The sequence below is a fragment of the Dipodomys merriami genome, unplaced genomic scaffold, assembly GCF_024711535.1.
Source record: "Dipodomys merriami isolate MVZ:Mamm:240054 unplaced genomic scaffold, mDipMer1.0.p SCAF_27, whole genome shotgun sequence".
In the NCBI taxonomy this organism is placed as follows: domain Eukaryota; kingdom Metazoa; phylum Chordata; class Mammalia; order Rodentia; family Heteromyidae; genus Dipodomys; species Dipodomys merriami.
Genome location: NW_027204159.1, coordinates 7,379,394 through 7,509,379, shown reverse-complemented (window position 1 = coordinate 7,509,379; position 129,986 = coordinate 7,379,394). Strand labels below are relative to the sequence as shown.

At 41.1% G+C, this 129,986-nt stretch overlaps 1 protein-coding gene across 1 annotated transcript; it reads left to right on the top strand.

Moving 5' to 3' along the window:
* Window positions 1-9,435: 9,435 nt before the first annotated feature.
* Pfdn1 (prefoldin subunit 1) lies at window positions 9,436-79,514 on the top strand. The gene is made up of 4 exons (XM_070035992.1): window positions 9,436-9,496; window positions 12,708-12,874; window positions 37,539-37,623; window positions 79,116-79,514. Exons 1-4 carry the CDS (start codon window positions 9,464-9,466, stop codon window positions 79,197-79,199), a joined length of 369 nt encoding a protein of 122 aa, XP_069892093.1. The 5' UTR covers window positions 9,436-9,463; the 3' UTR covers window positions 79,200-79,514.
* The last annotated feature ends 50,472 nt before the right edge of the window (window positions 79,515-129,986 follow it).

Here is a 129,986-nt window from a genome sequence, read left to right as displayed (position 1 = left end):
AAGTGGTACTGTGGCTCAAGTGGTAGAGTGCTAGCCTTGAGTAAAAGAAGCTCAAGGACAGTGTGCAGGCCCTGAGTTCAATCCCCAGGAATGGCAACAAACAAGCTCTTATTTAAACACTTAGAGCTAAGCTCAGTTGTAGAGCACTTGCTTTGTGTGTACAAAGCCCTGCTTCCATCAAACAACAATAAGAAAAAAATTAGAGCTATTAACGTGGGGGAAGCCTTAATCACTTGTCCTAGGTTTGGTTCCAAGAGTAGGAAAACATTGCTTTGAGGTGTTATTTTTGGTGCCTATTTATAAAATAGTTGTGAAGTTTTGTCTACATTGCAACCCAACCCCATTGTACTCCTCTTCCTGTTCTAAAGGACTTTGGTGAGCTGGGGTGATAGAGGCAAGGATTCCCCACGAGGCTATTGATTTCCCTGATTTTATTTTCCAACTCTTGGGCAGTTTCTATTCTTGGCTATCACTTTAGCAGATTTCCACACCCTCACTAAGCAATGGGATATCTAAGGCAGACTCTGCTAGGCTGTGTTTTCCATACCTTTTTCTTCTATACATTTAAATCACCAGGGTTGATTAAAAGTCCTAACTTGCAAAAAAGTATGCATTTTCTTTGATTTTTTTTTATAAACAAATGAATGTGGCAAGACGCCTAGGAAAAGCCGACATCAGTTCCTGCCAGTGACGACTCACTTCCTCTCCTTGCAGAATTTCCTATGACTATGTCATTCGCTAGGCACAGTGAAAGCGCCTTTTTCCTGCCCAGCAAGGTCCCAGCCCAAACTTACTTTGTCAGCTGGAAGGTTTAGCTCAGAGTTTCTTAGCAATGTGTCACTTGGAAAGGTTCCTTCCCTGTCTCCATTCCTTAGACTCTCATGGAGCAACTATATAAGCTAACAAATATGTCTACTACCTTCCATCATCCTACCCCTAGACAGATTGTTGTACAAAATTCACTTTCATAAGTAATGGGACAGATTGTTTTCTGCAGTGTGTGTGTGTGTGTGTGTGTGTGTAAGTGCGCGTGCGCGTGCGTACAGACCCAAGTATCATACATATGGAGCATGTGCTTTACCACTTGGCTAACTATGCCCCTTTTTTCTTGAGACAGGGTCTCACTATGTAGTCTAAGCTGGCCTTGAATTCATGATTTTCCTGTTTCAACCTGAGTGCTGTGATTATAGGTGTGCATCATCACACTCAGACCCTTGCTCCAATTTTTTTTTGTTTGTTTTTGTGCTGTTACTGGGGCTTGAACTTAGGGCCTAGGCACTGCCCTTAGCTTTTGTTCACTCAAGGCTGGTGCTCTACCACTTGAGCCACAGCTCTACTTTGGGATTTTTGTTGGTTAATTGGAAATAAGAATTTCACAAACTTTTTTTTTTGCCTAGGCTGGCTTTGAACCAGAATCCTCAGATCTCAACTTCCTGAGTAGTTAAGATTATAGGTGTGAGCTACAGGTGCCCAGCTTGGTTTGTTTTTTTAAGTAAGTTGTGGCTACGCATGGTGATACATACACACCTGTAAAACCCTTAGCTTAAGTGACTAAGACAGGAGGTTTCTGAGTTTGAAGCTAGGCTACAGACCAGCCTGGACTCCATAGGGAGTGATTGGTCATTCCTCTGCTCATAGCCCTCCAGTTCTCTCGATGACAGGATAGGATCCAAATTCTTGAGCTTCACTTGGAAGGTCCTCCAGCACTGGCTTTGCTTGCTTCTCTAGCCCCTCTTCTTGTGATTGACATGTCTCTGTGTTCCAGCCATACAAAACAACTTGCATTTTCCTGAAGGTACCAATCCTACTCTTGCCTTGGTGTCTGTCTCTTCTAAGAATTCTCTTTCTTCTTTCTTTGTCACACATAACCTTATTTTCATTTGAGTTGAAAGCCTGGTGTTGGTGCCTCAGGTCTGTAATCCTTGTTACCCTGGAGGCTAAGGTCTGAGGATTGTGGTTTGAAGCCAGCCTAGGGGGAAAAGTCTGTTAAGACTCTTATCTCGAATGAATCAGCAAGAAGGTGGAAGTGGAGATGAGGCACAAGAGGTAGAACACCAACTGTGATGGAGAAAGCTAAACAAGAATGCAAGGAGCTGACTTCAAGCTCTACTATTGACACTGAAAAAAAAAGACTCCTGAGTTGATCTGAGAAGGAAGTTTTACAGTAAAGCACCTGCCTAGCATTACTGAGACCTGAATTTCATCCTCTTACAAAGATATAAAAAGATTCCTGATTTAGGAATCCTTGCCCTCTGTTCTTCCATTTCTGTGATTGCTTCCTTTTTTGCAGAATTTTCATGTTATTTAATAATTCTCTGTTCATTTATCTATGACCTCTATTATACTGTAGATTGGTGTTTTATTGATTTGTAGATCTGCAATGCTTGACATATAATTAAAGCTAATGTTGAGTTAATATAACAATATGTCAGGAACTTTATTTTTTGGCCAATCCTGGGGCTTGAATTCAGGGCTTGGGCACTGTCCCTGAGCTTTTGCTCAAGGCTAGTGCTCTACCACTTGAGCCACAGTGCCACTTCTGGCTTTTTCTGGTACTGAGGAATTGAACCAAGGGCTTCATGCATGCTAAGCAAGCACTCTACTACTAAGCCACATTCCCAGCCCCTATGTTGGGAATTTTGCATAATGTATTATCTCTTCATCATCATATAACCCATGAGATGGGGTACTACAACCAATTCCACTTTTTTTTAGTGCCAGTCCTGGGGCTTGAACTCAGGGCCTGAGCATTGTCCCTGAGCTTTTTTGCTCAAGGATAAAGCTCTACCACTTGAGCCATAGCTCCCTTCCCAGCTTTTTGGTAGTTAACTGGAGATAGGAGTTGCATGAACTTTCCTGCCTGCACTGGCTTTGAACTACTATCCTCAGATTTCAGACTCCTAACTAGTTAGTTATGATTACTGGTGTGAGCCACTGATGCCCAGCCACAATCTCTATTTTATAGTCAAAGAGACGGAAGCTTTGACAAGTTAAGCAATTTTCCTTGAATAACACAGCTAGTAAGTGGTAGAAACAAGATGTGAAATTTGGAGGTTAGATTGAAAACCCAAACTCTTACCACCATTTTAAACTTCCTCTCAAACTGAATGAATCTTTGTGAGTTTATTTAGATTACAAAGGGTGAAGACCAAATTATAAGACAAATAGAAAATAGCTTCATAAGCTGAAAACATGTGTCAGAAACTGATCACTTCCAAACACCTGTCCTCTATTTTTCTATCATAATAATAGAATTCTTGCTGTTTAAACACATAGTGCCCATAATAAAAAACTAAAGTTCCCAGCCTTTTTTACAGCCAGGAATGACTATGTGACTGTGTTTGGGCAGAGATGACAGGAACAGAGCCAAGCCTATACTTTCTGAGATATGCCTTTAAATGGAAGAGGTGAGGTACAGGTCCTAGGCCCTTCAGAACTGAAAATTTACACTATGCTGACCTGAAGACCAAGGCAACTTGAAACTTGTGGCTCTGTAATAGGAGAAAACTGAGACACAGAAAAGTGACTGGCCCAATATTCCATAGCTTTCTTTTCTTTCTTTCTTTCTTTCTTTCTTTCTTTCTTTCTTTCTTTCTTTCTTTCTTTCTCTTTCTTTCTTTCTTTCTTTCTTTCTTTCTTTCTTTCTTTCTTTCTTTCTTTCTTTCTTTCTTTCTTTCTTTCTTTCTTTCTTTCTTTCTTTCTTTCTTTCTTTTTTTACATTGGTCCTGAGGCTTGAACTTAGGGCCTGGGGGCTGTCTCTTAAGCATTTTTGCTAACGTCTAGCACTCTACCACTAGAACCATAGGTCTACTTCTGCCTCTTTTGGTGGTTGAGATAAGAGTCTCAGGGACTTTCCTTTTCCAGGCTAACTTTGATTCCTGATCTTTGTATCTTAACCTCCTGAGTGCCAGGATTACATGGACCCTGTCTCAGCTTTTTTTTCCCTATAAGTCTAACATAGTGAATCAGCAAGATCTAGATCCAAGTAGTTCACAGATGTGACAGATGTGGAAGTTGAGATAGACATTGAAGAACTTATTAAAAGATATGAAGAAATGTGGAGAATTATGGAAGTGTGTCAGAATAAAGTATCATTTATTGGAACTGAGAGACTAATTAAAGTGCTCAGTTAGCATTATTAATTATGTAAGTGAAATATTTGACTGCTGAACTCAGCCAAAAAACAAGTAAGTGCCTTGACTGAAGATATTCTGAGCCAGGAGCGGGTGGCTCATGCCTATAATCCCAATTGCTTCCCGTTCTGGCTTTTTTCTGGCTCATTGGATATAAAAGTCTTGTGGAGGGCTGGAAAGGTGGTTCAGTTGTAGAGTGCTTGCCTTGCATGCGTGAGACCCTGGGTTCAATTCCTCAGCACCACATAAATAGCAAAAGCTGAAAGTGGTACTGTGGCTCAAGCCTTGAGCTGAAGAGCCCAGAGTTCAAGCCCCATGACCAACCAAAAAAAAAGGGGGGGGGTTGGAAAGGTGGCTTAAGTGGTATAGTGCTTGCCTAGCATGCATGAAGTCCTGGGTTCGATTCCTCAGTACCACAATCACAGAAAAAGCTGGAAGTGGTGCTGTGGCTCAAATGGTAGAATGCTAGCCTTGAGCACAGAGAGGCTCAGGGACAGTGCCCAGGCCCTGAGTTCAAGCCCCAGGACTAACCAAAAAAAAAAAAACCTCCAAAAAAAAAAAGTCTGTGGATTTGTCTTCTCATGCAGACTTTGAGCCTTGATCTTCAGATCTCAGCCTCCTGAGTAGTAGAATAAATTTTTTTTGTAGTACTAGTGTTTGAATTAGGGCCTTAATACTTGGTAGACAGATGCTACCACTTGAGCCAAGTCACCAGCCCTAAGGAATAATGACTTTAAAGAAAGTTAGAAAGTGTTATATCTCCTTTTCCCCCTCCTCCTTATTGCTTTGTTGTGCATGCTAGGCAAGCATTCTACCAAGGTACATTCCCAGCTCTGGAAATGTGCCTTGGGAGAGGCAGAAACCTCAGGGAGAGTTCAATGGGGATTGTCTTTGGCTTGTGTGATGGGAGACGTGATACTTGCTTTACTTTGAAAGATACACTCTAGGACAATGATAACTTAATTACATCAACTAATTTATGGAGTGCATAGTATGTGCATAGTGCTATGTCCAGAGAATATTATCCTGATCTCTGATCTTATCTATTCCTCACAATAGGTCAATATTTTCATTCTCAAATTGAATTTGAGGAGATTGAAGCTCATTAAAGATAAGTGGATTGTTCCAAGTCACACAGCTTGTAAATGAAAATGGAGTCAGGCTAGTAGGCCAAGTCTTGAATCTGGAGTTAGAGGTTTTCAAATTCTCTCTTCTTTTCCTCTCTATGTTTAGAATAGATATATTTCCATTTCCAAAATCCAATTGCTATCCATTCTTTTGGTTTAAATACTAGGTCTTTTTATAGCAAACGTTCCCAAAATTTGGCCCTCAAACAATTACATCATATTGATGAGAGTGTTGGCAAAAATGCAAATTTCTCAGCCTTACTCTCAGAAACTCTAAATTTGGGTAATAACATTTATTTATTGCTGTCCTGAGAACTTAATTCAGGGTCTCCCACATACTAGCATACCTTCTACTACTGAGTTACATCTCTAGTGTGAAATCTTTTTATCTTTTTTTTTTTTTTTTTTTTTGTCAGTCTTGGGGCCTGAACTCTGGGCCTGGTGTTGTCCCTCAGCTCTTCAGCTCAAGGCTAGTGCTCTACCACTTGAGCCATAGCACTACTTCTGGCTTTTTTCTGCTTATGTGGTACTGCGGAATTGAATCCAGGGCCTCATGCATGCAAGGCAAGTACTCTACTACTGAGCCACCTTTCCAGCCCTAGCCTGAAATGTTTTAACAAAGTTATTTGGCCTCTGAAAATCACTGTGTCTAGAAGGTCTTCATAGGAAACATCAATAGAAATAAATTCTTTCAGAGAATACTTCAACCATGTCTTTATTTTTTAAATTAACATACATTAGTTTTAAAAGGGGAGATTTCAGTGTGACATTTACACACACACACACACACACACACACACACACACACACACACACACACACACACACACACACACACACACACACAATGTTTTCCAGTCACTTACCTCCTCTATCAATGTCCTTTACCCTTCTCCCTCCTTCTAAAACAATTTTAACAGGTTTCATTGGTCTATTTTCAAACATGCAAAAAACTACCTTGACCATATTCATTCTCATTCACCCTCTCCATTAGTTCTCCCCCTGTTTGTACTTCCCTCTCCTCAGCACTGTTTTTTTTTTTTTTTTTTGTCGGTCGTGGGGCTTGAACTCTGGGCCTGGGCATTGTCCCTCAGCTCTTCAGCTCAAGGCGAGTGCTCTACCACTTGAGCCACTTCTGATTTTCTGGTGGTTTATTGGAGATAGGAGTCTCGCGGTCTCTCCTGCCCGGGCTGGCTTTGAACCACGATCCTCAGATCTCAGCCTCCTGAGTAGCTAGGATTACAGGCGTGAGCCACCAGTGCCCGGCTTGTTTTACTTTTCTGTCTTGTATATGTTGGTACTGAGGCTTGAACTCAGAACCTCACACACTCACTTGGCTTTTTCTGCTTAAGGCTAGTGCTCTACCACTTGAGCCATACCTCTACTTGTTCTTCTGTTCTTTCTCCTCCCTTCCTCCCTTTTTCCCTCCCCCCCTCTACCCTCCTCTCTCTGTCAGTGCTGGGTCTTGAACTTGGGGTCTTAGTTGTTTGTTTTTTGTCCCTGAGCTTTTCTATGTTGATAAAGGATATGTTCTACCATTTGAGCCACAGCTCCACTTCTGGCTTTTTTGGTAGTTATTGGAGATAAGAGTTTTAGGGACTTTCTTGCCCCTGATGGCTTTGAACTGAGATCCTCAGATCTCAGCCTCCTGAGTAGCTAGGATGACAGGCATGAGTCACCAGTGCTTGGCTTTTTGTTGGTTAATTAGCGATAATAGTCTCACAGATCAGTTTGACTTCAAACCTTTACTCTCAAATTCCAACCTCCTGAGTAGTTAGGATTGATTATAGGTGTGAGCTATTGCCAGCTCTTGGCTTTAAAAATAATATTATTTTTATTTTTTAGTGTGTTAATTGTATCAAGGGCCACCGCTAAGTGCTCCTTTTTATACTGGTTTGTCTGAAACTCAGGGCTTTACTCATTCCTGACAGCACAGGTACGAGTTGAAGTCTAACTGAAGTTTTAAACCCAGGCCCCAAACTCCAAGGATTCGTACCAGATTTGCCCACAGGCCCCCATGTGGGAGATGTTAACGATGAAAGGCTGAGAAAGGAATTATTATTCAGCCTGAAACATGACTTCAGAAGAGGCAAAATGAGTACTTCAGCTCATCTTCAGCCAGAATGTGGCTGTTTAAATAGACAAAGAACTGAAGGCAGAAGAAGAAAGCATTGCATGAATACTAAACAGTTCTGGTCAAAGTATGGCCTGGTGGCTCATTATGGAGGAGTCCTGAGCAGAGCAGCTGTTAGCAGTTGAGTGAAGTAGTTTTGGTCAGGATAAACAAGTTGTTGTTGCCTAGTGGTAGTCTATAGGAGAGAGGAATTTTTTGGAGCATGGGGAAGAGGAGAGGGAATACTGGGCTTGAACTCACGTTCACTCAGCTTATTTGCTTGACTGGTGCACTACCACTGGAGTTATACCTCCAGCCCTATTTTTTTTTTTAATATCATTTTATTTTATTTGAGAACATACTGTACAGAGGGGCTACAATTACATGGGCAGGATAATGCATACATTTCTTACCAAGCATTGCAGCCTCCTCCTTTGTTTACCCTTCACCTCCCTTCCCAGCCTCCCCCCACCCAATTATACCCCCCTCCCCCCCCACCGACATTGTAAAGCTGGTTTTGACATGACATTTTGTACTTCTCATTGTTGCAACAGGTCCACCTGAATCCTTAAACGACTTGTTTGCCCCCATCTCCTCCACATGTTATACTGACATCAAATATAGTGAAAGCGGGGGTTACACTGTGGGGGAGGGACATACAAAGCAACAAAGAAATAATCTTATAAATGCGTTAGAAACATATGCATGAAAGAAACGAAAACATTAAAATACATATTTAAAGGTTCATTTTCCTAACATCACATTATCTGACCTTTTCTGCTTGACTCATACCTATACTAGATATTGCAAATAAGGGAAACCATGGGACCTACCTATTTTTGTTTTTGAGACAGTCTCAGGTGACCTTTCTGTCTTGCTTGGCTTGAACAGCCATCCTCTTGATCTCAGCCTCTTGGATAGCTATGATTATGAACATGAGCCACCAGTGCCAGGTCTGAGGAAGAAAATTCTGCTGTTCTTTTTTTTTTTTTTTGTTAATTATTGTGAAAATACTGTACAGAGAGGTTACAATTACATGGGTAAGATAATGAGTACATTTCGTATCAAGCATTGTAGCCTCCTCCTTTGTTTCCCCTTCCTTTGTTTCCCCTTCCCATCCTCCCCCCAATCCTCCTCTCCCTTCCCCCCCACCAAAGTTGTAAAGTTCGTTTTCGACATAACCTTGTACATCTCATTGTTGCAATGAGTCCACCTGTATCCCTATTTAAACGATTTGTTTTTTCCCTTCCCCTCCACAAATAATAACATCAAATACAGTGAAAGCAGGGGTTATACCGTGGGGGAGGGACATACAAAGCAACAAAGAAATAATCTTTTAAATGTGTTAGAAACAATCGCATGAGAGAAAAAAACATTTGAATACGTATCTTGGGGTTCATTTCCCTAACATCAACTTGTCTGACCTTTTCAGCTTGTCTCAGACATATACTAGTTATTGCAAATAAGGGAAACCATGGGACCTATGTTTCTTTGGGCCTGGCTTACTTCACTTAATATATTTTTTTCCAAGTCTTTAATTCTCCTGTTCTTTATCTTGGGAACAGTTTTCTCCGTCCTTGTAATGATGTTACCCCTAAGCCTAGTATTTCTTAGGTGCTAAGGTGATTGTACAGAGAATGGCTTAGAGCAAAGGCAGGTAGAAAATGGATGCAGGGGTGAAACATTTCTCCTATTTTTAGTTTATGGGCCCAAGTAAGGTCATCAGTACGTTTCACCAGAAACATCTTAAGTACCTGTTACAGAAGTACTGAACTATAGATTATGGATAGCGCTGATCTACATATCAATTTCAATTCAATAGCAATAACTATTTGTCAAATTGCCCAAAGCCACACACGAAATCTGCAGCTTCTCTCTGGAAAAGCAAGGCATATCTGATTTGTTTCAAAGAGAAGTCAAACTGAGTTGATTACAAATGATTATTCATCCCTGCTTGGGGAAATAAGCCAGGTTAGTGCGACTCCTGCGCAGACGCAGAAGCAAGGCGGACAATAAACTCTCCAAGCGCACCCTTCCCCCCGCCCACTTTCCGTGTGCTCCCAACGCGCAGGCGCAGAGAGTGCGTCAAGATGGCGGCCCCCGTGGATCTGGAGCTGAAGAAGGTAAAGAGGGGTTTTGACCAGGTGGATCCTTCACTGGAGGATGAAGGGAGTGTGGGCAAAAATATTGAGGCAGGCCCGTGTCGCGAAAAAGGAACGGGGCTCCCGAGGAGTGCGGGGCATGGTTTCCAGAGTCCCCCGGCGGCCCGTCGTTGTCCTTAAGCTGGGGTGGGGGCGAGCGGCCCCGGCCGGGTGGGCGCCGGCTAGGCCCGGGAGCGTCTGTTCGCCTGTGGGGGGCCTGGTGCCCGTCTGTCCTCACGTTCCAGGCTCCAGAGCCCTCCATCTGGTTGCGTTTGGAGCCGTGTGCGACTCGGTGACACTAATAACTGCAGTGTTTCAACCTGAAGCCCCTTCAGATCGCTTGCCCGGAGCTGAGGTTCGGTCTCATGTTTAGAAAAACTCCGAAGTTCTTGTCTTGTTTTCAGGCCATTGATTCAATATCATAATCTTGAAAGGCCTCAGTGTCTACACTCCAGAAAGTTAGGCACTGACTTAATAGGGGATTAAGTGCTGCGCCCTTCCCCGGCTCCCTTTTTGAAGGACTTGTCAAGAAAAAAAAAATAAGTTTTGCAGATGTGGTCACTGTCAGGAGGAGATTGGATTGCTCTCCTACCTCCACCAGTTGCTTCTACAAGGGTTGCTTCTCACACATTTATTTTCCCCCACCAAAGACTGATGTGGATTCTAAACAGTACTGGAACTAGTTTTCTATAAAGTCTCAGAGATTAGAACTAAAATTCAATATTCTTATTTCACCTCGCATGATATTTTGATGATTAGACGCTTCAGGTGAGCAACATCGCTAAGTAATTGCTTCTGGCTGGTAGCATACATACCTGGATAATCTCAGTTCTGGGAAGTTTTTTTTTGGGTACAGTCGTGGGGCCTGAACTCTGGGCCTGGGCGCTGTCTCACCTCTTCAGCTCAAGGCTAGCGCTCTATCACTTGAGCCACAGCACCACTTCCGGCTTTTTTCTTTTTGCTTATGTGGTGCTGAGGAATCGAACCCAGGGCTTCAGGCATGCAAGACAAGCACTCTACCACTGAGCCACCTTCTCAGCCCCAGTTCTGGGAAGTTGAGGCAGGAGGATGGCAAGTTTGAGGACAACCTAGGGTGACTTACTTTTTTGGGGGAGGGAATTTAAAGTTAATTTTTTATTTTTTTATCTTTAGTTATACAAAATTTGCATTTAATAGCCGTTTATTCATACAATAAGTCCTCACCAAGATTGCCCCTTTCAGCGTTCTCACCCATCCCTCTTAACCCACTCCTTCCCTCACTTTTCTTTCTAGATGAGTCAATTTATACATTTCATATCATGGTCCAGAGCTCTTCCTCTGGCAAAACTCAGACTTGGTACTCTTCAAACATTAAGTCCTTACCGTACCATCTACTCAGCCCTAAGCCACCTCTGGGCATTTTAAACTGTTCCTCTTAATAAAGCTGTTATTACTCTGAGATTATTACCAATTTGTCTTGTTTTTGCCATTTTTGTCTTAAAACTTGTGAATTTACTTCCTTGCTTGTTGGCTGTACTGAAGTTTGAATTCAGGGCCTGTGTTTGCTAGGAAGGCGCCCTAACAGCCAAGCCCACTACTTGTAAAATTAGCTTATGAACAGTGTCCTTTTATGCTGTAGGTTTTTTTTGTTTGTTTGCTTTAGCTTTAACAGTATTCTTATACTGTCAGGTAATACCTGAATTTTACATTTCAAAACAAAATTGTGCATTCTAAAATTTTGCCTTTTTTGCTGTTGTGAAAAGTTGAAATTTAAATCATGGTTTAGTTAGAATTAACAGAAATCCCGCTGTAAATGGCCTCACTTACCAGTACTATTTGAATTTTTGTTAAGAAAGATAGACAAGTACAAGCAGAAAATAATTAAGTTGAGTAATTTGGACAATAATTAAAAATGTGTTTAAAGGTTTTATCCTCTAATGTCTTTACAAGGTCTTTTTTGTGTGAAAACGAACAGGAAATTTCTGACACCTCTCTTCCTTTTTCTCCACTCTCCTGTCTCCCAAATAAACTTTTGATGTCTTTTTAGGAGGCAGAAACAATGTTAGAGTAAAAGGTTAGTAGCCAGCAGATGCTAAATGTTATTAAGCTGTGAATTTGACAGCAAGTGAAAGTCATTCTAAGCACTTCAAGAGTATCCAAGTACTGTTTATCTTCCAGTTAAGTTAGTAAACACAAGGGTCAAATTTGGTATGGTATGTAGAGATGAAGATCATGATGTAATTTTGCCACTGCTTTCACATTTTTTCTCATTTTTATCTTTCTCTTTCAAATATTTGCATGTTGTAGTAGTTGGAAAAATTCCTGAACTAAGTGTCAAAAGAAATGGATTTAAGTGCCTGCTTTTCCAGCTAATAGTTGTTCAACCCTAGTTGTTCAAGCCACATTTCTCCCTCCCTCCCTCCCTCCCTCCCTCTCTCCCCTTCTCCCTCTCTCCTCTTCCCCTCTCTCCTCTCTTCTCTCTCTTCTCTCTCTCTCTCTTTCTTTCTCTTTTGGCACTCATCCTGAGGCTTGAATTCAGGACCTAGGTGCTGTCCTTGAGCTTTTTTGAGTTGTAAAACTCCACTTCTGACTTTTTGGAAGCTTACTGGAGATAAAAGTCTCATGGACTTTCTTGCCCAGGCTGACTTTTGAACCTCCATCCTCAGATCTCAGCCACCTGATTAACTAGGATTACAGGCATGAGCCACCAGTACCCAGCCACTTTTATCTTTTAACTAATTTAGTTACTTAATTTGTAGTGTGTGGGTGATAAAACTGCTACTCCTTACTCATACTATTGAAAGGAATAGATGGGTTATGTATATTATCACTCATAAATATGTACATGTATATATTTTGTCCCTCATTGTTTCTACATATTTCAATATGGACAAGTGCTTTGAAGTGTACTTACTTTTATGATTCTTGTTTTGGGCCTCTAGACTTCATTGAGTCATTTATTGTTTTATTTTGTCTACTTGATATGGTTATATAATGTGCACTTATTTTGCTTCAAATTGATTACATCTTCTGAGGATAGGATAAACTCAGACTTTAGCATAGCTTTCAATTATATAGTCATGTTAAATATTTTCTTCAGTAAATTTTACAACTTTGTCTCTGCTAGCATGTTCTGTTTTAATAAGTTTAGATTTGTCCTAAATGTTTTCTTTGAAATGTTTTACCTACTAAATCAAAGACTTGTTTTTGTTAGGCCTTCACAGAGCTCCAGGCCAAAGTTATTGACACGCAACAGAAGGTGAAGCTTGCAGACATACAGATTGAACAGCTAAACAGAACAAAAAAGCATGCACACCTTACAGATACAGAGATTATGACTTTGGTAGATGAAACTAACATGTATGAAGGCGTAGGAAGAATGTAAGTAAAATATATCCTTAATGGTGTTATCTTGGGAAAGCTTTAATCTGAATTAAGTAATAAAATTTCTTTGTTTTTTAAAAAAATTATCTTTAGTTGTACAAAGGAGTTGCCATTCAGAAATTTCTTCATTTTCAGACTTGTGTTAATGTGTCAGAAAAATGGCCTTCAAAATCATGTAGTGAAAAGCCTTTTCTAAAAAACCTAGAATTTCAGAAAGATAATAAATGTTTGAATTTATACTTTGCAGTACATTTCTTACTCTACTCTCTACAAATTATAAGATCACTAAGAAAAATAAGATTTATTATGGGAATATGTTTATTGTAATTTTGTATGTGAAAATTTAGTTGGTATGATTTTAATCTTTTTATCCTTGAAGAATTTATTTGGAGTTATACAAATCATAAATCTTTTAGACAGCTCACCCAATTTGTAAAATAAAAATAAAGATTAATTTGCCATTTAGGTACCATCATTCTAAAAGAATAATTTTCATGTGAGAAATCTGGTAAACTGGGCTAGGAAGATGGCTAAGTGGTAGAGTGCTTGCCTTGCATGCATGAGGCCCTGGGTTCGATTCCTCAGCACCACATAAGCAAAAAGAAAAAAGCCGGAAGTGGCATTGTGGCTCTAGTAGTAGAGCAGTAGCCATGAGCTGAAGAGCTGAGGGACAGCACCCAGGCCTCTGGGCATAGAGCGCTCAGTGGTAGAGCGCTAGTCTTGAGCTGAAGAGGTGAGGGACAGCGTCCAGGCCCAGAGTTCAAGCCCCACGACCGCACCAAAAGAAAAAAAAAAAAGAAATCTGGTAAACTAACTTATCTTTTTTTTTTTTTTCTAATTTTTTTTGCCAGTCCTGGGGCTTGAACTCAGGGCCTGGGCACTGTCCCTGAGCCTTTCTGTGCTCAAGGCTAGTGCTCTACCACTTGAGCTATAGCACCACTTTCGGCTTTTTCTGTTTGTGTGGTTCTGAGAAATAGAACCCAGGGCTTCATGTATGCCAGGCATGCAATCTACCACTAAGCACATTCCCAGACCTTACCTTTTGTTATTTTATTGGTCGGTCGTGGGGCTTGAACTCTGGGCATGGGCACTGCCCCTGCTCTCTTCAGCTCAAGGTGAGCACTCTACCGCTTGAACCACAGCGCTACTTCCGGTTTTCTAGTAGTTTATTGGAGATAAGAGTCTCACGGAGTTTCCTGCCTGGGCTGGCTTTGAACCATGATCCTCAGATCTCAGCCTCCTGAGTAGCTAGGATTATAGGGGTTAGCCACGTGCGCCAGGCTCTTATCTTTTGTTATAATCAACCATTTTCAACTTTTTTTTTCTTTTCTGGGGGGGAGGGTCTGGTGGTGAGGCCTGAACTCTGGGCCTGGGCACTGTTTTTTCTTTTTGTTTATGTGGTGCTGAGGAATCGAACCCAGGGCCTCATGCATGCAAGGCAAGCGCTCTACCAATGAGCCACCTCCCAGCCCCCATTTTCAACTTTTTTCTCTCAGCATATTATCTTTGTGAGAAAGAGTAGGTTTGCTTTATATATTTATTTATTTTTATTTTTATTTTTATTTTTTTGGGTCCGGTCGTGGGCCTGAACTCTGGGCCTGGACGCTGTCCCTCAGCTCTTCAGCACAGTGCCACTTCCGGCTTTTTTCCTTTTTGTTTATGTGGTGCTGGGGAATCGAACCCAGGGCCTCATGCATGCAATGCAAGCACTCTACCACTGAGCCACCTTCCCAGCTTCATATTTTTTAAGAAGAAAATGAAGAATGGAAAAGCTCTTAAGTACAGGTCACATTGGAAAAGCTCTTAAATACAGGTCACATTCCATTATAGTGAGCTAACAGGAGATTTTCTTTTTTTATGGGGGAGGTACAGGAGAAGGGTTTTTCTGGAATTTTGGAATATTAGGTAGTAAGTGAACCATTATTTTAAGTTCTGAGTTTTTCTAGTTACAATGCAATTTGACCTCAGTCTTTGGATGACTTGTTTTGTGATTGAGATGAAGGAAAAGCATAACTTGTAAAATTTAGTAATGACTTTAAAATTACATCATGAGCAGTAGACCCAGCTTGTGACTTTTCTCTTTTTGGATCAGAATATGGTAAATTGTTGATCTGATTTGCTTTTTGAGAATGGACATTATGTCATTTATAAATTGTATCTCTGAGTTCATATTTTTCATTTTGGCTTATTTTAAGAGGATTTAATTTTGTGAGTTTTTAAATAGTACAAAAGAAGTTAAGAAAAAGTAGAGTATTTGATTATGTGTTTATGTAATACCAAGTGCATTGTTTGCATTCAATACAGGGTAATTTTATCCTTAATGTAAATATCTGTAGGTCTTAAAGTAGCAAGGCTAGCTTTTCTAGCATGCTATTAACATTGTATGCTTGGATTTCATACCATTCTACAAGCCATTGTTTGTAATAGCTGAAGAATCCCTTTTCCAAAATAGACTGTTTCACTATCTTTGGCCTTTTGAGTTACACTGAAGTTTTTAGTTAGAGTAATTTCATTTATTAAACATTTAGCAGAAGTGATGGGAGAGTTTGCATTTTTCTTTTCTGCATATTGCCTGAAGCACTATGGATAGGTTGTATTATATGCAAAGAATGTTACCAATTAAAGGCTCAGGTATGAATTAATGATAGAATGGCATTATTTTCAGAATGTGTTCTTAAGAGAAATGTGTAGTTTCAAATGTTTGGGTAAGCCTTGCTTTTAAACTTTGTGCCTTATGTATTGCACTAGCGTCTGAGTTTGACCCTACATTGTAAGGGCACGTAAGGTGAATAGTGTTTGTTATTTGGCTAGAGTATTAGTGCCCGGAGAGGAAGAAAAGACTTGCTGAGTATTAGTCTGGTCATGAGGATGTTCTTTTTCTTGATGCTAAACCTGAAATATCTATTTCTGAATTTATGATCTTGAGTAATCTTGGGTATCGTTGTGATTCACTCCTTTAATACTAGTCTTTACCTTAAGTTGTCTTCCTTTTTGAATATTACTTGGGAATTCTGATTATAATATTAAATTTCCCCAAATTTTTGTTTTTAAAAGAGATTATACTCTAAAACTGTTCTTGTGTTAGCACCTGCAATAGATTTTCCTGTATCTGAAATTCAGACCTCATTTTTTTTTTTAATTTTAATTTTCTTATCAGGGTGATATACAGAGGGGTTACAGTTACGTAAGTTAGACAATATATTTCTTGTCAAACTCCTTACCCTTCCCTCATTTTCCCATTATTTCTTAACCATTGCAGTAGCTCTTAACTGTTTTTCCTGCCTTCTGTCTGTACTGATTCTTCACACTTGCCAGAATCAGTCATGTCAGTGTTCTTCATAAGCTCTTCTGTTCTTTTTCTGTTGACTATAGGGGGGAAAAAAAAATCTAAGCTTGTTAGCCTAATATTCATGGTTATTCAGAATCTGTCTAGCTAGCCTCAGGTCCATCCACTTTCTACTTGCAGACTCAGGATAGCATATATATTTCTTCTTTTTCTGGTTTTGTTATGTGTTGAGAAGGATTTTGAAGTTTCATGTGGACTTTAAACATGCTCTTATTGATGACTGATGGGTAAAAGAGTACTAGCACATGTACTAGAAATTTTTATCTGTAACCTTGTACAAACATGTTTTTGTACCTTGCCTTTGTTCATGCTGTTTTTGGCTTACAATATTTCTTTTTCCCCTGTGAAGTTCTCTTAAAGTTATAGTTCTCTTAAAGATATAGCTCATTCTTAAAATGCCTCTGAAGATTTGTGTAGCCACTGCAGTAGACTTACACAATCTTTTCTGGGTGATAATAGGGCTTTTGTTTCTATAGTCTTTAGAGAACTGGAGTAGCTTTGTCCAGCTAGATCATCACTCTGATATCACAGACATATATTACCTTAGTTTCCTCATTTCTTAGTATAATGTATGGCACAAAGGAGATGTTCAGTAAATATGTATTGGTTTGAGTTGAATCTGCCTAATCTTGACTAAAATAATTAATTTTCTTTTGGTTCTTCAGAAAAAAAGATTTATAAAGTGCTCAGGGGGCTGGGATGGTGGCTCAGTGGTAGAGCGCTTGCCTTGCATGCATGAGGCCCTGGGTTCGATTCCTCAGCATCACATAAGCAAAAAGAAAAAAGCCGAAGTGGTGCTGTGGCTCAAGTAGTAGAGCACTAGCCTTAAGCTGAAGAGCTGAAGGATAGCGCCCAGGCCCAGAGTACAGGCCCCACGACCGGATTCCTCCTCCCCCCCCCCCCAAAAAAAAAAAAAAAAAAAAAGAATTAGTGCCCAGTCATTCTGTTTAATATATGATTTAGTCAAAGTGAAATTATAAAAGTAACATTTTTCTACTAAGGTCAAAGAAATTATTTCTCACCAAAATTGTCTTTGACAGGATCAATGTACAAAATTAGTTGTTAAATCTGTTGAGACCGTTTACTTAATTCTAAATGCCAGCCAGTTGCAGAGATAGTCAGAACTGACAACAAAGAAACTGCAGACTTTCAGTTATGCTGAAGGTAGCCTAATTCTTTGACAATTAAGGCTAGTCTGTGCAAAATAATTTCAATATAATTGTTTCTTTTTTACATTTCCTATCTTCATGTGGGGTATGCATTTGGTTTAAGAACATTGCAAGCCCTTCAAGCTTGTAGGAGAAATTAGTAGAAGAAATTAGTGCTAAAGACTTCTTACAGTTGCCTATTTTTGGTTTAAAATAAGAAAAGTCAAGCAAAGAGGGTCAGAGAAGATGAATTGTTATATACTGTAAGCTCTGAGAATTCATTGCTCAAAGCTATAGTCCATCCAGTCTTTTGGCAGGTTGCCAGCACATTTTAGTTCTCTTACTTCATATTCTTTGGAGAGGCTGTTATGTAGCCTGATACTACTACCACCAATTTCTAGTTTTGCTACTTAAGCTGTTTGTGAGCTGACCTCACCCTACTGCTTTGAGAACTATGATGAAAGTTACAACTGTGGGATGATCTGTCTGAATATTTGGAAGTGTTTGTCTTTGCATCTTTCTAGCATGCAAAGAGGGAGTACAGATTCGAGTCAACGTGATATGAATATTTCTTGTATTTTTTCATAAATAAGAGGCCATTTATGTTTGCTTGTGGGCAGTTTCTCTTTTTTCTTTGTATAGTACAAGATAATTGAAAAAATGTTTTACTTTTTTTTGCAAGAATTACATTTGGAGTTCATATAAGTGACATTTAATCATGCTACTGTTTCAAAGGACCATCATTAGAATAAATAAATGTCAAACATGTTTATTAACAGCAGACAAGATCCTGGTCCTGATTTGATGTGAAGAATATTATTCTAACACCCTTTTTGTTTGGGTACTATGTAAATTTCCACAAGAGACAAATTGGTCTTTATTTATTTAAATGTAGGAGGAACTTGAGTAGATTAGCCTTTGAGAAGAATGAGTGCCTTTTTAAAACTTGGAACCTAACTAAAAATAACTTTGTGTCATATTTAAACTAATTTAGAGGTATGCTACCATTCTGTGGGTATTTTTTACATTTAAGGAACTAAGAATGAACAATGGTATAAATCTACCAACTAGATAAGTGTCTAGCAATGCAGAAATTGCTGTTTGGGAGCAGTGTTGCTATTTCTACATGTTGAAGTAATTTAATGGTTTATCCTTGATGGTTGAAAGATCTAGTGGCAAAACTTGAGATAAATGTAGCACAGGTAGAAAGTGAAGTACTAAGTATAATTCTAATAGGTAATAGATTTTTTTTTTTTTTTTTTTTTTTTTTTTTTTTTTTTTTTGTCGGCCGTGGGGCTTGAACTCTGGGCCTGGGCGCTGTCCCTCAGCTCTTCAGCTCAAGGCGAGCGCTCTACCACTTGAGCTACTGTGCCACTTCCGGTTTTCTGGTGGTTTATTGGAGATAGGAGTCTCACGGTCTCTCCTGCCCGGGCTGGCTTTGAACCGCGATCCTCAGATCTCAGCCTCCTGAGTAGCTAGGATTACAGGCGTGAGCCACCGGCGCCCGGCTAGGTAATAGATTTTTAAAAAATTAAGACAACTAAGCATTTTGAACATAGAAATTGAGACTTCATGACATTGAGATTGAGCTGTCTTTGTTTAAAATTTTCAATTTTTTTGTGGTAATCTTTTTTTTAGTGTTGACCTATAATTTGAGTTGTTATATTCAGTAAAGGCAGGATGATTACTTTGCAACTATTGCAACTCTTTTATAGTTTCATGTAGCTATAGAGTACATCTTAAACTGAAGAAACTGTTATATTTTATTCTGAGATGAGAAAATAAAAATTTTAAATCTTGGTATAGTAAATATTTTTATTTTTTGATAAATGCTGTTAATAATGTAGTAAAAATTATATTGTTGCTTTCACCAGAACGAAGTTTAGTTTTTTTTAATAATTTAGTGCTTACTACGGAAGGTAAAATAAAGGAGTAGATACTTTTGTTTTGAAAACCACATTGCAGATGCAAACTTGCCTATTTATATTTCCTTAAAAGTATTAATTTATGGACTGGGAAGGTGGCTCAGTGGTAGAGTGCTTGCCCTGCATGCATGAGGCCCTGGGTTCGATTCCTCAGCACCACATAAGCAGAAAAAGCCAGAAGTGGAGCTGTGGCTCAAGTGGTAGAACGCTAGCCTTGAGCTGAAGAGCTGAAGAGCTGAGGGACAGCACCCAGGCCCCGAGTTCAGGCCCCATGCCCGACAAAGAAAAAATAAATAAATGTAGTAAATTTATATTTTAGAGTCTAGAAAATAAAGATAAAATGTCAAAAGTAATAAAAGTTTTTTTAAGCTTTTTTTTTTTTTTTTTTTAAAGAAGAAAAGTTCTTGGCATTCAGAAGCTTTTACTAAGAGAACATGACCCGCCCTTCTTAGGTTTTTATACAGAGCCATTTAAAGTCATGGCTGTCAAAGCTCAGAGTTCTAAATGAAAAAAATAACTTTTCCTGTTGTGCAGGGAAAAATGACTTCAGTTTTATTGATATGTATGTATATAACCCCAGAAAGGTGCACTTTTCTCTTGCATAGATTGAGTACTCTGGGGAAGGAGATTTTTGAGTAATGTTCTTAATTCCCTTAAGATGTCAGTGCTTTAAAAAACGATGTTCATTACACCTCTGTTCTGCCTCTGTCTACAATGACATCACTGTTTTTACACCAGGAGAGGTTAGCAAATGATTTTGTAAGACTTACATACTCATGTTTCTGCAGAAGAGTACTTTAATAATTCTTTCCTTTCTTCTCCCATGGCTCCAGACTCTAAATATTCTCACCCAAACACAGGAAATTAATTTTGAAAAATGCTAATTGCAGTCTATTGTCAAATAAGTTTATTTTGGAGAGTACAAATGTGCTAAAATGAACTTTTTATTTAGTATGTCCTGTTATGTATGGCGTTAACTTCTTTTTTTTTTTTTTTTGGGTCCGGTTGTGGGGCCTGAAATCTGGGCCTGGGCGCTGTCCCTCAGCTCTTCAGCTCAAGGCTAGCACTCTACCACTTGAGCCACAGTGCCACTTCCGGCTTTTTTCTTTTTGCTTATGTGGTGCTGAAGAATGGAACCCAGGGCCTCAGGCATGCAAGGTGAGCGCTCTACCACTGAGCCACCTTCCCAGCCCCATTAACTTCTTTAGTCTATAAACTTGCTAAAAAAAAAAAAAAACAAACATAAAGATAATCGTTCAGTTATCTGGAAGACTGCTTTTTGTCATTAAGAAAAACAGACAAACCCTAGCCAGGCACTGTTGGCTTACACCTATAATCCTAGCTACTCAGGAGGCTGAGGATCTCAGTTTGAAGCCAGCCTGGGCAGGAAAGTCCCTAAGACTCTGAAGGGGCTGTGGCTCAAAGTGGTAGAGCACTGGCCTTGAGCAAAAGAATCTCAGGGACAGTGACCAGGCCCTTAGTTCAAGCCCCAGGACAGGCAAAAAACAAAAACAAAAACAAAACCCTCACAAAACCCCTAACAAACCAATGAAACCTTGTTTTGTTTCTTGCCAGTACAAGGGTTTGAACTTAGGGCTTTTGAAGTTTGGTCAGCAATGCTCTACCACATAAGTCACACTTCTAGTCTTTGCTAGTTCTTTTGGAGATGAAATCTTATTGACACCCTTTCTTGCTGTTCTTATGTAAATAAAAAATGAATAGCAGCAGTCTTGAACTGTGTTACCTTGTTACTGAGGAATTCTGTGCTATAACTGACTTAATTCTGCCTGAATTTCTCTAAAAAGGAAACAGTCAATTTTAAGCAGTACCAAGAATTTTCTGATTTTAGCTGCTGCTTATCTCATAGTGGCAAATTTAGGAACAACTTACTGTCTAATCTGAGTGAGATGACTGAGATGTTCATGTCAAGGAATGTAATCTGCCTAATGCAATGTTCAGAAAAGAGTTCAGAAAAATACTCACCTAGAAGGTAGTCCATATATGTGAAGACATACTTGGTAATGAATTGTTAGTGGTCTTCTCTTTTTCTTGAATCAAAAATTCTTGGGCGGAGTGCCAGTGGTCCATACTTAAAATCCTAGCTTACTTAGGAGGTTAAGATCTGAGGATCAAGGTTCAAAGACAGCCCTAACCGGAAAGTTCATAGGACTTATTTTCAGTTAACTACCTAAAATCTGGAAGTGGAGGTATGGCTCAAGTGGTAGAGCACTAGGCTTTAATAAAAAAGCTCAGCGACAGTGCCTAGACCCAGAATTAAAGCCCCAGTACTGGCACACATACACACAAAAATGCTGGGAATTATTATTGTGGTGGCTACCTCCTATAATTCCAGTATATTTGTCAGGAGGGAAGGTGAAGCTAGAGGATTGAGACTTTGAAGCCAGCTTGGGTTAAAATAGGAAGACCTATCTCTGGAATGAATGAATAAAATATTAGCACTTGGGAGCCTGAGACAGGAGGAACATGAGTTCTAGGCCAGCCTGGGACTACATTGTAAGACCTTTTCTCAAAAAATTAGTTAGCCAATCAAACAAAAAAGCCTAAAAAAATTCCTGGGATCTGCAAATAACCATTACCCTGGTGGAATAATTAGAGTTGCAATGGTTTGCGTGCACCAGTTGTGCTGTGCCTTGTGAAGAATGTATGATCATTTTATTTTTAGGATTTAGGTTTGAATGGGCATATCTGAGCGAATATCTCATGTCCAGGCTGAAACTCAAATTCTTGTTTTGAGGATAAAGTATCCTTGAAACAGACTAGATTACTTGGAAGATACTATCATTTAGGCTTTGAAAAGAGGATCTAAAATATTCTGATATAAAATTGGCACAGTACCAGGAGCTAGTATTAAAAATATATCTTTAGCTAGGTGCCGGTAGCTAATCCTGTAATCCTAGCTACTCAGGAGGCTGAGATCTGAGAATCACAGTTTAAAGCTAGCCTGGGCAGGAAAGTCGTCCTGTGAGACTCTTATCTCCAATTAACCACCAGAAATCTGGAAATGGAGTTGTGGCTCAAAGTGGTAGAGTGCTAGCCTTGAGCAAAAAGAAGTTCAGGGACAGAGCTCAGGACATGAGTTAAAGCCCCAGGACTGCACATGCACACACATACATATAGGAAATATTTTTAAATAGATAAGAGCATGTCTGTCCTAAGTTTAACCTTTTACATTGGCCAGTTGTGTGTGTATGTGTGTGTGTGTGTGTGTGTGTGTGTGTGTGTGTGTGTGTGTGAGTCTGAGACTTTCATATTTGTGCTAAAGTACACTTATATTTCTCTATGACTTTGTGCTTTTATACCAGTTTTCTATTTATTTATTTATTTATTTATTTTTGGTCCAGTCGTGGGGCCTGAACTCTGGGCCTGGGCGCTGTCCCTCAGCTCTTCAGCTCAAGGCTAGCGCTCTACCACTTGAGCCACAGCGCCACTTCCGGCTTTTTTCTTATGTGGTTCTGAGGAATTGAACCCAGGGCCTCAGGCATGCAAGGCAAGCGTTCTACCTCTGAGCCATCTTCCCAGCCCTTATACCAGTTTTCTGTTCTGTATTCAGTATTAGGATTTTTTTAAGCCTTAGTGCTTGTATTTTATCCATTGTCATAGTTTAACCTACTTACTTTCCTTCACAGCCTGAAGGAAGCTGTACAATAGTGCCATGCTTAGTAAGGGTAAAATGGTAAACGAGAGATTATTTATCAGAGGAGATTATTTACTTGGAGTAAGTACCAAATAGTAGTTGTGATTTTAAAAAGAGACTAATTTTAATTAGTAGAAATTGAGCCTAGCAGTGTGTGTTGCTTATCTGCAACAAGGAATGTTTATATATGGGATTGGGTTTCTCAAGAGATGATGATTTTCTAGTACTTTCAGTGATTTCTTTTTTCCTCATCTTCTTTGCCATATTCATAGTCTTTAGTAGATCTTCCTCCTCTTGACTTTGAGGAAACCACCTCTTGGGTTGTTTTCTTTTACTTTCACATTTGTGATATTAGATTGACATTGCGTTTGGTTCTCCGATTTCTTTTTTCTTTTGCATTTACTCAAGTCTCTTAGTGACTTTTTGTATTAAGTAGTTATAATTTCATATGTCAGATTATGAGTACAATGCATCTTGATCACTACCGCCCATTTTATTGTTCTCCCTCATCCTTTCAGTGCTTCTAAATCTTCCTCCATTTTCCCCCCTCATTGAAAGGATGAAATGAAGTTGTTGCCTATGTCCTTTTTTTTGTTCCCAGCCCCCCCCCCTTTTTTTGTCTTCTCTTTTTTGGTACTAGGATCGAACCCAGGATGTTGCACTTGCTAGACAAGTGCTTTGCCACTGAGCTACATTTATTTATGGTATCTTTTCTTCTCCTTTTCTCAGAGTTTTCTCTGTTATTGCCTTGCATTATTTAAAATCTTACATTTGTTAAAACTTTTAAATTTATTTAAAATTTTTAAATAAGATTCATACATAGTATATATTGAGAATCATTATATTTTCTAGTCCTAGGCTTTGATAAATATGTAGTCTTCTGTATCAAACATTACATTGTCACATTGATAGTTTTATTGTCCCCTAAATTCTTTGTGCTCTATCTTTTCATCCCCCTCCCATCCTTCCTTCCTGCCTCTCCTCTCTGGTGATTGCTGATCTTTCTCTACTGGTTCTGTAGCTCTGCCTTTTCTGGAATGTCATTCAGTTGGAATCATGGCTACAGTGTGTAGCCATTTCATACTGGCAATATAGGCATACTTGGCAATAATGTGTTTCAAGATTTTTTTCCATGTCATTGTGGCTTGATAACTCATTTCTTTTTCTTGTTGAATAATACTCCATTGTATGGATGTTCTACAGTTTATCCATTTAAGGATAAAATATCCATTGAGAGATATTTTGGTTGCTTCTAGGTTTTAGCAATTATGAATAGAGCTGTTGTAAACTTTTGTGTGCAGGTTTTTATATACATAACGTTTGCAACTCATTTGGAAATACTGAAGAGTATAATTGTTTGGTCATATATTTAATTTTATGAGAAGCTTCTAAACTATTTTTCAAAGTGGCCTGTACTACTTTTGCATTCCCTCCAGCAATGAATGAGCGTTCTTGTTCTGTATCTTCACTAGCATTTGGTAGTGGTGTCAATATTTTTGGATTTTGTCACTATATTATAGATGTGTAGTAATATCTCACTGTCAATAGAATTTGCCATTCTCTACTGGTATGTGATGTTGAATATATCTCACCTGCGTCTTCTCTCTCTCTCTCTCTCTCTCTCTCTCTCTCTCTCTCTCTCTCTCTCTCTCTCTCTCTCTGTGTGTGTGGATTTGAACTCAGCCTTGCACTTACGTTGTAGGTGCTCTATAACTGAGCCACTCCTCCTGACCCACATGATTATTTTTTCTCTTTCTCTTTGATAAGTTGTCTATTCATATATTTTTTTCTTTATTTTTTTTTTCTGTGGTAGTAGCGATTGAATTCAAGGCATATTTGCTAGGCAGGTGTTCTGTAGCTTTTAATATGGGCATTTTGTTGTTGTTGATGCTGTTGTTCAGTTCTTTGTATAAATTTTATGTTAGTCCTTTATTAGATAGGTGTTGTGCAAATATTTTCTGTCTATAGATTTTCATTATTTTTAGCCTTTTGTTTTTAGAATGTTTCCTGACGTAACCATACTATAGGATGTATCAGGTTCATCTTGTATTTACCTGGTGTGAACACTAAAATTAGTCTTCTCCCTAAAAATTCTGATTCCCTTTACGAAGAATGATGTTTACAAACCAAGATATGGTTACTGGGTATGTTTGTTGATACTGTGTACCACTATTTCTAGGTCCTCTCAGTGAATAGACAGATAGGGACAGGTATAAGTATAGGTGTATATTCAGATCTATAATTTTTAAAATGTATATCAATTATATATGTTAAGCTGAGTTCACAGTGATACCTACTTTTGTTGAAAACTATCATTCTGGTCTTTATTACTTATCTGTAACTTGCTCTCTGCCAGTGAGGATAAAGGCATGAGCCACCAGTACCCAGCATTTTTCTTTTTCTTTCTTTCTTTTTTTTTTTTGTCGGCCGTGGGGCTTGAACTCTGGGCCTGGGCGCTGTCCCTCAGCTCTTCAGCTCAAGGTGAGCACTCTACCACTTGAGCTACAGCGCCACTTCCGGTTTTCTGGTGGTTTATTGGAGATAGGAGTCTCACGGTCTCTCCTGCCCGGGCTGGCTTTGAACCTCGATCCTCAGATCTCAGCCTCCTGAGTAGCTAGGATTACAGGCGTGAGCCACCAGCGCCCGGCTTCTTTTTTTTTTAAATTCTTTTTTTTTTTTTGGTCAGTCGTGGGGCTTGAACTCTGGGCCTGGGCACTGTCCCTCAGCTCTTCAGCTCAAGGCGAGCGCTCTACCACTTGAGCTATGGCGCCACTTCTTCTTTCTTTTTTTAATGCCAGTCCTGGAGCTTAAATGCTTGGCCTTGGTGCTATTCCTCAGCTTTTGTGCTCAAGTCTAGTGCTCAACCCTTGAGTCACAGATTCACTTCCAGCTTTTTTGGTGGTTAACTGGTGATGAGAGTCTCATAGACTTTCCATCCCAGGCTGGCTTCAAACCTCAATCCTTAGATTTCAGTCTCCTGAGTACCTAGGATCACAGCTGTGAGCTACTGGTACCTGGCTCAACAGTTGTTGTTGTTCTTTAATAAAAATATCAACATTCTTTTTCTTAGTCACATTGAGACTCTTTGTTTTGGTTTTTGGGGGGAGTTGTTTATTTGGTTGGTTGTGGGACTTGGAACTAAGGGCCTGTATGTTGTCCCTGAGCTTTTTTTTTTTATATTGTTGTTGGTTGTGGGGCTTGAACAATAGGCTTGGGTGCTCTCCGTCAGCTCTTCAGCTCAAGGCTAGCGCTCTACCACTTGAGCCACAGCGCCACTTCCTGTTTTCTGGTGGTTTATTGGAGATAAGAGTTTCAGGGACTTTCCTGCCCAGGCTGGCTTTGAATGGAACCGAGATCCTCAGATCTCAGTCTCCTGAGTAGCTAGCATTACAGGCGTGAGCCACCAGCACCTGGCTCCCTGAGCTTTTATGTTTTGTTTTATTTTTTTTTGGCTGGTCGTGGGGCCTGAACTCTGGGCCTGGGCGCTGTCCCTCAGCTCTTCAACGCAAGGTGAGCGCTCTACCACTTGAGCCACAGTGCCACTTCCAGCTTTTTCTGCTTATGTGGTGCTGAGGAATTGAACTCAGGGCCTCATGCATACAAGGCAAGCACTCTACCACTGAGCCATCTTCCCAGCCCCTGAGCTTTTATGTTTAATGGTAACATTCTACCAGTTGAGCTACAGCTTGACTTCTGATTTTTCTGGTGGTTAATTGGAGATGAGTGTCTCATGGACTTTCCTGCCTGTGCTTTATACCACGATCTTCTGATCTCAGCCTCCTCAGTAGCTAGGATTACAGGAGGGAGCCACCAGCACCCGACTCACAATGAGACTCTTAAAATACAACGGTTAAAGTCATTTCCTTTTGGGAAGTAATCCTGGGGATTGAATCCAGGGCTTCACACAGGCAGTTGCTTTAGCACTAAGCTATAGTCCTAGCCCTGTTAAAATAATTTCATGATTAATCTGTTATTTGTTTTGTTGGGAGTAGATGTCAGTTCATTTCCTGGATTGTTTATATTTTATATAACCTTATATTTTCCATGCTGGCCCTGAACATACTGGCTCAGGTGATCCTCCTCTAGAAGTGGGGAGTTTCTGGGCCTACAGGTGTGTGCTGCCATGCCTGTATTTAGCTCTTTTTTTTTTTTTTTTGAGGTATTATTTATATAGAAAATATTTACCTGTAATAAAAATATATTTATATAAAATAATGTATCTGTAAAATTATATATTTGTTTAACAAAAAATCTAAAAATCTTAAAAGAAAACTTTGACAAATATACTATTATGAAATTATCACTACAAGTTATAGAAAATACACATCATCCCAAAGTATTTTTTCATATCCATTGGTGGGCAAAACTCTCCCTAACCCCAGGTTAGGATTGATTTGGTTTCTGTCCTTGTAATTTTGCATTTTTTAAGTGTGTTATGGAAATAGAATCACACCATATGTAGCTTTTTTGTGTCTGAATTCTTTGACTTAGCATAATGTTTAATGCTTTAGATATTTCTCCATAATTTTTCCATATGACAGTAGTTTGTTCCTTTTGTTCCTATTCCTCCCCTCCCCTTTTTTTTTGGTTCGTTGTGGGGCCCGGAACTCTGGGCTGGGGCGCTGTCCCTCAGCTCTTCAGCTCAAGGCTAGTGTTCTACCACTTGAGCACAGTGTCACTTTCGGCTTTTTCTGCTTATGTAGTGCTGAGGAATCAAACCCAGGGCCTCATGCATGCAAGGCAAGCATTCTACCACTGAGCCTCCTTCCCAGCCCCGTTTCCCCTTTTTTTCTGAATAACATTCACCTATATATCTCACCATAATTACCTCTGAGTTGAATTGCTGGGTTGAATGAAATGTGATTGGGTTTATAACAAATCCTCTGTACTTCTTTCCAAGGAAAAATGACTTCACTATTTTGCATGCCAATTAGAGTGCATGAGTCTTCTAATTTGCTTTGTATCTTCTTTGTGTTTATGCTGGTATCAGGGCTTAAATTTGGGGCCTGCAGGGCCTTAGCTCTTGCTCAAGTTTTTTGATCAGAACTGATGCTCCATCACTTGAGCCACATTCCTGTTAGGTTTTTTGCTGGTTATTTGGAGATAGAGTCTGGAGGACTTTTATACGTAGGTTGGCTTTGAGTCTCAGATCTAAGCTTTCTGAGTAGGTTAGAGTTATAGGCTTGAGCCACTGGTGCCCAGTTTGCTATGTATTTTCATCAACATTTGGTATTGCCTTTTTTTCTTTTTAAATTCTAGCTAATAGGTGTCAAATGGCATCTCATTGTGGTTTAATTTGCATTTCCCTAAGGACTAATGTTGACTGTATTTATCTTACATAAAATTCACCTCTTCTTTGGTGAAGTTTCTTTGGGAATCTTTTGATGATTTTTTTGAAAGATAAAATTCAGATAACATTAACAATTTTTTTTTGGTAGTGGTGGTTTTTATTTATTTGCTGGTATCATGTCTGAACTTTGGGCTTCATGCTCACAGCTGGTGCTCTACCTCTAAAGCCATGCTTCCAGCCCAAGTTTTTGTTAGTAAATTGGAGATAGTTGCTTGCAGACTTTTCTGCCTGGGCTAGCTTCAAATTGTAATACTAAGTCCTAGCATCCTGAGTAGCTAGGATTATGGGTGTGAGCCATTGATGACTGATTGATACTGAGGTTTAAAATCAGGGCCTTGTGCTTGTTAAGATGCCTTCTCACTTGAACCATGCCGCCAGCTCATATTTTTCCATTTAAAGTGTACAGTTCAGTGGTTTTTCTATACTTATGAAGTTCTGCAGTCATAATCCTTTTCTGATCCCAGAACATACTTGCCACTTCCAAAAGACTCCTCCAGTCCTCCTATACATTAGCAGTTATTTATTTATTTATTTATTTAATTTTTTGTCTGGTCGTGGGGCCTGAACTCTGGGCCTGGGCGCTGTCCCCCAGCTCTTCAGCTCAAGGCTAACACTTGAGCCACAGCGCCACTTCCGGCTTTTTTATTTTTTCTGCTTATGTGGTGCTGAGGAATTGAACCCAGGGCCTCATGCATGCAAGGCAAGTGCTCTACCACTGAGCCACCTTCCCAGCCCAACATTAGCAGTTATTTTATGTTCTCGATGTCTACAGATTGGCCTCTTGATATTTCATGTGTGAATGGAATCATGCAATGTGGTTGTACCTGTCTCTTAGCATTTTGTCTTTAAAGATTCATCTATGTTAGAGCTTGTATCAATTCTTTTTTTTTTTTTTTTTTTTTTTTTTTTTTTTGTCGGTCGTGGGGCTTGAACTCTGGGCTTGGGTGCTGTCCCTGTGCTCTTCAGCTCAAGGTGAGTGCTCTACCTCTTGAGCCACAGCACCATTTCCAGTTTTCTAGTGGTTTATTGGAGATAAGAGTCTCAGGAACTTTCCTGCCCAGGCTGGCTTTGAACCTCGATCCTCAGATCTCAGCCTCTGAATAGCTAGGCTTTGTATCAATTCTTAATTTCTTTTTATTGTTGAATGTTTTATTGTATGACTGTACTCGCTTTTATCTTAAATATATTTTTATTTTTAGTTGACACATGGTAATTGTACGTGTTTATGGGGTATAGTGTGGCATTTCAATACATGCTTTCAGTATATAATATCAAATTAGGGTTATTGACTTTATCTATCACTGAAATTAGTATTAAGAACACTGAAAATCTCCTACTAGCTATTATGAAATGATTGTTGTCTCCTGTTCTGTAGAGTATTAGATATCATTTCTCCTATCCAGCTACAGCCTTGTACCTATTAGCCATCTACCCCTCCCACTGTAAGTCTCAGACTCTGGTAACCACTCTTTACTTTGATGACTTCAACCTTTTAGTTTCCACATGTAAGTTGTACCACTTATTAATCTATTCATGCATAGATATGCAGTTGAATTGTTGCCACTTTTTTTTTTTTTTTTTGGGTCTGGTCATGGGGCCTGAATTCTGGGCCTGGGCATTGTCCCTCAGCTCTTCAGCTCAAGGCTAGCGCTCTACCACTTGAGCCACAGCGCCACTTCCGGCTTTTTTCTTTTTGCTTATGTGGTGCTGAGGAATAGAACCCAGGGCTTTGAGCATGCAAGGCGAGTGCTCTACCACTGAGCCACCTTCCCAGCCCTGTTGCCACTTTTTAACTATTATAATACTGCTTTTGAACATTTATGTGCAAGTTTTTATGCAGACATGTTTTCAGTGACTATTTCTTGGAGAGGAATTGCTAGGTCATATGATAATTTTATGTTTTAACATTCTTGAATAGCTGCCTATTTTCCACAGTAGTTGTAATCATTTACATTCCTGCCAGCAATTTGTAGGGTTCTTTCTCTCCCCCAACACTTATTATTTTGTGTGTGTTATGTTTTAGTGTGTGTATATTTGTCTGTGTGCGTGCCTGTGTGCACACGCACCAAGTAGTACTGGGGTTTGAACTTAGGACCTCTTACTCTTGCTTAGCTTTTTTGCTCAAGGCTCTACCACCTGAGCCATACCTCCACTTCTGGGGTTTTTTGCTGGTTAGTCTTGGATTTGTCTGCCTGTGCTAGCTCTGAACCGAAGTCCTCAGATCTCAGCCTTCTGAGTAGCTAGGATTACAGGCATGAGCCACCAATGCCTGTTTTTTTTTTTTTTTTTTTTAAGTTGAACTTGAGGGCTGAGAAGTTGGCTCAGTAGTAGAGTCCTTCCCTCGCACACATGAGGCCCTGGGTTTGATTCCTCAGCACCACATAAACAGAAAAAGCTGAAAGTGGTGCTGTGGCTCAAGTGGTAGAATGCTAGCCCTCAGCTGAAGAGCGGAGGGACAGTGCCCAGGCCCAGAGTTCCAAGCTTCACGAACAACAAAAAAGAAATATTTGAACTTGAAATCAAAGCCTCTTGCTTGCTAGACAGGTGTCTACCACTTGAGTCACATCCTTATTTATTTATTTATTGGCCAAAGCTGAGGACTGAACTCTGGGCCTTGCACTTGGCAAGCAAAAGGCTCTTCCACTTAGCTAAAGGCCCAACCTCACATTTTTATTTCATTGAGGTTCTTCCATCCCAAGCTGGCCAGAAACTTGCTCTGTAGCCCATGCTAGCCTGGAACGTCAGTCCTCCTGCCTTACTTTCCTGAGTGTTGGAACTATTCTTATTCTTTCTCTCTCTTTTTTTAATTTTTTTTTTTTTTTGGTCAGTTGCGGGGCTTGAACTTGGCTTGGGCACTGTCCCTGCGCTCTTCAGCTCAAGGCCAGAGCTCTACCATTTGAGCCATAGCACCACTTCTGGTTTTCTAGTGGTTTATTGGAGATAAGAGTCTCAGGGATTTTCCTGCCCAGGCTGGCTTTGAACCTCAAGCCTCAGATCTCAGCCTCCTGAGTAGCTAGGATTACAGGCGTGAGCCACCGGCGCCCGGCTAAAAAAAATTTTTTTTTTTTTTTGGGTCCAGTCGTGGGGCCTGAACTCTGGGCCTGGGCACTGTCCCTCAGCTCTTCAGCTCAAGGCTAGTGCTCTACCACTTGAGCCACAGTACCACTTCCGGCTTTTTTCTTTTTGCTTATGTGGTGCTGAGGAACCGAACCCAGGGCCTCATGCATGCAAGGCAAGCCCTCTATCACTGAGCCACCTTCCCAGCCCCTATTTACTTATTTATTTATTTATTTTAATAAGCCAGATAACACTTATTTTTGCCTTTGCTGGCCTTGTACTCTGCAGTTCTTTTGTAATTTTGCCATTGTAGTGAAAAAGTAGGCCATTGGCATTATATAAACAAACATGACTGCATTGGCCTGCAAGCCATAGTTTGCCAACCAACTTTTTTTTTTAATTAGCATATGTTAGTTGTACAAAGGGTGTTTCATTGTGACAATTTCACACCTGTAAAGGATTATCCCAGATCACCCTCCTTCATTATCACTTACTACTCTCCCTTACTATTCCCCTTTTAAAAACAATTTTAACGGGCTTCATTGTTTTATTTTTGTATACAGATTAAAATAACATTGTCTACATTTAACCATGTTCATCCACTATTACTCTTTCCTACTCCCACTGGGGCTCCCATCAGAGCTTGTTTTACTTTCCTGTCATTCATTTTTTCTTTCTTTTGTTTTGTTTTTTTTTTGGTCGGCCATGGGTCTTGAACTCTGGGCCTGGGCGCTGACCCTAAGTTCTTCAGCTTAAGGCAAGCGCTCTACCACTTAAGCCACAGCGCCACTTCCAATTTTCTGGTGGTTAAGCAGAGATAAGTCTCACAGACTGTCCTGCCGGGGCTGGCTTTGAACTCACATCTCAACCTTCTGGGTACCTAGGATTACAGGTGTGAGCCACCAGTACCTGGCCTCATTTTTTCTTTTAAGAGAGTATTAATTGCACCAAGAGGTTTCACCTTGGCATTTTAGATGTGTATGTATTGCCTTTTATTGTTTTCTCTTTCATTGCGCTCCCAGTCAGTGATGAACAACTTTCATTGAGGTTCTTTATACCATCTTCATACAAAGTTGCACTATATTTCAAAATTATTCACTCTTCATCTTTTTCCTTATATATTTTTTTCTTTTTAAGAAAGTTTATTAGAAAAGAATACACTGTCAGTAGGCTGAAAATGGGTTATGTTGAAGTGGCTAAGAATGACCCCTGTATTTTTTTTTTTAAAGGAAAATAGTTTTTGTTGCTTTCTTAGGAAAATAGTTTATTTGGAATCAAATTTGAGTTACACGGTTACTCAGAAGCACTCATACCATGAATAACGTGTTCCTACCAACTATTAAAAAAAGCTCCAAACTATTTCTTATTGTCACAATAGAACAAATTATTTCAATTGGTACTGTTTATATTCATCTTATTTATACTATTTCTAGTTCTTTTCATTTCTTTGTAAGTTGCCATCATTAGTTGTATATCTATTTAGTTTGTTTTAATATAAAAATTAACATGTATCAAGTACAGTATATTTGCATGCATGTATATAGTGTTTGAGTCCAATTAAGTTTTTTCACTTTTCAACCCTGTTTAACTTTTCACTGTGTCTGTAGTCACTGTCTATTTTTAGCTTTACAGTCCTGGGGCTTGAGTTCAGGGCCTAGGTGCTGTTGTCCCTAAGCTTTTGTGCTCAAGGATAGCACTCTTAATGCTTTGAGCCACAGCTTCATTTCTAGCTTTTGGTAATTGGAGAGAAGAGTCTCAAGGACTTTCCTGTCCAGGCTGGATTTGAACTTGGATCCTCACTCATATCTGTGCCTCTAGAGTAGCTAGGATTATAGGATTATAGGCAGGAGATGCTGGTGCCCTGCTTTTTTTTTTTCTTTTTTTTAAACTTCCATATGAGTATTTGTTTTACTATGTTCTATTGTAGTTGATATAATGACCTCTAGTCCCATCTATCTGGCACAGGATAGGATTTCATTCTCTTTTATGGCTAGAAATTTTTACACTATGTATACATATTCCATTTATACATTATATTACATACCTGGCATGCATTTGTTGATAGGTACTGAGTCTGAGTTCATGTCTCAGCTATTGTGAATAATTTGGCTATATACTTGGGAGTAGAATAGCTAGATGAGCCACCAGCACCTGGCCCTGAGCTCTTTTTGTGCGAGGCTAGCCCTCTACCACTTTGAGCCACAGCTCCACTTCCAGTTTTCTGGTAGTTCCTGGAAATAAGAGTCTCATGGACTTTCCTGCCCAGGCTGGCTTTGAACCATGATCCTCAGATCTCAACCTCCTGAGTAGCTAGGATTACAGTGCCTGGCTTCTGCAAGAAAGTTTTCTTGAGCCACTTCTGTTTTTGTTTTTGTTTTTCCTGTTTATGTGGTACTAAGGAATCAAATCCAGGGCTTCATGCATGCTAGGCAAGCACTCTACCACTAAGCAACTTTCCCAGCCTTGCAGGTGTTTTTTAGGATCAGAGGAGTGAGGCAAAGAAGCAAGACTAGTTCATTCTTACTCATTCTTTTTGTGTTATTTCATTTGTGGCTGTTCTGAAGTTTAAGTGCCACTAAGATATATTGTCAGACATCCTATATAAGTTTCACACTTAGTGCACACTATGGAAAGCATATTTATTTTCGTTTCTCTTTGTTTTGTTTTTATTTTTATTTATTTATTTATTTTGGCAGTACTGGGTTGGAAATAGAGTCTGGTGTTTGCTAGATTGGCAGTCTAAGCCACTTCAGCCCTAAGAAAAACTGTTTTTTCTTATTCTGAGTAACGTATGTTCAGATGACAATACTTTGGAAGTATACCCAAAAAACATTGGTTCTGGATTGTGTTTTGGGCAGGTGAACAGCACTTTTGATTTATGCTCATGTATAAGAAGGTGAAATTTGCTGGGGTCTGGAGGCTCTCATGCTTATTAGTCTTAGCTACTCAGGAAGCTAAGATCAGATGATCTTGACGTAAGCCAGCTTGGGCAGAAAAGTCCAAAAGATTCTGTCACCAATTAACTAGCAAACAGTTGGGCTGAATTCAGGGTTCAAGTGATAGATCACCAATGGTGAGCAAGAAAACCTTGTAAGAATGCCAAAGTACTGAGCTCAAGCCCTAGTACCTGCACATACACAAAAAGAAAGTAGAAGTCATGTACTAGCTTGTAGGATGATGCAGAACATAGCTTCTGATGTTTCTCACGTAATGAAATCTGAGCCATCAGAGAAGTGTATTGTTCAGCTAGCATAATTACGATTAAGTGAGGATGTAATAACAGCTAGTTACAAGGTTTTGAGAGTTGACAGTGAAGGGCCATAGAGCATGAATTTGCAGGTGCAAATGGAGGCCTTTTACAGAGTATTGACTCTAATCTTGGTTATATAATCCTGGGTATTAAGCACATATGCATTCCACGTGACACTGGAGAATACTTTTCTTGATTCATTTTTCCATTGTGGCACATTTTGAATCCCAGAATCTTTTATCTTCCTTTTTGTTACCTATAATCAGGTAGTATCTCTGAGATTCTCTACATTGAGAAACATTGTAGCTAATATTCCTTTATGAAAATAAGACTATATTTTCTCCAGATAGTATCTTATAATTTACTGTCTTTTAATTTTATTTTAATTTTATTTTTTTGTTGGTTGTGGGGCTTGAACTTTGAGCCTGGGCATGCCCCTCAGCTCTTCAGCTCAAGGCTAGTACTCTGCCACTTGAGCCACAGTGCCACTTCCAGTTTTCTAGTGGTTTATTGGAGATAAGAGTCTCACAGACTTTCCTGCCCTGGCTGGCTTTGTATTGTGATCCTCAGATCTTAGCCTCCCGAGTAGCTAGGATTACGGGTGTGAGCCACCAGCACCCCATTTTACTGCCTTTTTAAACAGCATAAGGTGTTTTAAAAAGATTTTTCAGAAGTCTAGGTATTTCTTGCAGCTCTTAAAAATCTCTGTATTTTTTTAAAATGGAGGACTTAACCAAATTTTATATAAATTGTTTGAATTTTGAATATGTAACTGCTTTTTGAGGTAAACATTTGTGGTTACACTGTGGTACTCATCCTTGTTTTTTAAAACTTTCATAGCTGAGATGTTTTAAGCTTATAGTAGTAGGTTGGCCAGCCTCTGACCTTTGAAGTTGGCACAATCCAATGTAGTTACCTCAGGGATGTGTGGCCATGGAAAAACATGTTTTTGTTGTTGAGTGTTCTTGCTTTCTAGTAATTTTATTTTCTGCTCAAGGGATTTAGTATCTGTTCAAATACTTTCTTTTTAAAGGACACATAAGTAATGACTTGACCTCTAATCTTAGCTTTGAAATTTTCTCAGACGCTAATAAACATGATGTCTGATAACCTATTATTTGAGAATACTACTTATTAGCCAGCAATCAATGCTATTTAAAAAGATATATTTCACTTTGGAAATTGCTTATATGACTAAAAGACTTTCTTAATAAAATTATACATGTGATGATATTATTTGGCAACTCTTGGACCTTGTTTTATAATGTTTCTTACATGGTGTCACCAAGACCTAATTCAGTTCAAAAACAACTCTTCTCAAATCTGGCATGACTTAGTTCTGAGAAAAATATTTTGTGCACCACAGTCTTATCCAAAATAGTACTTGTCTCTTGGAACTAGTAAGTAGGAACATTTTTGACATGAAGGGTTGTATATAGGAAAAGATATAGATTTAATTAATACTTTGCAATATGGGCAATCTTGCTAGCATATAATTTTTGTAAAATTCTTAGAAAAGTTAAAGTTTCTACCAAAGATTAAGATAATCAGTTAAATTACCTTGGCTGGCCATATAAGAAATGTGGCTCAGTAATTCATGGAGTGAAAAAGAGAGGTTTATCAGATTATATTAATAGATAATGACAAAGTATATTCATGAAGAAGGAAGTTTCCTCTTAGGTATCAGAACGTAGCTTGTTCTTTTTTTTTTTTTTTTGGGTCCGGTCGTGGGGCCTGAACTCTGGGCCTGGGCGCTGTCCCTCAGCTCTTCAGCTCAAGGCTAGCACTCTACCACTTGAGCCACAGCGCCACTTCCAGCTTTTTTCTTATGTGGTGCTGAGGAATCGAACCCAGGACCTTGAGCATGCAAGGCAAGTGCTCTACCACTGAGCCACCTTCCCAGCCCCAGCTTGTTCTTTTTGGTCTTGTGTTTTATGGTAACAGAGCCTTTTGGTGAGATGCCACTTGGGTACAGTGTTGTTTCTGTTGGGTAGAGAGAAGAAATTGCATATTGCTACTTTAAATGTGCTTTCTTGTTAAGGGATAATGTTTAGTTCTCTACTGTTGAATTCTACTGTAAAAAGAAGAAATAGTTTGTTTGATTAGTGATAATCTTTACCTGAAAAATTTTTTGGCCTGGTTAGATGGTCCTGAAAGAGGTCTAAATAATTGGGGTTTCCCCTTGGTTCTAATTAAAGGGAAATAATTATAGTTCATTTACTTAAAACAAAACAGCTTGTTCTTCCATTCCCTGCAATAGAGTAATGAACATAAAGCCTCAAAACAGATTCAGTGTTAACTTTGAAAGCTTCTTCAATATTTTTGCCCTCATCTGGTAAATAATGTCCGTGATTATAAAATGGAAAAAAGTGAAATTTTCCATTTGTGCATTTTGAGCTTTTCAGAGGTATTACACACTCTGGAAATAATAATAATAGGCTTATACAGTGATTTTTGTGTGAGGAGCTCATATAAACACTAATGCATTGATCCTAACACAGTACTTGATTGTAACTTTCAAAGGTCATGAGTTAACTGCTGTTACCAGAAAATTAAAAAAAAGAAAAGCTTCAATTTACAAATACTATTTAGAAAAATCTGAATAAAAGTGAAGTTAGATAAATGAAAAAAGTTACAGAATTTTTTTAATGCTGATTTTCTCCTAAAATATTTTTATGACTTTATTTTTTTAATGAATCTACTTGAAGCCTAGTTCCCTTCTTTAATTAGAAATAAAAAGCACTTTCAAGTCATTATTTGTTTTCCACAAAGAAGGCTTACAGACTGTAGTGGTTTCCTATGTTTTTCACATTAACAGTATATTTTCTTTTGTCTTGAGTTGAGATATCAATTTTCTCATAGTGAAGTTTGTAGCATGTACCTATTGATTTTGATGAATATGTAGCTTAATTTTCAACTTTGTTTTATAGGTTTATTCTTCAATCCAAGGAGGTAATTCACAACCAGCTGTTAGAGAAACAGAAAATAGCAGAAGAAAAAATTAAAGAACTAGAGGTAGGTTTGAATGAATATTGGCAATAGTGGTCAGAAAAATTAATAACCCCATTGTGTCATATTAAATGAAAATGTGTTTCTGAAAAGGTTCATGTTATATTTTTCTTTGGTCTAATAGTATTAGAGCATGAAATAATATTTCATGGCAGTGTAGAGACAAAACAAAAAAAAACCTTTTTGGAACAGTGGACAATTTTAAAGATAGGATGTTGTTAATCTGAATGTATTTTCATCATTGTCTTTTCATAGACAGGTCTATTTCTAAAAAAATATTAAAAAAGCAATGCATAAACAGCACAGTGGTCAAGTTTTTTCAACTTTTGTTTAGTAATTTTGTTTTTCAATCCAAAAAATGGGTTTGGTGAGTAGATTGTGCTGGGTGGCATTAGAGTGAGTTGGGTGATAGAAATAGTTGTTAGAGGTGTGGTGTTTCTGTTATATCTCATAATTTCTTTATTCTAGATTGTTTGTGGCCAAGACTAGCTGGTGACAAGAGCTAGTTCTTTCTGAGGACTTAATGAGCTCAGATTGTACTTAATGAGTTGTGACTGTCTAAAGTATGGTACTCCAATGAAAAAATACATTGATTTAAGCTAGGATAAAAGATGAAAGAAAAGAATGAATAAATTTTTAAGAAATTGAAGTTTATTACTGTTTCCTTACACGTTAAGATCTTTGGGATATAGTTTTTGTTCTTTGGCTCAAATCCTGTATTTATTAAAAGTGAGACTGGACAAAAAAAATTGGACCAAATCTTAAGGACCAAAATTTCTCAAGATGGAGGTGGATATACCATGATTTAATAGTTTATTTTATCTAATTACTCTGTGAACTATTTGAAGCAATGTTTAGAATCTGACTCAGCCCATTGTTGAATTGGGAGGGGGGACACCCCTATAGACACTGGGTATTTCTCAGGGGCACTGGCCTGGAAACATGTAGTATATAGTTTTGTTTGACTGCTGATAAATAAACTTGAGGATAGATTTTTGACTTAGAAAGATGCATTGTAAAAACAAAACCAAAAAAATAAAAAGAAACAACAAAATTTAAGATAAAATTGCTATCCTGTGGTAACCAGGTGGTTGTTAAATTTTGTTTCTGTTTTCGTATCAGTATTGGGGGTTTGTCCCAGTGCAGGCCATTGTCCCTTAGCTTTTACATTCAAGGCTAGTACTCTACCACTTGAAGTATAGCTCCAGATACGTTTTTTTGCTGGTTAACTTAGTGACTTTTCTGCCTGGACTGGCTTTGAACCATGAACCTCAGATCTCAGCCTTCTGAGTAGCTAGGACACCTGGCTATTGTATTTATATCACTATCTGCTCAACTGTTTTGGAGTAAATTTTATATTCTGTTACATTTTCTATCTAAAAAAAGCTCATAAATGAGACACTCAAAACTATTTCAAATAGATAAAACAGTAAATGGATCTGGGCATACTGGCTTATGCCTGTAATCCTAGTTAACTTGGGGAGGTGGAGATTTGGAGGATTGCAGTTTCAGCAAGATGTTGTGAGACATTCCTCTTAACCGATGAAAAAAAGCTTGAGTGTTGAAGCTTGGGCCTGTCATCCCAGCTACTTAGGAAATATAAATAGTTGAATCTCTTTCCAGGCTAGTCCAAGCAAAAAGCAAGACCTTATTTAAAAAATAATGAAAGTGAAAAGGACTGGGATAGTGGCTCAAGTAGTAGAGAACCTACCTACCAAACATAAGGCCCTGAGTTCAAACTTCAGTACCACCAAAAAAAAGGGGGTGGGGAGTTTACAACTAGGTAAACAAAACATAAATAATGTATTTATTATTTTTTGTCAGTTATAGGGCTTGAACTCAGGGTGTAGGCACTGTCCCTGAGCTCTGTTGTGCTCAAGGCTTGTGTTCTGCCACTTTGAGTCACAACTCCACTTCTGGTTTTTTGGTGGTTAATTAAAGTTAAGAGTCTTTTTTGCCCCATCTGGCTTTGAATTGCAATCCTTAGATCTCAGCCTCCTGAGTAGCTAGGATTACAGGTGTGAGCCACTACCACCCAGCTGTAATTTTACGTAGTTCTCTTTTTATGCTCACACACAAAACCCAAGATCTATGTAGGAACATTTGAAATGTTTTATATAAGGAAATTACATTGTTTTATATAAGGAAAATACATTGTTTTATATAAGGAAATTACAGAAGACACTGGGGATAAAATGACTTTTTTCTTTTTGATCTGTGCTGAATAAACTATAAGTATCCATTAATACTTATAATTTAAAAATTATCAAAATGCAGTTGCTGCAGAAGATTTATTTTGGTGCATATTAGGATTTTTTTCCCCCAAAGTTTGACTTTTTAGTTTCTTAAATTCAGCTTATAGAGTTTCTTAAATACAACTAGACTATTCTGATAGCTTTCATATAATAGAAGCAGATTAGTTACCTTTTGATTCCTGTTTCAAATGCTAATTAAAGCTACAAAAACAAGCAAAGTTAAGAACTCTAGTCTGTATCCTAGGAAGTTATTTTGTTTCTTTTTTTAGCCTTTTGTTATTTATATTATAAAAAGAATACAAGTACACACTTTAAAAAAAAGTCAAAAATTCTAAACAATGAAAATAAGACTTTTTCTCTTTTATTTCCAAATGTCACCTCCATAGTTTGCAGTGTACCATTTCTAACTTTCTTCTGTATGTAAGTATTTCAAATACATGTTTACAGGGTTTTTTTTTTTTTTTTAAGTAGGAATTAAAGCATGTTTTCCATCATTTGAAAGTTTTCTTTTGGGTTTAGTGATATAATTTTTGTGTGTGTGTACAATTTCTTGTTTTCCATCTCTCCTACCATTGTGGGCTGGTTACCTCAACATTCAATTATTATATGAACCATATTTTTGCACTTAGCACACAGGTATGCCTTGGAGACACTATAGATTTGGGTGATAATAAAATGATTCTAATAAGGCTATAATGCTTGTTTCCAAATGCCTATGAAAGTTGTGTTTAAACTGTTTTTGGTGATACTAGGACTTGAACTCAAGCTTTGAGAGTGTTCAACAGGCTATCAACTTGAGCCACTCCTCTAGCTAGTAGTGTTTATACTATTAAATTGTATAATGTTTTTTAAAAAGGTATATACCTTAAATTAAAAATACATTATTGTGGCCAGGTGCTGGTGGTTCATGCCTGTAATCCTAACTACTCAGAAGACTAGGATCTGAGGCTTATGGTTCAAAGCCAGCTTAGACAGGAAAGTCCATGAGACTCTGTACCTACCAAAAAGTGGTACTGTGATTCAAAGGATAGAGCGCTAGTCTTGAGAAAAGAAGCTCATAGACAGTGCCCAGAGTTCAAGCTCTAGAACTAGTGCACACACACCCACACCCACACTATGCCCATCCCTCCTTCCCAAGGTTCTTTTCTGATGGAGTTGGGTTCTTACCTCAGTGATATGGTGGTGGTGGTTTCTGAAGGTTGGGATAGCTGTGGCACTCTCTTAAGAAAATAAAGTTTGCTGCATCATGTGACTCTTTTTTTTGGTCAGTTGTGGGCCTGAACTCTGGGCCTGGGCGCTGTCCCTCAGCTCTTCAGTTCAAGGCTAGTGTTTTACTACTTGAGCCACTGCACTACTTGCGGCCTTTTCTGCTTATGTGGTGCTGAGGAATTGAACCCAGGTCCTTATGCATACAAGGCAAGCACTCTACCACTGAGCCACCTTCCCAGCCATCATGTGACTCTTTTATGAAAGATTTCTTTGTAGCACATGGTGCTCTTTGATAACATTTACCCATAGATGAACTTCTTTTCAAATCAGTCCTTTCAAACTTGGCCACTTTATCAGGTAAGTTTATATATTACTCCTTTGTTGTCTTCAGCAATTTTCACAGTCTTCCACCAGAAGCCATTTTCTTCACTCATGTATATGAATCAACTCCACTCTACCTCTGTTAGTTTTGTGTGGAGATTGTACCAATTAGGCTCCACTTCTAATTTTGGTTCCCTTGATACTTCTCTATATCTGCAGGTATTTCCACCACTGAATCATGAATCCCTCAGTCACCCATGAGAGTTGGAATCAACTTCCTTTAAACATTTAATAATATTGATGTTCTGACATCTTATAAATCACAAATTATGAGTGCCTATACTAGAGCTTGAACTCAGTGTCCCTTTTTTGGCGTAAGCCTGGTGCTCTAACACTTTAGGCTCAGCTCTACTTTTGATTTTTTTTTGTCAGTTGTGAGGCTTGAACTTAGGGTCTGGGTGCTGTCCCTGAGCTTTTCTGCTAAGGGTTAGTGGTCTACCACTTTGAGCCACAGCATCATTTCTGGTTTTCTGGTGGTTAATGGGATATATAAGAGTTTCATAGAATGAGGGAATAGATGATACTATGCAGTAGGAAATGTACTTATTACCTGATGTATGTAAAGGTAACCCCAGTGTATATCACCTTTAAAACAACAATAAAGTAATTTAGAAAAAATGTCTCTAGCTGGCTTTGAACCTCACTCCTCAGAGTAGCTAGGTTATAGGTATGAGCCACCAGTGCCTGGCTTACTTCTGACTTTTTGGTGTTAATTGGAGATAAGTGTCTCAGACTTTCTTTTTTTTTTTTATTGTAAAGATACTATACAGAGGGTTACAGTTACATGAGTGAGGTAATGAGTACACTTCCTCTTGAACATTGTTACCCCCTCCATTGTTTTCCCCCTACCATCCCCTCCCTCCCTCCCTTCCCCGAGGTTCAGACTTTCTTTTGTGGGCTTGTTTTTAACTGTGATCCTCAGATCTTAGCCTCCTGAGTACCTAGGGTTACAGGCTTTAGCCTCTGGTACATGGCTACAATTTTTTTTTTTTTCCTGCACAGGCTAGCATTCTACACTTAAGCCACAGCTCAAAACAACATTTTTTGGGGGGAGGGCTGAAGGGGCTAACACTACCACTTGAGTCACAGGTCTACTTCTGGGTTTTTTGGTCTTTAATTGGGGATAAGAGTCTCATGGACTTTCCTGCTTAGGCTTAGTTTGAACCTCAATCCTCTGAGCCCCCCTCCCCCCACCCCCACCCCCCCCCAGTAGCTAGGATTACAGGCATGAGCTACTGGTGCCTGTCTTATAAATGTTCCTAATTACACTTGGAATGGTGAATCTTTTCCAGGTTTTCAATTTATTTTGCCCAGATACATGAGAGAATTTACTATATGTGGTATAGTCTTATGAATGTAGTTATCATATTTATTTGTTTTATTTTGACAGGAACTCTTGATATAGTCCAGACTGGCCTTGCATAATCCTTTAGCCTTTTTTTTTTGGCCAGTCTTGGGGCTTGAATTCAAGGCCTAGATGCTCTCCTAGCTTGTTTTGCTCAAGGCTAGCACTCTACCACTTGAGCTACAGTGCCATGTCCAGCCTTTTCTGTTTATGTAGTACTGAAGAATCAAACCCAGGGCCTCAGGCATGCTAGGCAAACACTCTTAACATTAAACCACATTCCTAGCCTTGCCTTTGCCTTTTTAGTGCTAGGATTATAGGTATGTGATACTATTCCTGGTTTGAAATGTATTTTCTAAATAAGACTTGAATATCAAAATTATTCCTTCATCTATGGACTTTAGAACAGATATTCTTTTTTTTTTTTGGGTCCAGTCTGGGGCCTGAACTTTGGGCCTGGGTGCTGTCCCTCAGCTCTTCAGCTCAAAGCTAACGCTCTACCACCTGAGCCACAGCGTCACTCTGGCTTTTTTCTTTTTGCTTATGTGGTGCTGAGGAATCGAACCCAGGGCCTCAGGCATGCAAGGCAAGCTTTCTACCACTGAGCTATCTTCCCAGCCCCAGAACAGATATTCTTTAAACAGGCATGAAAACAAAATTAATCTTATACACCTTCAGAACTTTTGTTGTTGTTGTTGTTAATCGGTCATGGGGCTTGAACTTTGGGCTTGGGCGCTATCCCTCAGCTCTTCAGCTCAAGGCTCCCTATCACTTGAGCCACAGTGCCACTTCCGGTTTTCTGGTGGTTTATTGGAGATAAGAGTCTCAAGGACTTTCCTGCCTGGGCTGACTTTGAACCATAATCTTCAGATCTCAGCCTCCTGAGTAGCTAGGATTACAGGCGTGAACCACTGGTGCCTGACTCAGATCTTCAGAACTTTTGGGTGACCAAATTCATGGCCAATAAGCAGAACAATTTTGAGAGGAATCTTTTTTTTTATTAAGCACTAGGTCTCAGAAGTGAGCTTACAATCTTTAGTAAAGCATGTTGGAACAGTTGTGCTGCCAACCAAGTATTGTCCCATAGGTCCCAGGGAGAGTAAATCTAATATTCTCAAGGGCCCAAGAATTTTAAGTAAATATGGCTTTCAATTTCAAGTGACTAGCTGCATTAGCCCCTATTTGCCATCAGGCAATTGACTTCTTGAGCTGTTAAAAGTCCTAGATGGCATCTGCTTCCAATAGAAAGTTGTTTTGTCTACATTGAAAATCTGTTGCTTAGCACAGCCACTTTCCTTATCTTAGCTAGATCTTCTGTATAACTTTCTGCAGCTTCTGTATCAGTATATGCAGCTTACCTATGCCTTTTTTCTTAATTATTATTACAAAGAGGGTCACATTTCTTTCTGGACAGTGTAACCCCTTTCTTGCTCTCAATTTTTCCCTCCTATGCCCACCCACAAGTTTTATACCATGGCTTTGTTTTTTTGTCGGTTATGGGAGCTGAACGCTGGGCCTGGGAGCTGTCCCTCAGCTCTTCAGCTCAAAGCTAGCACTCTACCTACCACTTGAACCACAGCACCACTTCCGGCTTTTTCTGTTTATGTGGTGCTGAGGAATCGAACCCAGGGCCTCATGCATGCTTAGGCAAGCACTCTACCACTGAGCCACCTTCCCAGCCTCTTACCATCCCCTTTCATGTAATGAAGATAGGTAACTAAACCTCAAAAAATAGCCCCTGTTAGTGTCATGATTCTGTAGCCTTCTCACCTCTCTCAGCCATTGTGGAACCAAAGAGATCAGTATTATGCTTTGACTTAAGGCTGTTTAAAAAATTTTTTTTTTATTATAAAGGTGATGTACAGAAGAGTTTCAATCACAAGTTGAGTAAAGAATACATTTCTTAGTTCTATAAGGACCTTTCCACCACTCAGAGCTATATAGAGTCTCCGGGACGGGGATGGTGGGGGGAGGGGGGAGACGGGACACGGGAATCTGTTACTTTAAATGATCTCAAAAATAACCAGAAGCTGGGCTGGGAAGGTGGCTCAGCGGTAGAAAAAAAAAAAAAAAAAAAAAAAAAAAAAAAAAAAAAAGAATACATTTCTTTTTGGACAGTGTTACCCCTTCCCTTACCCTCTCCCAGTTTTTCCCTCCCAAACCCACCTAGGGATGTTTTGGTCTTTTATCTAAGCCATCAATCCTTTCGTTACAGGAGCAATAAGACTATTTTGCTTTATCGTCATTTGTGTGCCCACTGGCACTTTGCATTGTCTTCAAGAACTTTGCCTTTGCATTCAGCCTGGCTGTTTGGTGTAGATAGTTTAGTTTTTGACCAGCTTTTGGCTTTCAGTATTCTTCACTAAGCTTAATCATTTCTAGATTTTGATCTAGTGAGAGGTTTTGGTTAGGTTCTTTCATTCACTTGATCACTTAAGACACAATTTGTGGAGTATTCTATTGCTCTAATTATGGTGGTGTTGTATCTTAGGAGAGGTAGAGAAATGAGAGAATAACCAGTATAGTGGAGCAGTCAGAACACATATCAATTAAATTTACTGTCTTATATAGACTTGGTTTGTGGTGCCCCAAAACAATTACAATAATAATAATAATAATCTAGAAACATAGATCAAAAGATACAGTAATAATGAAAGAGCTTAAAATACTGTGAGAGTACCAAAATAACAGATATACAAAGTGAACACTAGCTATTGGAAAAATGCCCAGTGCTTCATTTTCTTTTTGGCTTGACAGAGTTAAGACAACTTTCAATTTTGATAAAAAAATCTGCAAAGCACAATAAATGAGGTATATTTGTTTTTCCCAATACTGCATTAATCTGTATGTTTAACAGTATCAGCCATTACATACTCCACCTTACTGAAGCAATCCCTTATTTTCTTTTGCTACCCTATTAACATTTATATCAGTCTGAAGCCCACTTGTGAACATAGAGACACATTAATTGTAGTGTTCAGAGCTTCTGATTTTTCTTCTGGATATTCAGTTGATGAGAAATGTGAGAGAAAACAAATTTCTCCTTTGTCTATTGGCTGGCATTTAAGTGTTATTACTCAGTGCACAGCTAAGAGCCTATGTTTTATTTTGCCTTGTGTTTTTAGGAATGTTTCTGCTTCTATTATTTTTTTAAATTTTTATTTTTTTTTTTGTCAGTTGTGGGACTTGAACTCTGGGCCTGTCCCTGTCCCTCAGCTCTTTAGCTCAAGGCTCCCACTCTACCTCTTGAGCCACAGCGCCACTTCCAGTTTTCTAGTGGTTTATTCAAGATAAGAGTCTCAGGGATTTTCCTGCCCTGGCTGGCTTTGAACCCCGATCCTCAGATCTCAGCCTCTGAGTAGCTAAGATTACAGGTGTGTGCCACCAGTGCCTGGCTCTGCTCCTGTTATTAAAGATGGCATTTCACTTACTTTTGACTTCCATTGTTGTTGTAAGGAGATGCTTAATTGTTAATTTGTCTGTTCTTTTTTGCTTTTCTTAATGTTCTTTAATTTTTATTTATTTTTATTATAAAGATAATGTACAGATGGGTACAGTTATGTAAGTCAAGTAATGAGTATATTTCTTTTTATACAATGTCTTTTCATGCTTTGTGGTTACTCTGGGATATATTTAAGAATTTTTTTCTCTTTTTCTCCTACAGTGCTGAGGTTCAAATCTAGTGCTTCACATACACTAAGCAGGTGCTGTGCCACTGAGCCACATATGCAGCTCTCAATATTACTTGGAATTTTTTGAGTTTCTTTAAGGATAGTTCTGAAAAATTTTTAATCTTCCTGAACATTATTAATGTTTCCTTCTGGGATAGTTTCTCACTTTAAACTGGCTATCACCTCCTTTGCATAGCATTTTTTCTGGATTTCCCTATTTCTAATCTTCCCTTGTGTAGTACTCAGCATAGGTAGGTTATAACAACTTTTGTGTCTGGGGCTTGAACTCAGGGCCTGAGTACTGTCTCTTGAGCTTTTGTGCTCAAGACTAGCATTCTACCACTTGAGCATAGCTCTACTTACAGTTCTTTGGTGGTTAATTGGAGGTAGGAGTTGCAGACTTTGTTGCCTGGGCTGCCTTCAAACTTCTGTCTTCAGAGCTCAGCTTCCTGACTAGCTAAGATTACAGGTGTAACCCGGCACCTGGCATAATGACCTTTCTAAAATGTTATATCCAGTCATGTTTTCCTCAGTATAAATTTGTCATTATTCTTAGGATAAAGTTCAAACTTTTCTTTTGCTGGTCGTGGGGCCTGAACTCTGGGCCTGGGCGCTGTCCCTCAGCTCTTCAGCTCAAGGCTAGCACCCTACCACTTGAGCCACAGTGCCACTTCCGGCTTTTTTTTTTCTTTTTGCTTATGTGGTGCTGAGGAATCGAACCCAGGGCCTCATGCATGCAAGGCAAGTGATCTACCACTGAGCCACCTTCCCAGCCTAAAGTTCAAACTTTTTAACATACTTTCAAAGTAGTTTATGGAGTGACTCCTGTTTATATCTCTTTATGTTCTTCATTTCCTCTTATGCTGTATGTTCTACCCATGCCAGAAGCATGGACTTAGGTTTTCCAACTTACTATGCTTTTTTGATTCTTCTGAATTTTTGAAAAGTAGTTCTACATGAGTACTTTTTATCAGCTCCATATACTAAACCATTCAGATAGGAGAACAGGGCTGTTTTTCTTGAGAAGCATTTTCTAGTTATATACTGCTTCTCTCTGATTGCTCTATTAGCTCCTTAGCACAGTAGGGGAATTGAACTACCATCAGGTGAACTCAGCACAAATGAGATTTTCTATTACTTGGGAAGCTTGATTCGGATTTAGCTATCTAGCTTTTTTTCCCCCCTAAAACCTTCCAGTTGTTGTTCCTTTCAGTTCCATATTCTTTATGTGGACCCATTTATTTATCAGTCCAACGCATTTCATCTTAACTCTATATAAATAATATCAGTTTCTATCCTTAGTTACTTTGCAATTGAGAGAGGCATGCTTTATACAAAACCCTGCAGACAAAGGACAGGCTATTTCCTTTTTGCATATTTTCATCTCTGAAAGAGTTGGAAGGGTCTGGGTCCTAGATCTAGATTTGAGTTAACTAGTTGGGACCACTCTGTACGCTTTCTGACTCCTTCATAACAGTCTGTGTGGGTGGCACTCTGGATAGACCTTATTTATGACATAGACACTGCTAGTTTGACTTTGGTTCTCTGATCTAAGAGTTTATCTTTATTGTAAAGTTCTTAGATTTTCCTATTTAGCTCTTTTTAAAAAAAATCTGTCTCTGCAGTTGTGAAAACTGAAGTTCAGCATTCAAAAGAGCTAGAGCTCAATCTTTTGTTTAAAAAAGATTATTATTAGCATATATTTGTTGTACAAGGGAGTTTTCACTTGTGACACCTTACATACAATATATTCTGGCCAAATTCATACCCTGTCAGTTTCTTGTACTACCCTTTCCCCTTAAATGCAAGGTTTTATTGTTCTGTTTTCATAGACCATATGCATCATCATCATGTTCCCTTGCCACTAGTCCTCTTCCCTCCTGCTGGTACTCACCATTTCCATGAAGCCTGTTTATGTTCCTGTCCTTTTTTTTCTTTTTTCTAGTATTTCATCAAAAGGTTTCACCAAGGTATTTCAGATGTATACATATTTTAATCAGAATAGCCTTTGTATTGCTTTACTCTCTTAATTCTACAATGATTTATAGCTTTCTTTGAGATTCCCATGCCATAAATGTTTTTTTCATGCATAGTTGGGATGTTTTCCAAAATTATTCACCATCCATTTTTTTTCTACTCCCTCTCCTTCAGCCCCCTAAACAAATAGTTAGAAACATGTTCTAAGTGTATATGCTTAGGTATATGCACACACACACACACACACACACACACATACATATATATGTATGTACATGTTCATGAATAAGTATGTCCTTTAGGTGTTGCTTCCACAAATGAGTGGAAACAAGATAATGGCTTTTTTTTTTTTTTAAGATAATGGCTTTTTTTTTTTTTTTTTTTTTCCTGAGACTGGGGTTTAAACTGGGTACCTGATGTTTTCACTCATTGGCTGGTGCTTTACCGTTCCTCTGCCCTAGTATTTTAGCTTTTTGACCTTGGCTTATCTTATTCAACATAATGTTTTCTGATTCTATCTGGTTTCTTAAAAATGAAATAATTTCATTTTTGGCCATGTAATATTTCACGGTATATCACAGCATATCTTCTTTATGCATCTATCTCATCTGTTGTTGGGGCGGTTTAGCTGTTTCCACAGTTTGACAGAGCTACAATAAACATGGTTATGTAGGAACTGGGGTTGGAATTCAGAATCTTAGGCTTGCTAAGCTGGCTTTCTGCCACTTGAATCACTTCAGTCCAGCTGTTTTGCTGGTCATTTTGGAGATATAGTCTGTTGAACTTTTCTGGCTTCAAATGCAGCTTCAAAGCCTTCTGTAGTAGCTGGGATTACACATGTGAGCCACTAGTGTCCAGCTAGGTCTCTTTCTTAGATACTGATTTGCCCTCCTTTGAATGTATGCCCAATAGTGGTATGGTAGGATCATAGGTAGTGCTGGTTTTTTTTTTTTTTTTTTTAAGGAACTTTCTTGACAGTGATTTCCGTAATGCTTGTTCTAGTTTACTGTATTCTTACCAACAATGCATGGGGGTTCCTTCCTCCTCTTCTAGAACCCCTCTATGTACTTGGCAGCATTTGCAGTTGTTGTTTTCTTGATGGATGCTATTCCTGCTGGAATGAGATGGAATCTTAGTGTGTTTTTCACTTGTATTCCCTTTATGGCTAAGGATGTTAAACAGTCTCATTTGTATTTGGTCTTCTTGAGACAGTTCATTTGCACATTTATTAATTGGATTATTCTTTTGCTGTTTCCTTTTTGAGTTCTTTGTGTATTCTGGATATTCTTTATCCATTGAATAGCTGGAGAAAATTTTCTTTGATTCTGTGGTTCTCTCTTATTTTTTAATTCTTTCTTTTGCTATGCAGAATCTTGTTGTTTACTGTAGTCCCATTTGTCAGCTCTTACTTGCTTATCCTCTGGGCAACTTAGAGTTCTATTAAGAAAATACTTAGGAAAATATTTATTTGTTTATAATTTCCAGTGCTTTTCCCATGGTAGATTTAAGGTTTCAGGTCTTTTGAGTTCTTTGATCTATTTGGGGTTGATTTCGGCAGGGTGAGCGATAAGGACCAGTTTGTCTCTTGCAAGTAGATACCCAGTTTGCCAATACCATTTATTGAAGACTGTCTTTTCTCCAGTATATGTTTTTGGTTCCTTTGTTGAAAATTAGTTGGTTGTATCTGTGTAGTTTTATATCTAGGTGTTCTGTACTGTTCCATTGGTTTTTGGGTCTGTTTTTGTGCCAGTATGATGCTGTTTTTGTTACTATGAACCTGCAGTATAATTTGAGGTTTTTGTATTATGATACCTCCATTTTTGCCCTTGTACTTAGAATTGCTTTTGTGATTTGGGATCCTTTATGCCTTCATGTGAACTTTTGGATTTATTTATTTAATTCTGTAAGGATGATGCTGAGGTTATGTGTGTGTGCGTGTGTGCACATGTATGCCCATACTTACATTCTTTTTGGGCTTGAACTCAGGGCCTAGGTGCTGTTCTTTAGCTTTTTTGCTCAAGGCTGGTGCTTTACCACTTAGCCACACTTCCATTTCTGTCTTTTTGGCGATTAATTGAAGTAAGTTTCACTGACTTTCCTTTCATTTTTGTGCTGGTTCTAGGGCTTCAACTCAGGGCCTGGGTGCTGTTCTGAGCTTCTTTTTGCTCAAAGGTAGCACTCTACTACTTGAGTCACAGCTCTACTTCTGACCTTTTGGTGGTTAATTGGAAATAAGAGTTTCATGGACTTTTCCTATCCAGGCTGGCTTTGAATCATAGTCTTCAGAACTCAGCTTCCTGGGTACCTGGGATTGCAGGTTCTTTGTATAATTTTTAAAATCTTCATTTCATTGATTTATGCTCTAATGTTTATTATTTCTTTTCTGTCTGCTAATTTTGGGTTTAGCTTGTTCTTGTTTCAGGGGCAGCAATTAGAGTATTCGAGAGCTCTTTTCTTTTTTTCATTTAGGTATTTGGAGCTCAACTCTTGGCCATATAAATCTCAACTATGGGGAATCCTGGATATAGCTATTTTCAGTGTTATGTTTGAACATGTTTTGGCTGTTGTTCCCTTTACTCTTTCTCTTTTGTGTCAGATTGGGGCCAAACAATGAGTACTTCAGGTTCATCTGACTTCAATCTAAATTCTCTGTTATATTTTAGGTACATGCATATACTGGTTAACCACATTTTTCTCTCCAAGCAGAATTATTGCCCTTTCTACCACCAGTTACTTCAGCAATGATAGAGTAAGAACAAGGAAATATTGCAATACCAGAGTTGTTGAAATAGCTCTCCCAGGCTAGGCTATAAGTAAAAATTTAAAGAATTATATAAAGTCTTAGTTTTCAAGATCCCTTTTTTTCTCACAAAAATGACAATTTTGGTTTGACTAACCAAAATTATATGTTAACTGAAATAAGTAGGAAGAAAAGTAATGAGAGAACTGGATAGGAGTTGCCTTTGATACTCTGCAGTTGGCTTGAGTCTAATATTTTGATGAGAACATGTTTTGGAGAAATTCCCATGTTTGAGGAAATTTAGCTCTGCCTATTGAGGGTGATTTTTTTTCCATAGTATGGGTGGCACTTGCATGGACGCCTAGTTTTTCCCTTAGTACTTCATTTTAGAGTTGGTATGATAGGACTATTCTTTGGAGGCAACACTATTAGACTGCTACATGATAGGCACTGCTTTTGGGGATGGGCAAAGAGCTGGTAATTTGGCTTGAATTTAGAGCCTTGCTCTCTCACCTTACTTCACTCAAGGCTGGAACTTGAGTCATGTCTCTAGTACAGCATTTTCCTAGACCTTTCCTGACTAGGCTGGCTTTAAATATTGATCCAGGCCTAACCTTCTAAGTACCTAGGATTGTAGGTATGAGGACAGATTATAGATACACAGCTGATAGGCACTGTATTTTTAGTTAAAAGAGGAGAGAAAGTAAGAGCAGAGTTGGTGATAGAATGTTGTTGTTGTTTTTGTTTTGCAATAGTCTCACTGGCCTAGGCTGGTCTCAAACTTGAAATGTTTCTGCTTCAGCCTCTTAAGTGCTTGAATTACAGGCCTGTGCCACCGGAATGTCTTTTTTTTTTTTTTTTGTTGGTCATAGGGCTTGAACTGTGGGCCTGGGCGCTGTCCCTCAGTTCTTCAGCTCAAGGCAAGTGTTCTACCATGTAAGCCATAGCGACACTTCCAGTTTTCTGGTGGTTAATTGGTGATCAGAGTCTCATGGACTTTCCTGCCTGGGCTGGCTTTGAACCTCAGATCCTCAAATCCTCAGATCTCAGCCTCCGGAGTAGTTAGGATTATAGATACGAGGGAGCCACCAGTGCCCACCAGCACTAGATTTATTGTTTTTAAGACAATGTTTCAAACATAAACATACAATTCAGAAGATTCTAGTTTTATGTGCATTTTCAGCAATCTTTTATTAAGTAAGTAGTTGTATAAAGAGGTTACAATTCCATATCAGGTTGTGAGTAGAATGCAGTCTTGATCAGTATCATCCTTTCCATCATTCTCCCTCATTTCCACCCCAATTTACATGTTTAATTTTTACATAATGTACATTGAATATCATTACTGCATTTGCTTACCCTTTCTCCTTCCATTTGTGTGCCCCCTCCTACTCCTCATACAACCACACATATGTGCGTGCTGCATGTGGGTAGGCAGTACAGGGGGTTTGAACTAAGGCCTTTGTGTTTTTACTTGGCTTTTTTGCTTACTGCTGGTTGTCTACCACTTGAATCTTGCCTCCAGTTCAGGCTTCTTCTTGTTGGTTAAGTGGAGATAATCTTTTTTTTTTTGCAGTCATGGGGTTAGAACACAGGGCCTCAACTTGGTAGGCTGGCATTCTACCACTTAAGCCATAATTCTAGCTTATGGAGATAAGAATCTTGAGGAAGCTAGGATCCAGTAGCTTATGCCTATGTAATCCTAGCTGCTCAAGAGGCTGAGATCTGAGGAACGAGGTTCAAAGGAAAGTCCATGAAACTCTTATCTCCAATAAACCACCAGAAAAACTGGAAGTGACGCTGTGGCTCATGCGGTAGACCACTGGCCTTGAGCTGAAGAACTGAGGGATAGAGCCCAGGCCCAGAGCTCAAGCCCCATGACCAAAAAAAAAAAAAAAAGACCTGGTAAGAATATTGAGGAATTGTTTGTCCTGGTTGGCTTTGAAAACCATGACCCTCAGATCTTCACCTTCTGAGTAGGGAGGATTGTAGGTATGAGCCACTTGCACCAGCAAAGAGCCTTTAAAAAAAAGTATATTGCTGAAACAATTTCTGTGTTGTTTTGACTTGGGGACTGTTGGACCAAGTGATTAAAAAAATTTTTTTTTGTTGCATACATTGGGATTTTATATAGTTACCTCTTTATAAACTATAGCATTCATTTGCACTTTTGACATTAATAAAATGTTATTTATTTTAAAATAGTTTCCAGTTATTTAAAACTTAAGTCTAAAAGAACTTGGTGGTAGGAAATCCTAGAGTTTATAGTGAACTAGATATAATCTGTGTTTTGATGTCTAGGGCTTAATGTAGCTGCAGAATCTTCTTCTGTAGCTTCCAGAGTAGGCAATGATCCGCAAAGCCCATCTGAACATTCCCTTATATATCATTATTACCAGCATGTTGGTTAGTGGTACATGTGTTATGATCCAAGAACTGAAATTTGTCCAAATGTAAACCTATTTGTGATATATTTATTTTTTCAATAGGGCTGAAAGAACTTAAGTGTAAGCAGAATAGCTTTTCTTATTTATTTGAACAATATATATTACAGATTTTACAAATACACACCTTTGATTTGGTACTTCCCTTATAGTTCTTTATTTATGATTAAGGTGAGAAACTTGAGGTAATTGGACTTGCGTTCCATCTGGCCCAGAGTTCAGCTTTTTGATCTTGATTCAGTTGTTTTCTTCTTGGACACATTGCCAACGTGCTTGTCACCCTCCTGTGCCCATACCACGCTATTCCTTTGAATGTGTTAGTGACTTCTCATTTACCTGATGTATTCTTTTCTGCCTTCGTAGCTATAAATATGTCTTTAGCCTCTTTCTAGTCATGCTTGAGAGTTCCTCAAGTCATTTAAGACTATCTAGAAAATGATTTCTTTGATGAGTTAGACTTTGAGGGTTTTTTTCATGTTAATGCCTACCTTCCTTCTCTTATGACTGTATGGTAAGGAGAAATTAATCAGCCAACTTTTTTTTTCCCCCCTAGTCCTGGGGCCTGAACTCAGGGCCTGGGCACTGTCCCTAAGCTTCTTTTGCTCAAGGATAGTACCCTACTACTTGAGCCACAGTGCTATTTCTGGCAAAACCCAGAGCTTCATGCAAGCTAGGCAAGCATTCTACCACTAAGCCACATTTCCATCCCTCATCTTTTTCTTATACCCTAGATTCTCCTGATCAGTTTCAGTTCTCACATCACAGATGTCCTGAAGTAATAGATACTAGCAAGGATAAAAAAAGGTTGTTTCATGATCAATATGGGGAGAGCCATACCTCTATTTAGTGAGCTTGAGACACATATCAATTGTAAAGAACAAAAAGATCTCCAATTTTAGATTAGCAATTCCTGATTTTAAATCCTTATGTTGACTTAGGAGTTCTTGGTTCTAACTCTTGTTGTATTCCATGTTAGTTTCTATATCTGTAAAACGATTGGATTTATTTTACAACTTTGGTCTTTTTCTGAATTTCTACTTTGGCAGGAAAAACACCTCTAGAATGAAAATATGAAAAGTAGGACTGGGAAGGTGGCTCAGTGGTAGAGTGCTTGCCTTGCATGCATGAGGCCCTGGGTTCAATTCCTCAGCACCACTTAAGCAAAAGGAAAAAAGCCAGAAGTGGCGTTGTGGCTCAAGTGGTAGAGCGCTAGCCTTGAGCTGAAGAGCTGAGGGACAGTGCCCAAGCCCAGAGTTCAGGTCCCACGACCGGACCCAAAAAAGAAAAAAGAAAATATGAAAAGTAGCAAAATAGAAGTGGCGCTGTGGCTCAAATGGTAGAGTGCTCGCCTTGAGCTGAGGAGCTGAGGGACAGCGCCCAGGCCCAGAGTCCAAGCCCCACAACTGACAAACAAAAAGAAAAAAAAAAAAAAGAAAAGTAGCAAAAGAAAAAGTATCCTTGTGTATCTAGATCAGGGCCTGGGTGCTGTCCTTTAGCCATAGCGCCACTTTGGATGTTTGTTAATTGGAGATAAGAGTCTCACAGACTTTGCTTCTAGGGTAGCTTTGAACTGTGATCCTCACATCTTAGCCTCCTGAGTAGCTAAGATTTTTACAGGCCTAGCCAGAAATGTTTTGTTCTGTATTTTCAGTGGAATCAGGGCTTGAACTTAGGAGGTTCAAGCTGAGCTAGCTTGCTCACAGCTTGTGTTCTTAAATCACACTTCCAGCCCAACCTTTTGTTGGTTAATTGGCAGTGAAGTCTCACATACTTTTCTGCTTGGACTGACTTCAAACTGATTATCCTACCTAAGCCTCTAGAATATAGCTAGGATTATAGGTGTGAGCCACCAGTGTCTGGTAAAGCTAATATAAAAACTACCTACAGATTTGCCATCTACAGTGTAACACAAGATTATGGCATATTCCTTGATGTCTTTGTAATAGTCACTTGTGGCATATAAACGTAAGTATGTGATAGTCTAAATGTAGTTTGTGTTAGGCATCACTTACATTAGAAATACACTTTTTTCTTTTCATAATTGAATTTTTAAAATGAGCACAATTTTTAATGTTATTTTTTGAGAAATTTTAGGTGCACAGCAGAATCAAGTGTAAGGTACAGAGATTTCTCTTATTCTCTGTACATATACAGCTTCCCTACAAAATCCCACATCAAAGGGACACTTCTGTGTTTTTTGTCAGTCATGGGGTTTGAACTCGGGGCTTGGGCGCTGTCCCTGAGCTTTTTGCTCAAGGCTAGCACTCTACCACTTTGAGCCACAGCTCCACTTCTGGTTTTGGGGTGATTAATTGGAGATGAGTTTCATGGAATTTCCTTCCTGGGCTGGTTTCACACTGTGATGCTCAGATCTCAGTCTCCTGAGTAGCTAGGATTACAGGTATGGGCCACCAGCACCCAGTGGGACACATTTGTTAATACAGTGGATCTACATTGACACAGGAGACATATACTTTTGGATGGAGCTGTGTTGACATGTTAACTCCACATACATAAATTAATATACCTAGGAAGACATCATTTTATTCATTTATAGTGTGTTCTGTACTGTCTTATGATACAGTATTGGCATTTATGTCCTTAGTGTTCAGAAAGTGCTGTTGTTTGATTAGATCCCTTGAGTGTACATTGACATTGTATAAATTTTACATTGTTAATTTGTATAAAATGTATTTTTATACATTTTAGTTAACTTTAAAAGTTATTTTACCATTAATTTTACCATTTGGGCTTTGTATTTTTTTGCTATATTTCCTCTACAAATAGAATATATAGGGATGATGTATTGCTAGTTATGATTAATTGGAAGAGACTCTCCAATCTCACTCTTGTCTTGCCTTCAAATAAGTCTCTCACCTTCTACTAGCATAATAAAAATATTTGAATTCCATCACCATTCATTAAAGCCATTCTTTTGGATACATAATCATCCTTTAAGGGAGTTTTTCCAGAATGGATACAGATGGTATTGTACACCTAACTTTTGTGTAAAACAGTTTATTTAATTTGCTTCTGCTTTTGTGTTTAAGAAAACACATGCTAGGATGGAACAATACTCTAGGGCAGGAAGCCTTATCAGTTTCCACTGGTGTTTTATAAGCACTTTGTTTTTATATGTGACCCTAAAGGCTGGAATTGTGTGATGCTGTAAAGACATGGAAAATGGTTCTTTCTTGGGGTTAGAGGAAGTGATGACTAGGTTTTTTTTTTTTTTTTTTTTTCCTGGTAGTATCTGATAATCCCCCTCCCTTTAGCTATTCTAGGCATGTTTAGTTGTCAGGCGTTGTCTGGCTAAATTGCTAAAAATAACAAATAAGGGGGAGGCTGTTCTAAGGCCAGCTCTTGCCACTGTTTGTAATCTGTTTAATTTAGTTCCTAGGAAGAAAGGGTAAAAGGAACATGGTGCTATTCCCATTGAATGGATTTTTTGTTTAAAGTGCTGACAAGAACATTGTTTGAGCTTTCCCTTTTCCTAAACCCCATAGGGCTTGCCTGCCCACATCCACTTATTGTGGGGAGCCTGTGTCCAGGGCTCAAAGAGCATGCTCTTATTCAGTGGTTGTGCTAGAGATTAAACAGGCAATTGTGGTCTTTTGATTGCCTTTTAATGTGGCTTTTGACAGTGGGAATGTGCAGTTAGCCTGTAAGAAAGAGGAGGGAGGGCCGTGATTAGAATTGGTAAGTATATTAAAAAAAAAACATTTTGTTTAGTGCTTTCCCTTAACTAAGTGTTTTGAATCAGGCTCTTTGATAATATTGACCATACATACAATATCTACTCCAATTCACGTGCATTTAACTTTAACCCACAGTATCAGCATAAAAGTTCTGCTTTGATTTGGCTCTGCACTTCTCTGTCTTTAGCTTCTCCCTAATAATAGAAATAACTGTTCATAATACAGAGATAGCAATCTAGTACTTGCTTGTGAAGGTGTTGAAGATCACTGAGGAAGCGATTTAAATGCCTCTCCTAATGCTTGCTGTATATTTAGTGGCTGTGAAAACCAGGTTTAGATATTCGATTAAATTTCTTGTATTCTGCATTCTTTGTTAACTAACCCAAGGATTTTATATTCTGAAGTTAACTGATTTTTTGTATACTGAAGTCTCATTTGAAATTCTTTTCCTTTGGGCATTCATTTTGTTTGGGAGGAGGTGCGGGGGATAGGATTTGAAGGGAAGGTGTTTAAACAACCACTTTAACACCAAAGGTGGGAAATAGGCTGTTTTCACTAGAGATTTTGAAGGAGGACATGGAAAAGTCTTGGGAAAACCCACATTAATGAAGATCCTGGTGTTTACATAAAGCTTTGGGATCTGAGCATATTGACACTGCAGGCTTTGGAAATATTCTTAAACATTTCTTAGGTCATCAATCTGACTTATTACTAAATTCATACATTGTCCAGGTGGGAGATATTGGCAGGTTGGACTAAATTGTTGGTAGTCGAGGTGGTCAGACTCTAGATAGACTTTAAGTAGAGACAAGGGTAAAAGGGAGAGTCAATAAAGACTGAAATTTTGAACCTCTTCCTTCTGCATATAATATTCACTCTTCAGTTGCAGAGGTCTAGGTTGGACTCAAAGGAGAGAGGGGATATTTCACTGGGTTTTTGAAAGTTAGGAAGGAATTTTGCTAGTTGGAGCTGAAGCAGAGAAGAGTACTTTAGAGTGTGTACTGATGTTAGGCACTAGTGGTTCATACCTACAATTTGAGGATCACAGTTCAAAACTAGCCCCAGTAGGAAAATCCATGAGACTTTTTGTTTGTTTTTGTCCGTTTTGGGGCTTGAACTCTGGGCCTGGGCGCTGTCCCTCAGCTCTTCAGTTGTGGGCTAGCCTCTACCACATGAGCCACAGCGCCACTTCCAGTTTTTTGGTAGTTTATTGGAGATAAGAGTCTCATGGACTTTCCTGCCCGGGCTGGCTTTGAACCACAATACTCAGGTCTCAGTCTCCTGAGTAGCTAGGATTACAGGTGTGAGCCACCGGCACCGGGCTGAGACTGTTAACTCTAGTTAACAACCAAAAAGACAGACATGGAGTTGGGACTTAAGTGGTAAGAATGCTAACCTTGAGCAAAAAAGCTGAGGGACAGCACCCTGACCCTGAGTTAAAGCCCCAGGATTGGTAGAAAAAAGAAAAGTCATGTAAAGGAGCAGTGATTGGTCTGCCAGGCTGGAGGGAAAATGAGGCTGGAAAAGTCCAAGAAAGGAACTAAAATGAATGAAATCAGCATTGCTTCTACTTATTTTGTCTAAGGACTACTTATTCCAGGCAAGTTTTTCCCATTGATGATGTGATTCATTCATTGTGGTTTGCATAGAGCATTCCATAGGTAGTAGGCTCCACAGAGATTATCTCACGTCAGACATCCCTCATGTTTATACGAACAGATGTGTTATTGCTAACTCTTAGATCAGTGTTTTCTATTCAGTTTTCAGGCTTCAGAACTAATTTTAAAAGCAAATTATGGCAGGAGGATTATGAGTTTGAAGCTAGTCTGGGCTACATATCAAAACCTTGAGTCAAAAAAAAAAGGCAAATTGGGCTCTTTTTCATGGTGTCTCTTGGCTAGCAGCTACATCAAGATGAAGCCACTGGCTGTCACAGACTCACTGAAGTAGATGATGAACAAATGCAAATTTTGTGCTTTTTGAAGCATATGGTCACAGAAATTGGTGCTGATGCTCTGGTTAGAGAATGGATTATGGGATTTGAATCAGTGATGGGACTAACAAGGTTTTCCCATGAAGTGGGGTGTCTTAGCCCATAACCCGCTGAGTTCACCTGCTACTGAGTCTGGGGTATTCCTGTTACAGACAAAGGAATTACTTGGAGTTACAATGTGTGTGGCAAAATGAGTGTTCTCAACTTATCTTTTTTTGGGGGCGGGGGGGGTCCGGTCGTGGGGCCTGAACTCTGGGCCTGGGCACTGTCCCTCAGCTCTTTAGCTCAAGGCTAGCGCTCTACCACTTGAGTCACAGCGCCACTTCTGGGTTTTTTCTTTTTTCTTTTTTCTTTTTTTTTTGCTTATGTGGTGCTGAGGAATCGAACCCAGGGCCTCAGGCATGCAAGGCAAGCACTCTACCACTGAGCCAACTTCCCAGCCCTGTTCTCAACTTATATAAAAAGAGGAGCAGGAGATACTATGGTGCTCTGTTATTATGGGCCCCAAAGCACTAGCAGAATCTGCAAATATTTCAATCTCTTAAAAAGATGATGACCAGGCTGGGAAGGTGGCTCAGTGGTAGAACGCTTGCCTTGCATACATAAGGCCCTGAGTTCGATTCCTTCGCACCACATAAGCAAAAAGAAAAAAGCCAGAAGTGGTGCTGTGGCTCAAGTGGTAGAGCGCTAGCCTTTAGCTGAATTGCTGAGGGACAGTGCCTAGGCCCAGAGTTCAGGTCCCACGACCAGACCCCCTCCCACCCCCCAAAAAAAATGATGACCACCAGTATGTTCTCAGAAAGTTCTTGAACAATGATTAAAAACCTAGGACCCCGTGCACCCAAGGTTGAACATCATCTTACTTTACATGTCCTACAACATAAATGCTGGCATGGGCCTCTGCAGAAACAGTGTACTAAGAAAAATGATCAAGATGTTACAGAACATGATGAATTTTTGGCCAAGAAAATAAAAGAAGCCAAAGGAATATGCCAGGAACAGATTGCTAGGAGTTAAAGGCTGTCCTCTCTGAGAGCTTCTACTACTGAATCTGGCCAAAAATAAGAATCTTAAAGAGTAACAAATAAATGATCAGACTTCAGAGTGAGGGTAAAAAGAGTTTGGTTCGGGCCAGCTTATAGATGAGATACTACTGAATACACAGGGGAAAATGTTGAATAGACGGTTACTGAACAAAGTTAATAATTATCTCAAGGAGCTGTATGCAAAGTGTCCCCCATATGTGCACCCCCCAACAAAGAAATTGTTTAAAAATGGTCAATTTATAGGTGGTATTTAAAGTCACAGAAGTAGATTCAGTTAAGAGAAAAGGATTGCTAGGATTCATACACTGGAAAAAGGACAAGGATTTATTCACTGGGTCATTGCAGTAAATGTAAAGAGGTATGAACAAATGTGTAGTGTGAGACTTAATAACACTGCTTGCCCATGTGGCAAACCTCTGCTGAGAAGGATGGAGACAAACACCCTCTATGGTTAGGAGGCTGCTCGTGTGTGTGTGTGTGTGTGTGTGTGTGTGTGTGTGTGTGTGTGTGTGTGTGTGTGTGTGTGTGTGTGTGTGTGTGTGTGTGTGTGTGTGTGTGTGTGTGTGTGTGTGTGTGTGTGTGTGTGTGTGTGTGTGTGTCTGTGTCTGTGTCTGTGTGTCTCTCTCTCTCTCTCTCTCTCTCTCTTTCTCTCTTTCTCTCTCTCTTTCTCTCTTTCCTGGGTCTGTCTCTGAGCTGCCTTTTGCTCAAGGATAACACTCTACCCCTGGAGTCAGGTCACAGCACTACTTCAGTTTTTGTCTGAGTAGTTTGTTGGAGATATAAGAGTTTCAGACTTTCCTGCCCAGACTGGCTTCAAACCTCGATCTTCAGGTATCAGCCTCTTGTGAAGCTAGGATTTACAGGTGTGAGAGCCACCAGCGCCTGGCAGGAGGCTGCTTTTTCTTTTTTTTCTTTTTAAATGGGTATTCAGATCCCTGACTTTGAGGTCGCAATAGTAGCTGTCGGTTGTATTTGTCCGGAATTACATGTATTGTGTGGTCTTCCTTACTAGTACAGACCCTGAAGCACGACACTTTTCCTTGGCTCAGAAAAGCAAGTTTGTTCTTCTTGGGAGGGAATACAGAATGTAGAAATTGACACCAGATTAAGCTCAGAGCCCCTGCTTTGCCTGTGGGACCTCGCTTCTGGCAGGGAATGGCTGAGTACATTATAAGATCCTTTTAGGAACCTTTAACGTTGAAAAACTGCTTCAGGGGCATAGTAGCTCAAACCAAAGCCTGGAAAAACAAAACAAAAACTAGTTCAAAACTATTTGGCGTGTTTGCTTTTGTCTATGAAAGTATTCATCTCCTGGCTGGCCTCTCAATTCTTGATTCTCCTGCCTTAGCCTCCTAAGTGTTTATAGGCTTGTACTACTATGCGTGTCTTGGCAAGATTTTGTGTCTTCTATACTTGATTGTTGTTTTTTTAAATTCATTGTTCAAAGGGGTTTCATTTTAAGTTACCAGTATATAAGTGCATTGCATCTTGGTCATCTCCTATACTTAAGGAATACCTTTATTCCCTGTGCATACTCTCACACATTACACACATACTTTCTTCCTGTCCTTGAGACTCAGGTATGTTCTGAGAAACACTTCAACCTTTGAAAACTTGTAGTTACCTTAAGAATTCCTTAGCAAGAATCATAAGGCCTTGGCTTAGTAAGGTAGAATTTGAACACATGGCTATGAATCTGAATTTTTTTTTTTTTGGGTCTGGTCATGGGGCCTCAATTCTGGACCTGAGTGCTGTCCCTCAGTTCTTCAGCTCAAGGCTAGCGCAAGGCTAGCGCTTTATCACTTGAGCCACAGAGCCACTTCTGGCTTTTTTATTTTTTCTGCTTTTGTGGTGCTGAGGGATCGAACCCAGGGCCTCATGTGTGCAAGGCAAGCACTCTACCACTGAGCCACCTTCCCAGCCAAAATCTGAATTCTTAACTCTGCCACTTACTGCCATCATACGTAAATTTAGTGTTTTTGAGCCTAAAAATTGTCTCTATAAAGTGACAGTAGCAATGATGTTGGGATGGAGGGGATAATAAATACCATTAGTTTCCTGCTCAAGGATGAAAACAATGGAAGGGCAGACAGACAAAAGAATTGTATCTTAAAAAAAAAGTCTATTTTACCTTTATTACTTATTAAGAGTAGCTAGTAGCTGGGTGCTGGTGGCTCATGCCTATAATCCTAGCTACTCAGGAAGTTTAGATCTAAGAATTAAGGTTCAAAGTTATCCTAGGAAGCCAACTCAGCAACCCTTTTTATTTCTAATTAATCAGTAAAAAGCTGGAACATAGGAGCATGGCTTAACTGATGGAGCATCAGTGTGGACCTAAAAGCCAAATGAGAATCTAAGGACTTAGTTCAAGTCCCAGTACTGGTGTACATACAAAAAAGGTTGAAGAATGTGGTTTATGATGCAACAATAATGATACCAGAGTAAGAAATATAAATGAAAGGTGGGACAACCAGAGGTCTTTCTGCAGAGGTAGGCAGAGCCTGATATCAGAGAATTGTGTACTTTTGTAAGCAAGTAGCTTTTTGCAGAGTGGGAGAACTGAGGGGAATAAGTGTATCTTCCCTCATAGAAAGTACCTGCCTGGTGAGTTGCTACTTATAAATCACTTACACTATACTTGGTATATGGTACGTATTGAGTTCAAATTTTATTACTGATTGAGCATATTGCCACTAAGTGCTTATAAGATAAAAAGGTATTTTTAATTAGGGTAAAAAGACATAAAAATGTAAGAAAGTTAAATTAACACATACCTATCTACTCACCACCAAAAACTGACAAATGTTAGCTGGTGATTTTCTTTGCTCTGCTAAAGATCTAACCCAAGTCATTGTACATGCTATGCGAGTGCACTATCACTGAACTATAACCCACAGCCCTAGCATTCTTTTTTTTTTTTTTAATCATCCCTTCCTCCGCCCCCCTCAATTTCCTCACCTAAGGCTGTTGGAAACTTTTTGTTGTTGTTGTTGGTCGTGGGGCCTGAACTCTGGGCCTGGACACTGTCCCTCAGCTCTTCAGCTCAAGGCTAGCAGTCTACCACTTGAGCCACAGTACCACTTCTGGCTTTTTTCTGCTTATAGAAGTCTACCACTTGAGCCACAGTACCACTTCTGGCTTTTTTCTGCTTATGTGGTGCTAAGGAGTCGAACCCAGGGCCTCATGCATGCAAGGCAAGCACTCTACCACTGAGCTACCTTCCCAGCCCAGCCCTAGCATTCTGTAGTACTTCGTTTATTATTGTTGTTGTTGTTTTTAAATGCCTGTATGGGGTTTGAATTCAGGACCTTGACATTGACACTATCTCTCTTTTTTTGTTCAAGGCTGGTGCTCTACCACTTGAACCACAGCTCCACATCTGGGCTTTTGCAGAGTCTCATGGACTTTCCTGGCTTTGAATTATGATCTCCAGATCTTAGCTTCTTAATAGTTAGATTACAGGTGTGTAAACTGCCAGCACCCAGTTACTTTTCTTTTCTTTTCTTTTCTTCTTCTTCTTCTTCTTTTTTTTTTTTTTTTTTTTTTTTTTAAATAGAACAGTACTGAGACATTGTATCATCCCTCCTTCCTGCATACCAATATCATTGCCATTAACCAGAAGCAACCACTATTGAGTTTGGTCTGCATCTTATATTTGATGGATGGCATCATGTTGTTCTTACCTTTTATGTTTACTTTTTCATTCCATAGCAGGTTTTTGAACTCTTACCTAAACTAAAAAGCATAAACGATTCATTTTTAAGCTACCATTAGAACATACAATTTTCTATGTTTTCTTTGAAGCATCCACTGTTGGTGTAGTATACATTATGTTTGTGTGGTCAAAAGCCTGAAGTCTGCTTCTTCAAGAAGTGTAAATAAAGCCCTGAGTAGGACTAAATGGATTGGTTTGATGTCAGTGATATCTGCTGCTTTTACTTCTAAATAGTCATGGTCTTTGGTGAAGCCATCTCAAGAACTTGGTGCCTCTGTCCATGTTTTGGATGGAGATCACATGTCCTTCTTACAGTCAGAATCAAAGAAGGGGAGACCTGAGTGGGAACGCAGGCCCAGGTTCTAGACTCCAGCTACTATATCATTCATTTGGAGTCTGAAAAAAAGATTCTTAAGGTTATTCTCATTAGAGTAGCCGGACATTCTAATATATGTGGTGTGCTCCCTGCTTCTCTCAGACACTTTTTGAGTCAAGGGACTAAGTGGTTTTCTAATTGGCCTGTCATCTGAAAGTTGAAGAAAGGGCAAAGTGAAAACCACCCTTTGAATCATGTTTGCAAAGAGAATTGTGCCAAGGCTCTTTTATTACTTCGGTATCATTATAAATTTAATTGGTCTTATGTCAGCTACTTAGATCAGAGCTAATAACATATGAAACTATATTCTGTTTACATCAGTTCCATGGTAACTTGGTGGGTGTGGAGTTGGGGACAAGTGACAACTGTGACGTTTGGTCTGTTGAGTGATTTCATCATGGTCTGAGCTCTGAGCACCCTGGATGGGTGATGTGGACCTGACCTCTTACAATGCTTCTCAGAGCACTCTCCTATGAATAAAGATCTTGGGTTGCTTGTCTAACCTGCAAAGTTAGCTTAGAGTTGGAGTATATCCTTTTCTTGGGTGATACTGACAAGTACAACTACAAGTTTTCTCTTTCTTAATTAAGAGAGCCATAGTTTTTGGAAAGCCTTATAAATAGCTCTTTGATAAGGGAGCACATTTGCAGTTCTCCAATTCTGCCCTCTGCTGACCCATACGAATCAGCCCAGGCGGTGCCTATGAGTCATGCATCTGTGCTTGTTTTCACTGTCTCTAGGTCCTTTTATGGGTTTCCGGTTGCCATATCTCTATTTTTTTAGTTGCATAAATATGTTACTCGATTGGAAAGTGGCGATGTGATTACATAGACCTTTCCCTACCCTTGTTTGTCTCTTGGCTCTTCCAAAGTACCTCATTGACTCATTAAATGGTTAGTGCTTCTGCTTGCACCACTAATTTTTAGAAATAAATTTGTCACTTTATTTTACCCTGGCCAGTTTGTATATATATTACTGTGAAGTCTTTGGGTGGAGTACAGACTATTTGGTGATGAAAATAATTTGTCAGGAAGTGGCTTGGCCAATCCTGTTGTCAGACACAAGAGATTTAATGTTCCGTCTTTGCCCTCTACTGTGCTGTGCAGCATTTTGAGAATAGCTTCCCCCCCATTTTTTTTGGGGGGGGGGCGGTCCTGGATCTTGAACTGAGGATCTGTGCACTGTCCATGAGCCACAGCTACATTTTGGCTTTTTGGTGTGTAATTGGGGATAATAGTCCCACGGACTTTCCTGCCTGGGGTAGCTTTGAACTGTGATCTTCAGATCTTAGCCTCCTGAGGAGCATGAGCCATCAGCATCTGGCAGAAGTTACTTAAAAAACCCACACGGGGAAGGTGGCACAGTGGTAGAGTGCTTGCCTTGCATGCATGAGGCCCTGGGTTTGATTCCTCAGCACCACATAAGCAGAAAAAGCTGGAAGTGGCACTGTGGCTCAAGTGGTACAGCACTTGCCTTGAGCTGAAGAGCTGAAGGACAGCGCCCAGGCCCGGGGTTGGGGGGCAGTGGGGGCTGAGGAGGGAGGCACACAGGTGGAGGCCTGGCTTAGTTGGTAAAATGCCAGCCAATGAGCAAAAGCAAATGAGTTCAAGTCCCGGTCTAGGACAAAACAACAAAACAGTCCTTTGGCCAGGTTCCAGTGGCTCACCTTTAATCCTAGCTACTCAGTGGCTGAGATCTGAGGATCATGGTTCAAAGCCAGCCCAAGCAGGAAAGTACGTGAGACTCTTCAGTTAAACACCAAAAAAGCTGGAAGTGGAGCTGTTGCTCAACTGTAGAGTCCTAGTCTTGAGCATAAAAGCTCAGGGACAGCATCCAGGCTTTGAGTTCAAGCCCCAGGATAGATGTGCCCTTGTGCACACATGCACACACATACTCACACCAAAACTTGAAGTAAAATTTATGTAACATAAAATTTACTGTGTTGCATAATGGACACCTACTCTCTAATTATTGTTCCCAAAAGAAACCCATTACACTCACCATTAAGCATTGACTTCCCATTCTCCCACCACACAGCAACCATTTCTCTGTTTCCATCTTTGTAGATTGTCTGGTTTTTGTTGTTGCTGCTGTTTCGTAGTACTGGGCTAGAGCTTTCTGTAATACTGGCCTCGTGCTTTCTAGGCAGACATTCTATTGCTGAGTCATACCTCCAGCCTACATTATCTGTTCTTGATGCATATATACATATATATATATATATATATATATAAAAATAAATGTACATATACATATATATAATGTGGCTTTTATGTCTGGCGTCTTTTATTTAGTTGAGGTATTTTCGGAGCTCATCCATGTAGCATTCAGTATGTCATTCCCTCTTTAGTCTAAATATTCTATTGTATAAACATACCACAGTTTATCCAGTTGATGTAAACTTTCATTTTTTTCCCACTTTTTGGCTCTTCTGTGTAAGGTTACAGTGACCATTCACAAATTTTCTTTGAATACCTGTTTTCATTTCTCTTGGGTATGTACTTCAGAGTAGAATTGCTGGGTCATTTAATGTTTTAAGTTTTTGAATGACTGGCTCCTGCAGCAGTTATACCAGTTTACATTTGTACCAGCAATATATGAGAGTTCCAATTTCCTGACATCCTTGTCAGTATGTTATTTTCTGTTTTTAATTATAGCAGTCCTTGTGAATGTAAAGTCATTATGGATTTTTTTTTGGGGGGGGAGGGCAGTCCTAGGGCTTGAACTCAAGGCCTAGGCACTGTCCATGAGTGTTTGTGCTCAAGGCTAGTGCTCTAAGCACGTGAGCCACAACTCTACTTCTGGCTTTTTTTGGGGGTGGTAATTTAGAGATAGAAATCTCATGGATTTTGTTTTCCTGGCTAGCCTCAAAGCATGATCCTCAGATCTTCAGCCTCCTGAGTAGTTAGGATTACAAGCTTGAGTCATTGGCTCCTGGCCTTAAATCATTTTTTAACTTTACTGTCTATTAGGGTATGTTTATTGTATTTCTTTCTTTCTGTTGGTTATGGGGTTTGAACTCCGGGCCTGGGCTCTGTAGCTCTGTCACTGAGCTCTTTTGTTCAACTTTGAGCCATAGTCCCACTTCCATTTTTCTGGCGGTTAATTGGAGATAAGAGTCTCACAAACTTTCCTGCCCAGGCTGGCTTAGAATCATGATCCTCAGACCTCAGCCTCCTGAGTAGGTAGGATTACAGGTGTGATCTACCGGTACCAGGCTTGTTGCCTACTCTTAATACTTTTCCAACATTGTTTTTCAATGCAGGACTTCTCAACTTTGTTTATATCACAATAGTCAGAGATTGTATGTACTCTATTCACCGGAGTATCTGGTGAAGGGTGGTCAGCCGCAGCAGCTGCCTGGGGGGCTTTGGCTGCCTTGGTCTAGGGATGTGTATCTAGAATGCATCTGTTGTCTGTTCATGACATGACTGCATTCTGTGGGGAGCTGCATTCTGATTCTTGTTCTACACTTCAGCTGGATTAAGAATGTTTTCAATGGAGATTTGGCTTTTGTCACTTCTTAAAATGAAAACTTTGTGGATATCTGTTGTCTTCAAAATAAATAACCCTTTTGAATTAGGTATATAATTAAAGCCTAATTTTAAAAATAAGTGTACTTCAACAATATAATTTTAGAATAAAGTTTTATTTTCTGGATAAGATATAGTTAATTATATCAAATTTAAATGTTACCTTATAATAGTAAATTCCTTAAGAAGGATATTTAAACTTCTTTGAGTATTTCCTACCCCCTCCAAGACATCAAAACATTGTAATCTTGTATTAACTAATCTTCTATGTGAGTTTTGCCTTATTAAACATTGTGCCTTATTTTCTTAAGTTTTGTTGAAACCAGCTCTACATTTGTGAAAATAACAGTATTTTATTCTTAATGAATATCTTAAAAAAATCTAAAATCCTTTTAATGTTTGTATTTGCCTATTATTGCTTATCTGTTTATTGAACTTTCAATACATGAATCCATTAAAAATGGCTTAAAAACTGGCATAATTTGACTCAGTTTCCCTAGTCTCATCTCTGTGTGTTTTCCTTCTCTTGCTTCCTCCCTGTCTCCCTTTCTTCCTTCCCCCTCTCCCTTCAAGTTTACTCAGTTCCAAACACACTGTGCTCTGTGTGACCTTTGTACATGCCGCTCCATTCACTGCCCAGGAAATATCCCCTCCCCCCCCCCCCCACTTGAAACTGCCACATAGTTAATCCTTGCTTGTCCTTTAGACCTACATTCAAAAGTGCCTGATCCTTGATTGTATCAGGTGTTTGCTCTATTAGACTGGGCTTTTCCTGAGAGCCCTTATTCCAATAGTAATTTGGTGTCTATGCCCTAGGACAGTGAATAGGTGTATGAGCTAGTTACCGCTCTAATCTCAGTGGTCTTAGGGTCTGACATGAACTGGGTGTTAGTAAATCTTGACTAAATGAATATGTGCCAGTTCTTGGTGCTAGGGGTGAAGATGAATTAGATCAGACAAGTTCTCTTATCTTTGGGGAACTTGTGCTGAGATGTAGACAGTATAGAAATAAGCAAGAAACTGTCATGTAGAAAGGTGATATATATTAATATTTATTATATATAATATATGTTATACTTTATGTTAGTATATATAATGCATTATGTATATATATTCCCCCCTGGTCCTGGGGCACGAGCTCAGGGCATGGGTGCTGTCCCTGAGCCTCTTTGTGCTCAAGGCTAGCGCTCTACCACTTTGAGTCACAACAGTTCTGGTTCTCTGGTGATTAATTGGAGATAAGAATCTCATGGACTTTCCTACCTGGGCTGTCTTTGAACCATGATTCTCAGATCTTGGCTTTCTGAGTAGCTAGGATTACAGGCATGAGCCAGTAGCACCTGGCAGAGGGTGATATTTTAGAGTTTGTAGGGATGGACTACCTTCAATTGAGTAGCCACGAAGACCTCTTTGTTAAGGACAAAATTTCTGCCACACTCTGAGTAAAAAGAAACAGCCTCTTAAAAATATCTGGAGGAAGAGTGCTACAGGTGGAAGGTACAATAGTCACTGTTTTAAGATGGGTGAAAATTTGGTGGATTGTAAGCAAAAGCATGAGAGATCATGAAGGTATAGGGCCTTATTGTCCAGGTTTGGATTTTATTCTAAGTGTGATGGGAAGCTGGAAGAGGATTTTGAGCAGACTTAAGTCAGGAGGGAGTTTTTGTTTTGTTTTGTATTTGTATTTGTTTTTATAAAATATTTTATATATTATACATATATTTAATATATCCTTCCTTTCTCTTTTTCTTTCTTTCCCCTCCCTTTCCCCTCTCCTTTCCCATTCTCTTTCCTCACCGCTTTCTCCCACTTCACCAGTAGAAGGTTTTTGAGCAGATATTTATTCTGTTAAGGTATCCATTATAAACCTTCAGGCTTGGGCTAGGATGGTACAGTGGAGTTAGAATAATATAGATTAGAATTGCATTTGGAAGTTAGTAATATTTGCTGATAGAGGTTGAGTTTGAGGAAAATAAAAGAATTGGACATAGCTTCTGTATTTTTTGCTTTGTTTTCATGGTTTTTCAGTTGAGTGCCATTCACTGAGATGATTATAAATCAATGGTCTTTGTTGTAAACACATTGAGTTTTGTAAAGAAGGGGATCTGAAAATCAAGAATTAAGGGAAGTCAGGGTTGGCGATATAATTTGAAGGTCTGAGGCAACTGAGCGCATCTAGGAGGTGGCACTGAAGGGGTGGAGAGCAAGCATCGCAGTGATATCAAAGGAAGAAAGGGTGTGGTGCCATGAAAGCTAAGAGAGGAAAGTATTTTGAGAATTTTGCTGAGTGCTGTTGATTGAGTTACATGATTATAGAGAAGTGCCCACGCTTTGGGCAGTGGACAGATCCCTAGGCCTGGATCACACAATCAGTTCATTAGAGCAGATGGATGAGTGCTGGAGAGCACTCATTAAGAGGCAGCTATTAAAACACTTAAAGAAATTTTTCTGAGAAGGGGGCTATGAGGTCACAGAAGGATTTATCTATTTATTGTTGGTGTTACTAGGGTTAGAATCCAGGGCTTCTCACTTGCTAGACAGATACTTTACTGCTGAGCAAGGCCTCCAATCCCTTTCTGCACTGGTTGTTGTTGTTGTTATTATTATTACAGTTATTATTGTGGGTCTTGAACTCAGGGCCTGGGCATTGTTCCTGAGCTCTTCTGCTCAAGGCTAGCACACTACCACTTTGAGCCATTTCTGGTTTTCTAGTGGTTACTTGGAGATATGAGTCTTACAGACTTTACTGCCTTAGGCTGGCTTTGAACTGTGTTCCTCAGATCTCAGTCTTTGGAGTAGCTAGGATCACAGGTTTGAGGCACCAGCTCCCGGCTGCAATGGTTATTTTTGAAATATGATCTTGCTTTCTGCCCAGACATTCACCTAGACCACAACAATCTAGTTTAGGCATCCTATTTAGCTGGGATGACAATACACACCATTTTGCCCAGCCATAGTTGAGAAGTAGTCTTGAGAACTTTTCTATTCAAGGTGGCTTTGGATCATGATCCTCCTCATATCAGCCTCTGAAGTAGTTAGCTACCAACACATAGCTAAGAAAGTCAATCCCCCCCCCCCTGTAATATTTGCCTACCCAAGAAGGATCTTTCAGAAAAAAATAAAGTTAAGAAGAAAGAGGAAGGATAACAGTGGGAATAAAGTACTTGGGGATGCAATCAGTGCTTTACTGGAAGGATTCTGTTTTGATTCCTATGAAAACCCAGGGGCATTCTCTATTACAACAGCAGAAAGAGGCCATATATATGAGCATAATAGGTCCAATAGTAAATTTGAAGAAGAGTGACCATCAGATTGCTTTTATTTTCCCTTTGAGCTGAGAAGAAGAGAGGTAGAAGAGGTTTGAGGAGACAAAGTACAAAATTATTTTGGAGAACAGATAAGTTAATAGAATTTCTGTACAATACAGAGTGTCATTTGAGATTCATGGCTCTGCATCTGAAGAAAGAATAGTCAGCAGGGTTATTTTCCCCTAGTGCCATTCAGCTGTAAAGGCATGGGATGGGAAGGCAGTTTGGTCTAACCTGGGTTGACATTTTGCCAAGTAGATGCAGCAGAGTGAGGAGGCCAAGGAAAAAGAGTAGGAAATAGATATGAATGAGGGATAAGCTGGGTAAGGGGAGAATTTATGGAAGCGTAGTACACGGTAAGTGTGAGGAAGCTGAAAAAATGCTAGCGGAGAAGTATCACACGTGAGCTGGAAGAACACGAGGTGGTGGGGTGAAATTAAAATTTCTAAGGTGTTGACAGGACCTAGAGCATTTTCATGGGCAAGATGGCTGATGTGGGGAGTGGGAAGTACAGTAATAATTATGAGGGGAGAGAAGGTTCTGGAAGAACTCAACTTGCAAGGTGCAGCAGTGGTGTGGATGAAGATGATGCCAGCAACAAATAAGGGTTCATACATACACAAGCTGTTGTTGGAAAGGGAATTGGGTGAGAAAGCATAATGTCATGAATTTCAGAAGCCAGTTATTGAAGGAAAAAGCAGGAGAAATGATTTGGCAGTGAGGTGAATGAATGGAAAGATGGATGAATGGAAACTTAGGCTTTTATTAGACAGTTTTCATTGAAAGTTAAAATCTCTACTGTATTGCATTCTACCTTTTAAAGCTACATCTTTTATTTTTATTTTTTTTTAAGAAGACAGGTTGGCAAATTGGCGAGGCCTGGCAGGCCATAGCCAGCGAGGTCGCAGCCGGGCCTGTGAGTCACACCGTACCACTGCCTCCCACATCGTCTATGGCTGCTTTTGTTATAGTTGTAACAGGCCTAAAATATTTCTTATCGGGCCCTTTATAGAAAGAGTTTATTGATTGTGATTTATGCGGTGATTCATACAATTCATGGAACCTCAGAATCATCTGGGGGGGGGGGGCTACAAAACATAGATTGGGCTCTCCTTCAGCATTTCTGATTCCGCGAGTCCGGCTTGGTTCCCAAGAATGTACATTTCTCATAAATTCCTGGATAAGGTTTCTGGGATAGAAAGAATACTTTAAGAGCTGTTGCTTTTAAGATAGTGATTGAGTTCCTTTTCCCTTTGATTTTTGCTAAACCGAATGTCTCAGACCAGCCTACTTGAGCACCTATCACTTGGCATGATTTACTAGCTTGCCTGTTTTAGGCCTGTGCCCTAAATGATAATGATTCTTTGGACTGTGCCTGGTGGTCAGTGCCATTTCCATTGGACTAGTTGTCCCTCTTGGCTCTGCACTTAGCTATGAAATTCTATCTTGTCCTTTCCCTGATGTCTGATAGCCTGAAGCTTAAATGGAGCTGATACAGTAGGAAGGCTCATGGACTATGGAGGGACTCGCCACTAAGGTGCAGAAGAAATAAGATTTCCTCCCAGTCTATCTCTGCTATAAGGTGCTTGAGCAGTGTGGAGGTTTGTCCTGGCAGATTGAGTTGGGGTGGGGACCAGCAGGTGGTTAGGAGAGATTTACATCCTTTATGGTAGCAGTGTCAGTCCTCTAGCAGGTAAATCAGGCCAACGAGAAAAACAAGGTCTGTGCTTACCCATACCAAGTCATTTGTGCCTATGCTTGCTCTATCTTTGTAGTCTCCCAGCTCAGCAGTCATTTTAGAGGCTAATGGGTCTTTGATGGGAAAGATGTTCTAGTGCATTCACAAGTGGCTAGCCAACTTCTACTCCCAGCCCAGGTTTTGCCTCCTTTTCCTGTTCAGCCTCCCTCATGCATTCAGTCATGGGAGCACTTGTCTTCCCTGAGCTCTGCCCAACTCCTGCTGGCCCCAGCTCCCCTCTACCTCTCCCCTTTGTTCTCAGCTTGTGCTTGTCCTCCCCACTGCCATCCACATTTTGCTGTCTGCCAAGACAGGCTTCCTTAGCCTTCAGTGAATTCTTGGCTTCTTGTTAATTTTCCCCATGGTAGGTGGCAGGCACTCTCTTCTGCAGAGTGAGAGGAAAAAAATCAGTGAGCCGGGCACCGGTGGCTCACGCCTGTAATCCTAGCTACTCAGGAGGCTGAGATCTGAGGATCACGGTTCAAAGCCAGCCCGGGGCCGAAAACTCTGTGAGACTCTGATCTCCAGTAAACTGCTAGAAAACCTGAAGTGGCACTGTGGCTCAAGCGGTAGAGCACTCGCCTTGAGCTGAAGAGCCCAAGGGTTCAAGCCCCACGACCAACAACAACAACAACAACAAATCAGTGAGAGTCTTGGGCTTTTAATTTGAATACAACTGGCAAGACAATGAGAAGGTAGCCCTGGCTTTCAGTTTTCTCATTAGTAATAGAGTTGTCAGGGGTCTACAGAAGCTTGAAGATAGATTGAACACAAGGGAGAAATTGGGTAGGTCAGAGCAGAAGGTTTCTGAAGACAAAGATCGCACGAACATTAGGGACAGAAGGGAACTTAGGATGGGTCTTATGTGTTGCTTCCAAAGCCTGAATTGGAGACAGGCCAACTAGAAGGGCTTGTCAGTCTACCATGTCTCCTCTTTCCCCTGAACTCCGTTTTACTTCTTCTATTCGTTTGTTTTGCCTTGATGAGTTCATTTGAAGAAAGGGGCCTGTGGCTAAGAAGAGCAGGGAGGCCTGGTGAGGAGATACACTGGTGTTGTGCAGATCTTCACTTTGCAATTGGAAAGAATCCGAGGAAAAACGTTTCTAATCGCTAGGTATGGTGGTTCATGCTTCTAATACCAGCACTTAGGCTGAGGCAGGGGGATTAGAAGTTCTAGGACAATCTGAGGTACTACTTATCAGACTTAGAACAACAAAACCCCCCAAACATGACAAACTCATTATAGAGAAAGCTGGGGACAAAGTTTCTAAGAAAAGACAAAGTCTGTAGATAGTGTCATAAGATGAATTACCTCAGAAGTCTAATTGAGAAATGGTCGTGTTGGGACAGTTCTAGAGACTTGAGCCTCTTCCCTTTAGCGAGAATGAAGGGGCCCCTTACTCTGCCTCCCAGAAAATTGAACCTTCAGCTGATGAGCAGTAACTCTAGCAATGTCACTTCCCTAGCCACGCTACCCTACAGGAAGCCTCAGAATTTCTCAGAATAAGAATGTTGCTGCAACCAGAGCTTTGTGGTTTGATGCCACTAGAGAGACTCCTGGGGACAGAAGGAAGGGCCTCAGCAAGACGCAAAGCTGCTGCCATGCGGGAGGGGAGTGCAGGCAGCCCGGGACTGCTGTGGAAGGCGTGGCTTCCTCATGCCCTGTGTTCACGGGACAGTGCTTGTCTCATGCAGCTCACTGAGACCCTGAGGATGACATCTGAGGGAGCAGTTCCTTAAGTATTTCAGAGCTGGGGCATGGGAAATGAAGGCGATTTGTTTTAAGTTTCAGTTTTGAATCTGTGTATAGCTAAGGGCAAGATACTGGAAGTCTGTGTCCAAACCAGAAAACCTCTGTGGAAGATGGTTGCTTTCTGCCTTTGCTGCTTCTGGTGCATGTTCATTTATTCAAGTTGGAGGAACACTAAAAAGGAGCAGTGTGACTACAAGTAAACCCATTCAGATTCATTCCTATAGCAAGTGATGCAGTTATATGCCAGTCATTCTTCTAGACGCTAGGCCGCTATCATGAGGCAGAACAGAGTCCTGTTTGTAGACCTTTTTAGGGAAGCCAGGCACATAGTGACTTTGTTTTAGAGAGTGATAAGTGCTGCCGAGAGAAATTTTGTTGAGAATTGGACATAGTAAAAAGGTCTTTCAGGTAAGGTGACCCTTGAGAAAGGTCTGAAAGAGTGGCACTTAGGAGGTCATAAGGGTAGAGCCCTGGGGCTGGGAAGGTGGCTCAGTGGTAGAGTGCTTGCCTTGCATGCCTGAGGCCCTGGGTTCGATTCCTCAGCACCACATAAAGAAAAAAGCCAGAAGTGGCACTGTGGCTCAAGTGGTAGAGCGTTAGCCTTGAGCTGAAGAGCTGAGGACAGCGCCCAGGCCCAGAGTTCAGGCCTCACGACCGGACCCCCCCACCCCCCAAAAAAGGGGGAGGGGAGTAGAGATTTTGGGTAAGATTAGTGCCCTTTTAGGAGGGAAGCTCATTTGCCCTTCCACTATGTGAGGACACCATGAAAAGGGGCCATTTGTGGACAACCGGTCTTGACCAGGAACAGAACCTACTTGATCTTGGATTTTCTAGACCCAGAACTGTGACCCAGAACTATTAAGCTGCTCAGTCGATGGTATTTTGTTTCAGTAGCCCATAGACAACAAGGCTTTGCTTTGAACTGGATGAGCTGGGAAGCCATCTAAGGGCTTTAGGTTTAAAAGCTGACACTGGCATTGTATGTAGAAGGAACTAAGGGTCAAGAGCAGAAGAAAGTGGACTTCCTAGGAGGCTCTTCATTAAGGTCAAATTCGGTATACATTTTGGACAAGGTTAATGGGATTTTTGCTTGGCTGGATGTTGCTATTAAAGATGATTTAAGGATAATGTAAAATGTTTTTATTTAGAACAATTACCAGAATGGAATCGTCAATTATAGAAATGTGAGAAGACTGTAGTCCTTAGAATTTCTGACTTGAGCAGTTTTAGGAATGAGCTGTGGAGATCCAAGGAGGAAAATGGTTAACGTAATCACTGGCTCCTTAATTTTCTTACTCTCTGAAAGCCTCATCTGTGTTTCAACCAGTTCTGCATTGATTTAAAAAAATTTTTTTTATAATTTCATTGAGATTAAATGATTACATAAATTTCACAGTATTGTAGGATAGTGATATTTAGTTAAAGTTACAAACACATTTTAACCTTCATAAAGCAAGTTGTCATTTCTACATTGATTTTTTTTGGGATAAGTGTAATCCCAACATATGAACTTTTAGGGACACTTAATCTAGGCTAGGGCTCTGAAACTCAGTGTGGTGAGAGCTAAGTCAGGATAGGGTCCTTTGGGTCTGGAAGACCCTTGTCTCCACACACAATCCTTTCTTGATTTCCTAACTGTATAACAAGTTATCACAGCGTTGTCAGCTGGGAATGTGGCTGAGTGATAGAGTACTTGCCTCGCATGCATGAAGCCCTGGGTTTGATTCCTCAGCACCACATAAACAGAAAAAGCTGGAAGTGGTGCTGTGACTCAAGTGGTAGAGTGCTAGCTTTGAGCAAAAGAAGCTCAGGGACAGTGCCCAGGCCCTGAGTTCAAGCCCCAGGACTGGCCAAAACAAAACAGAAAACACACAGCAATGTCTTCTATCATGGTTCTGGAAGTTAGAGGACTCCAGAATCAAGGTGATACATGGCTACGCTCTTGTCTGAAATTCCTTGGGAGGAATCCTTTCTTAACCTCTTCCAGAGAAATTGCTTCAGTTTCTGCTCCTTTCCATACATGGCATTTTCCTTCTCTGTGTCTGTCTCCACATGGCCTTCTTATAAGGACATGAAACACTGGTCTGAGTCCACGCTAATTCAAGATGACCTCACTTTAACAGGGTTAACACCTACGAAGACCCTCTTTCCCAGTAAGATCATGTTAACTTGTAGCAAGGATTTGCGTTTGTGTGGTTTTTTTGGGGGGTGAGGGTGAGAGACAGTTTACCTCACAGAACATGCTTTGGTTTCAGTTTGAGGATCTTCTGGGCTCAGATGTGCTTGTGGATGAGACACTATTGAAATAGTTAGAAAATGGGTCTCACTATGCTAGGAGTTGCCTCTGTCTCTTGGAATTAATTTTCTAAAAAGAATTTCCCATTAAGTTCATTTATATTGTTATTTTAGAAACTTAAAGACCTTAGGAATATATAAGTAGTACGCTTCATGAAAGTAAAAGAAGGAAGAATGTTACAATATGGAATAAAGTATTTTTATAACTGAGAATGACAACCTGAATTTGTCCAGAGGCCTGGAGTAGTCGGGCAGAGAAGTCTGTGCTGATGTTCAAGTTTATAGTTTTGCCAGCTGTGACATTAGCAGAGATTGAATGCAACAGACCCCAGAGTCCCTGAGCGCAGGCAATGGCAGGGAAAACCTTTTTTTTGCCAGTCCTGAGCTGGGCCCAGAGTTGCCCAGGAGTACGTGGCGCTTCCTGTGTGACTGCTGTTCCCTCTGTGCAACACCCAGGTGTGCATTCTTCAATGATGTGTCAGGATTTATTGGTATGTGCCTCTTTTTAAGTCCCAAGTAAACGCTAGGGTTGTTTATCAAAGGAAGTTCAAGTTCTTGCTTTGCTATTACAATGATAGGACTGTATCAGTGTAACAGTATAATTAAACAAAATTCCTTAGCAACAGTATACATTTGTGATCACTCAATTGTTACCACAGTCACAGTGAGTTGTATAGAGATCCTGTTGTGTTGTAAGGGTGTGGGAAGGTTGGCAGGTGGGAGATGAGTAGACTGGGCATTTTAGCAGAAAGGAAATTCAAAGTTATAATGGACAAGAGTCAGAGGTTCATATAAGAACTGGTAAGATTTGTGTCTTAACTACAGAAGCATTTGGCTTCTGTAGGGAAAAGCCTCAGAATGTATCATTTAATAGATACCTTGCCAGAGAGTGGGATAAGGTAAAAGCAGGGACATGGAGATGAGGATCAGGAAGATTTGATGCCAGTGAATGCTGTGAGGAATTGTTCATCTCCATCTGTCCTCTAAAGTGACTGCCTAAGGCCTGTCAGGCTATGATGCCACCTGAAGCACAGTAATGTGTGATGCTCTCTTCCTTAGCCTTTCCCTGGCTTCTCTGGGTCATGTGGGCACTTAGAGGGCAAAGAAGGGTTCTGGTGGCACCTGGGCTGGGCTCTGCATACTGGCTTCAGTGGGCTCCCAGTCACATGCACCCTGAGAGGGGATGGTTGTATTTCTTCAGGATGTGTGGGTTATTCCACTGCAAGCCAGCCTTCATTTCATGTCTGCTAAGTAGGAATACAGACATAACTACATCCTCAGGGCAGGGACCTGTGGTAATGCCACCATACGTCTGGGGTGAGCACAGGGCAAGGAATATATACAAATCATTTCCTTTTGACTCATCTCTTATTATCCTAGTCCAGATGTGGCTTCTGAAAGTAGTTAAATATCTTTGTGTAAATTGAGATTTTTAATTTAGGACCCAGATGGATCAGGAAGTAAACTTCCAAAAGGTCTGCTTTACTCAGTGTGTCACTGTCCTGGGTTTCTGGAGGCAGCAGTTTCATTAGCAAAGCAGTTCCTTCCCCTTCCCTCCTCCGACTCATCTGCTGCAGTGAGATGTGTGTCCAGTGCTGAGTGCTCAGGGCAGTCACTGGCTGGACAGAGCAGTGTACCCCTACAGCACCAGGAGGTACAGGCACCTGGCCCCGGCCATGGAAAATCTTGAGAAGAGACAGTCCATAATAGAGCAGGAGCTCTGTCCTGGAATTTCCTGTCCTTTGTCTGTCTGGCCTAACTTGTACATAGACAGATGCCTGTTTTTTAGAGCCAACAGCCTTCTGGGGAAAGAGTGCTGCTGCCTTCCATGGGAGCAGCTCCGTGTCCTGCCCAGGCTATCTCCTCCCTTGCTTGCTGTGGCAGGTGGAGGAGCACTGTGGGCATGCATGTGCCTAGAAGTCTTGATCAGAGATTGTGATCATAGTGTTTGGCCATAAAGGCTGCATCTGCCAGCCCACCTGTTCTTCCTGGTCCTAACTCTTCTTGTTCTCATATTGCAGCAGAAAAAGTCCTACCTGGAGCGCAGTGTTAAAGAAGCTGAGGACAACATCCGGGAGATGCTGATGGCACGAAGGGCACAATAGGAGATCTGAGAGAAGCTCTTCCCTCCTGATTCCTCTCATCCTGGCAAGAACTGAGGGACTTGTGCCAGGGTAACATCCTCCCTCAGGCTAGATGGACCTTTTAATCTGAATGGCTTCAAACCCCCACTGTTCCTATATTGGGATCTCTTTTGGGTCCTCCCCTCTGTATATGTTCCCTGCCTCTGCCTAGGAAATCCTTGGAGCCTGGGTTGAGCCAGGAACTCCCAGGAGAAGGAAGACAGGGTCCAGGGCAGATAAGGAAACTTTGAGCCTGCTGCTAGGTAAACTGTCAGACCAATAAAAGGCTATGTCCCATTCTAAGTCTGTTTTTCTTGAGCCAGTAAGAATAAAGCAAGAGGCAGCAGCATCTCCTAGTTCTGAATCCCTTTCTTGTCCCTTTCTGGGAGCCCATGTAGTACAAAGAGGAGAAAGACTGCTTAGGTTCAAGGCTGAAGTGAAAAGTGGCAATGGCTGGTGGCCTCAAGATTCCCTTCTTCCTCCCAAACTTGCCAAAAGTTAGTTCAGTAGCAAGCAGCACTCTTTAGCACCACACACTCAAAAATCATGGCCTTTTTTCCTCTAAAGAGAAAGGACTGATAGTTAATGGCACTATTGATTTGTAGAGCAGAAGGTAAGCAGGTGCCAGCAGGGAACTGAGGCCTCCACTACCAGCCAGGCTAGGAGAATCTGACTTGCTTGGTGGCATTTCAGCGCCACCCTGTGGTCAAAGGTGGGATGAGTAGTTGATGAGTAAGGGAAAAAAGGAAGCCTTTGGGCTGTCTCCTTTTTTTGGGTCTGGTCGTGGGGCCTGAACTCTGGATCTGGGCGCTGTCCCTCAGCTCTTCAGCTCAAGGCTAGCGCTCTACCACTTGAGCTACAGCACCACTTCTGGCTTTTTTTCTTTTGCTTATGTGGTGCTGGGGAATCAAACCCAGGGCCTTGAGCATGCAAGGCAAGTGCTCTACCACTGAGCCACCTTCCCAGCCAGGGCTGTCTCCTTTTAACTGTGGGCTTAGTCTTCCAGGGAGCAGGCCTGAGGCAGCCCACTCACCAAAAGTCCCCCTTTGTAGGCCATGGACCAAATCAAGTTGAGCCCATTTTGGAGGAGTCCAGAGCTAAAGGATACTCAGACTGTTGGGATGTGGCCAGAACAAAACAGTAATGAGGCTCCTTGTGCACTGGACAGCAGCATGCAACCCAGACAACCACATTCTATGAACCAACCCTAGCCTGCTGAAGAGTAATCAAAAGGTAACAGAGTCCAAGCGACAGATCAATCCTAGGTGTTCAGATTATCTGCAATAATTCAGACAAGTAAAGTTTTGACAAATTTATTGAAACATACAGGGTGTAAGCAGAGAAATCATTCAGTGGTATGTTACATCTTGCCACTATTTTAAATGTATAATTTAAGATTTATAAATATATATATTTAATAACTAAGCCTTTGGCCAAAAAATAAAAGGAAGGTCATTTAGCACATTTGTTAAAGATCAATAAGAAATGGATTTTGAACACTAGAAAGACCAGTCACTGAATTAAACAGCAGCAACCCTCACTAATCTAAAATCCCATAGTATTGAAAGTGGAGGTGTCTGCACAGGCTAATCAATACAGCAGTCAGAAGAGATGGGGCAGGCACACTATTGAGGTGGCTGCAGAGCCAGCAGAGCACGAGGGCCCTGCTCAGGTGAGCATGTCCCAGAGACAGCAGCAACAGAGAGCAGTCCAGCAGGCTGTGAGGCAGGTGGATGGGCCCAGATCATCTCTTCTTTGGTCTTCTACCACATACACTGCAGGGAGAAATGGAAGGAGAGTGAGAAGGGTCTGCTGCAAACCTCAGTCCCCACAGCATCCCTGGTCAATGGCGGTGGGGGGGGGGGCAGCTTTAACAATAGTCATTGAGCAGTCTGGGTTTTTGTTCTTGCCATTGCTGAAAATGGAGAATGGTGACTTGGTCCATCAGCTACTTTCCTTCCTCGCATCATTCCAGACAGAGAATACTCTCAACCTCTCAGGAGTAACAACTAAGGAAATGCCAAGGCAGCCAAAATAAATAAGGAACATGGGGGCGGGAGAAAGGCAGGCATACCTTCTTCAGATACAGCTCAATTATTGCCTGAAAGCAAGACTTACAGTCTTAAAAGGGGTTTTAAGTCCTGTTTTTTCAGTGCTTTGTTGTTTTTTTCTCCCTCATACCTGGACAGTATGTAATTGTAAACTGTGCTCCCAAACTCCCAAAGCATTAAACCAAGCAGGGACTAAAGTATGGCCAAGTGAGACAGATGGCTAGAGCCTACATGGTGGTATTTTGTGAACCTGGCCTCCACTCTTGTGAGAATGGAGTTAAAGATCTGAGTGCAAAACAGATCCACAGGTAACAGACCACTTGCCCCACTGGGGCTTGTGCAAGCATCCCCTGAGAACTTATTCTAAATAGCTGGTAGTTAACATTAAAAAAAAAAAAACAACTCAAAACCACCCCCACCATCATCAAACTCATAAGCAGTAAGGACTTCTCAGTTTTGCAAAGCTCATGAATGTACAGATCTTACAAATTAGACCAGTCCTTTTGCCAGCTGTCTTGGAGTTCTATTTTGGTGTTGGGGATCTATTTTTATGCCTCTTGGCAGCTCTTCTCTGGAGTTGCTAAAATGCTCTGACTTACTAGGGAGCTTCCCCACGTCCTCCCCTTGTATTGGTAACCCCTGTTCTTCAGGGATTGTCCTTCCCTTCTCTGGCACAGATTTAAGCCAGCAACAGAAGCAGAGGGTTCTGGGAGAGGTGTCTTGTCACCATCATGGAAGCCTGGTCAAAAGGGAGAGGCTGGCCTATTCTATTCTGGGGCTTTGTAAGGTATGTGCCCCATGTTGTCCCTCCAAGAACCCTGAGATAACACCAGCAGCCATGTTGGAAAGGAACTCCACACTTAGGACATGCTAGTCTCTGGCAAGCCAGGCCTTCTCAGGCCCATCTGGGCTAGAAACAGAATCAGGAGGAGCACAGGACTGTGGGGGCTACACCCAGCTAGCAGAGGCTGCTCCACCCTTGGCAGCAGGAAAGCCCTCGGCAGTGTCACTGGCTCTGCCTAGATGATCTGCCCATGTCCCCATCTCATGTCCTGCATGTGCAGCTCTCAACAGGGAAAGAGAACAGACAGTAACCTCTCTGTAACCCAGGGGACTGGCTCCCTTGCCAGCTCTAGAAATAACCTGCTTGATTCATGTGCAGGCTTTTGCCAGGCCTCAAGCCAGATCCTGCTGTGAGAGGCTCCTAGTCTCCAGCAATCACTTACTGGGGTGCTCACCAGTGCTAGACATCCATTTTGTCATCCTCTCCAGCCCCAGGAACAGGGCTTTCCCTTCCACCTGAACCTTAGCAGACCTGCTTCCTTTCTCCTCCAGCTCAGCCAAAGGACATCATTGATGGGGCACATGTCATGTCATGTGCTTAGAAACCTGGGAAACTAGGGACTCGGAGCTCATCACTCTGAGACTGCCAATAGAGGAGAGGAATAGTAGGCTGTGTCAACCAAGACAAGTGAGTGTCGGTATAGCACTTAGAAATTGAGGCACGTATTTCTGGGAGGAAGGGCAGTCTTCCAAAGCCCTATGACTTTCCCCCCTTTAATCCACTGGGGCCAAGCCTGCCCTCCCCTACAGAAGTTGGGCAGGTGGGGTCTGCAGGTTCCCCCACAAGTTATCCAAAGCAGGAAGTGACTGGCCCAGGAGAAAGCTCTTAAGAAAGATTTCCTCATTTCTCTAACCACAGGCTGTGGAGCCCAGAAATGAAGTCTCAGAATGCTATCCTCTGGATGACTAACTGCCCCTGGGAATAAGGCTGGGGACATAGAATCTCTGGCACCTGCTGCTCCTTGCCTTCTGCTTCGCTATCAACCCTGTCACCCCCTAATAAGGAAATTTGCCTGAGGATTCCTATTACTTCCCCCATTGGCCAGCCAGTATACACCCATGCTGTGTGGGCATGTTAGCAATCTTTGTCACCCAGTGGTGCTGAGACAAAGATGGCTCCTCCCCAGCTGTTCCAGACCCAGGCCAGATGGGCTGACCTAGCAACTGCTTATCCTGCCAAGCAGGGTATGAAGATCGGGGCCCACCAGTTGTGTAAGATAGGAAAGAGCATGCCTAGACTCCACTGCCTTTGTAAGCCAGCTCCTTGGTCTCTATTCTTGCCTCTCTAGCCTCTCTCCTTGTTCTTTTTCTCTCTCCCCCTCCCTACTCTTCCCTCTTTCCCTTCTCCTCCTCCCTCTCCTCTATTCATCTATCTCCTCTCCGCTCTGCTCCTCTCCCTTCACTCCCTCGCTCTCCTTTTCCCTCTCCTCCCATGTCTATTTCTTTCTCTCATTTCTCATCTGTCTTATTTCCCTTCTCCTTTCTCCCCACCTTCCCCTCCCCCAAATATGTACATATGTGTGTATGTGTGTGTTGAAAGAGGAATGGGAGCAGGTGCCTGGGAGGTACCTGGGAGGCCAAGTGGGCCCTGTTGGCCAGCCTGGGAACGGAGGATGGGTTCCTGATCCGTGTAGACCTTAATCCCTCTAGCTTCCATGCACATCAGCCCAATGGTTAACCTTTCACCAGTGTCCCCCATCCTGTTCAGCCTGTTTCCTGATCCCAGACAGTATCATGGTCTACCATAGCCAGAGCAGTGATGGGCCTCAGGACTGGCCCTCGAGACACCATGGCCACAGCACCTTCCGAGAAGTGCCATCAGTGGAAGAGACGGCTTTGCTAGGAGCAGGGGACCTGTAGTCCTGTCCTTTATGCAGGAGCAAAAAGAACAGACTTGGAGAGGGGAAGGGTTTGTTTTGTTGGTGTGTTTGTGTAGTGAGATCATTTGCTACCAAGCAAAACTGTGCTGAAAATGAAACGCCATCAAATTGCCTGCTCAACCTGATGAGCACCAGGAAGTGTGCAGAGGGAGGTGAGTGAGGGCAGCAGGAAGCATGGGAACCAGCCCTATTTCCAACCTCCCAGACCTTATTCAGGCAGATCAAGGCTCTATAGTTTGGATACTGGAGTCTGAAGGTGAAGAGCAGAATGGCCCAGCAGGAGAGTATGGGGCTGGTCGAGATGGCATAGGCCCTGTGTCAGGCTCCAGGACAGCAGCTGTCTGTGCCAGCTGTGCTTATCCCATTCCTCAAGCTGTCCTCCAGCTTCAGCCCTGGCCTCACAGAGGCTGAGCTAGGACAGACCTGGTCTCCCAAGTCCCTTCCTTCTCCCTGCTTTTGTTTCCCTACTGACTGCTGCTCTTCACACTTAGTAGCAGCATTCACGTGAACTGAGCTGGAAAACATGAGCACCCGTTGACCTGTGTGTGGGTCCTTGTTCCTAGGTCTGTATAAGTACATCACCATCATCCTGTGAGCAAGGCCACTACCCCAGAACCAAGGCAACTTATGCTGGCCTAACAAGCAGGACTGTACTGCCACCACTGCCTGGCTCCACCTGGCTAGAACCCTGTCCTTGGACGAGCTCCTGGGGCCCCAAGGAGAGGGTTGATTCAGATTCTGGGACAACTGAGAACTCAGACCCTGAGCTGCGGGTGTAACTACCTCAGGAGTACCTGGGCTAGTCATTTTGGTAAGGGGATGCTGAATTCAAAGAAGGAAGTGCACAGTGAATACGGGCAGGTCACCTGACCTGGTGCTCCTGCTTCCTGGCCAGGGCTCTGTACATCAAGGTAGCTTACTCCAAACCAAGAAGTCTGGCTGCCTGCCATGTGACAAACGGGAGGGGCAAGAGGACTTTCTCCTTTCTGTGCCTCTGTTCTAAAGCCAAAGACTGTGCCTGACGTTAAAATCTAGACCTCACCCAGAATGTCAAAGTCCCACATAACTGTCAAGTGAGTACACTGAACCAGAACATGCACATAGCATCCCAGGAGCAGGCAGCTGGGTTAAAGGGCCTACACTCGTCCCTTGCTATATTGTGCTTCACATATTGTGGCTTCACTGTATCACAGTTTTAAAAAAAACTACTTAAATAGTGATCCTTCACCTATTGCAGGGGTTACGGTCCAGAGACCCTCGCGATAGGTGAAAATCTGAGAAGTAGCAATAAGTGAACCGCATGGGCTGGGAAGTTGGCTCAATGGTAGAGCGCTTGCCTTGCATGCTTGAGGCCCTGGGTTCGATTCCTCAGCACCACATAAGCAAAAAGAAAAAAGCCGGAAGTGGCGCTGTGGCTCAAGTGGTAGAGCGCTAGCCTTGAGCTGAAGAGCTGAGGGACAGAGCTCAGGCCCAGAGTTCAGGCCCACGACTGGAAAAAAAAAAAGGAAAAAAAAAAATAAGTGAACCGCAATATAGCAAGGGACCACTGTCCAACGCTGCTACTTCACTGTACTTCAGTTTCCTTGGCCACCCGGTGTTTTAAAGACAGTGGCTAAGTATACGGGATCAAGTTTCAATCTAGACTGCCATGGATAGGCTATGTGCTATAGAACAAGTCACAGCTTTCCTGTGCTTCAGTCTTCTCACAAAATAGAGCCAGAGATGTGATGACAAAAATGTAAAAGGAAGTAAAGTGCTTCTGGAACTGGCAGGGGCCAAGGAAGGAGCACTTTATTTATTTATTTTGTCAGTCGTGGGGCTTGAACTCGGCTTGGGCGCTGTCCCTCAGCTCTTCAGCTCAAGGCGAGCGCTCTACCACTTGAGCTACAGCGCCACTTCCGGTTTTCTGGTGGTTTATTGGAGATAGGAGTCTCACGGTCTCTCCTGCCCGGGCTGGCTTTGAACCGCGATCCTCAGATCTCAGCCTCCTGAGTAGCTAGGATTACAGGCGTGAGCCACCAGCGCCTGGCTGGAAGGAGCACTTTATAGGGACTACTTACAATAGGTGACATCCTATGGGGAAAAAAATCAGGGAAAGGGTAGGTTTTCTTTTGCGTCTGCATGAGAGCAGGGGCCCTGCCAACCAATCCAGGATAACACAGATATTTGTAACTGTAGCTTCAAATTGTTAAAGGATGATAAAGGTGAGAGGCAGTATTCTACTGAGAAGAAAGGGAAGGAAGAGGAAGGCCAGTGGGGACTGGGGTGGCAGGCAGGATGCACAGCTTTAGCTGGGAAGATGCTTCAGAGACTGGCAGGTGAAATATTTAGATACCCATTTCCTTAAAGGGAAGAAGAGCTGCACACATGCGCATTTCCTAGGTGTGGTGGGTCTGCAACTGTCACTGAGACAACAGACACCGAGGAACACTGTAATGTGAGGCCGGTGAATGATCAAGTTGGAAGACATTTCAAAGACTACTAAGGACCAGCTTTTTCTCAAAATAACACATATCTGATGCTTGAAAATTCCAGCAAGACTGCTTTTGTTTACCAGATCTCAGGAAAAGGGACTGAGAATATCTTTTGTGGTGACAAACATTTAGAGACACAGCTGCCAACAGTGTTTTTCAGACAAGGGAAACTAAAAACATTCTCTGTCCACAGCCCCAGAATATTTAAGAGATAAGTTCCCCTCACCTCCCAGGTAGAGATGCTGGAGGAAGGAGGATGACACTGAGGAATCTGACCAAGACAGGTGAGAGGGCTAGAGTGTACCCCATTTTCCTCCTGAGACACAGCTACAGTGCTGGAAGCCGACTGCTCTGGTGCCAGCAACCAGAAGTTCAGTGCTTGGCATCTTCCAATAAAGCAAAGATTAGATGAAAGCAAAGAAGTTAAAAACAGGTCCCATATCCCTCATGTCCTTTGTACCAACTTGAAAGTTCAGCAGACCTGAGCTGAGGTCCCAGTGCTGCTGTTCCATACATAGTTCAGTGTCTTCAGGTAAGTCACCTACTTCCTCCGCTAAGGATGAGAGGACTGCCTGGAATACCACACAGATGCTGTGGTTATTGTCATTAAGGTGGTGACAACGAAAGCACTCAAGTTACACACAGGCAAGTTTCACTTCAGTGTAAGTGGTGGGCTGGTGAGCACATTCCATGAAGCATCATGAAATGAAGACCCCCCCCCCCCCCGCTCCCCCAGACACTCACTTGTCTGAGGCACTAACCTGAGGGCCTGTCCAGAGCAGCGCACATGTGTCTGGGTGCTGGTGGCTGCAATATACATACACGGTTTGGCCTTGTCAGACAAGGCTCCAAACACCCACTGGGGTGAGAGAGCACAGCCACGCTGCCATCAGCCAGCTGCGGCTCTACCACATGAGCTACAAGATGAAAGCGTTACAGATACCCTCAAATCTTAGGAAATAACCAGATGTTTCTCCGGCAACTGTGAGGCGGAATCAGCAGCTAAACAGGAACATCGAAAGTGGCTTATTAGGGTGACTGCCCCATTTCCTCAGCACAAGACCTTTGAAAGCAACCCTATATGCCTTATAAACTTATCTTCAGTGTGGAGAGGAAGCAGTTTTATCCTGAAGCTAGCCAGGAGACTTGGTGGGGACTGAAGAGTAAAAAGGAATACAACACAGCAATTCTTCAGCACCCTACTAATCCACTACAGGTTCTCTTGTTACTGCTTCTGACAGACCAGACAGAGTGTGTGTGAGCTGGGGAAGACATCACTGTAAAGATCAAGTAGGAGGCAGGTCCGTAAGTATGAGGAGACCCCAGATGTGTTGGGGCAGAAGACAAAATGATTTTCCAATATCATGGGTAACATTACAGCAAAAAAGAGGGAGATAGCTTACAAATGTATCCTTAATGAAGTTTTCAGGGAAATAAAATAAGCACATAATTAACCAAAGTCCCCCCCCCCCCCCAGATACTACATACTCATCAGAATGGCTAAAATGAAAAATACTGGCAATATCAAGTTCTGGTGAGGACACAGAATAGCTGGAATAAACTCATTGTTGTTGATAGGAATGCAAGATGCTATAGCCACCCTAAACACAGAAGCAGTTTTGTTAAAAATGTATGTTTATCGATCTAAAAACAACTATGCTTGATAACGTATAAAGGGCACAATGCATTTACACAAAAACAACTGACTAAAAGAGGTATACTTAAGGGAGGAATACAAAGGCATAGCTCTAAACAACTAAATACTGTTTTATCAAAATGAGTGACAGGAAGTGGAAACGTTTTTTGGGGGGAGGGTAGGTAAGGGGCAGCACAGGACTAGAAGGAGGAAGATGGAGCAAGTGCAGTCATTCCATGTACAGAATGTAAAAAACGAACTATGTAACATGATGGGATGGGCAGGGGGAAATGGAGGACAAAGGAAAAGCTGACACCAAGCATTATACTCAACCTGATTAATGGAATTGTAGCCCTTTGTACATCTACTTAGTGACAAAAATAACTCAAAGTATATGCTTCCAATCACCCAGAGGTTCTACTCGAGTAGTCACTTAGAATGCAAAATCTGTATACAACCTTTACAGTGGTTGTAGTCACAATGGCCAAAAGGTAGAAACAATACAAATAAAGTCATACCTCTGCATGATGGATTACTGCTCAGCAACGAAGTTCTTTCCAGATCCTCACGGAACATGCCAGCAGTTACATACTGATAATTTTGCTTATAGGACAGTATCATTTTAGGGTGAAACCTAACTAGCTCATACTTCTCTTGGCCATCTATATTGAAAATTCCAAAAGACCAAACCTATTCAAAGGGTGTCTGAGCTTCACAGATATTTTGGTAAGGTAGGAGATGGTCCTTTCACTCAGTCACAGAAATCCTCTATTTACCAGAGTTGTATGTAAAGTTGCTTTTGAAAAGGTTTATCTTTTTTTTTTTTTTCTTGTGCTGGTACTAGAGATTGAACTCAGGACCTGGGCACTGTCCCTTAGCTTTTTATTGTTCATGGCTAGCACTCTAGCATGTGAACCATACCTCCACTTCTGGCTTTTTACTGGTTAACTAGAGATAAGTGTCTCAGACTTTTCTGTCTGGGCTGGTCTTGAATCACAATCCTCTGATCTCAGCCTCCTGAGTAGCTAAGATTATAGGCATGAGCCTATAATCTTTTCAAATCTTTTCAATCTTTTTTTAAAATTTAATTTAATTTGTGAACATACTGTACAGAGGAGTTACAATTACATGGGCAGGATAATGCGTACATTTCTTACCAAGCATTGCAGCCTCCTCCTTTGTTTACCCTTCACATCCCTTCCCAGCCTCCCCCCTCCCCCCCATTCTTTTCAATCTTTTCAAAGCCTGAGCTTTGAAAAAGTTTATTAGCAAAATCTCTGCTGATGATCCTGAAGCTTTAGGCTATCATAGCTGTTAAGAAAGGCCTTCTAGAGCCTGGATGGTTAGCTGGTTATGTGTGGGATGGCTCTGTTGGATGCTCCAACTGACACCTCAGAGGATACAATCTGAGAAAACAAGTCTGTCTCCTCTGTCCAGGCTCAAAATTGAGTGACATTATCTTGGTGCCCTTTGTGTCTGGTGGGATCTTTCTGGAATTCAAAATGTTTTGTAGCATAAATCTCTCCAGCATGGCCAGTGTTCCTGGTCTTTAGGTTCCTGCTGGTTCTTTGTACCTTTGGGCTTGCTGTTCCCCATGCCTTTCTTGAAGTTTGAGAAGTCTTGTCTTATAGTCTCAGCAGTACTGCCTCTTGGTGACAGCAGTGTGGCTAGCTCTGATGACACATAGAGTTCTCACCTTACCTGACCCTTTATTAATATCTTGATCGACCTGCTCAGCTTTCTGGACATCCCATCCTCATCTTCTACTCTGGACTATTTTGCAGTTTTTTTTTTTTTTTTTTTTTTTTTTTTTTTTTTTTGTCGGTCGTGGGGCTTGAACTCTGGGCCTGGGCACTGTCCCTCAGCTCTTCAGCTCAAGGCGAGCGCTCTACCACTTGAGCTACAGCGCCACTTCCGGTTTTCTGGTGGTTTATTGGAGATAGGAGTCTCACGGTCTCTCCTGCCCGGGCTGGCTTTGAACCGCGATCCTCAGATCTCAGCCTCCTGAGTAGCTAGGATTACAGGCGTGAGCCACCAGCGCCCGGCCTATTTTGCAGTTTTGTTATCTGCAGATCCATGCTGGAATTCCTTAAAGCTCAGCAATAAGTTGCTATCTTTTCTTTTCCCTCTCTGCTCCTGCCCAACGTGATTTTTTTTTTTGACCTGCACATCTTTATTGTAGAACACGAAAGGTCATGTTGTATCTACCCACTCCCAGACTTTCCCAACATGATCTCAGTTTCAATTACCAGCACTAAGCCAAGGATTTCCCTATTTCCATCTTCATCCCAACCTTTCCTCCAGGCTGCAGGATTACTTAACATTGCCTGAGTGTCTAACAGACACCCACACACCTCAAATTAACCCAATATTCACATACAGTTCCTTTCCCTGTTCTCAGCCTCTATAACAGTGCTACAGTCAGAAGCCCGAAAGGCTGGATCCGGACATTCTCACGTTTCGTCTTTAATCATCCATCACTAAGTCCTATTGGTCTTACTTCCAAATTTCTCAACTGTATTGATTTCTCTCCAGCCTCACATATTTTTGTGCCCCTTCCAAACAAACTGAATCTCTTAAAATGCAAATGTTACTATCTCTTTGCTTTAAAATCCTTCAGTGTCTTCCCATTGTTCACATCGCAAAGATCAAAATCCCTAAAACTTGGGCTGTGGGTGTGCTGTTTCTCACGTTTCCAACATCCTGTTACTCTGCCACACCAGCTTCCTCTTCTAGATTTACCAAGGGAGCCAGTTTCTCTCCTGACATTTGGACTTTGCACCTGCTGCTCCTACAACCATTGTGCCTATTAACATCTTTCAAATCTCAGTGTCTACATGAAACCATGGGAAACTGTCTAAGTCAGTGCCAGATTGTTCCTTATTTGTTCTCATGGCATTACATCTCTTCATATGAAAGCATGTCTGGTATGAAAAACTTGGTACTTAAGAACTCACAAGCAGAAGAAAGGAGAGACTCCAGATGAGACAAAGTGCAATTTAGTCAGGATTTATGGTCAAATGTGTGTACTGGATGGTGACAAAACAACAGGTTCCGCCCTCTCCCAAGCAGTAGGGAAAGATTTATGTGCTAAGACAAATGTGGCCTGCAATCAACTGGGCTTGGGCAAGGGGGATGTGGGGAGAGAAGAAAGAGGGGAGAGGAGAGGGAGGAGAAGGAAAGGGGGAGAGAGAAGAGGGAGGAGAGAGAACAACACTATTAATACACCAGTTATCAATTAAACAATCCTGGTTTCATTGTCTATCTTAATGACTGTCATGAATGGTTTGGAATGTGTGCTAGGTGTGTCTGGTGGGCAAAAACGTTGGTTACAATAATTGTGGTCATATCAAGCTGGATCACAGTGTCATTTACTCCCTAGATGGGGGAGGCTGAAGAATTGGGGGGGGTTATTCTATGCGGTCTGTCACCTGATACACTAGAACTGTGCAGTAAGTTCACAGAATCAATGACTGTCCTTGGCCAAGTTAGTGGCTTGAAGGATGCCAAGGTACCCTGAGGAACTGCTCTTCTCCCACTAGAAAAAACAATTGAGTGAAATTCCTATCTGTAACTTTTAGAATGAAATTACTTCCCTCAAGTAAAAAAAAAAAAAAAAAAAGCTTTTTTTTTTTTTAAAAGAAATCTATCCACGAGAGCATCAAGCTTAAGCAAGCTTAACTTAAAATTAGATTTCTGAGAAGAAATCTAATTTTACAAACCAACAAAGGTATTATAAGACAGCTAAAGAAAATTACAAGACAATTTAAGGACTTAAGATAAAAATACACTGAGATGCGCTGGTAGAACATTTGCCTAGCATAGTACAGCATTGGGTTCCTTCCCAGCCCTGCAACAAACAAAATGATATAAAATGAAATGAAACAGAAACAGAGACATTTTGTGACAGGTAGACAGTATTGTAAATATGTTCTTTTCCAAATTACTCTGTAAATCACATGCTATTCCAATCAAAGCCAAATATGTCTTCCTGTAGAAACAAATCTAGAATAAAGAAGAGCCAAGAATAGAAAATTATGAAGACTAAGCAGTATGTGTTTATGGGTGTGCTGGAAGTAAGGAAGGCGCTTACCATACAAAGATTCCCGATTCTAGCCCATTCCTATGGGCTAGAACTTGGTAGGTGAAAATTTTCATTTCAAATGAATGGGAGAAAGCCAGGCACTGATAGCTCATGCCACCTAGCTATTCAAGGAGGCTGAGATCTGAGGATTGAGGTTTAAAGCTGGCCCAGGCAGGAAAGTCTGTTGAGACTCATTTCTTATTAGCTACTAAAAAGCCAGAAGCAGGGCTGTGGCTCAATGTTAGAGCAGTAGCCTCCAGCAAAAAAGCTAAGCAAGTGTGCAAGGCCCTGAATTCAAGCACACTGACTGGCACACACAATCACACACAAACATGCACACATGCACATGCATGCATGTACAAAACAAAACAAAACACCAAAGTCTAATAAATCAGGGGAAGGATGACTATAGATGTGATGTTTTTTGGTTTTCACCCCTGGTTCCTGACTCAAAACATATACTTTAAGGCCATAAAAATAAAGCTTCTAGTCCCTGTCAGGAGCTGGCTATAAAGATATCCTCTGACCTACCTTGTCTGGTAGTAGATCAGAGAAATGCCGAACAGAAGCAAAGAACAATCTGAAAAGACAGACCTAGCTGGTTTTCCCCAGTTTGTTAGCATTAGATCACAGGCTTCTGTCTAGTCATGTTTCTATACACTGTGCTTCAGTCCTGCCTGAATCCAGAGGAAAGGGTTCACAGCTGAACATGGAAGGTGGTACAGCTGGAAAGAGGGCACAGAAGCCCCACACCCTTCCCCATATCATGCCCTCTGCATCTTCCTGTGTGTCCTACATTTGTAATACCCTTAGTTTTGGGGGGGGGGGCTGTTAGTACTGGGGCTTGAACTCAGGGTCTGTCTGGGTGCTGTCCCTTAGCTTTTTTGTTCAATACTGGCACTCTACCACTTGAGCCACAGCTCCAACCTCCTGTAATATCCTTAATAAACCAGTAAAATAGTTCTCTGAACCACTCAAGCAGATTATTGGAACCTAAACCCAATAGGTAATAAGTCCCTATAGAACTATCTGGGGCTTGTGGCTGGTATTGGAGGAAGGGCAGTCTTAGGGACTAAGTCTCTTGTGGGATCTGCTGCCATCTTTCAGCACACAGCATCAGGACTCAACTGAGTTGGATGATGCTTGGCTGGTGTTTGCCACTGCTGCAGAACTGACTAACTGCTTGGTTCCTGCAGAGAACCTTCCATCCTGGTTTCCGCTGTGGCCATATATAGGAGAAACTGAGTCCGGATCTTTTTTCTATTCAATGAAATAATCAGTACAGGGTAGGAATGATCAAAACAGAAAAAGTGAGAACCTTATCATATAACTTGGCCAAAAATACCTTTGCTGGGTGTGGTATACTTCAAATACTCAGGAGGCCAAAGCAGAAAGATCAAGAGTTCAAAGCCAGGCAGGCTACACAGGAAAAAAAAAAAAAAGCCAGGCACTGGTGGCTCACACCTCTAATCAATCCTAGCTACTCAGGAAGCTGAGATCTGAGAATCACAGTTCAAAGCTAGACTGGACAGCAAAGTCTGTGAGACTGTTACCTCCAATTTAACCACCAGAGAACCAGAAGTGGTGCTGTGGCTCAAAGTAGCAGAGTGGTAGCCTTAAGTAAAAGAGCTCGGGGACAGTGCCCGGGCTAACCAAAAAAAAAAAAAAATCAAGTGAATTGAAGACCATATGTGAAACATTTTAAAAAGAAAATATACTGATTTTATGGCTATGGAAAATAATTATTTCAAAGATAACACAAAAAGCAATCAATGATAGAGTGGTATGACATTTAAGATTTTTCACACTCAGGCTGGGGAATGTAGCCTATGCTTAATAATCTTGAGGCTCTGGTTTTGACATCCAGTATTGTGTTTAAAAAAAAAAAAAAAAAAAAAAGGTATCCATGGCTCATGCCTGCCTGTAATTCTACTCAGGAAGCTGAAATCTGAGGACAGCAGTTTGAGGACAGCAGTTCGAAGCCAGCCTGGGCAGGAAAGTCTGTGAGACTCCAATTAATCACAAGAAAAGCTAGAAGTGGCCACACTCCGGTTGTAGAGTGCTAGCCTGGAGCAAAAGCAACTCAGAGACAGCACCTAGGCCCAGAGTTGAAGCACCAGGACCAGCAAAAAACAATACAATAATAAAAAAAAAAACAACCCCAAAACACAAAGGTTACTGACAAGAAAAAGATATTCGCAAGCCTATGAAATTGACAGGTATTAGTGTACAAATAAAGGTTTCCCTACAAATCAGTAGGGAAAAATATAAAAATGAGCTATGAATATATACAACAATTCAGAAGATTAAGTACAAATCATCCAATTTATATTTTTATATTTAAGGTCACTAATAAGCAGGGAAGGTAAATCTATACATAAACCCAATGGAGAGTAAAAGAAAAAAAAATAATAGTTGGACATGATAAATTAAACAGGACTCTAAACATTCACACAGTGAGACCAAAGGAGGATATTCTTAGGAGAGGCTCACAAGGGCTCAGTAGCTATGTGCATATGATCGTATAAAATGATGCCTATCAAAATAAACTCCAAGAAGTGGAATCAAAAGGATTTTTATTTTACTTTTTACAGTTTTTTTTCTATTTTCTTCCCTTTTGTAGCTTTTAAAATTTTTCTGTACTTTTTGTCTTATATATAAGTTTATCTGATTTGGGGAGGGGAAGGGGAAGCACAGAAATGGTAGGACAAAGAGTGAACTAATTCAGCAGTGATGCTAGACACTATACTGGAAATAAATTATACAACTTGTGGGGGTGGGGAGGGAAAGAGAGTGAAAAACCTGCGAGAAAATGAGAGAAGGGGTGACACTGCTCACAAAGAAATGAACTCAACACCCGAGTTAAGTAAGTGCATCACCTTTGCAATAAAAATTAGCATTAAAAAAAAGCATGGAAGGCAAATTAGATACCATTTTTCCTCTCAATAGGTGCTAAAAATTTTAAGTCTATTGATTAGATTTGTTTTAAAGAAACAAAAACTTGAATTTGTACAACTCTAGTTTATTCCAGTGACAAGAGACAGTGAAGCTGCAGGGAGCACTCAGATCTTGACTGCTCAGTCCAAGCCATGCAGGAGGCAGCAGCAGCACAGCGCAGCCCAGCACGCAGCCATGAGGGCCTGACAGCCGCTACTCATGTCCGTCTCCGTCTTCGGTTCCCGTTCTATCACGTACACTGGGGGGGAGGCGGGAGGGGAGGGCAGGGGAGAGAGAGACCCAGTCAGAGGGGACTTGGAGCAGCAGCTGTCTGGCAGCACTTACCACACTGCATGGGACTTGTTTATATTAAGCTGTGAGCTCCATGAGGGTAAGATGGGGGCCATTCCAGTGTCTAGCACACCGGGGAGTCTGATCACTGTTTCTCACCTCCTTCTCCAAGCTATGAAATAACAACAGCACTTCCTTTAATGCTGTCCAGAGTGCCTGATTTGGAATCCTTGCCCTGTGCCCCATCCCAACAGCCTGGTGTGGCAGGCACTGGCTGGAAGCTTTCCCCACTCTCATTTAATTCAAAGAAAAGTGTGAATTCTGCTGTGAAATTCCTGTGCAAAGGAACCAAGGCGTATAAAAGTGAGTGAAGGCAATTGTGCCACAGGAGGCAGGGGTCTGCTTGGAGCTTATCAGAGAGCGAAGGCAGAACTTCCCTGAACACCCATCAAGCTGACAGCTGTGGTGGGCAAGGTGGGCATCAGCACATCTCTCCAGTGGGTACACATTGCCTAGCATAGGCTAGCTCACACAGGTGGAGGGCATCAAGGCCATCTGAAAGGGTGTGTCCTGTTCTATCCACAACAATGCAACAGATCACCTCTGTTCCTATCTCCTGACCCAGCCTTTTCTTTTCAGATTCCTTCCGAGGGATCTGAGGTTCAGCACGGAAGAGTGGGAGGAAGAGTTGGTAGGTACTCAGAAGATTCTGGTGACAGGAAGTTCAGAGTAAAACAGGGAAGAACTCTCCATACCTGATACTATGTGTAGGAGGATGTTTTTACTCCATTGTTCCTGGCTCATAAAAGTCCCTCTCCTTGAGACAAGCCACTGAAATTATAATTGCTTTTCCCCAAGGAAGGTCATAGAAACTCGAATATTCCCTGCTTTCCTGTCTTAGAATTGGCCATACAGAAATCATCTGGTCTACCTTGCTCAAAATCATAAGACCCTCCTTGTTACAGACGGTTCCTGCCCCACACTCTGGAGAGAGGGATGCTGCACAGAGAGGCCAAGGAGAATGCTGAGGCCCACTGGCCTTGTGTTTCTCCACCCTGCTTATTAGCATTAGATCATACCCTTCTGTTCATTCCCATTTCTATACCCTGCTTCAGTCCTGCCTAAGCAATGAAATCTCCATTAAAAAAAAAAAGACATGGAACTATCTATCTGGGTAGATAGCTGGTTAGGTGAAATTTTTGGAGGATGGTGCATCTGGTGCACCTGGCATGAAAATTCTACACCCTCTTTTCTACACTTCTCATGCTATGTGTCACTTCACCTTGAGCCACTGTAATACTGTTTGTAGTAAATCAGTAACATAAGAAATCCCCAAATCGTTTAAATAGGGATACAGGTGGACCCATTGCAACAATGAGACATACATGTCGTTATGTCAAAAACGAACTTTAAACTTTGGTGGGGGGGGTAAAGTTGTGGGGGGGAGGATGGGATGGGAAGGGGAAACAAAGGAGAGGCTACAATGCTTGATAAAAAATGTACTCATTATCTTGCCCATGTAATTGTAATCCCTCTGTACAGTATTTTCACAATTAAAAAAAAAAGAAATCCCCTAAATTCTGAAAGCTACTCAAGCAAATTAATTATATCTGAGGAAGGGTTAGTTCAAACCCCAGTGTATACACACCCACACAGCTCCTGTCACTTGTCCTTCAGCTTAACCACATAACCTCAGACACCAGTCATGTCTTTGGGAAAGCTCAGGCAGGGCCTAGGACAGAGCAGCTTCCAAGGCCAGTGGCCACGAGTTCACATACTGAGCCTGCATGCGAATGAGGCTCTGAGTTGGAACCTTAGTACCATAAAGACAAACAACAACAAAAAAAATTCCAAAAAATATGGGAACCATCAGGAGGCTAGCCCAGTGACTATAGTCCAGGGGCCACAGATACACCTGCACCTTGACAGACAGGTTCTTGCCTAATAAAAAAACTCACTTCATCCACTGAAGGCCTGGGTACTCTGGAAGGAAATCTCATCTCACTGTGAGCTTTATCTATACCTCCCTAGACCACCTGCCAGGCCTCAGGCTTCTGAGGATCCTAACCAGGCAGTGACACCTGAGAACAGACATGCCAGCCCACCTCCAGGAACTGGTCTGGTGGCATACCCTTGGCATAACTCTTCATTATTCTCTCCCTGCCTGAGGAGGCTTTTCTGCCCTAGGGCAGCAAACTATCCAGCTGAAAACCAGCTGCTGGATTCAGGCCCCTCCAAAGGGGCCTAGAGATCCAGCTCAAAAGTAGGTAACCCTGTGAAAGCCTCTTCCTCACCACCTCCTGGTTCTTTAAGGGGCATCTTATCTGTTGTCTGTGATCTCTGCCCTTCTTCCTCCACATCGAGAATAAACTCAAATAGGAATGACTCAGCAGCCACAGTACTATTAAGAAGTTAGTAGTCCCCTGCTTCAACTCATCTAGTCCACACCTTTATGTCTCTTACTCGTTCTTCCTTCCTAGTTTAGCTCTGCCCCTCTCTTGGCCCACTCTTGTCACTTCACAAAATCAATAGTGTGCCTATAAGTGAGATGAAATCTTTTGATCACCTTATTATCCCAGAAGCCAGATACAGGAGCAGTTGGAAAAGGCAATAGCTAGCCCCAGAAGTAGAAAAGATCCTTTCTCATCTCCCTCCTTCTCCACCTCTGCTTTACCTCACCAAAGTTGCCTGTGGGTTCCAGACAGCCTTCCAGACCTTTCCCTTCTTTCTGACTTGGAATTCCAGCCAGCCCTTCCAATAGCCAACATTTGAAAACAGCCTAATAAACACAGGAGTAAAGCACTGAGGCAGACAGGGGCCTATGTAAGCATTTAGATGAAAGACTACATGCAGGCCCATTCATGCTGCTTAGCATCTAGAAGAATAAGGCTGTGCTGGGGGTAAAAGAGATTTTCACTATATGTCAGTGCCACTTTCCTTTTACTCTTGTCATCAGAATAGAACAAAGAAAGCAAGACTACCTTAAAATTGTTTCTACATACCCTAACTACTCTAAGTCCTTCCATGGCTGGGCACATGCATTCTCCACCCACTGTCATCATGAGACCCAAGATACAAGGAGGACAGCATGAGATGGATGGGAACTGTGAACAGGCACAGTGTCAGTCTATTCATCAAGACCCCCAAACCTTCTAGACACAGCAGGCAGTAGTGGTGTCCCCATTCTACTCACAATGGCTACAGTCTAGGTTTTCAACATGCTATGGGTCAAAGTTTACCATAACACAGAGAATTATTAATTTTTGGTGGTTCTGGATCTTGAATTCAGGGTCTTCAGGCTGCTAGGCAGGTGCTCTACCATTCGAGCAACTAGGATTGTTCTTAGTGTCCTTAACTTTGCTAAAGTTTGAGTGGTTGAGAGATTTTATAGTAAGAAATTAATACCAAGAACAAGCACATGCCCGTTAAGACCAGTTTTATTACCTACCATTTCTTTTTTTCTTTTTCTTTTTTGTCGATCATGGAAGCTGAACTCTGGGCCTGGACGCTGTTCCTCAGCTCTTCAGCTCAAGGCTAGCACCCTACCACTTGAGCCACAGCTCCCCTTCTGGCTTTTTTCTGCTTATGTGGTGCTGAAGAATTCAACCCAGGGCCTCATGCATGTGAGGCAAGCACTCTACCATTGAGCCACCTTCCCAGCCCTACCTACCATTTCTAGTTCCCACTTCTTACAAATACAGAAGGACACTGGATCCAAGACACCTCACCTATGACAGTGCCACTGAACCATCAAAAGGTCCATTGTCCCTCAGTGTTTTCTTAGTGGATGCTGTAAAAACCAGGCCAGTAGCAAATCCGAATGCCAAGGTATTTCAGAAATATATTTTATTCTCCTAAGGAAAAATTTACATGTAAATCCAGTAACTGTACATGCTGTATAGGAACTGGATGGAACAAAAACATTATGAGAGCCAGAAAACACAGGGGACAGTTTTACAAGCTTGCACAAAGCTGCTGTGTGGAAGACAAGTGATGTCAGTCTTCTGCAGGCTCATGGTTTCTGGTCCCAAGTTGGAGCCAAGACTAAAGACAATATCAAAAGACTATCCTACTCAAATCAAGAGAGACAAGGATCAAAGCCAACAGTGCCCTGCACCTGCCACTGGGTGCTGAGGGTGCTGCATTCCACAGGCAGAAGTGGCAAAATGAAGGGTCATCAATGAAAGGTGAACTATGAAACAAGAATTGCAGCGTGTTGCAAAAGCCTATCAAATATCCAAATGTAGTATGACTCTCCAGGTGACCAGTGATGGTTATGCTGAAGTCTAAAATTAGAAGGTGAGTAAAGCTGACTTTTGGTCTGAAAGCTTAGCCCTACCAGATAGGGTGATTCATCAGCAACTAATCTTTAAAAACATTTTGTTCCGGTGCTTTAAAAACCTTTACTCCAAAGAACTGAAAGCAGGTCCTTGAGCAGATATTTGGGTGTCCATGTTAACCACAGTAATATGTTCAATAGCCTAGTGGAAACAATCCAAGTATCCATCAGTGATAAAAAGATCAACAAAATGTAGTATAAACAAAGAAATATTATTCAACCTTAAAGAAGGAGGAAAATTCTGACACACATAACATGGATGGATCTTAAAGACATTATGCTAAATGAAATCAGCTAGTGACAAAAGGGCAAATACTCTATTTTTCTACTTACATGAAGTACCTATAGTCATCCCACTCATAGAAACAGAAAGTAGAAGGGTGGTTGTCAAGATTTGAAGAGGGGAGTTGTTTAACCAAGTAGTTTCAGTTTGGGAAGACAAAAAGGTTTTGGGACAATGATGTTGATAGTTACACATCAGTGTGAATGTACTTGATGCTAAAGTAATAAACATTTTTAAATGGTTAAAATAACAACTTTTATATTACAAAATTTTCTATGCATACATTCATTAGTCTTGTGATTATTTGTGAAGATCCTAGGGCACCTCCACACCTGGGGAGGAGACACACCGGAGCTCAGCTTCACAGCAGGCAACACTGTAAGCTGGTAGCTCAGGGGCATTCAGTTCCACAGAAGCTTCAGTTCTCTAGTTTTAGCAGTGTAGATCAATGCTGTAGGCTCCTGAGGTCAGGCTGGATGCCAGCCAGAGGCACATGTCTTGGGTATGAAAAACCAAAATATATTCTGCCTGCCTGTGAGCTCATTGCCTTTCTGCCTGTTCCTTCCAGACTGTTCCAGCTACCTCTCACAGGCACCCATGCTAGAGGAGAAAGCTGCTGCCGCCAGACTTGTGGCTTTATCTCCCCACAAACCTCACATGCTTACTTCTTTGTTTTCCTGACCCAGCCAAGCCCGCAGGAGACTACAGAAAGAACAGATTTCATCCTTGACTCAGAAGCTCAGACCACTTGGAAAGATCAGACAAAGACCTACCTGAGGAAGTACACAGCCCCATGCCAACTTGGTTCAGGCCAGAAATAAACTGGAATTTTACATATGGAAAATCTTTTCAAATATTAAATGGGGAGCATTTCAGTCTCATTACTGTTCTGTCCTCTTTTCTCTTCCCTTACAAGGCCACAAGAAACTGTAAGTGGACAATGGCTAGTGAGTGGCTCGCCAAGAAATAGGCATCAACTTAGATCAGCCTTGTGTCCTTCATAACTCCATCAGGACCTGATGTCCTTGTCCTTCCCCTTCCTACTCCCCCTTGGATGGAACAGTGGTGAAGGTGGTAATGTATGACCTATACATCCCATGTAGGAAGAGAAAAAAGACGCTTGGAACCAAGGAATCATGGAAACAGAGCCAAGAGAGAAGAGTGGAGCAGAAATAAAAAGCCATCCAATGACCACAAACTCTTATTTGCTAATAGTCCGAAATATAAGTCACTATGACCATGATTTTAGAAGTCTAAATAGAAATCAGGAGAATCTTCATTGTCTTGGTTTTCAGGCATTCAGGTTACAGGAAAAAATGGAGAGGTTATTCTGAGGGGAGCTGGCACTTTGGAACTTGCCCAGATGGGCAGAGATCACCGAGACGGAAGCTGCTGGGTTTTACCAATTAGTGTCCAGGCACAGAAAGGCACAGGCTACTCTGTTATCGGCAATGTCAGCCTGACTCATATTGAGTGCTAGCCCCGGGAGTCTCGTTCAAATAGTACTTGCTGCATTTTCTAGAAGGGCAAACACTGCCATATCATTTTTACTGAACACAAAGCTTGTTTTATCTTAGGTGTTCATACAACAGGCTTCTACCCGTACCAGATTCCTTTGTTACTGATTAACAGCTCTAGTAGATATACTTATGCAAAACATTCCAGGCTGTTTTCTTCCTCTGCCATGGGCTTAATTTTTTTTCTCTTGAATGCGTATCTCTTTAGAGCCCAGAACACAATGAGACCTCAGGGGAGGGGTGTTCTATTTTCAATGAATAGCTATTTTCAGTGAACATGGGAATGTAATTCACGCAGACCTCATCTATAAGGTCTGTGCCCATACCTCCCTACTACTTTCTGATCACACTGTCCACCATATCAGAGATGGAAAGAACTGTCTGAGATGCTCTGCCTATACTAAGTTATTCATGGCAGTTGCTACTGTTTTGTAACACTGCTACAAGCCAACTTCCACCAAAAAGCCAATGACAAAGTATCTTAAAACTCCAACTTTTCCCAGTGAAATAGACTTATTTGGAAAATGTGAGGTCAGAGACCTTCCCCAGGGGATAGATGGAGGCAGGAGAGCCTGACTTGTGACTGGAGTGCTGGTAGCCTGGAGGACAAGGCAGAGTTCAGGGAGACAGCTACCCTCATGGCCAACTCTATCAATCTGGCCAGCTTATTTCTAGAGGAATATCCAAAGTCTCCAACATCATGTCTGACTACTTTTCCTTCCAAATAGGCTAAGCCTTGCTGTGAAACTCTAGGTGGAAAATAAGTGGCTTCACCTTGTAGGTGAATGTGCATAGATTGGCAGTTCTAATATGCTAGGAAGGGCAGAAACTGCTTTCTCCCCATCCACTAAGCAGAACTAAGCTACACAAAGTGTTGAGTTTATTTATAGCACCACAGCTGGTGCTGTAGAGACACAGCAGAAGTACTTGCAGCAAACTCAAATCCCACTCAAGCTAGGGCACACTCTTGGCTGTCTGTTTGCAATGCTGCCCACAGCACAGTACAAACAGACCCAGCCACTCACTTGGAAGGCTGCAGAGCAAGGGAGACACCACTAGAGACGGGCAGCCTAGGGCCAGTTTCAAAGCTATCTTGAGGATGTGACAATCTCTTCCAGCTTTAATTTCTTCACCTAAAATGCATCTTCTTCAGAGACTTAACGGGTTAATTCAGTATCTATTATACACAAAGTATTCAGTATATGTGAGGTATTGTTACCCCCAAATCAGAAACCCAAAGGACAAAGGTAGAGCTGGCTCCCCAATGGCTAAGACATCTGGAAATGGGCATTGCATACGCAATATGGGCATTGCATGAAGCTAGTAGACCCTAGAAGCACCCCACTTTACACAACAAAGTATAATATTTTTAGATGATGATGGGGTAAAAGGGATGTTCACTTCCTTAAAACACTGCTGAGTCCAACCCTCTGTGGATGGCCAGGCTAGCGAGTGACAACTTCAAGTGCCTTTAAATCATGTTCATAACCACACAGTCCTCTTTTACTATGCCCACCATACAAGCAGCCTGGAACTGGCCAGCACAAAGAACCTTCTGTAGCCCCTCTCAACACTCTTCTCCCATGACTGAAGAGTGGAATTGTCCTATTTAAAAATCCCTTTGACCTCCAAGAGGAACTTCGTGATCCTCCACTCCTAATTTTACCTAAAAAAAACTTTTCAGAGCTCCAACACCACTCATCATTCTATATCCATAGCCCAGCAAATGGTACTCAGTAAGTCTGGCATAAAGAATACATGAATGAAGAAACAATTTTCTTTCTACCCATTACCTCCATTGAAAAAAGCTGTTTCAAGTAAGCAGGATGCAGACATGGACTAAGCTGGTTACTGCAATTACTTCAGAGTAACTGCAAAGCACTAATAAGAAAAGGCATGAGGTCTAATCAGTTTCAAGTACTTATGAAAAGAGTCACTCTTTTTCCTTTTTTTTTTTTGCCGGTTGTGGGGCCTGAACTCTGGGCCTGGGCGCTGTCCCTCAGCTCTTCAGCTCAAGGCTAGCGCTCCCCCACTTGAGCCACAGCAACACTTCTGGCTTTTTCTGCTTATGTGGTGCTGAGGAATCGAACCCAGGGCCTCATGTATGCAAGGCAAGCACTCTACCACTGAGTCACCTTCCAAGACCCACTCTTTTTCCTTTTTTCTCTTTTTCATTGTAAAATCATCTTTAGTTGTACAAAGGAGTTCCACTTCAACAAATTTTCTTTCTCTTTTCTTGTTGTGTTGAAAGTATCTTGCAATGTACCCCAGGCTGGCCTTGTGATTCTTCTGCCTCAGCTTCCTTAATACTGGGCTTACAGGCATGGACTACCACCAGATCCAGCTGTCACTCCACTTCTGTTAGTTCAAACCCTTCAATAAGACCTTGGAAAACCAAGGGACTGTGGACAGTCTCTGGGATCAGATCATGACCTTATAACAGAAGGGAACAGTCTACATAGGAGATTGTCTTGGAAGAGGGCTAAACAAGCAAAGGGAGCTCAGAGTTAAGCCCAGCTAGGCCAAAGAGAATAGGACACAGAATATACCTTCCTTCAGGGGCCCCTATGCAATCTTCCCTTCAGATCTATAGCCCCAGAACATTGTGCTCACAGCCCTGAGAAGTTCGTGCTTATCCACAGGCTGACAGAGGGTCTTTTTTCTTCTTTTCTTTGTGTGTGTATGTGTGTATGGGGGTGGGTGGGTGGGTGGTGGTGGTGGTGGTGGTGGTGATGGTGGTGGTGGTGGTGGTGATGGTGGTGGTGGTGGTGTTTCCTAGGGCTTGAACACAAGGCCTAGGCACTGATCCTTATTTACTCAAGACCCAGTGCTCTAACACTTGAGCTACACCTCCACTTATGGCTTTTTGCTGGATTTAACTGGAGATAAGAGTCTCGTGGACTTTCCTGACAAGTTGGTTTTGAACACTGATCCTCAGATCTTAGCTTCGTGAGTGGCTAGGATTACAGGCTTGAGCCACCAAACTCCAATGGCAGATGGAATAGGGCACAGTTTTTATTGAAGACTAGGAGGAAGAAAGAGAATATTGATCCCATAAATAACCCATAATACATTGCCACAAGCAAAAACACATTTTTGGTCATTTTGGTCACAATCCAATTTTCTTACACTGTCAAAAATCTTCTAATCTGGGCAAGTGCTTGTGAGGCGTCTCACAAGCAGTAGAGTATGTGCATAGAATTCAGCCGTAGGAAACACAAACACTTTTTTTTTTTTTTAAGTTTGAACTCATGGCCTTGCACTTGCCAGGCTGGTGCTATACCTCTGAGCAATGAATAGGTCTAGCCTTGGTTTTGCTTTATTTTTTAAATAAACTTTTGCTTCCTATCCAGGCATGCCCTTGTAGACTGTTTTGCTTACTTTAAGGCTTCCACTGCTGGGAATCATAGGCATGAACTACCATATCTCTACCTTCCTTTCCTTGAGATGGAGTCTGACATTTCTACATTTCTGCCTTGACTGGCTTGGTACCTTAGCCCTCCAAATCTCAGCTTCCTTGAAGCTTGGGTTAACAGGTGCATGCTCCTATGCCCAGGTATAAAAGAAAAGGTCTTGTGAATTTTTCTTCCTAGGATGACCTTGAACCATGATCCCCCAATCTCAGCCTCCCAAGTAGCTAGGATTACAGTGTGAGCTACTAGCACTGGGTTCAGACTTTTTTTTAAAAGCCCAATGGAGATTCCCAACCCCATATACCCCTAAAGAAATGTAACTAAAAGGCATCAACGTGTTTTCTAGACTGTTCCTCTGTTCTTTAAACAAGTGTGTCCCTGAGGGAAAAGGTCTAGTGGCTAAGACCCCAAGGAGAAACTTGGGCTATAATGCCTAGAACAAGAATATGTGAATGGGGCTGGGAAGGTGGCTCAGTGGTAGAGCGCTTGCCTTGCATGCATGAGGCCCTGGGTTCGATTCCTCAGCACCACATAAGCAAAAAGAAAAAAGCCGGAAGTGGCACTGTGGCTCAAGTGGTACAGCGCTAGCCTTGAGCTGAAGAACTGAGGGACAGCGCCCAGGCCCAGAGTTCAGGCCCCATGACTGGACCCAAAAAAATAAAAATAATACGTGAATGTATGCTGTCGGGGAAAGGCTGTCACTCCTTTCCCACGCTTCAGAAGGCCCCAACTGTTTAAAGAGCCAAAGATGGGTCAGGACAATCCTAGGAATGTGTTTCTCTTTTCCAATCAGGATCCTAGCCTGAATATGCAAGCCCTCTTTGAACAATTAAGAAAAGTCCACAGAGTCCAGCAGGAAAGGAAAAGGAGGAGCATACTACTGGCCTCTCAAAACCAGAAGGTTTGCAGCCCTGACAGCATTAAGCAGCAAGCTCCTGGTTCAGGAAAATAGACTTTCTGTAATAACTGTAAGCCAGGGCTGAGAGTGTGGCTTAGTGGGAGTAGAGTTGCTTGCCTAGCATGCATGAAGCCCTGAGTTTGATTCCTCAGTACCACATAAACAGAAAAGGACAGAAGTGGTGCTGTGATTCAAGTGGTGTGCTAGCCTTGAGCAAAAGATCAGAGATAGTGTCCAGGTCCTGAGTTCAAGCCCCAGGACTAGCAAAAAGAAAAAAAACGAAGGAAGGAAGGAAGGAAGGAAGGAATAGAAGGGGGGAGGAGAGGGGGGGAGGAAGGGAGGAAGGGAGGGGAAGGAAAGAGAACTGTAATCCAGGCACTGGTGGCTCATGCCTATAATCCTAACCACACAAGAGGCTGAGATCTAATGACTGCAGAAAGCCAGCCCAGGCAGGAAAGCCAGAAGTGGTGCTATAGCTCAAGTGGTACAGTGTTTGCCTTGAACACAAAGAGGCTCAGGGACAGCATCCCCACCCTGAGTTTAAGCCCCAGGACTGAGGGGAGGGGGAAGGGGAAGGAGAAGAACTGTAAGTATTTCCTAGAGAAGAGACCCACTCCCCCAGGGATCCAAGGCAAGACTGGAATAGCAGAAGAAAAGGACAGTAACCCAACCATTGGACCCACTCACTGGGTCTGTCGCTATGGAGCCAACCCATCCTGCTCACAGAACAGCAAAGAGCAGGATCCTTTTCAATTCTATATCTCCAGGTCCAGCTTTCACGATGCACAGTCAACAACTTGAGACATTATGCTTAATAGACCTAGTATGGTTCATTGAAGTAAAACATGTCCTCTACCTCGCTTCACCTCTTAGGAATGTTATTAAGATCATGAGATATTCCTCAAAAAGCAGTACACAGTGCCTAGCACAAAATAAAAAGCAAACTGTGGCTATTATTGTTATCCTATAAACCAAATGAATAAAAAAATCTAGTATTTTAGAGCTTTACACATTCCACTGAAATGTTTAAAAACAAGAATAATTTAAACGAGTGGGGGGAGGGCAGGGGAATACAGCATGGACTCAGCAGCATGAGACTTACATCTGCAACATAGACTTTGGTATAAACTGAGGCCCACTGCTAAAGCCCTGGGATAGACTTGGATTTAAAATAAAAACAAAAACAGCAGAGCACCCAACAACACTTTTATGTCTAATTACATAAGCTGTAAATATATTCCCTGGACAAAAGCTAATGCACAGGATGAATTTAAACAGGCTGCATAATTTAAAAAAATATATATAAATGCTAATGGCAATAAAATGATAGATATTATTTACTTTCTAGAAGAAATTTTTTTTTGTGGTGCTAGGGATTAAACCCCAGGCCTTGTGCATACTAAGCATAAGCTCTGAAATATACCCCAAGCCCAGGAAGATATAGTTTCCTAATTTAAAAAGCTATTTAAAAAAAAGAGGCCATGCTTCTCTGCATGATAATCTGGGTATATCCAGGAGCAGAAGCTCTGAGGTATTAGCAGAGCTGAACAAAGCAGGGTTTCAAAAAAAAAAAAAATCAGCTCTTCTGGCATGCTGATGATTTGGTCTTCATACTCCCACTGTCTTTACACAGTGGGGCAGATGCCAATCCTTGCTGTCTTCACTAAGTAGTCTAATTATAATTGCACTGTGTCATATCCCTTTTTTTTTTTTTTTTTTTTGCTAGTCCTGGGGCTTGGACTCAGGTCCAAGGCACTGTCCCTGATCTTCTTTTGCTCAAGGCTAGCACTCTACCATCTTAGCCACAGTGCCATTTCTGGCTCTTTCTGTTTATGTAGTACTGAGGACTTCATGCATGCTACACAAGCACTCTACCAGTAAGCCACATTCCCAGCCCTCATATCCCAATTTTAAAAGCATCTTACCTCTGGGGAGTCACAAAACAAGTAGAACATAGACTTTTTATAAATATACTACTTCCTATCAGTGCTGCCAGTTCTCCTCAAAGTGACTTACATGAAAACCCAAGGGAAGCTTTAGAAAATGAAAAGCTGTCAGTTGTCAAGAGGTTCCACCTCAGGTTTTCCATGTGGCTAACCACACCAACCACGGGGAGGACAACACTAGGTGCCTGTGGAAACTGCCACACAGGCAGCTGTGCGGTTAGAACCACATCATCCTGTGCATAAGCCTTCGATCCTGGGTCCCTCCAGTATAGCTAATGCCTCATTTCTACTTGGAAAGTGTATTCCGGGGGAAGATCCCTCCATCCTGAGCGTTTTCTGGCACTGACCCCTGCAGCACTGGACTTACTCTGCAGAGCAGAGCTTGGCACAGTGAGGTTCCAAAAGAGCAGGCTTGACTTCAATCCTGCTGACACATATCACACCTGTATCCTACAATTTCTTTAGCTGCCTTTTGCCCAAAGCAGTTTTTATTGCCCTCCAAACCAATGTCCTCATTGTATCAGGCTAACTAAAGAAAACTATGCAAGAAAAAGGTAGAGGGAATGTATTATGTTTTCAAAATAGTAGTATTTGAGCAGAAAACACAAGATGCACCTATGCAGAAAGGGGCTAAGAGTAACAATGTTCAAACTAGTTTGGAAGCGATGTAGTAAGACTTCAAAGCATCTTCTGTTCTTAGGCCAGCTAGGTGTGGCCTACCAAGCCTGCTCCCAAGCAGCAGGCAGTAGGCATATCTACTAGCCAGTTGAGGAAATGAGATTTACAAAGAGCAAATCTTTTTCATACCTCATTACTTGAGTGCTGTGCAAGCCAAGGCATTTGAAAAGGCAAGACAGTATTCTATATAAAGTATGGGACCAAAGCTGATTATGTTTCTATTGCCAAGAAGGAAAAAAAGAATGAGGCCATCTTTAGGAGTCTGGATTTTGCTAATGTCCTCATGGTCAGTCTGTCACAATACACAGGTCCATGAGAGAGTGGTCACTAGGGTAACAATCTTTAAATTGCTAGGGCTAGCTGAGCAGATCTTGTTCATTTAAAACCTGAAATCACAAATATATGAACTGAGAGCTAAAGTTGGTACTAGGCTCACTCACTAAAGGCCATTTTCACCTACTTTTTGTTAAGAGAGTTGCAACTGCATGTCACCCCAGAGAATACTTCTTACTCACAGAAGCGTCTCTTATCATTGCTAACAGTGTGCTAATACTGGTGAACTGTACAGATGGATAGTCCCTAACAGAATACAAAATAGATACAATTAAGAATATAACTTGCTGGGTGCCAGTGGCTCACGCCTGTAATCCTAGCTACTCAGGAGGCTGAGATCTGAGCAGGAAAGGCTGTGAGACTCTTGTCTCCAATAAACTACTCAGAAAACTGAAGTGGCACAGTGGCTCAAATGGTAGAGCACTAGCCTTGAGCTGAAGAGCTGAGGGACAGCATTCAGCCCAAAGTTCAAGCCCCATGACCAACAACAACAAAAAAGAATTTGAAGCTGGGTGCCAGTGGCTCACACCTGTAATCCTGCCTTCTCAAGAGCCTGGGATCTGAGGATTATGGTTCAAAGCCAGCCTAGGCAGGAAAGTCTGTGAAAATCTTACCTCCAATAAGCTACTCAGAAAAAGCCAGAAGTGGAACTATGGCTCAAGTAGTAGAGCACTAGCCTTGAGCTCAGCGAGGGTAAAGGACAGCATCCAGGTCCTGAGTTCAAGTCCCAGGACCGGCACCAAACAAACGTGTGTGTGTGTGTGTGTGTGTGTGTGTGTGTGTGTGTGTGTGTGTGTGTGTGTGTGTGTGTGTGTGTGTGTGTGTGTGTGTGTGTGTGTGTGTGTGTGTGTGTGTGTGTGTGTGTGTGTGTGTGTGTGTGTGTGTGTGTGTGTGTGTGTGTGTGTGTGTGTGTGTGTGTGTGTGTGTGTGTGTGTGTGTGTGTGTGTGTGATTTGAGCAGCAGGGTGCTGGTGGCTCACACCTGTAAACTTACTTGGGAGGCTGAGATCTGAGAATCTCAGTACAAAGCCAGACCAGGCAGGAAAGTCTATGAGACTCTTATCTCCAATTAACCACCAAAAAGAATAGACAGCTCAAGTGGTAGGGGGCTAGCGTTGAGCACCAAAGCTCAGAACAGCACCCACACTCTGAGTTCAACCTCAGGACTAGCATACACACATACCAAAAATTAAATAAATTCATACATATACACACAATTTGGAAGTAGACAGACCTATTTAAGACTCAGCTAGCTACTACTTCATAGACCTGAGAAGAGTTATTTTGGTGGTACTAAGGTTTGAGGTTTGAACCCAGAGCCTTGTGCTTGCTAGGCAGGCACTCTATCACTTGAACCCAAGCCCAAGAAAGTTATTTTAACTCTCTAAATCTTAGTCTTTTCTCCAAATGGAGCCCCACCATTATCTAATCTGCTTTATAAATTAAATAAGAAGTTGTGCTGGGCACTGGAGGCTCACACCTGTAATCTTAGCTAATTAGAAGTCTAGATGAGATCTGAGGATTCTGGTTCAAAGCCAGCACAGGCAGACAAATCCAAAAGACTGATCTACAACTAACTAACAAAAAGCCAAAAGTAGAGGTTGGGACAAATGGTAGAACAGCAGTCTTAAGAGGAAAAAGTTAAGCAAGACAATAAGGCCCTGAGTTCAAGTTCTACTATCAGAACAACAACAACAAAAGATAATGTACACAAAGTACTAAATAAGATCTGATTAGAAATGAAAACATTTATTTGTGACTGGCACTTAATTAAAGAAGACATTAAATGGTGTTTGCTGAAGGAGTGGTAGTTCTAATGGAAGAAAGAAAATAAGGTTATAAAAAAACATTATTGGGGGGGGAGCAGGAAGGATTGGGTCGGGGGGCAGGGGGAGAATGGGAAGGGGAAACAAAGGAGCAGGCTACAATGCTTGATAAGAAATGTACTCATTATCTTGCCCATGTAATTGTAACCCCTCTGTACAGTATTTTCACAATAAAAAAAACATTACTCATATGCGGGAGGCCTCATGGCACATGGATTCATGTCAGGCTCTGGGCTAGAGACATGGGGTATTAAGATAGCACCATATCTTCTCTTAGCCCCTAGTTCCAAGTCTGTGCAATTTGAAATACACCATTTACTCTGAAGGAATGTTATACAAATCAGAAGCGACAAATGAGCTCTTCCTAAACAAGCTGAGCCTTTTATGCTTCTGCTTCTTTATGTACATGGCCAAGCTTACAACAAGACCTGCCTCAGAGGGTTGGTCTTAAGACTGAACAAATTTTAAAAATGTGCCCAACACACAATAACTACTAGGCAAATATTAGCTTTATTATTTAGCTAGTATTATTGAGTAAATTATCTAAAACTGCTAGCTCAAATTTCTGTTCTAATTTTTGTTTCATGCCAGACATAGAACTGGAATTCTGGACCCAGGTAGAAACCATGGGCTTTTTTTGCTCAAAGCTAGCACCCTACCACTTGAGCCACAGCTCCACTTCAAGATTTTTGGTGATTTGGTGAAGACAAGAGCCTCTTGGACCATGATCCTCAAACCTCAGACTCCTGAGTAACTAGGATTACAGGTAATCAGCCACCAGCTCTAATAGTTTTAATAAAAGGACTGATATCAAACATCCAGGCTTAATAGCAGTGTCCTAATAGCTCAGGCCTATAATCCTAGTTACTCAGGAGATTGAGATCTGAGGACTGAAGAGATGTGAAGTTAGCCAGGGCAGATAGACTGACAGACTCTTCTTATCTGCAACTAACCTGCAAAGGGCCAGAACTAAAAGTGTGACTCTAGTGGTAGAGTGCCAGCCATGAGCAAAAAAATACTCAATGAAAGCTTGAGGCCCCAGTATCAGTGCTTACACATGCATATGTACATGCATGCCACACACAGAAAGCAGGGTAAGCTTACACAGGTAAGTGATGCTATTTGCAACAGCCTAAAAAAAATGTATAGTCACAAACTTAACCAAAGATATTAAAACCTATTAAAAACCCTATTAAAAAGATAAGAAAATTATAATATACTCAATAAAGAAACTGTAGAAGACACTGGAAAAAAAAATCCAGGCTCTTAACTCCAGATTGCAGAGAAGCTCAGAAGAAAGCCTGTCCACTCTACAGTCACAAATTCCCAAAAACACTTCCTTTGGTAGGCCACCAGAAAATGTCATGTATTTTTCATCTGTGCTAGAGCTGATTAAAAAGGACTTTTCCTTCACTGGGCTCAAAAGCAATGACCCACTTAAATGTTTAACCATTCAGACTCTGTGGCAGTAGGGATGTTGGACATTAGGGAACATCTGCTAATGCCTGAAGACATTTTCAGATGTCATAACTGAGAAGATATTATTAGCATTTAGTGCCCAAACTTTGGCTATAATGCCAAACATTGTACAATGCACAGGACAACTTCCATAACAACAAAAAAAAGACCCAGGTGTCAGCAGTGATAGGGCTAAGAAATCTTCTCTATGAGGAACTTGCTGATAACAAAGGAGGACAGTCTACATAATGTATGTGTATGTGTGTGTGTGTGTGTGTGTGTGTGTGTGTGTGTGTGTGTGTGTGCGCATGTGTGTACACCAAAGCTCAAGTGGAGGCAAGCATGGTCAGAAACTACACTTCTCAGTTCTGCTTATTCAGACATCTACAATAGTGCTCATGGTCCCTCTATGCAATAAATTTCTTGCTCAAACTTCAGAACCAACAATGGTGAGGGAGGGGAAGTGCTTCAGTCTTTCCTGAAAAAATCAAGCCTAGAGATTAACAATTAAAATGTTTCTCACTGTCCTGTTTTCTTTATATCTCAAACTATTCTTCATATTTTTATTTTTTATTATTATGAAGATGATGTACAGAGGGGTTATAGTTACATAAGTTAGGTACAGTTTACTTCATTTTGGATGTTACCTTTTCCCTCAATCTCTCCAGCTTTTCCCTCCCATCCCTATCTGAAGCTTTTTTTAAGTTGTTTTATTAGCTTGGTTACACAGAGATGGATTTCACTGTTACACGTCCACATATGCTTACAATATATTCTAATCAATTTCACCTCCTTTCCTGCCCCTTTTCCAAAATCTTCATCTTTTCACAAATATTTTACTAGTTAAGTTAGAAAAGGTCTACCATGAAGCTTTCCAATCCCAGAAAACAATTCTACAAACAATGTCAAGAATGAAAAATTACAAGATGGTTAAGGACAGAAGCCTGACTCTAGGCATAGGAAGCAGAGCAGGGGAGTACCACTAAAGTGACACATGCATGAGATGCAAAGGATTCAGGATTATTGAGCCAAGAGAAGGGTAAGTAACACAGAGAAAATGGCATGTAAGAGGACATCTGGTGAGACTGAAGTGTCAAAACAAAACCAGGAAACAGGGCCAGACTATGAGGGGCCTCAGGGCCTTTGGAATACTGGTCGTTATTTTAAAAATAATAGGAAACCATTAAGGAATGCAGAAAAATACATTAAATCCTTAAACTGAACACAGTTTCTCTGCCTATCACACAGAAGCCAAGAACAATGACAAAAATCTCAAACTAAAGGGAAGCCAATTGTAAGAAAGGAGAAATGGTTTCCCTCCAAACCTAGGACCAGAAAGTTCTACACCCCATGTTCTCTTTGGGATAGGAAAACAGAAGCCTTTGAGATGACAGAGAAACATCTGATGTTGAAACCACAGCCCTTTTTAGGCCACAAGCTCTAGGAAGATCCTGTAAATAGCTTGTCATCTTCCAGTTAGGGGGCCAGAGTAAATGATCCTGGCCACCAAGATTCAGTGTTCTCCTCCTAACAAAAGTACACCTCTAGATCCACTGGCTAGGTCAGAAACATGAGCTTTCACACTTTTGACAGGCCCAGTTAAAGATGCTGTCACAGACCAAAAGTGCCAAGGAAACTTCCAAGAGATGCCCCTCAAACACCATTTGAGCATTAGGAGATTCCACTGGGTGTCATGGGATATGTGTTCAGTGATTTGTGAAAGGAGGAAGTAAGGTTAAATTAATTAGACAAGGCTAACCCTCAGTTTATATAATTCTTCAGCCACAGAAGAATATTTTTCACAATAGCCAACTCTTTCTTTTAAGAAAGCAGAGACCAGGGGAAACCAGGAGGTAAGGAAGGAAGACGCATCAGAGGCAAAAAAGCCTATCAAGTCAGACTCTCTGCCAAATTAGAACAGCAAGGTAACAATGAAGCAGAACCCAAAGGAAATGGAGACCTGCCTTGTAATTGGGGCACTGAGACAGTTGGCAGGCAAAGAACAAGCTTCAAAAACCAGGCACTACTATGAGAATTCCTGCTCCCCATGTTTGCTAGCTGCTAGCTCAGACCTGGAGCCAATTACCTTTTTTAATAGGATCTACCTCCTAGAGGTTTAACTGCCATGCCAGGCCTGACATATGACAGTAACTCAGTAGATTCTGTGCAGAAATTAAGGATAACAGGCTTGGAGGTACTCAGCAATTCAACAAGTATTTGCAATTCAGTGGAGAACAGAACAAATAAAAGTCCCTGCTTTATGGAGTTTATGTTCCAGTGGGAGAAAACACAGTCAATGAAGTAGCTAGAAATACAGGCATGAGCCATTGGTACCCGATTGACTCTAAGCTTTTTGTTGTTGTTGTTGTTTGTTTGTTTTGTTTGTGGGGCTTGAGTTCTAGGCCTGAGCGCTATCCCCAAGCATTTCAGATCAAGGCAAGTGCTCTACCACTTGAGCCACAGGGCCACTTCTGGTTTTCTGATGGTTAATTGGAGATAACAGTCTCATGGACTTCCCTGCATCAGCTGACTTTGGATAGTGATCCTCAGATCTCAGCCTCCTGAGTAGCTAGGATTACAGCCATGAGACACTAGTGCCCGGCTTCTAGTTTTTTATTCAAGTGAAACTGGAGCTATTTTCAGGGATCTGAATAAATACATAACAAGGGGATAAACTAGGAAGGACTAGTTACATGACTGTGATTACAAATGAGAAATTACTTTGGAGCTGTCCTTTTTGCCCTAGGCCAGTGAAGACTGAGATCAGAAGTGATGCTCAACTATTGGCTCCTCCCATTTTTCCTGAGCTTCCTGTTTTTCCCCATTCCTATTTATGCACAAACAAAAATGTGAAAATATGTGGGGCACTAACATTGCTTTTTATTGCCCACCAAGGTTCACAGTAGTGAACTATACAAGGTTATATTCTTTTATTAGTTCCTTATTAAGGTCCTATAATGTCAACTTTATAAAGAAGCAGAAGTCTAGAGAACTGCAGAAACTTTACCTATCATAAGTCAATGCGGCTTTTGGTGGTACTATGCAGTGTCCTTACTAGGACATTCTGTCATCTAACACCTGGCAAAGACAGGAGGCATTGCACAGGAGGCTTCCCAGAGCAATAAAACTGCTGATTGCAGTTTCTGATGAAAGAAAGTATAAAAGGCTCAAACAAGCCAGGCTGTAATTCCACACCTCAGGCCAATTAGTTAGAGATGCCAGACCATTAAATTGCTTTCCCTTCTGTCTTCACACTAACTGATGAAAGCAGCCATGAAATGCTAATAGTTTTCAGAAGGAGACTATGACATTCTATCACCTCCCCAAAACCTCTGACCAGTGGGATAAGAGAGGCCATTGACTTGTAAGCCAAGAGTTCAGAAGAGCTCTCTTAAAAATGCACTCTCTACTTCCTCAAGTTACAAAGACCTTTATTTAACAGGGCTCTTGGGTAGTTAGTTCCTTACTTAGTAGCTTGATTCCATGGGGGTACCGAAGGATTGTACTAAAGTACAACTTATTTTATTTGAAATCACAATGTTGTCCAGTATCACCATCCAAACCTAGAAGAACTGTCTAGGACCACAATCTCAAGAGTTACAAAGCAAAAGAAAACTCTGAAAGGGAAAACAGTGCATGACCAGACATCTTACCTGACTCCAAGTCCATTTTGGAAACGGTTAATATTTCCACCGACCCAATACAGATAATTATCTGAGTGTGTACATACACAACCTGTTCATGTTCAGTACTGTTCTGGGAGCCATGCAAACAGAGATGAAGGACAGAAGAATGTCTGCCTTCACGAACCTTCCAAGGGGAGGAAAGGAGGTTAAAGAACATGTGCATGCGCAGGTCCTTATGTTAATGAGAGATTTGAATCCAGCTTTACCACACTCTACCTCTGGCTATTAGAAAACTAGTGTTCTAGTGTAACTAGTAGGTAGTGTTCCATGTGTTTGTGTTGTAGGGAGGTGGTCTAGACAGGGAAGAAAGGCACTGGAGAAAGTTTTCCTTTGGTACATGTCTGTGAATTTCTAAGAAATGTGCTTAGTTTGGAATTAGGAGTGTTCTAGTTACAATTCACAGATCCTGACAAGTCACAAAAGATCTCTATATAATATTTCTGTTTGAATAAAAGAAGGGTGTTGGCCTAGTAAGGAATGGTAAACTGGTTCGTCTTTTTTTAAAAAAAGTTTTTGTTATTATTATAAAGGTGATGTACAGAGGGGTGCCAGTTACAATAAGTCAGGTAAAGAGTACATTACTTTTTGGACATTGTCACCCCTTCTAAATGATTTTTTTTTTCTGTCAGTTGTGGGGCTTGAACTCTGGCCTGGGCACTGTCCCTGAGTTCTTCAGCTCAAGGCTAGTGCTCTACCACTTGAGCCACAGTGCTACTTCCAGCTTTTTCTGTTTATGTGGTGCTGAGGAGTTGAACCCGCAGCCTCATGCATGTGGGGCAAGCACTCTACCACTGAGCCACCTTCCCAACCCCATGGTTTATCTTATTATTATTATTTTTTTTTGGGGGGGGTCCGGTCGTGGGGCCTGAACTCTGGGCCTGGACGCTGTCCCTCAGCGCTTCAGCTCAAGGCTAGCGCTCTACCACTTGAGCCACAGCACCACTTCTGGCTTTTTTCTTTTTGCTTATGTGATGCCAAGGAATCAAACCCAGGGCCTCATGCATGCAAGGCAAGCACTCTACCATTGAGCCACCTTCCCAGCCCCTCATGGTTTATCTTATCTAGTAATTCAAACCTACTCACAGTGGCCTCCATATGCTGAAGTCACATTTCTATGTAACAGAAGGAGCAGAAAGAGTGGTAATCAACTAGTGATGTCTGTTATGAGGTTTGAAGATTAACCTGGACAGTAAATTCTGATGATTTGAGGTATCAGTGTGAGTCATTTTAATCTGGTGATAAGAAAACTCTCCTTCTTTCATGACCTTCCAACTAACTCACAGAACTTTTCTTAAAGACAGATGGTTCACAGTACTAGAGATTAAACTCAAATCTTTGCACCTGCTAGGTAGGGACTCCACTACTTGAGTCATGCTCCCAGTTATTTTTCATATAGGGTCTTGTGTTTTGTCTCAGTCAAGCCAGACTATAATTCTGTGTATGCCTCCCATACAGCTGGGATCACCACACTGAGGTTGAGATGAAGGTCTTATCAACATTTTGCCCAAGCTGGCCTCAATTGCAGTCTTCCCAATCTCTATCGCCCAAGTCAATTTTTCACTTTCAATAATTCTGATACTATGGCATATCCATAAAAATCTAGAAATAGTTGTGATTTAAATGAGAACTTACACCTGAAATCCTAGCTACTCTGGATCCAGGCTGAGATCTGAAGATCATGGTTCAAAGCCAGCTTGGGCAAGCAAGTCTATGAGACTCTTTTCCCCACAAAGCTGGAGATAGAGTTGTGGTAGAATACCAGCTTTGAGCAAAATTGCTAAGAGATAGTACCCAGACCTAGAGTTACCCCAGTATCTGCTTCACTGAACAGAAGTATACCTGTTCACTGGAACTTGTGGTGGTGTTTCCAAAGATCTCCCTTCCCCCATGCCATTTTGTAAGATGACTCTACCCCACCCCCATCCCTATCCCTACCACCCACCAGTCAAGGAGGGAGCTGGGTAGGGTAGATTGGGAAACTATGAGAATTAGGGATGAAGAGAACTTAGATCATGAAGGCAGATTACAGATAATATCTACATATAGCCTACAAGATGGATTTTTTTTTGGGGGGGTCCAGCCATGGGGCCTGAACTCTGGGCCTGGGCGCTGTCCCTCAGCACTTCAGCTCAAGGCTAGCGCTCTACCACTTGAGCCACAGCGCCACTTCTGGCTTTTTTCTTTTTGCTTATGTGGTGCTGAGGAATCAAACCCAGGGCCTCATGCATGCAAGGCAAGCGCTTTACCACTGAGCCACCTTCCCAGCCCTACAAGATGGATTTTAAGATGATGTAGTTATTGGATAAGATACCTGGTAGTCTTGGGAGTAGATATATTTTGCACATTAGAGAGATGTAAATTGTTGAAAGAGCAGAATGAAGTGATTGTCTGCATAGGTGGTCCATAATTCCTCACCCTGCATTGACACTCCATTCATCTGATCAAACAGGAGTCTATTTTACACAAATGTTGATAACATGAACAACCCAAATGCCCACTGTCTAATGAACAGATATAAAATGTCTTACCTATACAATGGAATATTATTTGGTACTAGAATGACAAGTTACAAGGATAAACCTTGAAAACATTAAGCTAAGAGAAAAAAGCCAGTCACAAGCAACCAAATACTATATTATTCCATTGATATAAATTTTTCAGAGAAAGCAAATTTACAGACAGAAAGCAGATTAATGGAAAGAGGGCTGGAGGAAAAGGGGTGGAGGTGATCGCAAAAGGGTAGAGATTTCTTTTTAGGCTGATGATAATGTTCTAGATTTCTGATGGTAATGTTTAAGATTCTGTGGATATAATGATTAGACTGTATATTTTAAATGGGTGGCTTATAGCTCAAACTGTTAACACAAGCTGGGGAGGATTCCTATTGAATCAAAATGGGCATGTGACTTGTTCTGAATGGGAAGTAAGGTAAGTGATACTGGGCCAATCTAGGTCTAAATTCCAAGCCTGGCAGCTTTTACTACCATCCTCTTGTAAGTTACCATACAGAGCAGCTCAAGCTGGTCTATTCAATGCGTAAAGAGGCTCAAGGAGGCATCAACAACCTAATCATGTGAGAGCATCTTGGATATCCAGCCCCAGCCAGGCTAAATTAAGTCACACAAATGACCCCAGAAATGGTAACATGAAACAGAAGAATCCCCCTGCCAACTCAGAATCATTAATGCTTTAAACCACTGAATTTGAGGTGATATGTTATATACAACCTCTTTGAGCCCCAGACTCTACTTCTGTAAAGTAGGACTGAAGCATTAAAACACGAAAAGCATTAAACACAAAAAATAGGTTGTTATGGTTATTAGTAACAAAAAACATTCAAGTGATCCTTGATGTAACATGCAGGTGTCTCGTCTGGCAAGTGGCATCTGCCACTTCCAATCACATGGAAACACTGAATTTCTAAGAGAAATAAAAGTGTTTCTTGCTGTTTTGCTACAATTTCTGAAAAATTAACTGAGTATCATCAACAGATGAAAAAAGTTTCTGCTTAGATCAAGCATCTACTCTACCTGCTTACCTAAGCATCACACTTTTATTAAACCATAAATACATGACATCAATTAAAAATGGCTGAAGATATTTCCTCCTTTGAAAAAGAAACTATTTTCACCTATGCAGCAGTTAACAAAAAGGGACTACATGCTTGTAGTTCAGAAGAAAAGAAAATCTTCAGTAAATGCAAAAATCATCCAATCAATGAGAAAAAAATTTAAATTTCCATACAAAGCTCAAACATATAACAGGAGCACAATGATTCTGGTTAAAGATCCCAGAAACAATACTAAGAGCAGGCAGTGAGTCCTAGAAAGGTTTATTTCTTAGTGCCTAGACTCTGATTCATAGTTGCTGGATCCCTGTGAAGAACTTGATCATCTGACATTACTTCCTTTGTTTAGGTGCAGAACAGGTCCAGCATTCTCACACATACTCATACACTAGTAACAAAGTAAGAAACTTCAATCTATCTGTAGGATAGAATGTTATACAGCATTCATCTACAATTGTGAAATCAGTCATGACTTAATGTAACAGTCTACATTAAACTAAAAAGTGTTTTAATCCTAAGAACAAAAAATTATTTTTCTCCAAGTGGTTATCACCAGTATTTTAATACACCAAAGAATGAAAACATAAAGTCCATCATAAAGTCCACCATAATTAGGAAGAACTTAGTCTAGACAAGCTCAAAAAAGTTACAAACTGTACATTAGAGAATGCGTATAAAAATTGTTTAAAAATGGACGTAAGACTCAGAAAAAGAATTGAAGATTCAAGGGCTAGTAGGGTAAATAGAATTATAAAAAAATATTTAGAGCCAGGTACCTGTAGCTCATGCCTGTAATTCTAGCTACTCCAGAGGCTGAGATCTGAGGATCCCAGTTCAAAGCCAGCCCAGACAGGAAAGTCTGTAAGACTCTTATCTACAATTAACCATCAGAAAACTGGAAGTGGTGCTACAGCTCAAAGTGATAGAGCACTAGCCTTGAGCCAAAGAGCTCAGGGACAGTGCCCAGATCCTGAGTGTCCCATGACCACAACTACCACCACCAACAACAAAAAATTTAGTAAACCAATCCCGTAGCAGGGCAAGAGGGTGACTGAAGATCAACAAATTGACAGATAAAATGACCCAACAGGGAAAACCTGAAAAACAAAAGTAGCTGCCACATTAAGACCTCAATTGGTACATGCCCCTACTAGTGCTCTAGGGAAAGCCCTAACAAAGGACAAGAGGCAGGAACGAAGAAAGAAGAGCTGACTTAGGCCTTAAGTGATAGGCCACTCTCAGCCCTCACCACCAAAGAGCAATCACAACTTACACAGCTCAGTTTCTTTTCTGTAAAAAACAATGTGATGTGAGAACTGTATATATGCACCAACCTGTGGTCTTAGGAGGCTCCTGAGGTGTGCCCTGCCAGCCATACTGTGGATATCCTTGATAAGGGTACCCCTGAGGAGGTGGAGGTGGATAGGGACCTGCCATAGGTCCCATTGGTTGCTGTGGGTAAGGTGGGTATGGAGCTGTGGGGCCTGGGCCCGGATATGGTGGAGGATTCTCTGGGTTCATCAGGGATCTGCAAAGTGTACCTAAAAGACAGAAGAAAAAAAAAAGATTTGTATTAAACCTATGGAAATCAGGGGAAAAAATCCAACCCATAAAGTCATTGACAAAATGCCTAAAAGGTATCTCTACTGCAATTATCTATCTTTCTATTTGCCTTTTATCTGTTCCTCTGCTATACTGCAGGCTGTGATAATGGGGGTCAAATCAGTTTTGAATCACTGTCATGTCCTTAGAGCCTTGCAGAGGGCAGGCTCCTACATAAATGTACTGGATAAGACATTTTATATTTTTATATTATTTATTTTTTATTCCCTGAATTGTCCATACATGTGACTGGAAACTTTAAGACAGAAAGTCTAATAGCACTATAAATCAGAAGCTGACCCACTACTAGAAATTTTCTAATAAACAGGGCTAAGCTTCAGCAGGTTTTTCGAACAAGCACCACTGACAGCAGTTACCAAGCAAGGTTGTAACCACTGCCAATGCCCTGGGCATCTAGGGTGACCTGGTTGTTTTCCCTAGACCCACTGCTCTAGGCAGCTAGGCAGAATTGCCTGTGAAGAATGCAGAGTATCTCCTCTGACCATCCAGGCCGCCAGGATTCAAGAGGGCTCATCAGGAACCCTCACTTATATGTCTAAGATCTTGTCCTAAGCAGTATACTTCTGTGAGGAAGGACATGCCTCCCAGCCCCCCAAGCCTCTTAACCTTTCTCTTGACTGGACTTAAAGCTTGGAAGGCCAACATCTTGTTTCCATGCCTCTGTAATCTCCACAGTACCTGGCACAGTAATTTCAAGATTAAAAGCAAAACAAATCATTACTGGGGTGTACCAAGTATTCTACATATGACTCAAAAGCAGTATGACTACGTGCTTCCTTGTATAGATACGCATTTCCTGTATTGATGAGTGTTTCTACCTCTTAATAGATAAGTAGCAAAAGGTCTACTAGTCACAATTTAATAATTTCACTATTAATTCCTTTTTATAACATGCAATCAATAAATTCATGTGACTTTATATCAAAATAAAACCCTGTAACAGTCATAAAGTAAGGTTCTCTAGAAAATTTGGACTAAAGTTAACAATGAACTTTGCTGACTGCCTACTCAACATCATGGGAAGCCTAATCTGTCTAAACCAATTCAGTTGCCACTCCTTTTTTTTTATTATAAATGACTCAAAGAATGTAGGATGCAGCCAATCACAAATGGTCTCCCTTGCTACTAGAACTTTTTCAGAAGTGGTTTCATCAGTAAAAACCTCGTCCAACACTCCCATCAAAACTCCACTTTAACATAGGCACTCATGAAGTTGAGGATAGGCATGCCTACAACACTGGTATCAAACAATCTGCAGCCCTATCAGCCTCAGGCTGAAATAGGCACTTAAAAAAAAAGCAGAGTATAAAGAAAGAAATGGGCTGGGCACACTGGTTCATGCCTATAATCCTAGCTACTCAGGAGGTTGAGATCTGAGAATCAAGGTTTGAAGCTAGCATGGGAAGGAGGAAAACCTGTGAGACTCATCTCCAATTAAAGCACCAAAACAGCAGAAGTGAAGTTGTGGCTCAAGTGGTAAACTGCTAGCCTTGAGCAAAAATAATTCAGGGATAGTACCCAGGCCCTCCTGGAGGGAGGGGGGGAGGGGGGAGAGAGAGAGAGAGAGAGAGAGAGAGAGAGAGAGAGAGAGAGAGAGAGAGAGAGAGAGAGAGAGAGAGAGAGAGAGAGAGAGAGAGAGAAAGGAAGGAAGGAAGGAAAGAAAGAAAGAAAGAAAGAAAGAAAGAAAGAAAGAAAGAAAGAAAGAAAGAAAGAAAAGAAGGAGGGAGGGAGGGAAGAAAGAAAAGGAGGGAGGGAGGGAGGGAAGGAGAGGGAGAGGAGGAGAGGGAGAGGGAGAAAAAAGAAAGGAAGGAGGAAGAAGGAAGGAAGGAAGGGAGGGAGGGAGGGAGGGAGGAAGAGAAGGAGAGAGGGAGGGAGGGAAGGAGGAAGAGAAGGAGAGGGAAGGGGGGGAGAGAGAGAAAAGAAAGGAAGGAAGGAGGGAGGGAGGAAGAGAAGGAGAGGGAGAGGGAAGGAGGGGGGAGAGAGAGAAAAGAAAGGAAGGAGGAATGGAAGGAGGGAGAAAAAAGGAAAAGAGAAGTGGGAGGGGGAAGAGGGAAGGGAGAGGGGAGAGGAGGGGAGGGGAGGAGGGAAATTTGATGACTTTTTTTTTTTTTTTTGCCAGTCATAGGGTTTGAACTCTGGACCTGGGCACTGTCCCTGGGCTCCTTTTGCTCAAGGGTAGCACTCCACTACTTGAGTCACAACACCACTTCCAACTTGTTCTGTGACTAGTTAGAAATAAAAGAGTCTCACAAACTTTGCTGCCCAGCCTCAAACCATGATCCTTAGATCTCAGCCTCCTGAGTAGCTAGGATCACAGGCATGGGCCACCTGGCTCCAGATGACTTTTTAAGACTTCATAAAACAAAGACTGACATCCAGCCTAATTTAAACTGCCTTTACAGAATTTCCAGTAAAATAATGAGCCTTAGTGAACGACATTTACCAAACATACAGTGCTGACTCAATGCCTGAAATTGGGCTAAGTAGGGAGGAATATCAACGTGGCTCAAATCCTTCCTTGGGCAAATGGTTAAAAAGACAAACAAAATTATTTTTAGAAAAGGTGGGTTTCTAAATTGCTAGAGTAGAAGCTTAGACCCAGCAAAAGAGGTGGAGGTCAAGAGAGTCCCCTGCAGTAGGTAATTATAAGTTAAAAACCTTATAATATGGAATTAAGATGGCTTGAAAGTTTCTATTTTGATGACATTTGTCCCTCAAAGACTCACATATTTTTTTAGTGCCTGACATGGATTTTAAACAAAAAACCAACCAAAAACCCTAGTCATCTTTCTCTTCTCTGATCTCTCTCTATGTCAACGTGGTATCACAGAACTAGCCAGACTTTCCCTTAACCCCATGATGACTAATACTACATGCAGCATCTGAATCTGGATACAGATAAAAGCCTGCCATTTTTTGCATCATGTTTCTTCTTTCTTCCCAGGAAGACTGGAAAACCTAATTAAGTCCTGGCTGATGCAGAAGTCTCATTAACTGCCATATAGCCATTCTATAATTTATATCTCTTTATTTTTGCTATGTTGGGGATTAAATCCAGGGCCTTGTACATGCTAGGCAAGTTCTGTACCACTTAGTTAACTCCTAGCCCTAGTTAGTTATTTTTAAGCCATGGAAGTAGAACATAGCCACTATAACTACTCTGTTTGGAAATTCAATGTATGTGGCCTAATTTTATTAAAACTATAGCTTAAGTAGATTAGTCCCCAAATTATGTAATAATGATCACTCAGCGTTTAGGCAAAGTCTGAGTCTATATTTCTCTGGAGATACTATTCCAAGAATTAACTTACAACTTCAGTTGTTGACTGAAAATTTCATGACTTGCCTTGATCAATTACACATTATGCTATATATTTTCTTGCTGGGGCCCTCAAAACTCTTCCAAATATATTTGTCCTCATTGCCCCCCATCATGTTTCCCCTCATTTTTGGTATATACTCTTCTCCCTTTGAGAAATCACCTAATGTCTAGGGTAAAAATCCCATCGGTTATTATGTATAGGTATAAAAACACTAAGGGTGTTCTAGCAACTATTGCCTCTTTCTACACATAAAACTCCTTTCCTGTGATTCCAAGACAGTTGGTCATTGAAAAGATCTCTATTCTTCTTGTACTTTCCTCTAAGCAAGAAAAACATCCAGTAAGAGAATGGCAAAAGTCACAAAAAGCATCTGAGAAGGATTAAAGATCCTAGAACTAGCATTTGAGAAGCAGGATTTACTGAGTACAAATCAACTGTTTCCAAGCTGGCAAAGCAGCAACCAAAATAAAAAGGGCTGTTCAACACTGATACGCTCTATATAAACAACAAAACAACAAAACCAAAGGGCATATGAGTTTAAAATTTAAGTTTGATACTAAACTTTGTAAAATGACTGTTTTTTCTTGCTGATAAATTTGGTCAGGTAAAATAAGAGCCCAAAAATAGTCAAGTGCTGCACTCAGGATCAAGTTAAACAGTGGAAATTGTAGCATTAAAGAGAAATGAGAGCTCTAAACGAGACAGCTCAAACAGTGCAGCAGTCAAGCTCCATTAACAGACTATTAACCACTGCTACCTGTGATTCCATAAAAGACATACTTAAAGTCACAAGATTAGCAGTCAGTCAAAGAAACTTATTCTTTATGAAAGTAGGCCTTAGAGATAACACACTAGAAAACCTCATCCAAGTAGAAAGCCAAGAAATAAGAAATAATAAGATTGGAAGCTGGTGGCTTGTGTCTTTAATCCTAACACCAGGAAGCTGAACTCTGAGGATTAAGGCTTGAAGCCTGACTGGAAGCCTCTTCTCTCCAACTAAGCAGCAAAAAGCTGAAAGTGGAGTTGTAGCTCAAATGCGAGAGTACCAATCTTGAGCAGAAAAAGATAAGCCCTGAGGTTCAAGCCTCACAGGCACATAAAATAAGTAACTTTAAAAATTACTGTTAAATTACAATAGTTTATTAACTTATTAATTTAATAAGTTACTGCCTCCGTAGACAGTACAGTGGAAAACTATCTTCCAGAAAAAGAAAAAATTCTCAATGGAAAATGAATTTCACACATTTGAGAGGATGACAAAGAAAGGATCCATGCAGGTATATACAGTAAAGCCACATACACAGAACTCCTAAGTGATTTTTTTATTACCTTATACATAAAGGAATGAAAAAAGATTGGAAGAAAGCCTCCAATATAAAAGATAGACCAAAACAGGAAAAAAGAAAAAAAAGTCTAACAAAGAAGTTATATGTGTAACTATGTGATAATTCTAAGTTTTATGGGGTTCCATTTTTTTCTTTCTTTTCTTTACTTGGGGAGCAAACAAGCTACACTGAGCTATATCCCCAACCATCATTTTTAATTTATGCTTTTGAAGTACAACATAATGCTATATAATGCTGGGGCTTGGCCTTAGGTCCTGCTTTTCCCTGAGCTCTCAACCACTTGAACCACAGCTCCGCTGCCAACTTTTTGGTGGTTAATTGGAGATAAGAGTCTCACAGACTATTCTGCCTGGTTTGGCTTCAAATTGTGATCCTTAGATCTCAGCCTCCTGAGTATGATTAGAGGCATGAGCCTCCAGTGGCCAGTTGTGTACAAAGAATTTAAAAACTCATGCTGGTAATCCAAGCTACTTAGGAGGCTGAGATCTGAGGATCCCAGTTCAAAGACAGCCAGGGCAAGAAAGTCTGTGAGACTTCATCTCCAATTAACCACCAGTAAACCAGAAATAGGGCTGTGGCTCAAAGTGGTAGAGCTTCAGCCTTGAGCAAAAGAGCTCAGGGACAGTGCCCAGGCCCAGAGTTCAAGCCTCACAACAACAACAAAACTAAATAAATAAATACAAAATATAAACTACAGGGTCAGCATGGCTCAACTTTTTTTTTTTTTTTCCTGTCGGTTGTGTGGCTTAAACTCTGGGCTTGGGTGCTGTCCCTGAGTTCTTCAGCTCATGGCTGCTTCTACCACTTGAGCCACAGAGCCATTTCTGGTTCTCTGGTGGTTAATTGGAGATAAGAGTCTCACAGACTTTCCTGCCTGGGCTGGCTTTGAACCACCATCCTCAGATCTCAGCCTCCTGAGTAGCTAGGATTACAGGCATGAGCCACTGGTGCCCAGCCTAACATTCTTTAAAATAAAAATACATTTTTATAACAGACTATAGTCCTAAAACAAATTCATAGTTTAATCAATTAACTAGACAAGTACCATAGCAATTCATAAAGGAAGTAGTGATCTGTTCCCCATAGTCTGCATTAAAAATTGACTGTATATGAATTTTAATAAACACAAAATAAAGCCCCTCAAATAAGACTTATAAATAAAAGCTAAAAGAATCAAGCTTTTAGATAAAAATATTATCATATGCTCATTACTTTGGTAGGTTTTACCATATAACCCAGGAACTTTACTTTTCGATAAACAGTCATGCCTTGCTTAATTACAGAGATACATTCTGAAAAATATGTTGATAGGTGATTTTGTTATTGTGCAAACATCACAGAATATGTTTACACAAACTGAGATGGCTACTGCCTCATTAGTTAATATAATCTTATGGTACTACTGTTGCATGTTTAATTATTGATAACAATGCATTGAGTCCACAACAATACACTGAAGGAATTGAATAAGCTGAAGGTTCATCAATCACACAACAGATAAATTATAGTAAAATATGCAACAATAAATGAACTATTAATACACATAACAAGGAAGAATCCTAGAGAGAGGAACAAGTAAAATCAACCAGATTCAGCCAACTTCACTGACACTTTATAATTCCATTAATATGAAGTTCAAAACAGGCAAGACTAGTCTAGGACATTGAAGGGCTCACCTTCAGGGATAAACAAAATGTCATGTTTACATAAAAACATAAAGCTGAGTTGAACATTAAGATTTTCATGCTCTACATTGTACTGCAAACGACAGTATTTTGCTAGAAGGAAAATTATCTACAGCAGTTTCCCATTGTGTTAGAATTATGGACATTTTTATTATTTATATTTACATGTTTTCCAGATTTTCCAATGAGACCATATAGTGAGGAGAAATTCCAGTTTGCTTAATGCTTTCAGGATATTTTCACAATGCTCACCCCTCTTAAGCTCTACCTACTTCTGATGGTCCAACTTTTTTTGGGGGGGTCCAGTCGTGGGGCCTGAACTCTGGCCTGGGCGCTGTCCCTCAGCTCTTCAGCTCAAGGCTAGCCTCTACCACTTGTGAGCCACATTGCCACTTCCGGCTTTTTTTTCCCCCTGCTTATGCGATGCTAAGGAATCAACTCAGGGCCTCATGCCTGCAAGGCAAGCGCTCTACCACTGAGCCACCTTCCCAGCCCTCCAACTTTTTTTTCCTGTTACTACTCTTTACTGTTTTTTGTTATGGTTTTTGTAGTTGGGACTCTTTCTTATCAGACACTTAATTCATAGAAACCTTTAAATTACTTCCTTCTGCTTTCAAACTAAGAAGTCATTTGTCTGGGTAAAAGACATTAGGTTAAAAAAATTCTGCATGTAACAGATTTCCCTACCTTTTTATTACCAAAGCCTGAAGTCATGCTTATCTTTTTATTCTTAAATACCTTTCTTGGTGCTTTACAAAATTATCTTTAAAAACATGAGAACACATCTTATGGGTTGGAGACATGGTTCAGGTAGTAGAGGGCCAGACAATGGGCAAAAACAAGTGTCAGTGAGTTTGAGTCCCAGTTTCAGACAGGAAAAAAAAAATCTTACTTTTAGCTAGCCTTTTAGCAAGACCTTGTAAGTAGACTGCTTATACTCTAGGTCACTGGATTTTTCTTAAATCTCATGCCCATAGTTTTTCGGTGTGGTTTGTTGGCAAAAAAAAAAAAAAAAAAAAAAAGGGTTGGGAAGGTGGCTTAGTGGTAAAGCTCTTGCCTTGCATGCATGAGGCCCTGGGTTCGATTACTCAGCACCACATAAGCAAAAAGAAAAAAGCCGGAAGTGGCGCTGTGACTCAAGTGGTAGAGCGCTAGCCTTGAGCTGAAGAGCTGAGGGACAGCGCCCAGGCCCAGAGTTCAGGCCCCACGACCAGACCAAAAAAAGCTGTGCTGGGAAGGTGGCTCAGTGGTAGAGTGCTTGCCTTGCATGCATGAGGCCCAAGGTTTGATTCCTCAAAACCACATAAGGAGAAAAGCCAGAAGTAGTGCTGTGTCTCATGTGGCAGAGTGCTGGCCTTAAGCTGAAGAGCTGAGGGACAGCACCCAGGCCCAGAGGTCAGGCCCCAAAACTGACACAGACACACACACACACACACACACACACACACACAGACACTTTAAAATGACTGGTTTTATGCTCTCATTCATTAAATTATAACATGAAATTAAATTAAATTATAGCATTGACTGTTACCTTATTCCAGTCATGGAAGTCATTTACTCAATTTGCATGGAACTCCCAGGAGCATAGTCTAAGTACAAATTGTTTCAGGCACTATTGAGACAGTGGTAGGGAAGGGACTCTTCCTATTCAGACTACAAAGATAGTAAGATCAGCAATTACAAAATTAAACTAAGTTTAGAGGAAGCACAGAGCATTGTAAGTACAAAGTAGATAAGTAAGTAGACATGGAAGTTATAGAAAGCTTTTAATAGTAAATGATGATCCCACTGAGAACTTTGGATTGGAAATTTGGATTGCTCAAACTTCACTCTTCATCCAATGGTAACAATCTGGACATCTCAGAAAGAACAGAGCACATCAGAGAGAAGGAACAGATTCTTTATCATTAAACCTATTGTATGGAATGAGACTAAAGAGCAACACAGCCCTGCCAAAAACCTTGTGTCTTCCTTTCCTGCAGTTATTTTTTGTTCCATTAAAAAAGATTCTTGTAACTTTATTTAACATTTTTCCATCAGACGCCACTGGCAAATAATATTTATTTATGACTTACTAAATGTCAGGCCTAGAGCTGGGCATAAAAAGAACTCTACCATTAATTTAGGCTTTATGGGAAAGCTGAAAATAAAAATAAAATTGGCTTTTCTATTGGTTATTGCATCAGATGTAAAAATGCTAGAAATTCACCACATTTCAAGGGCATATTAAGGGTATTTTGGCTAGACAAAACTCACTTTGGGAAGTCCAAGAGCAGATCTTAAGAGTTATACAATGTAACTGAAACTGAAGTACAAGTAAAATGCCTCCACACAATTGGGAGTCACATGTCACAAGTGATGGGCAATGAAGTTTAATTAGGAAAATGGTGGTCTTGAACCCAAACATTAAAATCAAAGCTGCAAGCACAGGCATTTCCAGAACATCAGGCCTTCATGTTGGAACAACCATTCCTGATGTGGACAGATGAACAGAGGGACCCACAGCAGGAGGGGCTTAAAGATAGTAGTGTGGTCCCAGCATCGGCATACCTGGAGACCTCTGATCAATAGCACAACATGGGCAAGATATTTCATTTTATGCCTTGCTCATCATTTCTAGCTCTTTTTGCTGTGTGTCATTTCCTAATT

Excerpts from the sequence above, each read along its gene's own strand:
- Pfdn1 (XM_070035992.1), top strand. The coding sequence starts at position 9,464 with ATGGCGGCCCCCGTGGATCTGGAGCTGAAGAAG. Across the intron at positions 9,497-12,707 it reads TGGATCTGGAGCTGAAGAAG|GCCTTCACAGAGCTCCAGGC; the intron begins GTAAAGAGGGGT and ends TGTTTTTGTTAG. Across the intron at positions 12,875-37,538 it reads TATGAAGGCGTAGGAAGAAT|GTTTATTCTTCAATCCAAGG; the intron begins GTAAGTAAAATA and ends TTTGTTTTATAG.